The sequence below is a fragment of the Hemitrygon akajei genome, chromosome 19 (assembly GCF_048418815.1).
Source record: "Hemitrygon akajei chromosome 19, sHemAka1.3, whole genome shotgun sequence".
Lineage (NCBI taxonomy): Eukaryota > Metazoa > Chordata > Chondrichthyes > Myliobatiformes > Dasyatidae > Hemitrygon > Hemitrygon akajei.
The window spans coordinates 395811-539989 of NC_133142.1; the positions used below are offsets into that span (position 1 = coordinate 395811).

At 43.7% G+C, this 144179-nt stretch overlaps 2 protein-coding genes across 4 annotated transcripts; one reads left to right on the plus strand and one right to left on the minus strand.

Annotated features, from left to right (window-relative positions):
- The first annotated feature begins 395 nt into the window (after positions 1-395).
- LOC140741678 (musculoskeletal embryonic nuclear protein 1-like) lies at positions 396-13826 on the plus strand. Its single transcript, XM_073071942.1, has 3 exons — positions 396-542; positions 624-747; positions 13468-13826. The coding sequence occupies exons 1-3, from the start codon at positions 492-494 to the stop codon at positions 13575-13577; spliced, it is 285 nt and encodes a 94-aa protein (XP_072928043.1). The 5' UTR covers positions 396-491; the 3' UTR covers positions 13578-13826.
- A 13853-nt stretch (positions 13827-27679) lies between these two features.
- On the minus strand, positions 27680-114285 carry rft1 (RFT1 homolog). Of its 3 annotated transcripts, XM_073071944.1 has the most exons (13): positions 113958-114285; positions 106814-106899; positions 101447-101563; positions 97096-97285; positions 91406-91507; positions 88449-88583; positions 59346-59424; positions 49319-49369; positions 42730-42860; positions 39487-39631; positions 32065-32170; positions 29263-29512; positions 27680-27995 (listed from the first exon to the last, which is right to left on the minus strand). In XM_073071944.1, the coding sequence occupies exons 1-13, from the start codon at positions 114018-114020 to the stop codon at positions 27822-27824; spliced, it is 1629 nt and encodes a 542-aa protein (XP_072928045.1). In that variant the 5' UTR covers positions 114021-114285; the 3' UTR covers positions 27680-27821. The 3 variants fall into 3 exon arrangements, with proteins under 3 accessions (XP_072928045.1, XP_072928046.1, XP_072928047.1); XM_073071945.1 differs by lacking the exon at positions 49319-49369; XM_073071946.1 differs by lacking the exon at positions 106814-106899 and having other exon boundaries at positions 113958-114283.
- Between the last annotated feature and the right edge of the window lie 29894 nt (positions 114286-144179).

Genomic DNA, 144179 nt, shown 5'->3' on the forward strand with positions numbered 1-144179 from the left:
CGTTCGTGTGTCTTCTGACTCAGAGAATCTTGATGGTCACGGAACTAAAGAGGAAAGTATGACGATATTTTGCAGGCGGAATATTCTGGATGGGAAATGGGTTGAAACTTATGCTTTGTATAGGGGATTAGTCACGGCTGGAGGGCAACTTGCTCCACGGAAGGCCAATAAATGGGTTCCTTTCCTTACCCACTTTACTCCACAAATGACATTCCTTCCGTAAACTGGATACAACCAAATGTGTTCTACTTCCAGATTCCGGAGTTTAAAGTCTCTGATCCTGATAGACAAACTGAAAAGTCTTGGGCCGAATGGCGTTTTGCGTGCTGTAAACTCAGTTTAATTCGCTCCCCAAGTCTGCAGCTGTCCGTCAATGTCAGACAGGTTCAGTACATTCTACAGAGAATAATCATGGTTAATAATAGCGGGCTAGTGAGGGGCTCTGAGCTCATTCCCAAATTAGAACACTCCCAGAACAAAACTCGCTCGTAATGCTGCTCCGCCTTGGATTCGGAGCGAATTTGCTGAGAAGTATGTCGCAGGTAAGACAGCTACTGCCGCCAGCTTTGTATGGTGTTTCTAAAATACCCCTTGTCAAACTGTTTCTGAAATTGGCCATTTAGGAGCCGCAGATTGTGAAGAAGAAACGGCCGCCAATGAAAGAGGAAGATATCAAAGGAGCTCGGAACAAACTGGCCAGCAAACAGGCAGTCAAATCCAAAACCTACCAGGTTATGCGACAATGTGGTAAGTCTTTTAAAACCTTCTTTCCCGTTCTTCAATATGTTGCAATCCTCGGTATTTTGCCCAATAATTTTCTCTCATCGTTAGCTAACTTTTTGTTCCCCAAGTTATAGTGTAGTTGGTGTGAAAGTCGGCATGGCGGGTAGGACTCACTGTTTTTTTCTTCTCTCTCTCAACAGACACCTTGTAATTTTTTTAAAAATTAAATAAGTATCGCATCTGGAAATTCTCTAAGAGAGAATCTGCAGATGCTGGAAGTTCTCTTATCGTCTGACATCTTGTGAGGTTTCCAAACTTAGAGAAAAGTACCTCCATGTGAGAGAGACGGCTTTCTGTCCGGATTTAACGTCCTACTCTGATTAGTTATTTAATCAACTGTTCCCCACGGTTAACAAAAACCGTTAAATAAACAGGAATGTAGGAATTCAAATAGTGAAGAACAGCTGATGATGTTTTAAGTCAATGATCTTTTACTAGTACTTTGTAAATGAATGTTAATATCCTTACGACCCGGAGCACTAATTTAGTAGAACCCATAACAATAACAGGCCCTTCTGCTCGCCATGTTTTTGCCGAACCAATTAAACTATTGATGCCTAATCGCTTATGCCTGCACCGGGTCCATACCCTTATTTCTCTGCATAGTAAGAGCTGGTCCATAACCTTTCTTTCTCTGCAATGTCGGAATCAGGTTTATTGTCACTGACTTTTACAAGTATAATGCAAAGACATAAAATTACTATCAATCACAAAGTGAGTAGTGCAAAGAATAACGAAGTAGTATTTGTGGGTTCGTGGACCATTCAGAAATACCACAGCAGAGGTGAAGAAGCTGTTCTTGAATCGTTGAGTGTGGACCTTCAGGCTCTGATACTGATGGTAATCATATACTCCATACTGATGGTAATAATGAGAAACATAGAAAACCTACAGCACAATACAGGCCTTTCAGCCCACAAAGCTGTGCCAAACATGTCCTTACCTTAAAAATTACCTAGGGTTACCCATAGCCCTCTATTTTTCTAAGGTCCATGTACCTATCTAGGAGTCTCTTAAAAGATCCTATCATATCTGCCTCCACCACCATCACCGGAAGCCCATTCCACGCACTCACCACTCTGCGTAAAAAAACTTACCCCTGACATCTCCTCTGTACCTACTTCCAAGCACCTCAAAACTGTGCCCTCTCATGCTAGCTATTACAGCCCTGGGAAAAAGCCTCTGACTATCCACACAATCAATGCCTCTCATCATCTTGTAAACCTCTATCAGGTCACCTCTCATCCTCTGTTGCTCCAAGGAGAAAAGGCCAAGTTCACACAACCTATTCTCATAAGGAATGCTCCCCAATCCAGGCAACATCTTTGTAAATCTCCTCTGCACCCTTTCTATGGTTTCCACATCCTTCTTGTAATGAGGTGACCAGAACTGAGCGCAGTACTCCAAGTAGAGTCTGACCAGGGTCCTATATAGCTGCAACATTACCTCTCGGTTCTTAAACTCAATCCCATGATTGATGAAAGCCAATGCACTGTATCCCTTCTTAACCACAGAGTCAACTTGTGTAGCAGCTTTGAGTGTCCTGTGGACTCGGACCCCAAGATCCCTCTGATCCTCTGCACTGCCATGAGTCTTGCCACTAATGCTATATTCTGCCATAATTGACCTACAATCATAGAACACTACAGCACAGAACACAGGCCATTCAGCCCTTCTAGTCTGTGCCAAAACTTTATTCCGCTAGTCCCATTGATCTGCACCCAGTCCATAATCCTCCAGACCTCTCCCATCCATGTATCTATCCAATTTATTCTTAAAACTGAAGAGTGAGCCCGCATTTACCACATCAAATGACAGCTCATTCCATGCTCCCACCACTCTCTGAGTGAAGAAGTTCCCCCTATTGTTCCCCCTAAACCTTTCCACTTTCACCCTAAAGCCATGTCCTCTTGTATTTATCTCTTCTAATCTAAGTGGAAAGATCCTACTCACATTTACTCTGTCTATACCCCTCATAATTTTGTAAACCTCTATCAAATCCCCCCTCTTTCTTCTACGCTCCAAGGAATAAAGTCCTAACCTGTTCAATCTTTCCCTGTAACTCAACTCCTGAAGACCTGGCAACATCCTAGTAAATATTCTCTGCACTCTTAAAATCTTACTGATATCCTTCCTATAGTTCGGTGACCAGAACTGTACACAATACTCCAAATTTGGCCTCACCAATGTCTTATACAACCTCACCATAACATCCCAACTCCTATACTCAATACTTTGATTTATGAATGCCAGGGTGCCAAAAGCCTTCTTTACAACCCTGTCTACCTGTGATGCCACTTTCAGGGAATTATGTATCTGATCTCCCAGGTCCCTTTGTTTCTCCTCACTCCTCAGTGCCCTACCATTTACTGTATATGTCCTACCTTGATTTGTCCTTCCAAAATGCAACATCTCACACTTAGCTGCATTAAATTTCATCTGCCATTTTCTGGCCCATTTTTCCAGTTGGTCCAGATTCTTCTGCAAGCTTTGAAAGCCTTCCTCGCTGTCCACAACGCCTCCAATCTTAGTGTCATGAGCAAACTTGCTGATCCAATTTACCACATTATCATCTAGATCACTGATATAGACAACAAACAACAATGGTTGCAGCACAGATCTCTGAGGCACACAGCTAGTCACAGGCTTCCAGTCTGAAAAGCAATCATCCACTACCACTCTCTGTCTTCTTCCACACAGCCAATGTCAAATCCAGTTTACAGCCTCTCCATAGATACCTGGTGTCTGAAACCTTCTGAACTAACCTCCCATGTGGGACCTTGTCAAATGCCTTACTAAAGTCCATGTATACAACATCCACAGCCTTTCCTTCATCTACTTTCTTGGTTACCTCCTCAAAAAACTCCACAAGATTTGTTAAACATGATCTACCACGCACAAGGCCATGCTGACTATCCTTAATCAGCCCTTGGAGGTCCAAATACTTGTATATCCGATCTCTTAGAACACTTTTCAATAATTTACCTACTACTGATGTCAGACTCACTGGCCTGTAATTACCTGGTTTACTTTTGGAGCCTTTTATAAACGACAGAACAACATGAGCTACCCTCCGATCCTCCAGCACCGCACCCGTGGCTAAGGACATTTAAAATATTTCTGCCAGGGCCGCTGCAATTTCTACACTCGTCTCTCTCAAGGTCCGAGGAAATATCATGTCAAGCCCAGGGGATTTATGTACCTTTATTCGCTGTAAGGCAACAAGCACCTCCTCCCCTTTAATCTCTATATGTTCCATGACACCACTGCTTGTTTCCCATCCTTCCACATACACTATGCCAGTTTCCTGAGTAAATACTGATGCAAAAAAACTGCTTAAGGTCTACCCCATCTCGTGAGGCTCCACACATGAACTACCACTCTGATCTTCTAGAGGACCAATTTTATCCCTTACTGTCCTTTTACTCTTAATATACTTGTAGAAACTCTTCGGGCCTACCTTCACATTATCTGCCAAAGCAACCTCATGTCTTCTTTTTGCCAACCTGATTTCCTCCTTTAGTATTTTCTTACATTTTCTTTACTCTTCAAGTACCTCATTTGTTCCTTGTTGCCTATACCTGCTATACACCTCTTTTTCTTAACCAGTTCGCCAATATCCCTTGAAAACCAAGGTTCCTTATGCCTGTTAACTTTGCCTTTAATCCTGCCAGGAACATGCAAACTCTGCACTTTCAAAATTTTGCCTTTGAAGGCCTTCCACTTACTGAACACATCCTTGCCAGAAAACAACTTATCCCAATCCACTCTTCTAGATCCTTTCTCATTTCCACAAAATTGGCCCTTCTCCAATTTAGAACCTCAACTTGAGGACCAGACCTATCCTTATCCATAATTAACTTGAAACTAATGACATTATTTTCACTGGACCCAAAATGTTCGCCTACGCATACTTCTGTCACCTGACCTGACTGGTTCCCTAATAAGAGATCAAGTATTGCATCCCCTCTCGTAGGTACCTCTATATATTGATCTAGAAAATTTTTCTGAATACATTTGACAAACTCCAAGCCATCTAGCCCTTTCACAGTGTGGGAGACCCAGTCAATACGTGGAAAGTTAAAATCCTCTACTATTACAACTTTCTGTTTCTTACATCAGTCTGCTATCTCTTTACAGATTTGCTTCTCCAATTCTCTCTGACTATTGGGCAGTCTATACAACCCTATTAGTGTGGTCACACCATTCCCGTTCCTCAGCTCCACTCATATGGCCTCTGTAGACAAGCCCTCCGTAGACAAGCCCTCCGGGCTGTCCTGTCTGCGCACAGCTGTGATATTTTCCCTGACTAGTAATGCCACTCCTCCCCCCTTCATCCCTCCCCCTCTATCATGTCTGAAACATCGGAACCCCGGAACATTAAGCTGCCAGTCCTGCTCCTCCTGCAACCAAGTCTCACTAATAGCAATAATGTTGTAATCCCACGTGCCAATCCATGCCCGAAGCTTATCTGCCTTACCTACAATACTCCTTGCATTGAAATAGACGCACCTGAGAACATTTCTATCACGTACAAACCTTTGATTTCTGTCTATACATGCAGCCCTCGTGTGATCTTTATCCTCCTCCACCTCACCATCTGCGTTAACACTCTGGTTCCTCTTGCCCTGCAAATCTGGTTTAAACCCCCGGAGCAGCACAAGCAAATCTACTCGCGAGGATGTTAGTCCCCCTCCAGTTCGGGTGCAAACTGTCCCGTTGAAACAGGTCCCACCTTCCCTGGATCAAAGCCCAATTGTCCAGAAACATGAAGCCCTCCTTCCTGCACCATCTCCTTAGCCATGTATTTAGCTACATTATCTTCCTATTTCTAGCCTCACTAGCACGTGGCACGGATAGCAATCCTGAGATTGCAACCCTGGAGGTCCTGTCCTTCAACTTTGCACCTAACTCCCTAAACTCTCTTTACAGGATCTCCTCCTCCTTCCTATCCACATCATTGGTCCCTACATGGAGCATGACATCTGGCTGCTCACCCTCCCTTCTAAGAATACCAAGAACTCAATACGAGATTGCGGACCCTGGCACCAGGGAGGCAACAGACCATCTGGGATTCTCGATCTCTCCCACAAAACCTCTTATCTGTCCCCCTAACTATCAAATCCCCTATCACTACTGTTCTCCTCTTTTCCTCCTTCCTTTCTGAGCTGAGGGTCCAGTCTCGGTGCCAGAGACGCGACCACTACAACTTATCCCTGGTAGGTCGTCCCCACCAACAATATCCAAAATGGTTGGTGGGAACAGCCACAGGGCTGCTCTGCTCTTTCTGTCTATTCCCCTTCCCTCTCCTGACAGTCACCCAGCTACCTGCCTCCTGACTTTTAGGGGTGACTATCTCCCTGAAACTCCTGTCCATTTCTGCCTCTGCCTCCCGAATGATCCGAGGTTCATCCAGCTCCAGTTCCCTAACTCGGTTTGTCAGAAGCTGCAGTTGGATGCACCTTTTACAGGTGTAGTCATCAGGGACAATTGTGCTGTCCCTGACTCCCCACATACTGCATACGGAGCACTCGACTGCCCTAACTGCTGTCTTCATTTACCTACTCCTAAGTTAATTAAATTAATTAAAGGAACTTACCCAGCCTTACCTCACTGGGAGCAAACTCGCCTTCAGCCTTTACTCACCGAAGCCTCTTGAGCAAAAGCCTCAAAACTCCACTCCTACCCTGAGCCACTCACACACAGGCTGCTCCTCTTCAGTTACCCCTCCTTTTGTTTGTCTCTGCCAATTATCTCAAGTACTCTCTCCCTCTAATCAACTAATCAACAGTTTAACCCTTCAGTTGCCCTCCATGCTCCTTTAAAAGCACACTCACCTCAGCTCCTCAGCTGCTTCCCAGCACTCAGCGCTCTCCCAAGCCCCTCGCTCCTGCCCCTGCTGTGACAGTCCCGCGATCACACTGTCCCAAGTCCCCGCTCCTTTTAAAGCATTCACCTCAGCTCCTCAGCTGCTTCCCAGCACCCAGTGCTCAACCTGTGGAGCTTATCTTTGTTTTTGCACATTTACTTAGAAACTAACGGCACTGTGGTCACTGGATGCAATGTTTTCCCCTACACATACATCTGTTACACAACTGCATCATCTTATTCCCCAATAGCAGATCCAGTTTTGCATGCTCTCTCATTAGGACTTCTACATACTGATGAAAGAAATTTCCCTGAACACATTTGACAAACTTTATCCCACCTAGCTCTTTTACAGTACGGGAATATCAGTCAATATGTGAAAATTTAACATCTCCTACTATAACAACCTATGTTTCTTGCAACAGTCTTCAGACTGTTGGGCAGTCAGTAACATAGACCTATTAATGTGGTCAAACCTTTCCAATTACTCAGTTCCATCCATAACACCTCACTAAATGAGTTTTCCAGTCTGTCCTGATGGAGCACTGCTGTGACATTTTCCGACTAGTAATGCCATCCCCCTTCCTTTAATTCCTCCCACTCAGTCATGTCTAAAACTACAGAACCCCAGAATATTGAACTGTCAGTTTGCCCTTCCTGTGATCACCTCTCAATAAAGGCTACAATTTCATAATTCCACATGTAGATCCATGCCCTGAGCTCATCTGCCTTTCTTATATTTCTTGCATTGAAATATATGCAACTCAGGACATTAGTTGCACCATGCTCAACCTTTTGTTTCCTGACTTTGTTGGAGGTCTTAACAACATGTCTCCACGACCTCTCCACTATCTGATCTGGCACTTTGGTTTCCAACTCCCTGCAAATCTAGGATGGAGTGCCTGTCACATGGGCTGCAGTGTCCTGTATGGTGTTAAATGCTTGAAATGTCAAAGCTGTACTCACCCAGGCTAGTGGAGAGTGTTTCATCACACTCCTGACTTGAGCCTCACATTAGGGGTTTGGGGAGATGGGAGGTGAAATAATCAGCAGAAGATTCCCAGCCTTTGGTCTACTCTTGTAGCCCATGTGTACAGCATATTTTGTAGCTTGTGTTTAACTCCAGTTTGAGTTAAATGTAATTGTCCCCACCTCCACCTCTTTCGACAGCTTGTTCCTTCTGTAAAAAACTTATCCCTCAGGTCCCCTTTAAATTCTTCCCCACTCAGGGAGCAGTTACTCTACTGGGGGTATTCTATAGGCCCCCTGGTAGCAGCAGAGATACCGAGGAGCAGATTGGGAGGCAGATTTTGGAAAGGTGCAAAAATAGCAGAGTTGTTATCATGGGTGACTTTAACTTCCTTAATATTGATTGGCACTTGATTAGTTCCAAGGGTTTAGATGGGGCAGAGTTTGTTAAGTGTGTCCAGGATGGATTCCTGTCACAGTATGTTGATAGGCCGACTAGGGGGAATGCCATACTAGATCTAGCATTAGGTAATGAACTGGATCAGGTCACAGATCTGTCAGTGGGTGAGCATCTGGGGGACAGTGATCACCACTCCCTGACCTTTAGCATTATCATGGAAAAAAATAGAATCAGAGAGGACAGGAAAATTTTTAATTGGGGAAGGGCAAATTATGAGGCTATAAGGCTAGAACTTGTGGGTGTGATCTGGGATGATGTTTTATCAGGGAAATGTACTATGGACATGTGGTCGATGTTTAAGGATCTCTTGCAGGATGTTAGGGATAAATTTGTCCCGGTGAGGAAGATAAAGAATGATAGGGTGAAGGAACCATGAGTGACAAGTGAAGTGGAAAATCTAGTCAGATGGAAGAAGGCAGCATACATGAGGTGAAGGAAGCAAGGATCAGATGGGTCTATTGAGGAATATAGGGTAGCAAGAAAGAAGCTTAAGAAGGGGCTGAGAAGAGCAAGAAGGGGGCATGAGAAGGCCTTTGCGAATAGGGTAAAGGAAAACCCCAAGGCATTCTTCAATTATGTGAAGAACAAAAAGATGACAGGAGTGAAGGTAGGACCAATTAGAGATAAAAGTGGGAAGATGTGCCTGGAGGCTGTGGAAGTGAGCGAGGTCCTCAATGAATACTTCTCTTTGGTATTCACAACTGAGAGGGAACTTGATGACGGTGAGGACAATATGAGTGAGGTTGATGTTCTGGAGCATGTTGATATTATGGGAGAGGAGGTGTTGGAGTTGTTAAAATACATTAGGACGGATAAGTCCCCGGGGCCTGATGGAATATTCCCCAGGCTGCTCCACGAGGAAAGGAAAGAGATTGCTGAACCTCTGGCTAGGATCTTTATGTCCTTGTTGTCCACAGGAATGGTACCGGAGGATTGGATGGAGGTGAATGTTGTCCCCTTGTTCAAAAAAGGTAGTAGGGATAGTCCGGGTAATCATAGACCAGTGAGCCTTACGTCTGTGGTGGGAAAGCTGTTGGAAAAGATTCTTAGAGATAGGATCTATGGGCATTTAGAGAATCATGGTCTGATCAGGGACAGTCAGCATGGCTTTGTGAAGGGCAGATCGTGCCTAACAAGCCTGATTGAGTTCTTTGAGGAGGTGACCAGGCATATAGATGAGGGTAGTGCAGTGGATGTGATCTACATGGATTTTAGTAAGGCATTTGACAAGGTTCCACATGGTAGGCTTATTCAGAAAGTCAGAAGGCATGGGATCCACGGAAGTTTGGCCAGGTGGATTCAGAATTGGCTTGCCTGCAGAAGGCAGAGGGTCGTGGTGGAGTGAGTACATTCAGATTGGAGGGTTGTGACTAGTGGTGTCCCACAAGGATCTGTTCTGGGACCTCTAACTTTTTGTGATTTTTATTAACGACCTGAATGTGGGGGTAGAAGGGTGGGTTGGTAAGTTTGCAGACAACACAAAGGTTGGTGGTGTTGTAGATAGTGTAGAGGATTGTCGAAGATTGCAGAGAGACATTGATAGGATGCAGAAGTGGGCTGAGAAGTGGCAGATGGAGTTCAACCCGGAGAAGTGTGAGGTGGTACACTTTGGAAGGACAAACTCCAAGGCAGAGTACAAAGTAAATGGCAGGATACTTGGTAGTGTGGAGGAGCAGAGAGATCTGAGGGTACATGTCCACAGATCCCTGAAAGTTGCCTCACAGGTAGATAGGGTAGTTAAGAAAGCTTATGGGGTGTTAGCTTTCATAAGTCGAGGGATAGAGTTTAAGAGACGCAATGTAATGATGCAGCTCTATAAAACTCTAGTTAGGCCACACTTGGAGTACTGTGTCCAGTTCTGGTCGTCTCACTATAGGAAGGATGTGGAAGCATTGGAAAGGGTACAGAGGAGATTTACCAGGATGCTGCCTGGTTTAGAGAGTATGGATTATGATCAGAGATTAAGGGAGCTAGGGCTTTACCCTTTGGAGAGAAGGAGGATGAGAGGAGACATGATAGAGGTGTACAAGATATTAAGAGGAATAGACAGAGTGAACAGCCAGCGCCTCTTCCCCAGGGCACCACTGCTCAGTACAAGAGGACATGGCTTTAAGGTAAGGGGAGGGAAGTTCAAGGTGGATATTACAGGAAGGTTTTTCACTCAGAGAGTGGTTGGTGCGTGGAATGCACTGCCTGAGTCAGTGGTGGAGGCAGATACACCAGTGAAATTTAAGAGACTACTAGACAGATATATGGAGGAATTTAAGGTGGAGGGTTATATGGGAGGCAGGATTTGAGGGTCGGCACAACATTATGGGCCAAAGGGCCTGTAATGTGCTGTACTATTCTATGTTCTATGTTCTATGTTTACCTTAGACCTATGCCCTCCAGTTCTTCACGTTCAGGCCCTTTGGCCCATGACATCTCTACCAAATTTTAGACCATCTTGGGACTATTCATTTTATCTATCCCCCTCAGGATTTTATAAATTTCTAAAAAGGTCCCCCTCAGTCTCCTTGGCTACAGGGGAACAGTCCCAGATGTCTAATTTAACCCTATAACTCAAGTCCTCCAGCCACACAACATCCTGCAAATCTTTTCTGCATATCCCATCCTTCCTGTAGTGTAATGACCAGAACTGTACACATTGCTCCAAGTTCGGCCTAACCAATGATACTTACACCTGTAACATGATGTTCCAGCTCCTCTACATTTACCACCTTGTTTACCTGCCTTGTTGTTTTTAAGGAACTATGTATTTGTACCCCAAGGTCTCACTGTTTCACAATACTATCCAGGGCTTTGCCATTTATGATACAAGTCTTTGCCTGGTTTAACTTCCCAAAATACGTGCAATTGTCAGAGTTAAATTCTACTGACCATTCCTTTGTCCATCTAGATCCCATTGTAACTTTAGTCAACCTTTCTCACTATCCATGACACTATCAATTTTGGTGTCATCTCCAGATTTACTAATCGGGCCACCTGCATTCTCATCTAAATCATATGAACAACAAAGACCAGAGGCCTTTAACCTAATCCCTGCAGCACACCACTGTTCATAGGCCTCCGGTCTGAAAACAGCCCTCCATCACTACTATCTGACTCCTTCCAACAGGCTAACTTTATATTCAGTTAACTATCTCAACCTGGATCCCATGTGATCTAATGCTCTAGACCAGCCTATCATGTGAGACCTTGCTAAAGTCCATGAAGACAATGTTCAATGTCCTGTTTTTATCAATTCTTTTGATTATCTTTTCAAAAAACTCAATCAAGCAGGATTTATGAAATCATTGCCAGGACTTGAGGCCCTGAGTTTCAAACTAGGTCTTTATTTCTTGGAGCATAATAAATTGAGAGTTACCTTACAGAGTGGTATAAAACCAAGAGGGGTACAGACCGGGTGAATGTACACAGTCCAATTCCCAGAGAAAGATATACTGACGTTAGAGAGGGTTCAGAGAAGATTCACAAGAATGATTCCAGGAATGAAAGAGATACCGTATGAGGAAGGTCTGGCAGTTCTTGGGCTGTATTCCCTGGAGTTCAGGAGAATGAGGGGGGAATCTCTTAGAAACATTCCGAATGTTAAAAGGCCTGAACAGATTCGATATGGCAAAGTTATTTCCCATGATAGGGGAGTCTAGGACAAGAAGGCACAACTTCAGGATTGAAGGACATCCATTTAGAACAAGATGCGGAGAAATTACTTTAGTCAGAGGGTGGTAAATCTGTGAAATTTGTTGCCACGAGTGGTTGTGGAGGCCAAGTCATTGGGTGTATTTAAGGCAGAGATAGATGGATTCTTGATTAGCCAGGGCATCAAAGGGTATGGGGTGAAGGCAGGGGAGTGGGGATGACTGGAAGAATTGGATCAGCCCATGATTGAATGGCGGAGCAGACTCGATGGGCTGAATTCCTACTTCTGCTCCTATATCTTGTGGTCTTAAAATTTAGAGGCATAGGTTTAAGGTGTGAGGAACCTGTAGACCAAACAAGCAACTTTTTCACATAGAAGGCAGTGCATATACAGATAAAGTTGAGGCAAGTACAGTAACATAATTTAGAAGATACTTGGATAAGTACATAGTTGGGAATGGTTTGCACGGCTTTCTAACCTGGGGATCATGGTCCCCTCAGTTAATGGTAGAGGTCCATGGCAAAACAAACAGGTTGGGAGCCCCTGGTTTAGAGGGATATAGACCAAATGAGACTAGCTCAGGTCAGCACTCCAGACACCAGGGACATGTTAGGTCAAAGGTCTGGTTTCCATACTCTATAATTGATTCCATATTTGCATTCCTTCACAAATTAACATCATGTTGCTCTTCTTCCTATCATTACCTGTGCATTATATGCTGTAGGTTTTCTATGTTTCTATTACCACTACTGGTGAACAACTTAGTCCGAGGAGGAAGGCAGTAGAAGGTTCTGGAGATTGCATGCTCAAGGTCAAGCTAACTGGCTCTAAAAACAATCCTTGAATTTCAGAGAGAGACCTTTGGTAATTTCAGAAACCAATATTATTAAACAGATAAAACACTTTCTGAGTACTGTTTAGGTCGAAGACTGATGATTGCATCTGATTCTGGGTATAATTGAAGAATGACATCAAAGTTTCTTAGAGGGTTCTAAGGAGAGTTACTCAACAGGTAGTAGTGTTGAAGGAATGTAGTGAGCATGGAAGGTTGAGAGGTTAGGAGTTTTCAAAGTCATGGGGAGGTTTGAAAGAATAGGGGGAATTTGTTTTCAGTGGCTGGAAAGTTGAAAGCCAAAGGGCATATTGATGGAGATTGACCAAAGAACCAAAACAACAGATAACAATTTTTTTTAATGCAGCAAGGATAGACTTCCTGAAGAGAAATTTTCAATAGAGGATTAGAAAAACATTTGAAGGTGGAAAATTAATGGAGAAGGACAATTTGGAACCCCTGGCTGAAAAGTCAGTACAACCAAATAAACCATAACCCACAATACTCCCGAAGTAAATGAATAACTTTATTTCTAGTGCCAACCAAGGAATTATTCAGGCAACTGCAAAGCTCAACAAACACAGAGCGCCGCACACTGGCCTTAAGACCAGAAAATAAAACACTGGCTCATTTATGTTAGATCAAACTCATGGTCCATGCATTATCACATTTTATCAAACCATGAAAAGCTGGGAACAGAATGAAGAATATGGAGATGTAGAGGTACACTGGAACCAGGGATTGACTGTGACACCATTGGGTTCATTTTAGGAATGTGATCATTGGGTGTGAGTGGCCATTGGTGTGAATTATTGTGGGGGGGGGGGGAATGGAGGCATTACTGAGTGGAGAATTACTGCTGCCTGGTTAATTTGCTGAGTTTGGTGAGGTTTGTTATGTTTGTGCCAACAGAACAGGAAGGTATGGTCGCTCCCTCTGTCTTTAGCGCTGCAAGAACAGGACAAGAGACCGTGTTCACAAAGGGCACCGAGGATCAACCAAAAAGCATTTTCCAGAAATGATGAAAATTCAGCATTACAGCTGGAAGTTCTGGCCGAGTTGTAACAAGCAGCTTCATTTACAGAGGAACTGTTAAATGCCTAGTCCTAAAGTGTTGCTCGTTTATGAGGAAATGCAATTTATTTTTTATGATTAAAACAAAGCTGCAATAATACTGACCCCACCCAAATATATTCAGTTACAATTCTGGATCAGACTGCTGCATTATTACACAATTCAGAATTTTGAAATAAATAGCCCTGCGGACTTATGACTTCCTTGCACTTGTAATTTTTCACAGAATGTAGATGTACACAGTTTCTGTGTCATTAATGCACACACTCATTTGGATATACACTTACACTCACTGTCTCCCATAAACAGACAAACAACATAACACCAAACAACCAATCATTCACCATAACAAGTAGACGATTAAAGAATTATTTTCCGTCCTCCCTGACACAAAATCCCACAAATACGTATAAAATATTGTGTTGAGGTATGAAGGAGAGGTGTACAAAATCATGATGGACATAGGGTGAATGCACATAATCTTAGATCAGAAGAACATAAGACAGGGAAGCAGAATTAGCCCATTGAAAGCACCATCGAAAGCATTCTGTCTGGAAGCACAATGGCTTGTTATGGCAACTACTTTGCATATGACCGCAAGAAACCTCAGAGTTGTGGACACAGCTCAGCACATTGCAAATATCAGCCTCCCCTCCATAGACTCTGTCTACACACTTCTCACTGCCTCAGTGATGCAGGCAGAACAATCAAAGACCCCACCCACCCTGGACAATGTTGCTATTCCCCTCTCACATCAGGTGGTAGATACAAAAGTCTGAAAGCTGTTATGAGACTTTTGAATGGATTTCCAGTACGATAAGGTGGACTCTTGGTCTCAACTCTATTATTTCCCTGTACACTGCACTTTCCCTGATGTTTTTACACTTTATTCATGTTGTTACTGTTGTACCATTGTTCAATCTCAATGCAGTGTAATGATTTGGGTTAGGGTTAGCACGTCAACCTTCAGCACGTCGAAGAATCATCCGCCTCGGACTCCGACCCCAACTGGCACCACGCCCCCCTGTACATGGGCACCAGCCCCCGGCGTACCATGAACTTTCTCTCTCCGGACTCTGACCACAGATTTGACACCCTGCGGGCTATAAGCTCCGGAAGCCCCAGCTCCGGGTCCGGTTCAGACCGGGATCCTATGGCCGGGACCGTCGGTGCTGCCGCGGTGTCCTGCCGCCCGTCCTATTCCCCTGATACCTCCTATTCTCGTGACTCCCAGCCTTCCCTTCATCCCGCATCCCCTCTCCATCCCTCCGATCCCTCATCCTCCCCTCTGCCCGCTCTCCCTGAACATCCGAACAACCCTCCTCCTCCCGAGACTTCCCACTCCTTACCCTCCCTTAACCCCAGTCCCAAACCTCCCCTATCTGAGGCAGAACGCTCTGTCCTCAGTAAGGGCCTCACTTTTGTCCCCCTCCGCCCCCACCTCAGTGAGTTCCGTGCCTGCCATGATGCTGAACTCTTCTTCCGCCGCCTACGTCTCCGAGCCTACTACTTCAACAAGGATTCCCCCCCTCCCCCCAGTGATGACACATTCTCCCGTCTTCTACACTCCTCCTCCCCCTGGGCATCCCCATCGGGCCTTCTACCTGCTCTCGACCTTTTCATCTCTAACTGTCGCCGAGACATCAACCGTCTGAACTTCACCACCCCTCTCTCCTATTCTAACCTCACTCCCTCTGAACTCACTGCCCTCCATTCTCTCTGCACCAACCCCAACCTCACCATCAAACCTGCAGACAAAGGTAGTGCCGTAGTAGTCTGGCGGACTCTACCGCAATGAGGCCAAACGGCAGCTCTCCGACACCTCCTCGTACTTACCCCTCCCTGCCACAGGACCCCACCTAAAAACATCAATCCACTGTCTCCCACACCATCTCCACCCTCATCAACTCCAGACACCTTCCTCCCTCAGCCAAAAAACTCATAATTCCCACACCCCGCACAGCTTGGTTTTACCTCCTCCCCAAGATCCACAAGCCTGACTGTCCCGGCAGACCCATAGTTTCAGCCTGCTCCTGCCCCACAGAACTTGTGTCTGCCTACCTGGACTCCATTTTATCCCCCATAGTTCAGTCTCACCCCACCTACATCCAGGATACATCCCATGCCCTTCACCTCTTCAATAACTTCCAATTCCCCGGCCCCAACTGCTTCATTTTTACCATGGATGTTCAATCCTTATACACCTCCATGCCCAATCAAGAAGGCCTCAAAGCCCTCCACTACTTTTTGGATAACAGACCCCACCAGTTCCCCAGCACCACCACACTCCTCCGGTTAGCGGAGTTTGTTCTAACTCTCAATAACTTCTCCTTTGGTTCTTCCCACTTTCTCCAGATCAAGGGTGTAGCCATGGGCACTCGCATGGGCCCCAGCTATGCCTGCCTCTTTGTGGGTTATGTGGAACAGTCTATGCTCCAAATCTATACTGGCACCATTCCCCAACTTATCCTCCGCTACACTGACAACTACATTGGTGCTGCTTCCTGCACCCATGCTGAGTTCGTCAATTTCATCAACTTTACCTGTAACTTTCACCCAGTCCTTAAATTCACTTGGTCCATCTCAGATACTTCTCTCCCCTTTCTTGTTCTCTCTGTCTCCATCTCTGGAGACAGACTATCCACTGACATCTTCTACAAACCCACTGACTCCCATAACTATCTTGACTATACCGCTTCCCACCTTGCCCAATGCAAAAATGCCATTCCCTATTCCCAGTTCCTCCGTCTCCGCTGCATCTGCTCCCAGGATGAGGCTTTCCATTCCAGGAATTCTCAAATGTCTTTCTTTCAGGATCGTGGTTTCCCTTCTGGCGTCATCAAAGATGCCCTCACCCGCATCTCCTCCACTTCCCGCACTTCAGCCCTTAACCCATCCTCCCGTCACCACAACAGGGACAGGGTTCCCCTTGTCCTCACCTACCACCCCACCAGCCTCCGGATCCAACACATTATCCTCCGCAACTTCTGCCACCTTCAACAGGACCCCACCACTCAGCACATCTTTCCCTCCCTACCCCTCTCAGCTTTTCGCAGGGATCGTTCCCTCCGCGACTACCTAGTCCACACGTCCCTCCCCACAGAACTCCCACCTGGCACTTATCCCTGCAAGCGCAAATGCTACACCTGTCCTCACACCTCCCCCCTTACCACCATTCCGGGCCCCAGACTGTCCTTCCAGGTGAGGCAACACTTCACCTGCGAGTCTGCTGGAGTCGTCTATTGCATCTGGTGCTCCCGGTGCGGCCTCCTCTACATCGGCGAGACCTGACGCAGATTGGGGGACCGCTTCGTCGAGCACCTCCACTCCGTCCGTCACAATAGACAGGACCTCCCGGTTGCCACCCACTTCAACTCTGCCTCTCATTCCCATCTAGATATGTCCATACATGGCCTCCTCTACTGCCACGATGAGGCCAAACTCAGATTGGAGGAGCAACACCTCATCTACCGTCTGGGTAGCCTCCAACCTGGTGGTATGAACATTGAATTCTCCAATTTCCGGTAACTCCCTCCCCCTTCCCCTATCCCAGGTCCCTCTCTCCCCTTTCAACTTTCTGCTTCTTTATCTCTACAGTTCTTTCATGCTTATCCCCTCCCCTTCCCCCCTTTACCTTTCCTCTGGTTTTTCACCTGGCGCCTCTAGGTCCTACCCCCTCTCCTATCTCTATTACTGGGCTTCAGCCCTCTCTTCCACCCCATTCCTGATGAAGGGTCTCGGCCCGAAACGTTGGCTACTCTTTTCTCACGGATGCTGCCTGACCTGCTGAGTTCTTCCAGCATTGTGTACGTATTCTTTGATCCACAGCATCTGCAGTTGTATTTTTTAGTGTAATGATTTGACCTGCATGAACGGTATGCAGGTACACGTGACAATAATAAACCAATACCAATACCATTCAACCCTTCCAGTCTGCTCTGTCATTTGATCATGGCTGCTTTATTTTCCATCTCAACCTCATTCCCCTGACTTTTCCCCATAACCTTTGACACCCATAAAAAGAAGACACAGGAGGAGAATTAGGGCCATTCAGCCTATTAAGTTTGCTCCACCATTCAATTATGGCTGATTTATTATCCCTCATATTCACCTCCTTCTCCCTTTGATGCCCTTACTGATAAAGACACTATCAGCCTCTGCTTTAAATCTACCCAATGATTTGGACTCTAGAGCCATTGGTGGCAATGAATGCCGTAGATCCACCACCACTGGCTAAAGCAAATCCTCATCTCTGTTCTAAAGTGACTCCCCTCCAATCTGAGGTTGTACCCTCTGATCCTATACTCCCCCACTATACGTGAGCCTCCTCTGGACCCATTCCAATGCATTATATCCTATATATCAAAGATATATAATATTTTATATTATAGTCCTCTTGGAATGAATGCTAACATCGCATTTGCCCTCCTTACAACCGACTCAACTTGCAAGTTAACCTTTAGGGAATCCTGCACGAGGACTCCCAACTCCCTTTGTACTTCTGAATTTTCTCCTCATTTAGAACATAGTCTATGCCTTTATTGTTCTACCGAAGTACATAACTACACACAGTAATGCTGCTTTATTTGGTTTTATTCATGTATGGTTGAATGACAATTAAATTTGAACTTCAGTTTAGAACCATAGAACATTACAGCACAGTAACAGGCCTTTTGGCCCTTCTTGGCTGTGCTGAACCATTTTTCTGCCTAGTCCCACTGACCTGCACCTGGGCCATATCCCTCCAAACCCCTCTCATCCATATACCTGTCCCAAGTTTTTCTTAAATGTCAAAAGTGAGCCCGCATTCACCACTTCATCTGGCAGCTCATTCCACACTCCCACCACTCTCTGTGTGAAGAAGTCCCCCCAATGTTCCTTTTATACTTTTCCCCCTTCACCCTTAACCCATGACCTCTGGTTTTTTTCTCCCCTGGCCTCAGTTGAAAAAGCCTGCTTGCATTCACTCTATCTATACTCATCATAATTTTATACACCTCTATCAAATCTCCCCACATTCTCCTACGCTCCTGGGAATTAAGTCCTAACCTATTCAACCATTCTCTGTAACTCAGTTTCTCAAGTCCCGGCAACATCCTTGTAAACCTTCTCTACACTCTTTCAACCTTATTAATATCCTTCCTGTAATTAGGTGACCAAAACTACACACAATACTCCAAATTCGGTCTCACCAATGTCTTATACAACCTCACCATTACATTCCAACTTTTATACTCAATACTTTGATTTATAAAGGCCAATGTACCAAAAGCTCTCTTTACAACCCTATCTACTAGTGACGCCACTTTTAGAGAACTATGTATCTGTACTCCCAGATCCCTCTGTTCTACTGCACTCCTCAGTGTCCTACCATTTACCTTGCATGTTCTACCTTGGTTTGACCTTCTGAAGTGCAATACCTCACACTTACCCGCATTATACTCTATCTGCCATTTTTCTGCCCATTCCTCCAACTGGTCCAAATCCCTCTGCAAGCTTTGAAAACCTTCCTCACTGTCCACTATACCTCCAATCTTTGTATCATCAGCAAATTTGCTGATCCAATTTGCCACATTATCATCGATATAGATGACAAATAACAGTGGACCCAGCACTGCTCCCTGTGGCACACCACTAGTCACAGGCCTCCACTCAGAGTAGCAATCCTCCACTACCACTCTCTGGCTTCTTCCAGTGAGCCAATGTCTAATCCAATTTACTACCTCTCCATGTATACCTAGCGACTGAATCTTCCTAACTAACCTCCCATGCGGGACCTTGTCAAAGGCCTTACTGAAGTCCATGTATACAACATCCACTGCCTTCCCTTCATCCACTTTCCTGGTAACTTCCTCAAAAAACTCTAATAGATTGGTTAAACATGACTTACCATGCACAAATCCATGCTGACTGTTTCTAATAAGTCCCTGTCTATCCAAATACTTGTAGATCCTATCTCTTAGTATTCTTTCTAATAATTTACCTACTACCGATGTCAAACTTACCAGCCTATAATTTCCCGGCTTACTTTTTGAGCCTTTTTTAAACAACTGAACTACATGAGCTATTCTCCAATCCTCCGGCACCTGACCTGTGGATATCGACATTTTTAATATTTCTGCCAGGGCCCCTGCAATTTCAACACTAGTCTCCCTCAAGGTCCAAGGGAATACCCTGTCAGGTCCTGGGGATTTATCTACTCTGATTTGCCTCAAGACAGCAAGCACCTCCTCCTCTTTAATCTGTATAAGTTCCATGACCTCCCTACTTGTTTGCCTTGTTTCCACAGACTCCATTCCAGTTTCCTTAGTAAATACAGATGCAAAAAACCCATTTAATATCTCTCCCATTTCTTTTGGTTCCATACATAGCTGACCACTCTGATCTTCAAGAGGATCAATTTTATCCCTTACTATCCTTTTGCTCTTAACATACCTGTAGAAGCTCTTAGGATTATCCTTCACTCTGACTGCCAAAGAAACCTCATGTCTTCTTTTAGCCCTCCTGATTTCTTTAAGTATTTTCTTACTCTTTTTATACTCCTGAAGCATCTTATTTCCTCCCTGTTGCCTATACATGTTATACATCTCTCTCTTCTTCTTTATCAGAGTTCCAATATCCCTCGATAACCAAGGTTCCTTCTGCTTTTTCATTTTGTCTTTAACCCTGAGCGGAACATACAAACTCTGCACTCTCAAAATTTCTCCTTTGAAGACCTCCCATTTACCAATCACATCCCCACCAGAGAACCTGTCCCAATCTATGCTTTTTTTAGATCCTTTCTCATTTCTTCAAATTCGACCTTTTTCCAGTTCAGAACTTCAACCTGAGGACCAGATTATCTTTATCCAGTTCAGTTTCCCAACACTATATTTCACCTAACACACACAAAATGCTGGTGGAATGCAGCAGGCTAGGCAGCATCTATAGGAAGAAGTACAGTCGACGTTTCGGGCTGAGACCATTCGTCAGGACTAACTGAAAGAAGAGATAGTAAGAGATTTGAAAGTGGGGGAGGGGGAGATCTGAAATGATAGAAGACAGGAGGGGGCAGGATGAAGCTAAGAGCTCAAAGTGGATTGGCAAAAGGGATACACAGCTGGAGAAGGGAAAGGATGATGGGACGGGAGGCCTAGGGAGAAAGAAAGGGGGAGGGGAGCACCAGAGGGAGATGGAAAGCAGGCAAGGAGTGACTGTGACAGGGACAAAGAGAGAAAAAGAGAGAAAATAAAAAGAGGAAAAAATAACAAATAAATGAATAAGGAATGGGGTAAGAAGGGGAGGGGGGCATTGGCAGAAGTTAGAGAAATCAATGTTTATGCCATCAGGTTGGAGGCTACCCAGGCGGAATACTAGGTGTTGTTCCACCAACCTGAGTATTGCCTCATCTTGACAGTAGAGAAGGCCATGGATAGACATATCATAATTTTCTCTGGTGGACAGAGCGTAGGTGTTCAGCGAAATGGTCTTCCAGTCTGCGCTGGGTCTCACCAATATATAGAAGTCCAAACTGGGAGTACCGGACGAGTCAGCTGGTGTGATATACTGTGTCCAGTGCTCCCTTCTATATATTGGTGAGACCCGACGCAGACTGGGAGATCATTTCACTGAACACCTACGCTCTGTCTACCAGAGAAAGCAGGATCTCCCAGTGGCCACACATTTTAATTCCACGTCCCATTCCCATTCTGATATGTCTATCCATGGCCTCCTCTAGATAGATAGATAGATACTTTATTCATCCCCATGGGGAAATTCAACTTTTTTTCCAATGTCCCATACACTTGTTGTAGCAAAACTAATTACATACAATACTTAACTCAGTAAAAAATATGATATGCATCTAAATCACTATCTCAAAAAGCATTAATAATAGCTTTTAAAAAGTTCTTAAGTCCTGGCGGTTGAATTGTAAAGCCTAATGGCATTGGGGAGTATTGACCTCTTCATCCTGTCTGAGGAGCATTGCATCGATAGTAACCTGTCGCTGAAACTGCTTCTCTGTCTCTGGATGGTGCTATGTAGAGGATGTTCAGAGTTTTCCATAATTGACCGTAGCCTACTCAGCGCCCTTCGCTGTCAAGATGAAGCCAAACTCAGGTTGCAGGAACAACACCTTGTATTCTGCCTGGGTAGCCTCCAACCTGATGGCATGAACATTGATTTCTCTAACTTCCGTTAATGCCCCCCTCCCCTTCTTACCCCATCCCTTATTCATTTATTTGTTATTTTTTCTTTTCTCTCTCTGTCCCTCTCACAATCACTCCTTGCCTGCTCTCCATCTTCCTCTGGTGCTCCCCTCCCCCTTTCTTTCTCCCTAGGCCTCCAGTCCCATGATCCTTTCCCTTCTCCAGCTGTGTATCCCTTTTGCCAATCAACTTTCGAGCTCTTAGCTTCATCCCTCTCCCTCCTGTCTTCTTCTAGCATTTCGGATCTCCCACACCCCCTCCTACTTTCAAATTTCTTACTATCTCTTCTTTCAGTTAGTCCTGACGAAGGGTCTTGGCCCAAAACGTAGACTGTAGTTCTTCCTATAGATACTGCCTGGTCTGCCACATTCCACCAGCTTTCTGTGTTTGCTGATTGTATTTCCAACATCTGCAGATTTCCTCGTGTTTGTGCACTATATTTCATCTGCCACTTCTTCACCCATTTTCCTAACCTGTCCTTCTGCAGACCCCTGCTTCCTCAACACTACCTCCCCTCCACCGATCTTTGTATTGTCTGCAAACTCAGCCACAAAACCATCAATTCTGTCAACCAAATCATTGACCTATAATGTGTAGAACACTACTGGTCACCGGTGACCATCAAGATAAGAACCCTTTATTCCCACTCTTGGCCTCCTGCCAGTCAGCCAATTTTCTATCCATGCTAATATGTTTCCTGCAATGCCAAGGGCTCTCATCTTGTTAAGCAGCCTCACGTGCAGTACCTTGTCAAAAGCCTTCTGAAAATCCAAGTAAACATCAACTACTGCCTCTCTTTTGTCTATCCTGCCTGCTATTTCCTCAAAGAATTCCAATATATTAGTCAAACAAGATTTCCCTTTTAGGAAACTATGTTTACTTCAGCCCATATGCCTGCAAGTAACCTGAAATCTCATCCTTAATAATGGACTCCAACATCTTCCCACTGTCAGGCTAACTCGTCTATAATTTTCTTCCTTCTGCCTCCCTCCCTTTTTAAACACTATTTTCCAAACCTTTGGAACCATCCAGAATCTAGTGATCTAAAGATCATTATTAATGCCTCCACAATTTCTTCAGCCACCTCTGTCAAAATTCTGGGGTATAGTCCATCTGGTCCGGGTGACTTACCTACCTTCAGATCTTTCAGCTTCCCAAGCACCGCCTTCTTAGTAATAGCAACTATGCTCACTTCTACCCCTACACTATTGAATTTCGGGCATACTGTTGATGTCTTCAACAGTGAAGACTGACACAAAACACTTAATAAGTTTGTCTGCCATTTCTTTGTCCCCCATTATTACCTCTCTAGAGTCATTTTCCAGCAGTCTGTTACCCACACCTCACCTTTTTACTCTTTATATACTGGGGGGGGGGGGGGAACCTTTGGTATCCTCTTTTATATTATAAGCTAGCTTAATTTTCATATTTCATCGTTTCTCTCATTGCATTTTTAGTTCCCTTCTGTTGGTTTTCAAGTTTCCCAATCTTCTAACTTCCCACTAATTTTTGCTCTATTATATATCCTCTCTTTTGCTTTGATGCTGGCTTTGACTTACTTTATCAGCCACAATTGCCCCATCCTCCCTTTACAATCTTTCTTCATAAGCTGTAGAAGCAGAATTAGGCTATTTGGTCCATCGAGTCTACTCAGCCATTTCATCAAGGCTGATCCAATTATCCCCTTGGCCCCAATCTCCTGCCTTCTCCTTTCATGCCCTAACCATCAAAAATCTATCGACCTCTGTCTTAAGTATACATAAACACAGAAAACCTACAGCACAATACAGGCTCTTCGGCCCACAAAGCTGTACTGAACATGTCCTTACCATAGAAATCACCTAGGGTTACCCATAGCCCTCTATTTTTCCGATCTCCATGTACCTGTCCAGGATTCTCTTAAAAGACCCTATCATATCCACCTCCACCACTGTTGCCGGCAGCACATTCCATGCACTCATCACTCTCTGCGTAAAAAACTTACCCCTGACATCTCCTCTGAACCTACTTCCAAGCACCTTAAAACTGTGTCCTCTTGTGCTAGCCATTCCAGCCCTGGGAAAAAGCCTCTAACTATCTACACAATCAATGCCTCTCATCATCTTATACACCTCTATCAAGTCACCTCTCATCATCTTATACACCTCTATCAAGTCACCTCTCATCCTCTGTCGCTCCAAAGAAAAAAGGCAGAGTTCACTCGACCTACTCTCATAAGGCATGCACCCCAATCCAGGCAACATCCTTGTAAATCTCCTCTGCACCCTTTCTATGGTTTCCACATCCTTTCTGTGGAGAGGCGACCAGAACTGAGCACAATACTCCACATGGAATCTGACCAAGGTTCTCTCAGCTCTAAACTCAATCCCACGATTGATGAAGGCCAATGCACTGTATGCTTTCTTAACCACAGTGACAACCTGTGGTTAAGACACGTCCTCCACAGCTGCACGTGGCAACAAATTCCACAGATTCACCACTCTCTACCTGAAGAAATTCCTCTTCTCCATTCTAAAAAGGACGTTCCTCTATTTTAAGACTGTGTCTTCTGGTCATAGATTCTCCCATCATAGGCAACATCCTCTCCAAGGCCTTTCATCATTCAAAAGGTTTCAATGAGGTTACCCCTCATTCTTCGGAATTCCAGCAAATACAGGCCCAGAGCCAACAAACGGTCTTCATATGACAAGCTGTTCAATACTGGAATCACTTTCTTGAACCTCCCTTGAACCCTCAGTTTCAGCACTAAGAAAAGTGGCCCAAAACTTCACACAATGCTCCAGGTGAGGCCTTCTCAAGCTAACCCTAACCCTAAAGTCTCAACATTACATCCTAGCTTTTATATTCTAGTCTTCTTGAAATGAATGCTAACATCACATCATAGAGCTTTGGCCCATCTAATCCATCCCAAACTGTTAATTCTGCCTAGTTCCATTAACCTGCACCTGGAACATAGCCCTCCATACTCCCCCCCCCCACCCCATGGTATAATCATCGTGTTAAAATCAGTTCTTTAGAATGCAAAATTCTTTGAAATTAGTTAAGCAAAATACAGCATTTTCCAAGTAAGCCAGTGTTTGTAAGATATTATAGAACATAGAAATTTTCAACACATTACAGGTCCTTTGGCCTAAAATGTTGTGCCGACCATGTAACCTACTCTAGACACTGTCTAGAATTTCCCTAGCACATAGCTGTCTACTTTCCTAAGCTCCATGTACCCATCTAAGAGGCTCTTAAAAGACCCTATTGTATCCGCTTCCACCACCGCTGCTGGCAGTGCATTCCATGCACCAACCACTCTGTGTGGAAAACTTACCCCCAACATCTCCTCTGAACCTACTTCCAAGCACTTTATAATTATGCCCCTTCATGTTAGCCATTTCAGCCCTGAGATAAAGCTTCTGGCTATCCACATGATCAATGCCCCTCATCATCTTATACATCTCTGTCAGGTCACCTCTCCTCCTCTGTCCATCCAAGGAGAAAAGGCCAAGATTGGTGAAATCTTAGTGATAAAGTTTATGGCACAGAAACTGGCTCCACACTGAGAAAAGACATCCATTTATAATCCTGTTTTATTCTCCTTATTCTAGTCCTCTTGAAACGGATGCTAATGTCACAATTGCCTTCCTCACCACAGACTCAACCTGTAAGTTAAACTTTAAGGAATCCTGCACAAGCACTCAAATCCCTTTGTGTCTCATTTTTTTTGTATTTTCTCGCCATTTATTATCTTCTTAATGACTTCCTTAGTTGCTTTCTGTTGGTTTTTAAAAGCTTCCCAATCCTCTAACTTCCCACTAGTTTTTGCTCTATTATATGCCCTCTCTTTGGCTTTGACTTCTCTTTTGGCCACGGTTGTGTCATCTTGCCTGAAGATAACTTCTTCCTATTTGGGATGTATATATCCTGTGCTTTCCAAATTGCTTCCAGAAATACTAGCCATCGCTGCTCATCCCTGCCAGTGTTCTTTTCCAAACTATTCTGGCCAACTCCTCTCTCATGTCTCTGTAATTCCCTTTACTCCACTCTAATACAGAGACATCTGACTTTATCTTCTCCCTTTCAAACTGCAGGGTGAATTCTATCATTTTATGATCACTGTCTCCTAAGGATTCCTCTACCTTATGTTCTCTAATCAAATCTTGTACATTGCACAACATCGCTCAATCACAAGCTACTCTAAAAAGCCATTCCATATGCATTCTACAACTTCTCTCTCTTGGGATCCAGATCTGATTTTCCAAATCTACCTTTACAGAATACTATTGAAGTCCTCCATGACTATCCTAACATACCCCTTTTTACGTGCCTTTTCTATCTCCTGTTGTTATTTGTACCCCACATACTGGCTATTGTTCAAAGTCCTGTATATTATTGCTATTAGGGTCTTTTTTTCCCTTGCAGTTTCTTAACTTTACCCACAAAGATTCTGAATCTTCTGCTCCTATCTGCTCTTAGTAAGGATTTAATTTCATTTTTAACCAACAGAAACAGGCCACCCTCTCTGCCTACCTGCCCATCATTTCAAAACAATGTGCATTCTTGGATTTAAGCTCCCAACTATGATCCTCTTTCAGGCAAGACTCAGTGATGCCCACGTCATACCTGCCAATCTCTAACCTTCGTTAATAAAGAGCCTATCAACGTTAGCTTTAAATATATCCAATGACCTAGCATCCATACCCATTTATGACAATGAATTCCACAGATTCACCATCCTCTGGCTAAAGAAATTCCTCATCTCTGTTCTAAAAGGACATTCTTTTAGTCTGACCCTCTGGGCTCAGGTCCTAGGCTCTGTCACTACTGCAAACAACCTCTCCACTTCAACACTCTCCAGGTCTTTCAATATTTAGTGGGTGGTCCTCTCCAAAGTTGGGGAATCAAGAACTAAAGGGCATAGGTTTAAGGTGAGATGGCAGAGACTTAATAGGACCCAAAATGACAATTTTTTAAATACAAAGGGTCGTTGTATACAGAACAAGCTGCCAGAGGAAATGGCTGAGGTAGGTACATTAATAATATTTAAAAGACAGTTTAGAGATTCAGAGAAATGTGTGCAAAACAGAGACAAATTGGATTATCTAGATGGCAGACACAGAAGACTGAAGATGTGAAGCTGCAACAACACAAACCTATCCAAATGGAAGGTCTTAAGCTAAAATGTGGACTCTCCATGCTGCCTGATCTGCTGTTCATCCTGTGCTCAATGTGTCATTTAGAAGGGAGATGGTTGGCATGGATCACTTTGGCCAAGAGGCTTGTTTCCATGCAGTATGACTCTATGACTAGTATTGGTGCAGTGTCTCTGTAGACCAAATCTATTCTTTTATCAGATGCCTCCCCAAAGTTTGGTGTGGGAAATGCAGAGCCTAGCAGATTAATTCATTGGCACTATTTATAGGACAACCTTTTAAAAAAAAGAAATTTTCATGAGCACCCCCCTGTATCAGGAACAATTGAATCACCATCGTACAGACTTGCAAGCTAACAGTTTTTCAACAGTGAAAATGGAACTGCCAACATCTTTCCACTAACTGTACAAGCAAGAGAATAAACAAGTTGTAGCAAGCTGGATGTCAACAGTCATCAGGCTCTGTCCAATAAAACCCACTCCAGCATGCTACATTATAAATTCTGCTAAATAAATGGCCATGGCTCAGAGTTCAGAGATTGCCTCAAACAATACGTCTGTCTTCAACTTCAACAAAATACACATACACACAAAACAGACAAATACCTATACATGCAGCATGAGTGTGCATGCATGTACACACACATGCACACAAATAGTCACATGCATAAATACATGCACAAAGACACACACAGACATACACACACACGTAGGATGAAAATTTCCAAGTGGTCAGTCTTTTATTCACGTGGATTTTATACAGTTGACACACGGGGAATGGGGCATAAGAATCCAGTGCTTGGTCCCAGAGTGCGGTTGTCCAGAGAGTTGGACTGTCAGCATCAGTCTTTACACCACTGCTTTCAGTCCCATTTAACCATTTTGGTTTTGTTCTGAGAGAGGAAGTGACCTTTGATGAACTGAACAAGCTTGGGCTCTGAGAAGATGATTGTGACAAGGACCATGATTAAACAGAGTGCCCCAAACAGAATGTGAAGCGAGCGGAACATCAACCCTTGCCCACAGCATAACGTCACCTAAGAGAGGGAAAAAAAGAGGACAACTCACAAGAAAGCAGGAGACACAGTGTCAGCATAACCAGTATGTCACAGTGCAACACAGAACCATAGAACTTTACAGCTGGAGAAGGCCTGAAAATTAATCAATATTACTCCAACCTATCCTACATGACACCACTTGAAGGAATGTAACATCCCTGCTGATCCCTGGAATTTCTGACTTAATGCTGTTCAAAGTGAATTTGGAATACTCATAGCAACCCTAATGAAGGGTCTTGCTTAAAACGTCAGCTGTTGATTTCTCTCCATAGATGCTGCCTGGCCTGCTGAGTTCCTGAAGCACTTTGTGTGTCATATTTAGGACTTACAGAGTATTTGGTTCTCATGTCGGGGGCACATAGGAAGCCCAGTCCACCAGCTCACCAAATGCTGCTGCCTGCCTCATCTCTGGTCACTTCTACCAAAGCCAATGTAAAAAGATACAAGTACCATAGCAGAATGGTGAGGGGTGAACTAGCAGGTTTATCCCTGCTGTTGGTTCACAAACCATGTGCCAGACTAAGTGTGCCACTGTGTCCTTCACTTTCTCTGCTCCTATCAAAGCTGGCCAGAATTGCTTGGTTTTCCTCTCTAATGACACCATCTGATCCAGCAGAACAAACCTGTGTTTCAGCTTTTATATAGTTTTGTGTGTGTTCTCTCTCTGATTACTTTCATTAATATCTGACAGTAGGTCTCCAACTTACATCACCAGCTCTGTTTCTCTTTCCAAAGGTGCACCTGACCTGCTGAGTGTGTCCAGTGTTTTCTGTCTTTATTCCAGGTTTCCTCTGCCTTGCCTATGCAAATGCCAGACCTACAAAGGAAAACTTGCCACTGTCCACCTGTATGCCACTTTCAGAGAACAATGGGCTTAAATCCCAAGGTCCCTCTGGACACCTCTATTTCCTAGTCCCATTCTTTTGTCTCTCTTCATTCTGAAACAACAGCAGGGCTCTCATGCTATTTACAAGCTAATTTAACCTCTCCCTGCTCCACCCCCACCTCCCTATGTCACTCTAGACCTCAATGTAACAACATTAGTCAGTCATGGTGAAGTACAATCTGACTGTTCATAGTGGCCCCATCTCTCTAAACCAGTACCAAAGAACCAAACACCTTCCTTACTTCATTTTAAACACATCAATCACCCATTGGTTTGTGTCACTACAACTCACACCATGTGACAACAGAATTGGTACGTTAAACAGTCCTGATATGTTTGAGCCCATCCACAAGTACCTACCTGTGAGAGAACTGTCACTATTCCACTAGCGAGGTAAGCCAAGAATAAAGGTGCTGAGAGTTGGAGGCCTCTGAGGGGCCGATGTTCAGTGGGTCGGAAATAACCGCTGATGTACCGCAGACTGTGCATAATTCGCAATGCCATGTTCAAACAGTTTGCTAAAATAAACCCAACAGCTCCTTGCCACAAAGTTAAGCAATATGAAAGTCCAAGGAATGAAAGTGACAAGGCCAGCATCACAAAGTTATACCTTCAATCAAACAAATAAATATTAGTAAATTTCAGATACAATTGCGTTTATAGAAACATTCTTGCCTTCATCGTTTAATACAAGGGGTGATTGATATGTTTGTGGCCTAAGGTAGAAGGAGTCAATTTTAGAAAACCTAGCACATTTATTTTTCAACATAGTCTCCTCCTACATTTACACACTTAGTCCAGCGGTCGTGGAGCATATGGATCTTGGACCTCCAGGAAGCAGGGGTGATTGATAAGTTTGTGGCCTAAGGTAGAAGGAGATGTGTTATACAGCTCTCATTACATGCACATGCAGTTCAACTCTGAGTGATTAAGCAGAAAGTTTGAATTTAATAACTCATCAGGGGTGATTTATAAGTTTGTGGTGTTATGCCCGCAGCCCCCTCCTTTGTGAGAATCGCAAGAGCACTAGTAGGTTGGGTCAGTGGACCCAGGAAATGGGAGAGAGACGTGCCGAATGCCTCGTTCCCCAGCGATGCAAAATAACGCGACATTGGCCATTGTCTCTTGGAGACACATTTGTGGATTGGGGACTATGCTACGTGCAAGCCCTCGGGCAAAGTGGGCTGGTTGAGAGAGAGATTGCATCACCCCCAACCTGATTGACATCTACTACCCTGCGAGTCAAGATAAAAGAGGGGCTGTAGAGACGCACCAGAAGAAACGCTAGCGATCCCGTAATCGCGGGAAGCCACATGCGTTTGGTTCCCTTGCCTGGGGACCGGTGGCTAGTACCACGGAAAACAATTTTTGAACTAACAACGGGGAACCAACTCCCCCCGACTCAACGGATTGGCCTCATAAAAGACACGGGCAAGTTTAAGACTGTCTCTCTCTACAACCCAAAAAGCTGCATCTTTAATGACAATTGACTTTTATTTCTTCATCGGACAATACAGTAACCCCTAGACAAACAATAGAGTTATTTCTTATTGATGATTATGATTATACCCGCGCTTTTAGATTGAGTATTGACGACGTATATTATCTGAATGTTTGTATTAATCTTATTTTTGTGCCCCTTTATAAATAAAGACTTTTAAAAATAGTACCATCAGACTTCAACGGACCTCTCTATCTTTGCTGGTAAGTGACCCAGTTACGGGGTACATAACAGTGGCCTAAGGTAGGAGATGAATTATTAACTTCAAACTTTCTGCATAATCACTCAAAGAGTTGACCTGCATGTGCATGTAACGAGTCCTGTATAACTCATCTGTGGACACTTCCTGGAGGTCCAAGATCCATATGCTCCACGACTGCTGGACTAAGTGTGTAAATGTAGGAGGGGACAATGTTGAAAAATAAATGTGCTAGGTTTTCTAAAATTGATTCCTTCTACCTTAGGCCATGAACATATCAATCACCCCTCATAATTGGGACTTCATGATACAGATGTACAAATGATGGTTAGGCCATATTTGGAATACTGTACAAAAGCCTGAAAGCACACATCACCAGGTTCAAAGTCAGCTTCTATCCTAAAGTTAAAAGACTATTGAACATTTCCCTAGTACGATAAGATAGACTCTTGACCTTACAATCTACTTATTATGATTTTGTCTACCTGCACTACACTTTCTATGTAATAGTAAAACTTGATTCTGTTATTATTTTATTTTGTACTACCTCATTGCAATGTTGTAATGAACTGGTCTGTATGAATGGTTTGCAAGACAAGTTTTCACTGCACCTTAGTGCATGTGACAATAAAAAACCATTATTGTCCACCTGATCAATGTCTCTCATAATTTTAAACATTGCAGAGGAGATTTACCAGGATGATGTGGATACAATAGGGTATTTTAAGAGACTCTCATAGGTACAAGGAGCTTAGAAAAAGAGGGCTATGCAGTAGGGTAATTCTATTCAGTTTTTTTCTAGAATAGGTTAAATGTTTGGCAAACATTGTGGGCCAAAGGGCCTGTAATGTGCTTAGATTTCTATGTTCTATGATGTCCAGATTGCAGAACATGCCTTATGAGGATAGATTGAGTGAGCTATGGCTTTTCTCTTTGGAGTGAAGGGGAATGAGAGATGATTGATAAAGGTGTACAAGATAAGAGGCATATATTTATTGGCAGCTAGAGAGATTTTCCTATGGTGGAAATGACTAATACATATGCACATAATTTTAGGATGACTGGAGGAAAGTACTGGGGGGGGGGCAATGTCAGAGTTTTTTTTAATAACACAGAGCAGTGGGTATGTGCCAGGGGTGGTGGTAGAGGCAAATACATCAGGGAAATTTAAGAGACTCTTAGGTAGGCACATGGATGAAGAATTAGGAAAAAAGGCAGGCTTATCTTCTCCTGGACTGAAAATAAACAAAGCAAGATAAGGAAAATATAGATTGTTGGATGGATACAAGGAGGAGCTGGATTGGGATTGGGATTCAGCCACCCAGAATAAAAGGACTTTTGTGTCACTAACCATCAGAAATGCCTGAAAGGCCTAGCATTCTTGCTTATTTTGCATCAGTGTACCTAGAAGTTTATTTAAGTTGAGAATGAATGTAGCATTGGTAAAACTTGTATCACTTACCTGCCAACCTCCTCATTACTCATTACAGCAAATGTGAAACATTCTGTCACTCCATTAACAGCTATCAGCAACACATAGACACAATAACAACGCAAGAGACCTGGGCCTGATGAGAAACACAAAACAGTTACAACCCATGGCTGTCCTAAAATATGGCCTTTTACTACAAACACAAGGGGTGAACAATGCCTTCTGATGCAACAAGTCGATGCAAGGATCGACAACACAGCTGTAAGTGATCCAGCCTTCAGCCCAGGCTTTGAGTAGCTCCAGCTCTCATCCCACTAATGTTGGACAATATTATCCTTGTTAAGGAAATCAAAAGGTAATTAAATTATCATTAACCAATGCCTTCCATTTAAAATGCTCCTTTCACAATAAACAACTTGGATTAAAAGATTACCAATATTTGACAAGTTGCAAAAGGAAGCTTTAAGGACAGGACTGATCACAGGTGATTTAAGGAGAAAAAGAAAGGCAGCCAATGTAGAAGCAGAGAAGTTTAGAAAGAAAAACCTTATAGTTTTTTTGAGGAAGTTACCAGAAAAGTGGATGTTCTCTACGTGGACTTTAGTAAGGCATTTGACAAAGTCCCACACAGGAGGCTGGTCCAGAAGGTTTAGTTGCTTGACATTCTGGATGAGGTAGTAAATTAGATTACACATTGGTTTTGTGGGAGAAGCTTGACTGGTAGTAGATGGTTGCCTGTCTGACTGGAGGCCTGTATCTAGTGGGGTGCCACAGGGATCAGTGCTGGGTCTTTTGTTATTTGTCATCTGTATCAATAATCTGGATGATAATGTGGTCAACTGAATCAGCAAATTTGAGGATGACACCAAGATTGGGAGTGTAGTGGACAGTGAGAAAGGCTATCAGGACTTGCATAAGGATCTGCAACAGAAAAATGGCAGATGGAATTTAATGCAGACAAGTGCAAGGATTTGTACTTCGGTAGGACCAACCAGGATAGGTATAACAGTAAATGTTATGAGTATGGTAGAACAAAGGGATCTCAGAGTACAGCTACATAATTTGTTGAAAATAGCGTCAGAGGGTGATGGGGTCGTAAAGAAAGCTTTTGGGACATTGGCCTTCATAAATCAATGTATTGAGTACAGACCAACATCTGCAGATTTTCTCTTGTTTGCTATTGAGTACAGAAGATAAGATATTGTATTAAAGTTGTACAGTACAAGTTGCTGGTGAGGCCTAATTTGGAGTATTGTGTGCAGTTTTGGTCACCTACCTATAGGAAAGGTGTAAAAAAAGATTGAAAGAGTGCAGAGTGCAGAGTTGCTAACATGAGAGGGCACACCTTTAAGGTGCTTGGAAGTAGGTAGAGAGGATATTTCAGGGGTAAGTTGTTTTATGCAGAGAGTGGTGAGTGTGTGGAATGGGCTGCCGGCAATGGTGGTGGAGGCAGATACAATAGGGCCTTTTAAGAGACTCCTGGATAGGTACATGGAGCTGAGAAAAAGAGGGTTATGGGTAACCCTAGGTAATTTCTAAAGTAAGTACATGTTCAGCACAGCATTGTGGGCCGAAGGGCCTGTATTGTGCTGTAGGCTTTCTATGTTTCTAGAAAGATGTTGCTGGGACTGGAGAACTTGAGTTATAAGGGAAAATTGAATAGGTTAGGCCTGTATTCTTTAGAACATTGAAGACTGAGAGGAGATTTGATAGCAGTATACAAAATTATGAGGGGTATAGACAGGGTAAATCCAAGTAGGCTTTTTCCACTGAGGTTGGGTGGGATTACAGAGGTTATGGCTTAAGAGTGAAAGGTGGGAAGTTTAAGGGAAACATGAGGGGAAACATCTTCACTCTGAGGATTGTGAGAATGTGGAATGAGCTGCCAGGTCAAGTGGTCCATGCAACCTCGATTACAAAGTTTAAGAGAATTTTGTTTAGGTACCTGAATATTAGGGATATGGAGGGCTATGGTCCTCGTGCAGGTTGATGAAAACAAACAGTTTTAATAGCTTTGGCATGAACTAGATGGGCCAAAGGGCCTGTTTCTATGTTTCTTCTGTTTCTTCTCTATGACTCTATGTGAACTTGAGCTTTGTGAGAGGGCATTGAAGTCATGGTAATCTAGGTGCAACAATTCAACTCAAGCTAGAGCTGTTAAAGAAAGGGTTTAAACTAATTTTACAGGGGCATGGGACCAGAGTGACAAGGCTGAGGATGGTGAAGTTGGTATACAAATAGATGCAGTGTGTAGTGAAACTGTGAGCAAGGATAGGCAGAAAATAGGGTAAAGTTACAGTCAGTAGGATGAGTTGAAGTGTAACATGGGCGCAAAATCAAAAATGGTGATGAATACAAGACTGAAAGTGCTATATATGAATGTACACACTACATATTATAAGGTAGGTGATCTTGTAGCACAATTAGAGATGGGCAGGTATGATGTTGTAGGCATCACTGGGTCATGGCTGAAAGAAGATCATAGTTGGAAGCTTAACATTCAAGGATGCACATTGTATCGAAAGGTCAAGAGGTAGGCAGAGGGTAGGGTGCCTCTGTTGATAAAAAATGAAATCAAATCCTTAGAATGAGGTGACACAGAACTGGAAGATGTAGAAACCTTGTGGGAGGAGTTAAGAAACGGCAAGGGTAAAAAGACCCTGGTGGGAGTTATATACAGGCCTCCAAACAGCAGCCAGGATGTAGGTAGTAAATTACAACAGGAGATAGAAAAGGCATGTAAAAAGGGCAATGTTACGATAGTCAAGGGGGATTCCAATACGCATGTAGATTCCGAAAATCTGGTTGGTGCTGGATTGGAAGAGGAAATTTGTAGAATGCCTACGAGATAGCTTTTTAGAACAGCTTGTAATTGAGCCCATTAGGGGAAAAGCACTTCTGGATTGGGTGCTATGTAATGATCCATATTTCATTAGGGAGCTTATGGTAAAGGAAACGTTAAGAGGCAGTGATCATAATGCATCCTGCTGCTTAACTGGGATATCTAAAGTCAGATGTATCAACATTACAGTAGAGCAAAGGAATTGCAGGAGCATGAGAGAAGAGCCAGCCAAAGTTGATTGGAAGGGCACACTATCAGGGATGATGGCAGAAAAGCAATTGCCAGAGTTTCTGGCGTCGCAAGCGAGGCAAGCGGGCAGGGGTAGGTCTGTAGCCTAGTGTAGTTGTTGTGTGTTTTTTTTTCTGTGTTGTTTTTTTTTTATGTAGTCCAGTCTAGTTTTTGTATTGTGTCATGTAACACCATGGTCCTGAAAAATGTTTTCTCATTTTTACTATGTACTGTACCAGCAGTTATGGTTGAAATGACAACAAAAAGTGACTTGACTTCTGGGAGAAATTCAGAAGGCACAAAATAGATATATCCCAAAGATGAAATATTCTAAAGGGAGGGTAACTCAACCGTGGCTGACAAGGGAAGTTAAAAACAGCATAAAATCAAAAGAGGGCATATAACAAAAAATAGTGGGAAGTGAGAGGATTTGGAAACTTTTAAAAACCAAAAGGGAAGTTAAGGACTGCATAAGAGCCAAGGAAAGGGCATATAAGGTAGCAAAAGTGAGGGGCGAAGTTGGATGATTGGGAAGTGTTTAAAATCCAACAAAAGGCAACTAAAAAGCTATAAGAAGGGAAAAGATGAAATATGACAGCAAACTTATCCAATAATACAAAGCAGGAGACTGGAAGTTTTTCAGATATATAAAGAGTAAAAAGGAGCTGAGAGTTGATATTGGACCACTGTAAAATGATGCTGGTGAAGTAGTAATGGGGGACAAAGAAATAGCTGATGAACTTTATGGGTACTTACATCAGTCTTCACTGTGGAAGACACTAGCAGTGTGCTAGAGGCCTGTGACTGTCAGAGAGCAGAAGTGAGTGCCATTGTTATTACAAAGGAAAAAGTGCAAGGCAAACTCAAACGTCCCAATGTGGATAAGTCACCTGGACCACTACATCCCAGAGTCCTAAGAGGTTGCTGAAGAGATAACGGATCCATTGGTCATGATCTTACAGAATCACTTGATTTTGGCACGGTCCTAGAGGGCTGGCAAATTGCAGATGTCACTTTACTCTTTAATAAGGAACAAAGGCAAAATAAAGGAAATTATAGACCAGTTAGCCAAACATCAGTGGCTGGGAAAGTGTTGGAGTCTATTATTAAGGATGAGGTTTTGGGATACTTGGAGACTAATGATAAACTAAGTCAAAGTCAGCATGGTTTCAGTAAAGGGAAATCTTCCCTGACAGATCTATTAGAGTTCTTTGAGGAAGTAACAAGCAGGGGAGATAAAGGATAGGCAGTGAATGTCATTTTCTTGGATGTTCAGAGGCATTTTATAAGGTCCCTCACATAAGGCTGCTTATCAAGATAAAATGGCTGACAGGCAGGAAGCAGTGAGTGGGAATGAAGGGAGCCTTTTCTGGTTAGCTGCCAAGTGATTAGTGTTGTTCCTTAGGGGTCAGTATTGGAAGTGCTACTTTTCACATTGTTTGTCAATGATTTAGATCATGGAATTGATAGCTTTGTGACAAAGTTTTATACAAAGATAGGTGGAGGCATAGGTATTGCTGAGGAAGCAATACAATTGCAGCAGGATTTAGACAAATCGAAAGAACGGGCAAGAAAGTGGCAGATGGAATACAGTGATGCATTTTGTTAAAAGGAACAACAGAGCAGACTATTATCTAAATGGGGGAAAAAGTTCAAACATTAGAAGTGTAGAGGGACTTAGGAGACCTTGTGCAAGACTCCCAGAAGTTTAGTTTACAGGTTGAGTCTGTGGTAAAGGCGGCAAATGTAATGTTGGCAGTTATATCAAGGGGAATTGAATATAAAAGCAAGCAGATAATGCTGCGGCTTTATAAGAGTCTAGGCCGACCGCACTTCGAATATTGTAAACAGTTTTGGGCCCCATATCTCAGAAAGGTCATGTCATTGGAGATAGTCCAGAGGAGGTTCACGAGGATGAATCTGGGAATGAAGGGGTTAACATATGAGGAATGTCTGGCAGTTTTGGGTCTGTACTCACTGGAACATAGAAGAATAAAGGGGGATTTCATTGAAACTTACTGAATGTTGAAAGGATGTGGATATTTTCTATGGTGGGGGTATCCAGAACTACAGGGCACAGCCTCAAAATTCAGGGCCGACCTTTTAGAACACAGGCAAAGAGGAATTTTTTTAGCCAGAGAGTAGTGGATCTGTGGAATGCTCTGCCACAGACTGCGGTGGAGTCCATGTCCGTAAGTATATTTAAAGTGGAAGTTGACAGTATCCTGATTGGTCAGGGCATCAAAGGATTTGGCAAGAAGGCAGGTGTTTTGGGCTGAGTAGGATCTGGGATCAGCCATGATGGAATGGCAGAGCAAACTCAAGGGGCTGAATGGCCTAAATCTGCTCCCATGTCTTAGTCTAACAGAAGGTAACTGAAAAAAAAGCCATAAGGAGAGAAAACATGAAATACGATGTTAAGCTAGCCAATCATATAAAAGATCATCCAAAAAGTTTTATCAGATATAGAATGAGGAAAAGACATGTGAGAGTGGAGATAGGACCACTGGAAAATGACACTGGAGAGGTAGTAATGGGGGGACAAAGAAATGATGGATGAGTTTATTAAGTATTTTGCATCGTTTTTCACTGTGAAAAACACAAGGAGTGTGCCAGAAATTCGAGAGTGTCAGGGGCAGAAGTGAGTGTTGTTGCTATTAATAGGTAGAAAATGCTTGGGAAGATGAAAGATCTGAAGGTAGATAAGTTAACTGGACTAGATGGACTACATCCCAGCATTCTGAAAGAGGTAACTGAAGAGACTGTGGAGGCATTAATAATGATCTTTCAAGAATCACTAGATTGTGGAATGGTTCCTAGAAAATTGAAATTGTCATTCCACTCTTTAAGAAGGGAGGTAGGCAAAAGAAAGGAAACCAAAGGCAGTTAGCCTGACTTCAACGTTGGGAAGATGTTGGAGTACATTACTAAGGATGAGGTTTCAGGGTATTTGGGTGCACATGATTTTAAAAAAAGACCAAAGTCAGTATGGTTTCCTTAAGGAAATATCTTGCCTGTTGGAATTCTTTGAGGAAATAATAGGCAGGACAGACAAAGAAGGGTCCTGCTGAAGGGTCTCAGCCTGAAACAGCAAAACAGTATTCTTTTCCATAGATGCTGCCTGGCCTGCTGAGTTCCTCCAGCAATTTGTGTGTATTGCTTGCATTTCCAACATCTGCAGATTTTCTCTTGTTTGTCAATAGATGTGGTTTACTTGGATTTTCAGAAGGCTTTTGACAGGGTGCCAGACATAAGGCTGCTGAACGAGGTAAGAGACCATTGTATTACAGGAAAAATAATAGGAAGGATAGAAGATTGGCTGACTGGCAGGAGGCAAAGAATTGGAATAAAGGGGGCCATTTCTGGTTGGCTGCCAATGACTAGTGACGTTCTGCAGGGGTCAGTGTTGGGACTGCTTCTTTTTACGTTATATGTCAATGATTTAGATGATTGAATTGATGACTTTGTTATCAAATTTGTGGGCAATACAAAGATAGGTGGAGGGAAGCAGGGAAACTGCAGAAGGACTTAAGACAGATTAGGAGAACGGGCAAAGAAGTGGCAGATGGAATATAGTGCAGGGAAATGCATGTTGGTAGAAGGAATAAAGGTAGAGACTATTTTCTAAATGGGGAGAAAATTAAAAATCAGAGCTGCAAAGGGACTTGGGAGTCCTTGTGAAGCATTCCCTTAAGGTTAATTTGCAGGTTGAGTCGGTGGTAAGGAAAGGAAATGCAATGTTTAGTAAGAATTTCGACAGGACTAGAATATAAAAGCAAGGATGTAATCCTGAGGCTTTATAAGGCATTAGTTAAACCACACTGGAGTACTGCGAGCATTTTGGCACCTTATCCAAGAAAGGATGTGCTATCAAAAGATTCAAAGGAGTTTCATGAAATGCTTATATAACATATAACAACTACAGCACGGAAACAGGCCATCTCGGCCCTTCTAGTCCGTGCTGAACACTTACTCTCACCTAGTCCCACTGACCTGCACTCAGCCCAAAACCCTCCATTCCTTTCCTGTCCATATACCAATCCAATTTTTTTTAAATGACAATATGAGTGTTCAATTGCTCAGGGCCTGTACTTGCTGGTGTTTAGAAGAATGGTGGGGGGGGGAATTTCATCCAAACATCAAATATTGAATATATAGATAAAATGGATGTGGAGTGGATGTTTCCTGTGGTAGGAGAGTTTAGAATGGGACGTCTCAGAATAGAGGGCCATCTACTTCAAACAGAGATGAGGATGAGTTTCTGAGCAAGAGGGTGTTATAAAATGTCAGTTTATAGCAAATTAAAGATCATAGAAACACTTCTGGTGAAGCTGCACAAATTGAACCTCAAAGGTTAATACGTCCTGCTTAGAGAATGATACCTGGTCCAGAGCTGAGCATTGATCCACCGTAGATATCCAGTGCCAATTCAGAATAGGAATAGCCAAAGACAGAGATGGTCACTCCAATTAGAAGCACGAGCTTTAGAAGCATCTTCAGAACAACTGCTGCGAGACGAACTTCTTCCTATCAACCATAATAAATTCAGAGCAAATTTGTTCTGAGATTAACCCAAATTTCTCTTTTCTCTCCCTCTCAAGGAATATGTCAAGGAATCTCTCTTGCACCATCTCTGCCTTATTGGAAAGGCAGAGACTGATAAGAAACATCATAGAACATACAATAGTATAGCACAGAAATAGGCCTTTGGCCCATGGTGTTTGTGTTGACCATGATGCTAAACCAAATTAATCCCATCTGCCACTCCCTGTCTGTTCATGCACCTGTTTAAATGGTTCTTAATTTTTGCTGACATATCTGCTTCCACCAATCTCCCTGGCATCCTACCACTCTGTGTAAAAGAAACTCACCTTGCAAATCTCTTTTAAAATTTAGAATTTAAAATTTATTTAAATATTATATCCATCCCACAACGTGAGGGAGTGAAAATCTTTGCATTATGACTCCTAGCTATGATCTTTGAATCCTCTTTGGCTGCAGGGGAAGTGCTGGAGGACTGGAGAATGGCAAATGTAGTTCCCTTGTTTAAAAAAGGTAATAGGGAGAAACCTGGGAACTATAGACCGGCAAGTCTTACGTCGATGGTATGCAAACTACTGGAAAGGATTCTTCAGGATAGGATCTATGAGCATTTGGAGAAGTACAGTCTACTCATGGATAGTCAACATGGCTTTGTGAAGGGAAGATCGTGCCTCACGAGCCTGATTGAGTATTTTGAAGAGGTAACAAAAGAAATTGATGAGGGTAGGGCAGTGGATGTGGTCTACATGGACTTTAGCAAAGCATTTGACAAGGTCCCTCATGACAGACTCATCCAGAAAGTCATGAGGCATGGGATCAGTGGAAACTTGGCTGTTTGGATAAAAAATTGGCTTAAAGGAAGAAAGCAGAGGGTAGTTGTGGAAGGAAAGTATTCTGCCTGGAGGTCGGTGACTAGTGGAGTGCTGCAGGGATCTGTCCTGGGACCCCCTCCTATTTGTGATTTTTATAAATGACCTGGATGTAGCGGCAGAAGGATGGGTGAGTAAGTTTGCGGATGACACGAAGATTGAAGGAGTTGTGGATGGAGCTGTAGGTTGTCGAAGGTTACAAGAGGATATAGACAGGCCGCAGAGTTGGGCAGAAAAATGGCAGATGGAGTTCAATCCGGACAAGTGTGAAGTGATGCATTTTGGAAGGACAAACCGGAAGACTGAGTACAGGATTAATGGTCAATTACTTAAGAGTGTGGACGAACAAAGGGACCTTGGGGTTCAAATCCATACATCCCTCAAGGTCGCTGCACAGGTTGATAGGGTAGTTAGAAAGGCCTATGGGATGCTAGGCTTCATTAACAGGGGGATTGAGTTCAAGAGTAGAGGTGTCATGTTGCAACTCTACAAATCTCTGGTGAGACCACACTTAGAGTATTGTGTTCAATTCTGGTCACCTCATTATAGGAAGGATGTGGAAGCTATGGAGAGGGTGCAGAGGAGATTTACCAGGATGTTGCCTGGTTTGGAGAACAAGTCATATGAAGCAAGGTTAGCAGAGCTGGGACTTTTCTCTTTGGAGCGTAGAAGAATGAAAGGGGACTTGATAAAGGTCTACAAGATTCTGAGAGGCATAGATAGGGTGGATAGTTAGTACCTGTTTCCCAGGGCACCAATAGCAAACACCAGAGGGCATATGTACAAAATTAAGGAAGTTTAGGGGAGATATCAGGGATAAGTTTTTTTTACACAGAGGGTTGTGAGTGCCTGGAATGACTTGCCAGGGATGGTGGTGGAAGCTAAAACATTAGGGGTATTTAAGAACCTCTTGGACAGGCACATGGATGAAAGAAAAATGGAGGGTTATGGGGTAGTGTGGGTTTAGTACTGTTTTTTAAGGATTATATGGGTCGGCAAAACATGGAGGGCTGAAGGGTCTGTACTGTGCTGTAGTGTTCTATGGTTCTATGACTCCATTGCAATATACAGGCATGGTAATTTAAAAGTCTAATGGCTTGTAGAAAGAAGCTGTCTCATAGCCTGTTGGTCCTGGCTTTAATGCTGCAGCAGTGTTTGCCAGATGGAAGCAGCTGAAACAACTTATGGTTGGGTGACTAGTGTCCCCAGTGATCTTCCAGGCCTTCTTTCTGCACTTGCTGCTATAAATGTCCTCAGAGAAGTTCACATCCACAGATGCGCTGGGCTGTCCATACCACTCTGCAGTGGCCAGCGATCAAGGTTGGTGCACTTCCCGAACCAGGCGGTGATATAGCCAGTTAATATGCTCTCAATGATGCCCCTGTAGAAGGTCTTGAGGATTTGGGGGCCAATGCCGAACTTCTTCAGTCGCCTGAGACAGAAGAGGTGCTGCTGTGCCTTTTGCCAGAAAGCCAATGTGTACAGTCCAGGTGAAGTAATTGGTATTGTGTATACCGAGAAACTTGAAGCTACTCACCCTCTCAAATGCAGACCCATTGCTGTTCATCAGGCTGAGCCTGTCTCCATTCCTCATGTAGTCTACAATCAGCTCTTTTGATTTTTGGACATTGAGGGAGAGGTTGTTACCTCGGCACCACTGTGCTGGTGTATTTATAGTAAAGTATGGTGTCTTTTATGAGTCTGTATTTTAGAGTAAGATCTTGATAAATGATGTTTACCACTTGATTGTGCCCTTGTATGTAATCAGATTCAGTTAAACTGCTCAGGGTTAGAATCTCGGGACTTGGACCCCAAGATTCCTCTGTTCCTTCAGAGTGCTTTAAAGGATATCTGAAAGGTAAGTTTTTCACATAGAGGAAAGTGTATATTTGGAATGGGCTGCCAAAGGTGGTGGTAGAGGCAGATACAACTACATTTAAAAAGCATTGGGATGTGCGCTTGGCTAGGAAAGGAGTAGAAGTATATGGATCTAATTCAGGCAAATGGGATCCCTGTAGTTAGGAACAATTGTATGTATAGATAAGTTGGGCTGAAAGGCCTATTTCTGTGGCGTATCAGCTCTAAGACTCTATGAAATGCCCATCTTGTGACAATTGATATATTTTTTTAAAAAGTCATCTCCAACACTCCTGTCTTATCCTCAGGAGTGGTACAGCAAAATTTATTTTATAATTACAATACCTCTTACAATACCTCTCTCTGGTGCCTTGTTTCCTTCCCTCGCTCAAGAACGCTAGCGAAGAAAATGTAGAAACTTTCCTCAATGGGAAGAAAGAGGAACCTCGCCACCAGCGAGCCCAGATTATTCACAATATCATAGACACCTGCAAAAGAAGCGCTCAATCAGTCACTAGCCAAACTGGATTTGCATCTGTCTATAACTTTCCCGAGGATAGCTTCAACTATAAGAGCAATCTGCAGGAAGGGGCATCTTGAAGATGAGGGGGTCTAGATGTAGAGAAAGAGGGTGCTGATGAGTTGAGATGGCTATGGATAAGGAAGTTCACTGGGAGTCTTGGGGTAGGTGGGAGGGTCACAATGCATCCAATGAAATGTGGGCAGAAAGAGGCATGGGGAAAGCAGCAAATTATTCCAGAAAGCTTCGGAATAATGTGAGGATTCTGCAAGAAATTGGTTCTTTGAAGTTGCATAGCTGGGGGTGGGGGGAGGGGGCTGGGGGTGGTAGTGGGGATAAGCTTAAACTACCTGTTAAATGTTCCCAATGGTGTGTATCTCAAATAGCCTCTGATAACCAGGTCCAGCTCCTGGCCTTCATGTGTGGCTTAGCTACTAAGCCCAGCAGAACCGTTTCTACTGACAGGAGAAGGGACAAAGGCAGGTTACTGGTGCCTTAAAACCAATCGCTTCGGGCAGATGGGGCTTATCAGCTGTGGTAGGCAGATCATCTAGGAGAATGAAAATTCTGATCTCAAACCTCCACTGCCTTGTGGCTAGACCCACTCATGGGGAAGGCTTTGGGAGAAAACCCAGAGGGAAAAATGGAGCTGGAGTCCCTAAAGCAGTCCTACATTGAGTTCAATGCTGACTGGAAACTCCTGAGATGCCGCTGGTGTCAAAATATATCATTCTCTGCTGTTCCTTTGGATTCATCAACTGCGTGGAGAGGGGAAGCCTCCTGCATGGGCAACAGCTTGCTGTCCACATCATACTGCCCTGGCTTGTATATCAACTATGACATAGACAGCTAGGACACAGCATTCATGGTCAATTTTGACCAACAGAGGGCCACCACCACCAAGAAATTGGTTCTTATCCTGATTGGCCAGAGTGGTTTTTGTCTCCTGACTATAGTCCAATTTTTTGATGTAAATTACTGTCCATCACTACTACTCTAAAAAGCTGGACCCATCTCAAATCTGCACTGTGAGTAAAGAGGCAACGGCCTTCACATACCAGCTCCAAAATTATAGTTCAGCCAATCAGTGAGTTCCACCAGGGCATGTATTAATTATCTGTAGGATATTTATTTTATTCACATGCTTTTTAGGATTGTGTTCCCTCCATCATAACGACCCTGCATCCCCTCACTGGATACGCTGTACCCAGCCTCCTTCACCATGACCAACCAACCCCAAAAATGACACTCAATTCCTCATTTTCTAACCACAATGACTCCCTCCTGCTCATCCCTATCATAGTAACCCCCGTCCCACTTCCACATACAGACCTGCTCTGCCCAAACCAACCATCCTTCCCCTACGCAAACACGAGGAAATCTGTAGATGCTGGAAATTCAAGCAACATACACAAAATGCTGATGTAACGCTGCAGGCCAGGCAGCATTTATAGGAAGAAGTACAGTTGACGTTTCGGGCCGAGACCCTTCGTCAGGATTAACTGAAAGAAAAGATAGTAAGAGATTTGAAAGTAGGAGGGGGAGGGGGAAATCCAAAATGATAGGAGAAGACAGGAGAGGGAGGGGTGAAGCTAAGAGCTGGAAAGGTGATTGGCAAAAAGGGATACAGAGCTGGTGAAGGGAAAGGATCATGCGACGGGAGGCCTGGGGGAAAGAAAGGGGGAGGGGAGCACCAGAGGGAGATGAACAGGCAAAGGGTGATTGTGCGAGGGGCAGAGAGAGAGAAGAAAGGGAGGAATAAATAAATAAGAGATGGGGTAAGAAGGGGAGGAGGGGCATTAACGGAGGTTAGAGAAATCAATGTTCATGCCATCAGGTTGGAGGCTACTCAGACAGAATATAAGGTGTTGTTCCTCCAACCTGAACGTGGCTTCATCTTGACAGTAGAGGAGGCCATGGATAGACATATCAGAATGGGAATGGGATGTGGAATTAAAATGTGTGGCCACTGGGAAATCCTGCTTTCTCTGCCGGACAGAGTGTAGGTGTTCAGCAAAATGGTCTCCCAGTCTGCGTCGGGTCTCACCAATATATAAAAGGCCACACCGGGAGCACCAGACTCAGTATACCACACCCGCCAACTCACAGGTGAAGTGTCGCCTCACCTGGAAGGACTGTCTGAGGCCCTGAATGGTGGTGAGGGAGGAAGTGTAAGGGCAGGTGTAGCATTTGTTCCGCTTACTAGGGTAAGTGCTAGGAGGGAGATCGGTGGGAAGGGATGGTGGGGGGGAATGAATGGACAAGGGAGTCATGTAGGGAGCAATCCCTGCAGAAAGCAGAAAGAAGGGGGAGGGAAAGATGTGCTTGGTAGTGGGCTCCCGTTGGAGGTGGCGGAAGTTATGGAGAATTATATGTTGGACCTGGAGGCTGGTGGGGTGGTAGGTGAGGACAAGGGGAACCCTATCCCGAGTGGGGTGGCAGGCGGATGGGGTGAGAGCAGATGTGCATGAAATGGGAGAGATGCATTTCAGAGCAGAGTTGATGGTGGAGGAAAGGAAGCCCCTTTGTTTAAAAAAGGAAGACATCTCCTTTGTCCTGGAATGAAAAGCCTCATCCTGAGAGCAGATGCGGCAGTGACGGAGGAATTGTGAGAAGGGGATGGCATTTTTGCAAGAGACAGGGTGAGAAGAAGAATAGTCCAGATAGCTGTGAAAGTCAGTAGGCTTATAGTAGATATCAGTAGATAAGCCGTCTCCCGAGATGGAGACAGAAATATTAAGAAAGGGGAGGGAGGTGTCGGAAATGGACCAAGTAAATTTGAGGGCAGGGTGAACGTTGGAGGCAAAGTTAATGAAGTCAACAAACTCAGCATGCGTGCAGGAGGCAGCGCCAATGCACTCTGCTCTCAAACGCACCTTTCCCAGTTCACGCACATCTGCTCTCACCCCATCCGCCCGCCACCCCACTCAGGATAGTGTTCCCCTTGTCCTCACCTACCACCCCTCCAGCCTCCGGGTCTAACATATAATTCTCCGTAACTTCCACCACCTCCAACGGGATCCCACTACCAAGCACGTCTTTCCCTTCCCCCTCTCTTTCTGCTTTCCGCAGGGATCGCTCCCTATGCGACTCCCTTGTCCATTCATCCCCCCCATCCCTTCCCACTGATCTCCCCCCGGCACTTATCCTTGTAAGCAGAACAAGTGCTACACTTGTCCTTACACTTCCTCCCTCGCCACCATTCAGGGCCCCAGACAGTCCTTCCAGGTGAGGCGACACTTCACCTGTGAGTCGGCTGGTGTGGTATACTGCGTCCGGTGCTCCCGGTGTGGCCTTTTATATATTGGTGAGACCCGATGCAGACTGGGAGACCGTTTTGCTGAACACCTACGCTCTGTCCGCTAGAGAAAGCAGGATCTCCCAGTGGCCACACATTTTAGTTCCACGTCCCATTCCCATTCTGATATGTCTATCCATGGCCTCCTCTACGTCAAGATGAAGCCACACTCAGGTTGGAGGAACAGCACCTTATATTCCATCTGGGTAGCCTCCAACCTGATGGCATGAACATTGATTTCTCTAACTTCCGTTAATGCCCCTCCTCCCCTTCTTACCCCATCCCTTATTTATTTATCCCCCCTTTCTTCTCTCTCTGCCCCCTCACAATCACTCTTTGCCTGTTCTCCATCACCCTCTGGTGCTCCCCTCCCCCTTTCTTTCTCCCTAGGCCTCCTGTCCCACGATCCTTTCCCTTTTCCAGCTCTGTATCCCTTTTTGCCAATCACCTTTCCAGCTCTTAGCTTCACCCCTCCCCTTCCTACTTTCAAATCTCTTACTATCTTTTCTTTCAGTTAGTCCTGACGAAGGGCCTTGGCCTGAAACGTCGACTGTGCTTCTTCCTATAGATGCTGCCTGGCCTGCTGTGTTCCACCAGCATTTTGAGTGTGTTGCATTCTTCCCCTACCTTAGCTTTGGCAATAAGAGGGTAATGGTAGAGGATTAATCTGCTGTTTGGATGACTGCAATTGGGGGACTTGATGTTCCATGGGGACCAGCAAATGATTAGATTTGGATGTGGATGTAGGAAACACATCAGCAAGCTTACAGATGACACTAGGACTGGCAGAGTTGTTGACGGCGTGATTGTAGTCTTAGGCTACAGGGTGCTATTAATGTGTTGGTGAAATGTTCTGAGAAATGGCATATGGAGTTTAACCTAGATAAATGTGAGGTGATGCATTTTGGGAGTGTTACTGAGGCAAGGACATACACCATGAATGGTAAGATACATGGGTAGTATAGAGGAACTGAGGGACTTTGAAGTACACATCCAAATATCCTTGAAGGTTGCAGTGCAGGTAGATAATATGTTAAAAAGGCATATGGAGCACTGGGCTTCACTAACTGGAGCACTGAAATTGGAGGGAATGCACTAACTTAAGAGTATACATCTCATATGGAGTATTATGTGCAGTCCTGGTCACCATATTAATGGAAATATGTGATAGCTCTAGAGAGGGTGCAGAGGAGATTCACCAAGATGTTGCCTGGGATACAGCATGGAGCATGAAGAGGCAAAGCCAATTTTCCTTGGAGAAAAGACCTTAGTTTAAAGAGAATTTGAAATCCTTTTTTAAATATATTAGAAGGAAGAGTATAGCTAGGGAAAGAGCAGGTAAGTTCAGGAAGAAACGTGTGGAGTCAAGGGTTAGAAACGAGTGCTATATTAACACATCTCATCAGTATTACACAGGGAGGAGAATGTGAAAGAGGGGGAGTTAGGGAGGGGTATACTGATATCCTGAAACATGTTTCTATCAGGTGGGAGAGGGTTAAAGATATTGGCACATGTTCAGGTGAACAAATCCCCAGGCCTGATGGGAAGCAAGGAAGGAGCTAATGCTGTTCCTTTATTCAAAAAGTCCAGTAAGGATAAAACGGGAAAATACAGGGCGGAGAGCCTCATAACAATAATGTGGAAATTATTGGAAAACATCTTAAGGGACAGAACTTCTGTTAATTTGGAAAGCCAGGGATTGATGAGAAGTCAAGATAGTATAAACACGAGAATTCTGCAGATGCTGGAAATACAGGGTAACACATACAAAATGCCGGAGGAACTCAGCAAGTCAGGCAGCATCCATAGAAAGGAATAAACAGTTGATGTATCGGCCAAAACTGATGAAGGTCCTGATAAAGGGTCTTGGCATAAAACGTTGATTTACCTGGATTTCCAACAGCTGAAGAAACTCGTGTGTTTGTGGACTGATTAATAAGTTTGCTGATGATACAAAAATTGTTGTAGTAGTAAACAGCAAAAATTATGATAGGATACAGAGGGATGTTCTGCAGATCAGTTGGAAAGTAGGGTGAAGTAGTAATAGATGAAATTTAAGCCAAACAAATGTGAGGAACAGCAATTTGAGACATCAAATAATAATAGGACATGCACAGTGAATGGTCTCAACCTTGGGAGTGTACAGAGGGACCGGGGAGTACAAGCTGATACCGCTCTGAAAATGAAAACATTGATATTTTGGCAGAGAAGAAGGCATTCTTGCCTTCTTAGGCTCACTGTGCAGAGTGTTGGCATGCCGTACTGCAGCTGTACAAAACATTGGTTAAGACCACACTTCGAATATTGTGTACTTATCTAGTCGCCACACTACAGGAAGTATGTAGTACCATTAAAAAGAGTACAGAAGAGATTCACCAGGATTCCACTTGGAATGGAGGGCTAGGTTTATTTTCATGCATATAGGAGGTTTAGGAATGGCCTTATAGAGGCTCATGAAATTATAAGGGGCATACATAGAGAAGATAATTAGTCATTTTCTTAGTATGGGGTGTCGGCGTTGTAATGCTAGAGGGCATGAGTGAGGAGACATTTGAAAGCAATTTGAGTTGAAAGTTTTTCCACACCAAAGATGGTGTATATATGGAAAGAGTTACAAAAGGAAGTGGCAGAGATAGATACAATTTCAACATTTAATAGACACTTGGATAGGAATGGAGTAGAAGTATTCAGGCGCAAGGCAGGCACATGGTATTAGCATAGAAATAGTCACCTTGATTGGTAGAAACAAATTGGGCCAAATGACCTCTTTTCAGGTTGGGATGACCCTATGACCAATAAGCCTTCCTCCAGATGTTGGGGCACACTCTATATCTCACCATAGGTCTCTCTGTAACCCCTCTGCCTCTATCTCCCCCAACTTACAAACAAAGCCAGGGGCTCCTCCCCCCCCATACTGCCTACACAGGGTGGTGGCTCAGATTAGATGGCAAATTCCTGAAATCTAGGGCTGAGTAACTGCATCATTAACACACTGCCAGACTAGTGCTGATCACTGCCTCGGTAAAACAGAGATGTACTGTCATTAACAATACTCCAGGTACTTTCATGACAAAATATGTCAAATTAAACCGAACAAATAAAACATGCCAGGAAAACAACAGACACACCTTGTTCGCCAAAATTTAGTATGTTGAGAAATGTCATGAGGTATCGTTCACCTGCAATAAAACCACAGCATTAGTTAGAGTACGAGCAGCTTAACCCAATTGTTGCTAGTCTTCCTGTAAATTTTCCCCAGTTCAGCTCACATTGTCAACCATCACAGAACATAAAACAGTACAGCACAGTAAGGACCTTTCATCCCATGACATTGTGCCGACCTACATAAACCTACTTCACATTCAATCTAAACCCTCCATTCTACACAGCCCATAACCCTCCATTTTTCTTACACCCATGTGCCTATCGCAGAGTCTTTTAAATGTTCTCAAAGTATCTGCCTCTATCACCACCCCTGGCAGTGATTTCCATGCCACCTCCACTCTCTGAGTAAACAGGCCTACCTCTGACATCCCACTAAACTTTCCTACACTCACATTAAAAGCATTAAATATTGGTATTGGCCATTGCTAACCTGAGAAAAGTGTGTTGGCTGTCAATTCTATCTATGCCTTTCACACACACCTTTATCAAGTCACCTCTCAACTTCAGTCACTCTAGAGAGAAAAGTTCTAGGTCACTCAACCTATCCTCATATGACATATATTTTATTATTGTTACATGTACGGTGATGGAGTGAAAAGTTTGTCTTGCATACTGTTCATACAGATCAAATCATTACACAGTGCTTTAAGGTGGAATAAGGTTAAAAAAAAACCATGTAGAATAAAGCATAAAAGCTATAAAGTGCAATGCAGGTAAATAATAAAGTGAAAGATCATAATGAGGTAAATTGTGAGGTCAAGAGTTCATACAAGAAGTCTGCTCAGGAGTATGATAACCACAGGGACAGAACCTGGTGGTACAATTTTCCATGCTTTTGTATCTTCTGCCCAATGGTGAGGGGAAACGAGAGAATGTCTAGGATGGCTGAGATCTTTGATTATGCTTTCTGCTTTTCTACTGAAGTAGTGGGAAGTATAGACAAGAGTCCATGCAGGGGAGGCTGGCTTCCATGATGTGTTGAGCTGTGTCCACAAGTCTTCACAGTTTCTCATAGCCACGGGCAGAGCAGTTGCTTGGCAAAGTTATTAATCGTCCAGATAGAATGCTCTCTATGATGCATCAATAACAATTGCTACAGGTCGATAGGATCCTGCTATATTCCTTTAGCTTCCTGAAGAAACAGAAGCATAGGTCAGCTTTCTTGGCCATGACATCAACATACTCTCTAATCTAACTAACAGCCTGGTAAATCTCCTCTGCATGCTCTCTAAAGCTTCCACATCCTTCCTATAATGAGGGAACCAGAATAGAACACAATACTCCCAGTGTGGTCTGACCAGAGTTTCAATGAGCTGCAACATTACCTTGCAACTCTTGGAAGTCAGTCCCCTGACTAATGAAGGCCAGTACGCCTTACACCTTCTTAACAACTCTATAAACTAGCGTAGCAACCTTGAGAGATCTATGAATCTGGAACCCACAATCCCTCATTTCTTCCACACTGCTAAGAATTCTGGCATTAACTTTGTACTCTCCCTTCAAGTTCCGTCTTTTATTTCACACATTTCTGGACTGAACTCTATTTGTCACTTCTCTGCCCAATTCTTTATTTTGCCAATATCCTGTTGTAACCTTCGATGTTAAACACTATCCACAATATCACCAACTTTCATGTCATCTACAAACTTACTAACTCACCCCCTCTGCTTCTTCATCCAAGTCATTTATAGAGAAAGGGTCTCACAACAGATCTTTGCACAACACCTCTAGTCATTGACCTCCAGGAAGTATGTCCTATGTCTACAACCTCTGCTTTCTGTGGACAAGCTAGTTCTGAATTCATGCATCAATGAGGTGCTCTAGGCATTTATAAATATTATGCACTACAGACAAGTTAGCAGGGAATCTACAGGATCCCTCTCTAATTCAAGGCATTAACCCTGCATTATTAGGGGTGAAATACAGAGAGTTGCACATGATTTTTTTTTTACATATTCACTTTCAGGACCTGGAAAGCTTTGACTAGATTAACAGTGTGATTGAGAAACCGTTACAGCAGGAAGAGGAGGAGCGAAGGGCTCGTGAGATAATTGGCAGGGACAAATAAAAAGGACGGGTAACTGAAGAGGAGCAGCCAGTGGTGTGAGTGGCTCAGGGTAAGAATGGAGCTTTGAGGCTTTGGCTTGAGAAGCTTCGGCAAGCAGAGGCAGAGGACAAGCTTGCTCCAAGTGGGTAAGTTCCTTTAATTAATTTAATTAACTTAGGAGTAGGTAATGGAGGCAGCAGTTAGGGAAGTCGAGTGCTCCGTATGCAGGATGTGGGAAGTCAGGGACAGCACAATTGTCCCTGATGACTACAACTGTAAAAGGTGCATCCAGCTGCAGCTCCTAACAAACCGAGTTAGGGAACTGGAGCTGGATGAACTTCAGATCATTCGTGAGGCAGAAGCAAAAACAGACAGGAGTTTCAGGGAGATAGTCACCCCTAAAAGTCAGGAGGCAGGTAGTTGGGTGACTGTCAGGAGAGGGAAGGGGAACAGACAGGAAGAGCAGAGCACCCGTGTGGCCGATCCCATCAACAATAAGTACATTGTTTTGGATACTGTTGGTGGGGACGACCTAACAGGGACAAGTTGTGTTGTCGCGTCTCTGGCACCAAGACTGGACCCTCAGCTCAGAAAGGAAGGAGGGGAAAGAAGAGAGCAGTGGTGATAGGGGATTCGATAGTTAGGGGATCAGACAAGAGGTTCTGTGGGAGAGATCGAGAATCCCAGATGATCTGTTGCCTCCCTAGTGCCAGGGTCCGCGATATCTCGTATCAAATTCTTGGTATTCTCAGGACGGAGGGTGAGCAGTCAGACGTCATGGTCCACTAGGGACCAACGACATGAATAGGAAGGAGGAGGAGGTCTTGCAAAGAGAGTTTAGGGAGTTAGGTGCAAAGTTGCAATCTCAGGATTGCTTCCTGTGTCACGTGCTAGTGAGGCCAGAAATAGGAAGATAATGCAGCTAAATACGTGACTAAGGAGATGGTGCAGGAGGGAAGGCTTCATGTTTCTGGACAATTGGGCTTTGTTCCAGGGAAGGTGGAACCTGTTCCGATGAGACAGTTTGCACCTGAACTGGAAGGGGACTAACATCCTTGTGGATAGGTTAGCTAGAGCTTCTCTGGGGGGCTTTAAACTAGATTTGCAGGAGGAGGGGAACCAGAGTGTTAGAGCAAATGGTGAGGTGGAGGAGGATAAAGGTCATACGAAGACTGCTTATATGGACAGAAATCAAAGGTTTGTATGTGATAGAAATGTTCTCAGCTGCCAAACTGAAGAGACTGGGGAAGAGCTGTCTGGCTCTCAAATAGAGAAAGATAGGAGACAGCGTGAGGGAGGATAGGCAGGTGATAGAGAAGGTTCGCGCTCAGACCGAAGGTTTGAGATGTATCCATTTTAACGCAAGGAGTGTTGTGAACAAAGTGGATGAGCTTAGAGCGTGGATCAGTACTTGGAGATATGATGTGAATAGCCATAACAGAGACTTGGATGGCTCAGGGACAGGAATGGTTAATTCAAGTGCCAAGTTTTAGATGTTTCAGAAAGGACAGGGGAGAGGTAAAAGAGGTGGGGGCGTGGCACTGTTGATCAGAGATAGTGTCACGCTGCAGAAAAAATGAATGTCATGGAGGGATTGTCTACTGAGTCTCTGTGGGTGGAGATTAGGAACAGGAAGGGTTCAATAACTTTACTGGGTGTTTTTTATAGGCCGCCCAATAGTAACAGGGATACCGAGAAGCAGATAGGGAAACAGATCCTTGAAAAGTGTAATAATAACAGAGTTGTCATGATGGGAGATTCTAATTTTCCAAATATAGATTGGCATCTCCCTAGAGCAAGGGGTTTAGATGGTGTGGAGTTTGTTAGGTGTGTTCAGGAAGGTTTCTTGACACGATATGTAGATAAGCCTACAAGAGGAGAGGCTGCACTTGATTTGGTATTGGCAAATGAACCTGGTCAGGTGTCAGATCTCTCAGTGGGAGAGCATTTTGATCATAATTCTATCTCCTTTACCATAGCATTGGAGAGAGATAGGAACAGACAAGTTAGAAAAGCATTTAATTGGTGTAAGGGGAATTATGAGGCTATCAGGCAGGAAATTGGAAGCTTAAATTGGAAACAGATGTTCTCAAGGAAAAGTACAGAAGAAATGTGGCAAATATTCAGGGAATATTTGTGTGAAGTTCTGCATAGGTACATTCCAATGAGGCAGGGAAGTTATGGTAGGGTGCAGGAGCCGTGGTGTACAAAGGCTGTAATAAATCTGGTCAAGAAAAAAAGCTTTCAAAAGGTTCAGAGAGCTAGGTAATACCAGAGATCTAGAAGATTATAAGGCTAACAGGAAGGAGTTCAAGAAGGAAATTAGGAGAGCCAGAAGGGGCCATGAGAAGGCCTTGGCAGGCAGGATTAAGGAAAACCCCAAGGCATTCTACAAGTATGTGAAGAGCAGGAGGATAAGATGTGAAAGAATAGGACCTATCAAATGTGATGGGGAAAGCGTGTATGGAACCAGAGGAAATAGCAGAGGTACTTAATGAATACTTTACTTCAGTATTCATTATGGAAAAGGCTCTTGGTGATTAATAGTGACGACTTGCAGCAGATTGAAAAGCTTGAGCATGTAGATATTAAGAAAGAGGATGTGCTGGAGCTTTTGGAAAGCATCAAGTTGGATAAGTCAAACGTGAGGAAATCTGCAGATGCTGGAAATTCAAGCAACACACACAAAATGCTGGTGGAACGCAGCAGGCCAGGCAGCATCTATAGGGAGAAGCGCTGTCGACGTTTCAGGCCGAGACCCTTCGTCAGGACCTTTTGTCCTAACAAAGGGTCTCGGCCCGAAACGTCGACAGCGCTTCTCCCTATAGATGCTGCCTAGCCTGCAGCGTTCCACCAGCATTTTGTGTGAAGTTGGATAAGTCACCAGGCCCAGATGAGATATACCCCAGACTACTGTGGGAGGCGAGGGAGGAGATTGCTGAGCCTCTGGCGGTGATCTCTGCATCATCAATAGGGATGGGAGAGGTTCCAGAGGATTGGAGGGTTGTTCCTTTATTCAAGAAAGGGAGATAGACCTGGAAATTATAGACCAGTGAGTCTTACCTCAGTGGTTGGTAAGTTGATGAAGAAGATCCTGAGAGGTAGGATCTATGAACATTTGGAGAGGTAAAATATGATTAGGAATAGTCAGCACGGCTTTGTCAAGGGCAGGTTGTGCCTTATGAGCCTGACTGAATTTTTTGAGGATGTGACTAAACATATTGATGAAGTAAGAGCAGTAGATGAAGTAAGAGCAGTAGATGTAGTGTATATGGATTTCATCAAGGCATTTGATAAGGTACCCCATGCAAGGCTTATTGAGAAAGTAAGGAGGCATGGGATCAATGGGGACATTGCTTTGTGGATTGAGAACTGGCTTGCCCACAGAAGGCAAAGAGAGGTTGTAGACAGGTCATGTTCTGCATGGATCGGTCACCAGTGGAGTTACCCATTATTTTAGGAGTATAATTTATTAGGTTTTTAAATTAGGTATTGCACTGTACTGCTGCCACATAGCAACATATTTCATGGGACATGCCATTAATACTTAACCAGAAGAACACACACAAAATGCTGGAGGAACTCGGCAGGTTAGGCAGCATCTATTAACCCTAGTAAACCTGACTCTATTTGTATCGGGTTAGCTTGTGACAGCAACTGCAGTGCTCTCTGTAGATAGCAGACACTGCAGCCAGTGGCAGAGGAAAGAATGCTTGGGATTGTTGATGAAATGCAATCATTGCAATTATTGAGGGAAGAATGAATTCAAAATTGTATCAAGACATTTTACAGGAGAATGTCAGTGTAGCAGTCTATCACCTGAAGCTTACCGTATATTCCAGAGTATACGCCGACCCCCCATTTTCAAGGTTAAAAAAGTGACTTTTTCATGTTACCTTTGTATAAGCCGACCTTTTGTCGAGGTTTTTGATTTAACCAGAAAAGATCACAAGATCTCACATGCCGGTACTCAGCTTTGCTGGATCTAGACCCTGGAAATTTTGTGAACCAGTACCTGCTAAGAAAATAGGCCTACTCATTGTAGAGCGTTATAGGTGAATTTTTAATAAATAAATCAGAGAGAGAAATTTTGGATTAGGTTTCCAATGGAAAAGAATCATCTGAAATGTAACCCCCGTGAAACTATTTAGTGCCCATCACAATCTCATTAAAACATAACACGGGGTGGCGGGATCAGTACGTGTACTCAGTATTGAGTTTGCGACCACCATGTACAAAAGATTAAAACAAATGCGATATGATGTTGGCTTCAAGCTGAAGGTTGTTGATTTTGCTAAAGGAATGAATAATTCTGCAGCTGCTAAGAAGTTTAGTGTAAATGAGAGAGAGCGAGCGAGTGGAGAAAGGCAGAGGACACGCTGAGGGAAATGCCAAAGGCGAAATGTACAAACTGCAGGATACATGCCAGTGGCCAGAACTGGAAGAAAAAGTTTTAGAGTGGGTGAATCACCAGCGATCAGGATACATTGTTACCAGAGAAATGATTCTAGTTCAAGCGTTGAAATGGGACAAAAAACACCATGAGGTCAGCGAAAATTTCAAAGCTACGCGAAGTTGGTGCACCCTATTTATGAATAGACGTGATCTTGCGTTGAGACAAAAAACAAAGATTGCTCAGAAAATTCCCGTGGGGTGTTGTTTACGTTCAAGAATGCTGCTGGATAGACGAAACGGGTTGCTTGAAGTGGGTTAAGGAAGTGTGGCGTCGACGTCCCAAAAGTGTCAGGAAGGAAAAGTCGCTACTTGTCTGGGACATGTTCAAAGCACAATTGTCAGTTGAGACAAAAGCAGCACTGAAAGCTGAAAATACGGACACTGCAGTCATCCCCAGTGGTTTGATGTCCGTGCTCCAGCCACTAGATGTGAGTTTAAACAAACCAAAGAATTCATGCGTCGACAATGGAACCAATTTGACTAAAAAACAGCCAATAAATACGACCTGTCTTCTGTGTATTCATTTTTCCAAAGTTGGCACCCTCTGTATAAGCCAATCCCCTAATTTTAGGACCAAAATTTAGGGCCAAATTCTCGGCTTTACACCGGAATTTACGGTAATACAAATTGGATAATGCAACAAGGCAATAATCCAAAAGACAGGAGTAAATCAACACAAAATGGTTTAAAAAGAAAATTTGTGTTTTGGAGTGGTTGAATCAAAGTCCTGACCTTAATCCTATAGAAATATTGTGGAAGGGCCTGAAGCAAACAGTTCACGCAAGGAAGCCCACCAACATCCCAGAGTTGAAGTAATTTTATAAGGAGGAATGGCCTAAAATTCCTTCAAGCCGATGTGTAGGACTGATCTCCTGGAAACAGTTGGATGATGTTATTGCTGTACAAGGGGATCACACCAGTTACTGATAGCAAAGATTCACATACTTTTTCCAGCAAATGCATGTAATATTAGATAATTTTTCTCAAAAAATAAATGAACAAGTATAGTGTTTTTGTGTTATTTATTTAATTAGGTTCTCTTTACCTAGTTTTAGGACACGTGAAGATCCGATCACATTTTAGGTCATATTTATGCAGAAATTGAGAAAATTCTACAGGGTTCACAAACTTTCTAGCACTACTGTATGCCACCTGGCTTTAGATATTGTCAGTACAAGGAAAATTTGCCCACATTCCACCCTACCACAACTTTGTACACTTTAATCAGCACCTCTCTCAGCTTACATCATTTCAAGGAAAACAAACGAGAAAATCTGCAGATGCTGGAAATCTAAGCACACACACAAAATGCTGGAGGAACTCAACAGGCCAAGTAGCATCTATGGAAAAGAGTTAATAATCAATGTTTAGGGCAGAGACCCTTCATTAGGACTGGTGATGAATCTTAACGAAGGGTCTCAGCCCAAAACGCTGACTGTTTATTCTTTTCCATATGATGCTGCCTGGCCTGCCGAGTTCCTCCAGCGTTTCAAAGGTACATTTAATGTCAGAGAAACGTATACAATATACATCCTGAAATGCTTTTTCTTCGCAATCATTCACGAAAACAGAGGAGTGCTCTCAAAGAATGAACAACAGTTAAATGTTAGAACCCCACAGCCCCTCAGCTCACTCCTCCCATGCGTAAGCAGCAACAAAGCAACAATGCCCCCTCCCCCACCAGCAAAAACAAAAGCATCAGCACCCACCGCTGAGCACAAGTGTGCAGCAAAACATCAGCAAAGACACAGACTTGCAATACCCCAAAGACTACTCATTCACCTGGTATTTGACATACCACTGGCTCTCTCACTCCCTAATAAGGGAGAAAAAGGCATCTCTGTTTCACAGCAAGAGGGGAGACATAACAATCAACTCCATAAAACAAAATTTTATGATGTTTGTGATTTTGTGCATGTTTCAAGGAAAACAAACCCTTCTTATTCAGTTTCTCCCCATAATAGAAATATTCTATCCAATGCAACATCCTAGTGATTCTCTGCACTGTCTCCAGATACTCACAATCTTCCTGAGTGTGAATGCAAGGACATTTCAACTATTGACTAAAATTTTATAAAGTTGTATCAATGACCTCCATGCTTTTACATTTTATCTCTTGGCTAATGAGGCCAATAATTCTATACGTAACTTTCACCACCTTATCTACCTGTGCTGTCACCTATAGTGTCAATATATCAATGACATGTTGAAGTTGTAGTAAACCATGCAAGTAGTTAGTTTGCACTGTACTGCTGCCACGAAACAACTAACTCCATTACCACAAACACAGCCATTTTGTAGATGCTGGAAATCTTGAGCAATGGGCACAAAATGCTGGAGGAACTCAGCAAGTCAGGGATCATTAATGGAGGTGAATAATCACACAGCATTTCAGGCTGAGACCCTTCATCAGAACTGGAAATGAGGGAGGCAAAAGCCGGAATAAGAGGTGGGGAGAGGGGAAGGAGTATCAGCTGGCAGCTGATAGGTGAGATCAGGTGAGGGGTAAGGTGAGATGAAGTAAGAAGCCAGGAATGAATAGGTGGAAGAAATGAAAGGGCTGAGGAAGGAATCTGATGAGAGGAAAGTGGAAGAAAAGGAAGGAGGAGTTCATATCATATGGAGTCAATCAAAATGGATGGATACTTTTCTGTGATTGTGCAGATCTCTGTGGAAGTGGAGAATGACCACGGCTGCAAATGCTTCAATCTCATCTCTGACATGCTGGGTTTCACAAAGGGATTCTTTTTGTGAGCCTGTGCCTCATCCCATTGGGTACTTAATTATACACCGCAATTCACAAGGTGACAAGTTGTGACTGGTCTACACAGCCTGATTTTAATCTGTTACTTGTGAAATTGCCTGCCTTTACATGCGGTTCAAGAGGTCCTGCATTACAGTTTACCAGGCTTCCTGCTGAAGGGTTTCAGCCTGAAACATCAACTGTACCTTTTTCCATAGATGATGCCTGGCCTGGCCAGCATTTTGTGTGTTGCTTGCATTTCTAGCAGCTGCAGATTTACTCTTATTCATTAATCAACAGAAGTCTTTTGGGGAAAACAAACAATAACATGATAAAAATCTTCACCTGCTAAAAGTAGATAAAATTTGTGAGAGGAAAAAAGATGATGAGGGTCTTTTATCCCCAGGAGGAATTCATTTTATTACAGTGCATTCACTCTCAGAGGCTACTTCTTTTTACTTCTAAGATGCAAATTTTAAGATTCTGGGGACTTACGAGCTCCATTAGCTTGCCTAGTACTAATTCTCCACTGAATGGTGGAAGTATTCAATTCCCCACAGGTATTTTTAAACATTAAAGAGGGATGTTCATAGTATTTTAATGTAAAGACTGATGCAAAATATGTTAAATTATTCTGTGCTTTCCATAACTAATGGAACATTCCTTCTTCCCATAAGTACTTAACTAGCTACAGTTTCAGAGGGGATTTTAAAGCCACTTCAGACACTGCCCAAACTATTTGTACCTTCCGTCAGGATCTGCTTGAGACAACACTGTTTGTAAAAGGTCCAAGTCAGTTTGGCCAGTCGTAGATCAACAACATGCTGAAAATAAAAGGAAAGCTGTCAATGGCTGGAATTGATTTATATAAAAACATCAAAATTGCACACAAGATTAGATTTACAATACACAAAACATTTCTCTCAAATCATTGAAGCATACAGTTAAACACTACAGAAACAGAGCCTTGGTTCAACCCATCCATGCCAATCAAGTACCTACCTGGGCAATTCAATTTGCCTGTTTTTAGCCCATATCCCTCTAAACATTTCCTATCCATGTGGACAGACATAGAAACATAGAAAACCTACAGTACAATACAGGCCCTTTGGCCCACAATGCTGTGCCAAATATGAACTTACTTCAGAAATTACCTAGGGTTACCCATAGCCCTCTATTTTTCTAAGCTCCATGTACCTATCCAGGAGTCTCTTGAAAGACCCTATCGTATTTGCCTCCACTACAGTTACAGGCAGCCACTCCATGCACTCAGCACTCTCTGCATAAAAAACACACCCCTGACATCTCCTCTGCACCTACTTCCAAGCACCTTAAAACTGTGCCCTCTCGTATTAGCCACTTCAGCCCTGGGAAAAAGCCTCTGACTATCCACATGATCAGTGCCTCTCATCATCTTATACACCTCTATCAGTTCACCTCTCATCCTCCACTGCTCCAAGGAGAAAGGCCAAGTTCACTCAACCTATTCTCGAAAGGCATGCTCCCGAATCTGGGCAACATCCTTGTAAATCTCCTCTGCACCCTTTCTATAGTTTCCACATACCTCCTGTAGTGAGGTGACCAGAACTGAGTGCTGTGATGATTTCACGTGTCATGTGTAAGAACGTGATTGGATGGAGTTATGAACATGCACAGAAATGAGAGAATGATCGAGAAGCTTGTATAGTTAAAACGTGGTTGTTCTTTGCTGTTAAATAAAAACTCTAGTTATGTTCTTCCAGAATATATTTCTTTATGAGTAACCCACGGTATGTATAAAGAACACAACATGGTGTCAGAAGTCAACCTGGAAGAATAATTTATTTTGCTAACACGGGAGAAGCGAAGATAATTGAAAAAAAGAGCGTGAACATTTTCGTTGTTTGCTAACAGCTTTAAGAATGGAAGTTTTGCAACCCCCATTGATGCTTCAGCTGACTGGAAATGTTGCTGAAAACTGGAAAAGTTTAAACAGCATTTTGAAATTTATTTATCAGTGATCAGAGCAGATAATAGAACAGAGGAAACGAAAGCTGCAATTCTACTGCGCGTGATTGGGGTCAATGCAATTGAGGTATATAACCATTTTACTTTTGAGAATGGAGATAATTTGAATCTAAAAGCAATAATCAACAAGTTTGAAGCATTTGTAGTGATAAGCTACACACAGAGCTAGAAAGAACGACACGCAGTCTGTAAGTTGCACTCGAGACTAGTTTATTCAAACTTTGCGGCACTGGCTTTTACGCAGTTCCGTTCCCACCCTCACCAGGCGGAAATGACATCAGAGGTGCATTATAAAAGTCTCTTCCCACGCGTGGGCTTTCTCCCCTTGCTGGTGAAGAAGGCACAGCGCCATTTTGGGGCTGCCTCTCTGTTGATGCACGCGCCATTTTCTGAGCCGGTTCACCTACGTAGAACAAACATGAGGAAATCTGCAGATGCTGGAAATTCAAACAACACACACAAAATGCTGGTGGAACACAGCAGGCCAGGCAGCATCTACAGGGAGAAGCGCTGTCGATGTTTTGGGCCGAGACCCTTCGTCAGGACTAACTGAAAGGAAAGATAGTAAGATGCGTAGAGTGGGTTGCCACATAACCCCAGAACCGGTGATACACCCCCCAATGTCCAGAACGTACATGGACCTGTTGTTCCTGATCACCTTGAATGGCCCCTCGTACGGCCGCTGTAGCGGTGCCCGGTGTGCGCCCCTTCATACAAATACAAACTTATACTTCTGCAGGTCTTTGGGTATGCAGGTCAGGATCTGTCCATGCTGTGAAGTCGGTACGGGGGCCAGGTTGCCCAGCCTTTCGTGTAGTCTGTCCAGGACTGCTGCGGGTTCTTCCTCTTGCCCCCTTGGGGCTGGTATGAACTCTCCTGGGACGACCGGGGTGCACCGTACACCAGCTCGGCCGACGAGGTGTGCAGATCCTCTTTGGGTGCTGTGTGGATTCCAAGCAGGACCCAGGGAAGCCCGTCCACCCAGTTAGGCCCTTTCAGGCGGGCCATGAGAGCCGACTTCAAGTGACAATAGACAACAGGTGCAGGAGTAGGCCATTCGGCCCTTCTAGCCAGCACTGCCATTCATTGTGATCATGGCTGATCATACACAATCAGTACCCCGTTCCTGCCCTCTCCCTATATCCCTTGACCCTGCTATCTATAAGAGCGCTATCTAACTCTCTCTTGAATGCATCCAGAGACTTGGCCTCCACTGCCTTCTGAGGCAGAGCATTCCACATATCCACCACTCTCTGGGTGAAAAAGTTTTTCCACATCTCTGTTCTAAATGGCCTACCCCTTATTCTTAAACTATGGCCTCTAGTTCTGGACTCGTCCATCAGTGGGAACATGCTTCCTGCCTCCAGCGTATCCAATCCCTTAATAATCTTATATGTCTCAATGAGATCCCCTCTGATCCTTCTAAATTCCAGTGTATACAAGCCCAGTCGCTCCAATCTTTCAACATATGACGGTGGAAGCATTCCACTAGTCCATTCGACTGTGGGTGGTAGGCAGTTGTGCGGTGTAGCTGTGTTCCCAACAGGCTGGAGGTGAACTGGGCGTCTTTGTCAGAGGTAATGTGGGACGGTATCCCAAAGCGTGCTACTCAGGTTGCAATCAGCACTCGGGCGCAGGAATCGGCGATGGTGTCGGTGAGCAGGACCGCCTCTGGCCATCTGATGAACCGGTCTACTATAGTTAGGAGGTACCGCGCTCCTCGCGACACTGGCAGGGGCCCCACGATATCCACATGAATGTGGTCAAACCTCCGGCGGGTGGGTTCGAACTGCTGCGGTGGGGCTTTGGTGTGCCACTGCACCATGGCTGTTTGGCACTACGTGCATGTTTTGGCCCATTCGCTGACCTGTTTGCGAAGTCTGTGCCACACGAACTTGCTAGAGACCAGCCGGACAGTTGTCCTGATAGATGGGTGCGCCAAGCCGTGTATGGAATCAAAAACTCACCACCGCCAGGCTGCTGGGATAATGGGGCGAGGTTGGCCGGTAACCACATCGCACAGGAGGGTCCTCTCACCAGGGCCTACAAGGAAGTCTTGCAGCTGCAAATCCGAGACTGCGGTCCTGTAGCTGGGCATCTTGTTGTCTGCCTACTCCGCCTCTGCCAGTGCTGCATAGTTCACCCCCAGGGACAGGGCCTGGAGAGCTGGTCTGGAGAGTGCGTCTGCCACGACGTTGTCCTTTCCCGAGACATGCTGGATGTCCATCATGTACTCGGAGATGTAGGACAGATGTCGCTGCTGGCGGGACGACCAGGGATTTGACACCTTTGTGAACGTGAAGGTCAACAGTTTGTGGTCCGTGAACGCGGTGAACAGCCTGCCTTCTTAGAAGAACCTGAAATACTGGATTGCCAGATACAGTGACAACAGTTCCCGGTCGAAGTCACTGTACTTGAGCTCAGGTGGCTGTAGGTGGATGCTGAAGTACGCCAGGGGTTGCCAGCGCCTGTTGATGAGTTGCTCCAGCACCTCACCGACTGCTGTGTTGGATGCGTCCACTGTGAGGGCATTGGAATGTCCGTTCTGGGGTGCACCAGCATTGTGGCGTCTACCAAGGCTTCCTTGGCTTTAACGAAAGTGGCTGCGGGCTCTTCGTCCCAAGTATTGTCCTTGCCTTTACCCAACATCAGGGTGTACAAAGGTCGCATGATACGGGTTGCTGAGGGGAGGAAGCGGTGGTAGAAGTTCACCATACCAATGAACTCTTGCAGGCCTTTGACTGTGTTGGGCCAGGTGAAGTGGCGGATCACGTCTACCTTGGCGGGCAGAGATGTTGCCCTGTCTTTGGTAATCCCGTGGCCAAGGAAGTCGATGGTGTCGAGTCTGAACTAGCATTTGGCCGGGTTGATTGTGAGGCCGAAATCACTCAGGCGGGAGTAGAGCTGGCGGAGGTGGGACAGATGCTCCTGACAACTACTGCTGGCTATGAAGATGTATCCAAATAGATGAACGCAAACTCCAGGTCGTGTCCCACTGCATCCATTAGCCGCTGGAACCTCTGTGCGGCATTCTTCAGGCCAAACAGATTTAGGAGGAATTCGAACGGGATGATGAGTGTTGTTTTGGGGATGTCTTCAGAGTGCACTGGGATTTGATGGTATCCCCAGATGAGGTCTACTTTGGAAAAGATGCTTGCCCCGTGCAGGTTTGCAGCAAAGTCCTGTATGTGCGGCACGGGAGAGCGGTCTGGAGTTGTAGCCTCGTTCAGTCTGCGGTAGTCGCCGCATGGTCTTCAGCCCCCGGCTGCTTTGGGCACCATGTGCAGGGGGGAGGCTCATGGGCTGTCGGACCACCGTACGATCCCCAATTCTTCCATCCTCTTGAACTCCTCCTTCGCCAGGTGGAGCTTGGCCGGGGGGAGCCTTCATGCACGGGTGTGGAGGGGTCGGAATGTGGTGCTGTACTCCGTGTCTGGGCATGGCTGCCGTGAACTGTGGTGCAAGAATCGACGGAAAGTCCACCAGGATTCTGGTGAATTCGTTGTCAGACAGCATGATGGAGTCCAGGTGTGGGGCCAGCAACCTGGCTTCACCCAGGGAGAATGTCTGGAAAGTCTCGGAATGTACCAGTCTTTTCCCTTGCAGGACGACCAGCAGGCTGTGAGCTCGCAAGAAGTTCTCCCCCAGGAGTGGTTGGGCCACCGCGGCCAGTGTGAAGTCCCATGTGAACTGGCTGGCGCCGAACTGCAGCTGCACTGTGCGGGTGCCGTAGGTCTGTATCGTGCTGCTGTTTGCGGCCCTCAGGGTGGGTCCTGGCTCCCTGTTGCGGGTGTTGTACCCCGTCAGAGGTAAGACACTGATTTCTGCTCTGGTGTCGACCAAGAAGCGGCGTCCCGACTGTTTGTCCTAGACGTACAAGAGGCTGTCCTGGTGGCCAGCCGCCGTAGCAATTAGCATTGTCACCTTGCAGGGCGGGTGACAATGGCGGGCTTCTGTGCCCCACCGCTGGTGGTAGAAACACCACTGTTCATTGGCATCCTCACTCCTGCCTCTGTGTTGTGTGTGCTCCGTTGCAGGTCTGGTCTGGCCTGCTGTTGGGCGCGTGGCTTGGTAATCTGTCCGACGGATGTCTCGCTCTCCCTCTTGGCTTTCCACAGCACGTCTGCCCGGGCCGCCACTTTCCGGGGGTCACTGAAATCTGCATCGGCCAGCAGCAGATGTGTGACCTCAGGCAGTTGTTCTAGGAACGCCTGCTCAAACATGAGGCAGGGCTTATGTCCTTCAGCCAGGGCCAGCATCTCGTTCATTAATGCCGACAGCGGCCTGTCTCCCAAACCGTCCAGGTGCAGCAAGCGGGCACCTCGCTCACGTTGTGAGAGGCCAAAGGTCCCTATGAGTAGTGCTTTGAATGCTGCATATTTGCCTTTTTCCAGGGGTAACTGTATGAAATCCTCAACTTGGGCGGCTGTCTCCTGGTCAAGGGAGCTCCCACGTAATAGTAACGTGTGGAATCAGAAGATATCTGCTGAATCTGGAACTGGGCTTCTGCTTGGTTGAACCACACGCGTGGTCACAGCATCCAGAAAGTTGGCAGTTTTAGCTAAACTGCGTGAACAGATGAAGAGTCGATCATCTTTGGTCCAAATCCCGTTTGGACAGTCGGGGTCACCAATGCAGCAATGTGCTACACACAGAGCTCGAAATAATGCAGTCTGTAAGTTGCAATCGAGACTAGTTTATTCAAACTTCGCAGCACTGGCTTTTACGCAATTCCATTCCCACCCTCACTGGGTGGAAATGATGTCAGAGGTGCATTACAAAAGTCTCTTCCCGCACGCGGGCTTTCTCCCCTTGCTGGTGAAGAAGGTGGTCCAGCGCCATTTTGGGGCTGGCCTCTCTGCTGACGCGCGTGCCATTTTGTGAGCCGTTCACCTGCGTAGAAAGTGGGTCGCCACACATTTTGTATACTGAAGCGCAATGTGATGTATGAATGGTATAAATTCTTTACATGCAAGCAGAAAGCTGGTCAAACAACTGATCAATTTGTTACGGAATTAAGAAACCACAGTAAAACATGCATTTTTGCAGAGCTGACAGACTCTCTCATTAAAGATAGAATTGTTTGTGGCATTCTGGATGATGCTCTGAGAGAAAGACTCTTAAGAGAACCAGATGTAAATTTGGAATAAGCTTTGATTCTCTGCAAAGCTTCGGAAACCGTGATGTCGCAGGCTAGAGAGCTTTTTTTATCGACAACGGCAGCGTAGACGCTGTAAAGCACAAACATATTAGCAAAAGTAATGAAGTGACAATGAAACCGACGGAAAGCAAGATGTCATCTGAAAGAAAAAAGCTTTGTGATCGTGGTGGGTGGCAGCACCGACCTAAAGTGTGTCCAGCTTATTGGAAAGTGTGCAACAACTGTGGTAAGAGTAATCATTTTTCACGCTGTTGCAGAAATAGAAAGGAAATAAAACATGTAAATGCAGTGCTTGAAAATGAATGTGAAGAGTTCTATATATATTATATTATATATATATATAATATATATATATATATATATATGCTTTGTGAAAACAGAATGACAGGACTATGCCATTGCAAGTGAACCAAAACAATATTCTGTTTAAACTGGATACTGAAGCACAAGTAAATATTCTTGCAGAATCTGTGTTTAATGCATTAAAGCCAAGACCAAAGTTACGTCAGACAAATATAAAAATGACTGAGTATTCAGGTGCAGACATTCCAGTTAAATGAACACATGTGGCAAAAGTATCACACAAAAATATGGTGCACACGCTTTCATTTGTGGTCATGCCTAAGAATGTACAGTCAATACTTGGTTTATCTGCCTGAGAGAGACTGAATTTGGTGAAAAGAGTCTTAGTCCTGGATAGTGACACAGAGTCAGAATACGGTGGCTTGATAGAACAGAATTTGATTCCAACGCGGCAAAAGTAAAAGAAGTCATTAAAAAAGCTCCCAGACACATCCCTTTGTTACCAGCATCTGACAAAGCATTGCCACCAAAACCATCTCACCAGTACAGTGCAATATGGATCTGAAGCCAAAGAGTGACAAGAATCAGAATCCAACTGAAGAAGTGAAAGCGCAAGTGAAGGAATTGCAAAGTTTTATTGAAATGATGAAGTCTCAGCATAAAAAAGTTTAATGAATGAATTGTGATTTCTTCGGAAAGACCTCAAGAAAGAGCCAACTTCAGAGTTTCCATTAACTGATGGCTCTAGAGGTAGGCTGATTCAAGGCTGGCACCGCTGACTGATGCGTTGCAGGAGAACAAGGAAAATCCTAAGCAACGAGCTTGCTGCTGGCTGTGTGCCCAGAGGCACAGAGCTTGGAAAAAGCGACGCAACAGACTTTTAACACCATGAATCAGTGAGTTGATTTGTGATATCTCCCCTCTAGCTGTGAAACGGGGAGACCTCTTTTCCCTTATTATGTTGAATACCAGGTGAACAAGTAATCTTTGGGGTACTGTAAGTCCGTATCTTTACTGATGCTTTGTTGCACATTTCAGTGTTCGGTGGGGAGGTGCCAATGCTTTCTGCTGGGGTGGGGGGGGGGTCATTGCATTGCTGCTGCTTGTGCGTGGGGGGGGTGGTTTGGGTTTCTGACCTTTAACTGTCATTCATTCTTTGGGGCACTCGGTTTCGTTGATGTTTGCGAAGAAAAAGAATTTCAGTATGTATATTGTATACAGTTCTCTGACATTAAATGTACTTTTTGAAACATTCGTCCATTAAGATATTCTGTGGTGTTGGCAATTGGCACACTGGGACAAAGGCACTGGTTGTCCACTTTAGACCATAAAACATAGGAGCAGACTTGGGCCATTCAGCCCACTGAGTCTACTCTGCCATTCCATCATGGCTGATCCTGGATCCCACTCCACTCCATACACTTGCCTTCCTGCCATATCCTTTGATGCCCTGACCAATAATGGAAACTATCAACTTCTACTTTAAATATACCCGCAGACTTGGCCTCCACCACAGTCTGTGGCACAGCATACCACAGGTTCACCACAGTCTGGCTAAAAAAATTTCTCCTTACCACTATTCTAAAAGGTCACCCCTCAATTTTGAGGCTATGCTGTCTAGATCTGGACACCTCCACCATAGGAAACATCCTCTCCAGATCCACCTTATTTAGTCCTTTCAACATTTGGTAAGTTTCAATGAGATCCCCCGACATTCTTCTAAATTCAAGTGAGTACAGGCTCAAAAATGCCAAAGCCTTGGGAGTCTTGCACGAGAATCCCAAGTCCCTCTGCACCTCTGATGTTTGAATTTTCTCATTTAGATAATATGCTGTATTATTGCTCCTTTTACCAAAATGCATCATCATACATTTCCCAACATTGCATTCCATCAACAACACAAACAAAATGCTGGTGGAACACAGCAGGCCAGGCAGCGTCTATAAGGAGAAGCACTGTCGACGCTTCGGGCCGAGACCCTTCATCAGGACTAACTGAAAGGAAAGATAGTAAGAGGTTTGAAAAGTAGTGGGGGGGAGGGGGAAATGCGAAATGTAGCTCTGTATCACTTTCGCCAATCACCTTTCCAGCTCTTAGCTTCATCCCACCCCCTCCAGTCTACTCCTATCATTTCGCATTTCCCCCTGCTGTGTTCCATCAGCATTTTGTGTGTGTTGTTTGAATTTCCAGCATCTGCAGATTTCTTCGTGATTGCATTCCATCAGCCACCTTTTCTGCCCATTCTTGCAATTTGTCAAATTCCTGATACAATCACACTGCTTCCTCAGCACTATGTACTTGCCCACCTATCTGCGTATCATCCACAAACTTTGCAACAAGGCCATCAATTCCATTATCTAAATCATTGACAAACAATGTGAAAAGTAGCGGTCCCAATACTGACCCCTGAGGAACATCACTAATCACTGGCAGCCAACCAGAAAAGGTCCCCTTTATTCCCACTCAGTCCCATTCCTGCCTATCAGCCATTCCTCTATCCATGCCAGTTTCTTTCCTGTAACACCATAGAATTTTATCCTGTCAAACAGCCTCATGCAAGGCACCTTATCAAAATCCTTCAGAAAATCCAAGTAAATGACATCCACTGCCTCTCCTTTGTCCACCCTGCTTGTTAGTTCCTCAAAGAACTCTAAAAGATTTGTCAGGCAAGATTTCTCTTCACAGAAACCATGCTGACTTTGTCTTATTTTATCATTAGTCTCCAAGTATCCTGAAACCTCATCTTTAATAATAGACCCCAACACTTTCCCAACCATTGAGATTAGGCTAACTGACCTATAATTTCCTTTCTTTTGCCTTCCTCTCTTCTTAAAGAGTGGAGTGACATTTACAATCTTCCAGTTTTCCAGGACCATGCCAGAATCAGGTGATTCTTGAAAGATCATGACCAATGCATCTGTTATCTCTTCAACAACCTCTCTCAGGACTCTGGGATTAGTCCATCTGATCCAAGTGACTTATCCACCTTAAGACCTTTGAGTTTGCCTCGCATTTTTGCCTTTGTAATTGCAATGGCACTTACTCCTTCTCCCCGATACTTAAGGTCATCTGGCACACTGCTAGCATCATCCACAGTGAAGACAGATGCAAAGTACTCATTAAGTTCATCTACTACTTCTTTGTGCCCCATTGCTACCTCACCAGCATCATTTTCCAGTGGTCCAATATCAACTCTCAGTTCCCTTTTACTTTTTATATAAGTGAAAAAACATTTAATATCCTGCTTTATATTACTGGCTAGTCTGCCCTCATATTTAATCTTTTCCCTTCTTATAGCTTTTTAGTTGTCTTTTATTGGATTTCAAAAGCTTCCCAATCATCCAACTTCCCACTCACTTTTGCTATCTAATATGCCCTTTCCTTAGCTTTCATGCAGTCCTTAACATCTTCTGTCAGCCATGGTTGCCTACCCCTGCCATTTGAGAACTACTTCTTCTGTGGGATACATCTATCCTGCGCCTTGTGAACTACTCCCAGAAACTTCAGTCACCTCTGCTCTGCTGTAATGTCCACTAGTATCGTCCTTCAATCCACCTGGGCAAGCTCCTCTCTCATGCCTCGGTAATCCCTTTATTCCATTGTGAAACTAACACATCTAACTTGTGCTTCACCCTCTTAAATTGCAGTATGAATTGAATCATATTATGATCACTGCCTCCTAAGGGTTCCTTTAAATTAAGCTCCCTAATAAGGTCTGGGTATATTACGCAACGCCCAATCTAAGGTAGCCTATCCCCCAAGTAAGCTCCAACGCAAGCTGCTCTAAAAAGCCATCTCATAGGCATTAAACAAATTCCCTCTCTTGCGATCCAACACCAACCTGACTTCTCCAATTCCCTTGCATATTGAAGTTCCCTAATTACATTACCCTTATTTCATGCCTTTTCCAGTTCCCTTTGCAATCTCAACCCCACATCTTGGCTACTATTTGGAGGCCTATATATGATTCCCATGTTTTTTTAATTTATCCTTCCACCCACAAAGATTCAACATTCTCCGACCCTATGTCACCTCTTTCTAAAGATGTAATTCCATCTCTTACCAACAGAGCCAAACCAATGCCTGTACCTTTCTGCCTATCCTTTTGATATAAAGTTATCCTTTGATGTTAAGCTCCCAACTATGCTTTCTTTTAGCCACGACTCAGTGATGCCCGCATCATACTGACCAGTCTCTGACTGAGTCACAAGTTCATCCACCGAAAACTACACGCATTGAAATACTGTACCTTCAGTCCTGCATTCTTCGCCCTTTTGAATTTTGCTCCATCTGTAAATGTACCCAGTCACTGGCTTGCCCTTCCTTACATTCATGTTACACCCATCACCTACTTGGAAACCTGCTGGTTCATCCTCCGCTCTTAGTGGTTCCCATCCCCCTGCCATATTAGCTTAAAACAGTCCCAACAGCTCCAGCAAACCTGCCTGCAAGAATATTGGATCCCACTCAGATTCAAGTGTAACCCGTCCCTTTTGTACAAGTCACACTTGCCCCAGAAGAGGTCCCAAATATCCAGAAATCTGAATCCCTGCCCGCTGCTCCAATTCTTCAGCCACACATTTATCTGCCACCTCATTCTATTCTATCGTGTGATACAAGCAGCAATCCCAAGATTACTACCCTTAAGGTCCTGCTTCTCAGCTTCCTTCCTAACTCCCTGTATCATATATGTCAAACTCAAGGCCTGCGGTGGAATTATCTTTGGCCCGCGAGATAATATCTAATTACTATTAAAGCTGGCCCCAGTAATTGAAGCGCCTATGGCGTATGATATGGCTAATGCTGAGTTTATTCAGGTACCAGGTTTTCAGGGTTTTTAGTGTTTATTCAGCAGTCTTGCTCGGCAGTCTTCTTCATAAGAAACGGAATTTGTAAAGTGAAACACTTTGTAGTTATAGCAGAGACTGAGACACATGAGAGCAGGCTGAAAAAACGGAGGCAACGAAAGCTGCGTTCGCACGCGTCCGACTGATCCGGCCCGCATGAAGCTGCATTTTGCTCAATCCGGCCCGTGACCTAAAATGAGTTTGACACCCCTGCCCTGTATACTGTTTTCAGGACCTCATCCTTTTTTCTACCTATGTCGTTGGTATGAATATGTTTGACTTTTGGCTGCTCACCCTCCCTTTTCAGGATACTGTGGACATGTACAGAAACATCACGGACCCTGGCACCTTGATGGCAAACTACCATCCGTGTTTCTCTATGCCTCATAATCTTGTACACTATGTGAAGTCACCTCTCATCCTCCTTCACTTTAAACAGTAGAGCCCTAGATCACTCAACTTCTCCACATAAGACATCTTCTCTAATCCAGGCAGGACTCTGGTAAATCTCCTCTGCACCCTCCCTAAAGCTCACACATCTTTCCTAGAATGTGGTAATCAGGACTGAACACAATACTGCAAGTATGGTCTAACTAGATTTCTATCATGATTTGGCAACTAAATGCATGGCTGAGGAACTGGCGCAGGGGGCAGGTGTTCAGATTTATGGATCACTGGGATCTCTGCTGGGGAAGGTGTGACCAGTACAAAAGGGACTGGTTACACCTGAACCTGAGGGGAGTCCAGTATCCTTGTGGGCAGGATGGCTAGAGTTGTTTGGGTGGCTTTAAACTAATTTGACGGGTGGGGTGGGACTGGAGTGATAGTGCTGAAGATGAGGTAGCTGGTTTGCAAACAAAGGCAATGTGTAGTAACCTCCTAGCAAGAAGAGGCTGATGATAGGGCAAAATTGCAGTCAACAGGATGAGTTGCAATGGAAGAGGGAGACAAAAATCGAAAAAGCTAAATACAGGAATAAAGGTATTATATTTGAATGTGTGCAGTATTCAGAATAAGGCTGTTGAACTTGCAGCCCAATTACAGATTGGCAAGTATGATGTTTTAGGTATCACTGAATTCTGGAGGCCCAACTAGTGGCAGGAGCAGAGCACTTCCAGGAGTTACTCACAGATTGTCGAAGCTTGTATAAGAGCGTAGTGGGCATTTGGACATTCACGAGGCCCAATCAGCAGCAGGAGCAGAGCACTTCGAGGAGGTTACTCACAGATTGGCAAAGCTTGTATAAAAGAAGAGCTTCGTGGGCATTTAGACATTCACGAGGTCCAATCAGCAGCAGGAGCAGCGCACTGGAAAGTAGATAAAAGTACAGCAGGGACAAGCGGGGTGGCTATTGTTGGGAATAGGCCAGTGGTGAAAGTAGGAGCATCAGCTTTGACGAGAAGAGGCTGAGGCCAAAGAAACAAGTTAGAAGGTTTGGTCTTGGTTGCCCATTGTGCAGTGCAGGCAGGATGGAAGATATGGCTTTGGAATGCTCCTCCTGTAGGATGTGGGAATTCATGGAACCTGATAGTCTCCTGATGACTACACCTGCGGGAAGTCCTAAGTTGATCCAACTCCACCTCGTGAAAGACTGCATTAAGGAGATAGAGCTGGAGTTGGATGGGATCATCCAGGAGGCAGAGCAATTGATATACGACTTTTGAGCAGGTGGTTACAGCCAGAGTGCAGAATTCGGGGAGTAGATGGGTGAACACCGAGAGAAGTAAAGGGAGAAAGAAGTCAGTGTGGGGTCCCCCTGTTGCCATTCCCCTCAGCAACAGGTATATCCCTTTGGATACTGCTGAGGGGATGACCTATCTCGGCAAGACAGCAGCAACCAGATCAATAGCACTGTGGTTGGCTCTGAGCCTCAGAAGGTTAAGGTGAAGTCAGGTGGAGCAATGGTCATAGAGGACTTGATAGTTAGGGGGACAGATAGGAGATTCTACGGCAGCAAGAGATGCCAAGATAGTGTGTTTTCTCCTGGCTGCTAGGTTTAGGACGTCACTGAACAGTTGCAGGATATTCTTGAAGGGGAGAGTGAGCAGCCAGAGATCATTGTACATATTGGTACCAATGACATGGGCAGGAGAGGGGTAGAGGTCCTGTGCAGTAAGTTTAGAGAGTTAGGAAGGAGGATGAAGAGCAGGACCTCCAAGGTGGCAATTTCCAGATGATAATCAGAACAGGAAGACAGCGCAGATGAATGAGTGGCTGAGGGGATGGTGCGGGGGCAGTGTTTCAAGTTCTTGGATCATTGGAACCTTTTCTGGGGAAGGGGTGACCTGTACAAGTGGGATGGGTTGCAGCTGAAATGGAGGGGAACCAATATCCTGGGAAGTAGGTTCACTAATGCGACTGGGGAGGGTTTAAACTAGATTTGTAGGGGGTGTGGGAACCAAAGTGAAGAGGCAGTTGGCGCACTAGTAGAGGCAGCTTGTAGGGAGTTTGTGAGAAAGAATATAAGTAGGTGATAGAGCAAAGATGCACTCAGCCTGATGGTCTAAGATGTGTCTATTTTCATGCAAGGAGTATCAGAAACAAGGCAGCAAGGAACAAGCGTGGATCAAAACGTGGAACTATGACATTGTGGCCATTACAGAGACTTGGATGTCTCAGGGGCAGGAATGGCTGCTGAGTATGCCGGGCTTTAGGTGTTTCAAAAAGGACAGAGAGGGAGGCAAAAGAGGTGGGGCACGGCTACAGAAAAGGAAAAAGTCATGGAGAGATTGTCTACTGAGTCGTTGTGGGTGGAAGTCAGAAACAGGAAGATGGCAATAACTCTAATGGGTGTTTTTTAATAGGCCCCCCCCCCCCCAATAGTAACAGAGACATTGAGGAGCAGATAGAGAGGCAGATTCTGGAACGGTGCAATAAAAATAATAGAGTTGTTGTGATGGGTGATTTTAACTTTCCGAATATTGACTAGCAATATTAGAGCAAGGGGGTTAGATGTGGTTGAGTTTGTTAGGCGTCTTCAGAAAGATTTCCTGACACAATATGTAGATAAGCCAACTAGAGGTGAGGCTGTACTTGATCTAGTATTGGGAAATGAACCTGGTCAGGAGTCAGATCTCTCAGTGGGAGAACGTTTTGGAGGTAGTGATCAAAACTTTATCTCCTTAGTGTTGGAGAGGGATAGGAGCAGACAATTTGGGTGGACATTTAATTGGGGTAGGGGGAAATATGATAGGCAGGAACTTGGGAAAATAAATCAGGAGATGTTCTCTGGGAAATGCGTGGCAGAAATGTGGCAAATGTTCAGGGAACATTTGCATGGCGTTCTGCATAGGCATGTTCCATTGAGGCAGGGAAAAGATGGTAGGGTAAAGAACTATAGTGTACAAGGGATGTAGAAAATCTAGCTAATAAGAAAAGAAAGCTTATGAAAGGTTCAAGAAACTAGGTACAGTTAGAACTTTAGAAGAATTACAAGGGTGTCAGGAAGGAGCTCAAGAATGAAATTAGGAGAGCTAGAAGAGGCCATGAGAAGGCCTTGGCAAGCAGGGTTAAGGAAAACCCCAAGGCATTCTACAGGTATGTGAAGAGCAAGGGGATGAACCATGTGAGAATAGGACCAATTAAGTGTGATAGTGGAAACATGTGCATGGAACTGGAGGAGGTAGCAGAGGTACTTAATGAATACTTGCTTCACCAGTGAAAAGGCCCTTGGCAGTTGCGGAGATGACTTACAGCAGATTGAAACGGTTGAGTCTATAGATATTAGGAAAGAAGATGTGCAGGATGGAGCTCTTGAAATGTATTAAGTTAGGTGTCACCAGGACTGTACGAGATATACCCCAGGCTACTGTGGGAAGTGAAGGAGGAGATTGCTGAGCCTCTGGCAATGATCTTTGCATCATCAATAGGGACAGGAGAAGTATCAGATGATTGGGAGGTTGCAAATGGTGTTCCCTTGTTCAAGAAAGGGAGTAGAGATAACCCAGGAAATTATATCTTACTTTAATGCTGGGCAAGTTGTTGGAGAAGATCCTGAGAGGTAGGATTTATCAACATTTGGAGAGATGTAACCTGATTAGGGACAGTCAGCATGGCTTTGTCAAGGGCAGGTCCTGCCTTACAAGCCTGATTGAATTCTTTGAGGATGTAACATAACACACTGATGAAGGTAGAGCAGTGGATCTAGTGTATATGGATTTTAGTAAAGCATTTGATAAGGTACCCCATGCAAGGCTTATTGAGAAGTAAGGAGGTATGGGATCCAAGGATACCTTGCTTTGTGGATCCAGAATTGGCCTGCCCATAGAAGGCAAAGGGCAGTTGTAGATAGTTTGTATTCTGCACGGAGACGGTGACCAGTAGTGTTTTGCAGGGATCTGCTCTGGGACCCCTCCTCTGTGATTTTTATAAATGACCTAGATGAGGAAGTAGAAGGGTGGGTCAGTAAGTTTGTTGATGATACAGAAGTTGGGGTTGTTGTTGATAGTTGTCAGAGGTTACAGTGCAACATTGATAGGATGCAGAACTGGCTGAGAAGAGGCAGATGGAGATCAACCCAGATTAAGTGTTAAGTGGTTCAGTTTGGTAGGTCAAATTTGAAGACAGAATATAATATTAATGGTAAGACTCTTGACAACGTGGAGGATCAGTGAGGTCTTGTGGTCTGTGTCCACAGGACACTCAAAGCTGCTGTGCAGGTTGACAGTGTTGGTAAAAAGGCATATAGTGTGATGGCCTTCATCAACCGTGGGATTGAGTTCAAGAGCCATTAGGTAATGTTACAACTATGTAAGACCTTAGTTGGAGTACTGCATTCAGTTCTGGTCACCCACTACAAGAAGGATATGGATGCTATAGAGAGAGTGTAGAGAAGATTTACAAGGCTGTTGCCTGGATTGGAGAGCATGCCTTGACAGAATAGGTTGAGTGAACTTGGCCTTTTCTCCTTGGAGTGACGGAGAATGAGAGGTGACCTGATAGAGGTGTACAAGATGATGAGAGGCATTGATTGTTTGGATAACCAGAAGCTTTTACCCCAGGGCCGAAATGACTAACATGATAGGGCATAGTTTTAAGATGCATGGAAGTAGTACGAGGGGGGTGTCAGAGGTAAGTTTATCCACACAGAGAGTGGTGGGTACTGCCAGTAACAGTAGTTGAGGCAGATACAATAGAGCCTTTTAAGAGACTCTTACATAGGTACATGGAGCTTAGAAAAATAGAGGGTTACGCAGTAGGAAAATTCGAGACAGTTTCTACAGTAGGTTACATGGTCGGCACTACATTGTGGGCCGAGGGGCCTAAAATGTGCTGTAGACTTCTATGCTCTATGATCATGGCTCAAAGAAGATTATAGCTGGGAGCTTAATGTCCAAGGATACACATTGTATTGAAAGGATAGACAGGAAGGTAGATGCAGGGGGTGGAGGGTCAAGGCTCTGTTGGTAAAAAAAGAAATTAAATCATTAGAAAGAGGTGATAGAGTCTGAAGGTGTTGAACCATTGTGGATACAGCTAAGGACTGCAAGGGTAAAAAGACCCTGATGGGAGTTATATACAGACCCCCCCCCCCAAACAGTAGTAAGGATGTGGTCTACAAGTTACAACAGCAGCTAGAAATTGCATGCCAAAAGAGCAATGCTACAATAGTTATGGGGTGTTTCAACGTGCAGACAGATTGGGATCGGGTTGGTGCAAGATTCCAAGAAGTGAAATTTCTAGAATGACTTTCTAGATAGCTTTTTAGAACAGCTCATGGTTGAGTCCACTAGGGGATCAACTATTTTGGATTGGGCATTGTTCAATGAACTGGAATTGATTAGAGCTTAATCAATTAGAGCTACGAACCCTTGGGGGCAAGTGATCATAAATATGATCAAAATTTGAGAAGGAGAAGCTGAAGTCAGATGTACCAGTATTACATTAGAATAAAGATAATTACAGAGGCATGAGAGAGAAGTAATGGGGGACAAGGAAAAGGCAGATGAACTGAATAAGTATTGTGGAGGCATTAGCAATGACCTTTCAAGAGTCACTAGATTCTGGTATGGTTCCAGAAGACTGAAAAATTGCAAATGTCACTCCACTCTTCAAGGAGGGTGAGAGCCAAAAGAAAGGAAACTATAGGCCAGTTAGTCTAACCACGGTGGTTAGGAAGATGTTGGAGTTGATTATTAAGTATAAGGTCTCAGGGTTCATAGAAGCACATAATAAAATAGGTCATAGTCAGCATGGCTTCCTCAAGGGAAAATGTTTCCTGACAAATCTATTGTAACTCTTTCAAGAAATAACAAGCAGGATAGACAAAGGAGAATTGGTTGATGTTGCGCACTTTGAGTTTCAGAAGGCCTTTGACAAGGTGCCACACGAGGCTTTTTTAAAATTAATTTACAGGATGTGGACATTATCAGCTAAGCCAGCATTTATTGCCTGTCCCTAGTTGCCCTTGAGGTGATGAGCTGCCTTTTTGAACCGCTGCAGTCCCAGAGGTGTCCCCAGCAATGTTATTAGGGAGGGAATTCCATGATTTTGACCCAGTGACCATGAAAAAACAGCAAAATGTTTCCAAGTCAGGACAGTGAGTGACTTGGAGGGCGATTTCCAAACGGTGGTGTTTTCAGGTATCGGCTATTCTCATCCCTCTAGATGGTAGTGGTCTTGGGTCTGGAAAGTGCTGCCTTAGGAACCTTAGTGTGTTGTTGCAGGGTATTTTGTATATAAGTACATACTGCTGCAAATGTTCATCGACGGTGGATGATTGGACGCTTGTGGAAGGGGTACCAATCAAGTGAGCTGGATGGTGTCAAGCTTCCTGAGTGTTGATAGAGCTGCATTCATCCAAGCAAGTGGAGAGTATTTCATTACACTCCTGACCTGAGCCTTGTGGACAGGCTTTGGGGAATCAGGGGGCCAGTTACACGCTGCAGGATTCCTATCCTTTGACCTGCTCTGGTAGCCACGGTATTTATATGGCTAGACCAGTTCAGTTTCCTGTCAATGGTAACCCCCGCCCCCAGGCTGTTAATAGTAGGGGATTCAGTGATGATGATGCCACTGAATGCCAAGGGATGATGGTTAGAGCCTCTCTTGTTGGAGATGATCCAACAAGATCATCTCCAACAAGATTACCTGATACTTGCATGGCTTGAATGTTACTTGTCAGCTCAAGCCTGTATACTGTCCAGGTCCTGCTGCATTTGTGTATGACCTGCTTCACTCTCTGAGGAGTTACGAATGATGCAGAACATTGAGCAGTCATCTGCGAACATCCCCACTTCTGCCCTCATGACAGAAGGAAGGTAATTGATGAAGCAGCTGAAGATGGTTGGTCCTAGGACACTTCCCTGAGTAACTCCTGCAGTAATGTCCTGAGGATGAGATGATTGACTTCCAAACACTACAACCATCTTCCTTTGTGTCAGGCATGATTCCAGTTAGGGTTTTTTCCCTAATTCCCATTGACTCCATTTTAGCTAGGGCACCTCGATGCCATACTAGATCAAATGCTACCTTGATGTCAACGGCTATCACTCTCACCTGACCTCTGGTATTTAGCTCTTTGATCCATGTTTGGACTAAGGAGGTGATGAGGTCAGGAACTGAGTGGCCTTGACGGAACCTAAACTGGGCATCTGTAAGCAGGTTACTGCCTAGTAAATGAGGCTGGTTAACAAGTTACGAGCCCATGCTATTACAGGAAAATTTCTACAGGCTATTTTCTAAAATGAGAGAAAATTCAAAAACCTGAGGTGCAAAGGGACTTGGGAGTCCTTGTGCAAAATTCCCTAAAGGTTAATTTGTAGGTTGAGTCTGTGGTGAGGAAGGTAAATGTGATGTTAGCATTCATTTCAAGAGGACTACAATATAAAAGCATGTAATGTTGAGACTCTATAAAGCACTAGTGAGGCAGTTTTTGGCCCCTTATCTAAGAAAGGGTGCGCTGACATTGGAGAGGGTTCAAAGGAGGTTCACAAAAAAAAATTTCCACGATTAATGGCTTGTCATACAACGAGCATTTGATGGCTCTGGGCCTGTATTCACTGGAATTTAGAAGAATGAGAAGTGACCTAAATGAATCCTATCAAATGGTGAAAGGCTTTGAGAGTGGATGTTTCCTATGGTGGAAGTGTCTAAGACCAGATGACACAGCCTCAAAATAGAGGGGGGTCCTTTGAGAACAAAAAAAAAGAGGAATTTCTTTAGCCAGAGAGTGGTGAATCTGTGGAACTCATTGCAACAAGCAGCTGTGGAGGCCAATTCTTTACGTATATTTAAGGCAGAAAATGATAGATTCATGATTGGTCAGGGTATGAAGGAAATATGAGGGAGGGTGGAGGGGGGGGAAGCAGGAGATTGGGGCTAAGAAGAAAACTGGATCAGCCATGATGAAATGGTGGAGCAGACTAGATGGGCCAAATGGCCCAATTCTGCTCCTACATCTTATCGTCTCATAGAGCTGCAACATAACCTTGTGGCTCTTAATCTCAATCCCCCAACTAATGAATGTCAACACACCACATTCCTGAACCACCCTATCAACTTGAGTGGCAACTTTGAGGGATCTATGGTTTTAAACTCCAAGACCCCTCTGTTCCTCCATACTATTAAGAATCCTGCCATTAATTTTGTACCCTGCCTTCATTTGACCTTCAGAATTTCCCAGAGTGAATTCCATCTTGCTATTTTTCAGTCCAGCTCTGGATCCTGTCTATGTCCTCTTAGTGAGTTGAATTGAATTGACTTTATTTCTTACATCTTTCATACACGAGGAGTAAAAATCTTTACGTTACATCTCCATGTAAATGTGCAATGTATAATAATAGTATGTACAACAGGATAGTCAATATAACACAGAAATACAGTTGTGTCAGCATGAGTTTAGCAGTCTGATGGCCTGGTGGAAGAAGCTGTCCCAGAGCCTGCTGATCCTGGCTTTTATGCTGTGGTACCATTTCCTGGATGGTAGCAGCTAGAACAGTTTGTGGTTGGATGATCCTTCAGGCCCTTTTTACACACCTGTCTTTGTAAATGTCCTGAATAGTGGGAAGTTCACATCTACAGATGCGCTAGGCTGTCCGTACTACTCTCTGCAGAGTCCTGCGATTGAAAGAAGTAGAGTTCTCATACCAGGCAGTGATGCAGCCAGTCAGGATGCTTGTAATCTATGACAACCTTTACATGATCCACAACACCTCCAACCCTCATGTCATCTGGAAACTTACTAACCCACCCTTCTATTTCCTCATTCATCATTTATAAAGATCAGAAAGAGCAATTCTCCCTCACGTTCCCCTTAAATAGTTCACCTTTCACTCTTAACGTATGACCTCCAGTTTTAGTCTCTCAAAACCTCTACCTTTCCTAAATCCATTTTTTAGTTCTGTCCTACCTACCTTGTAACTCTCTAGAGCCCTATCCGATCCTCCCTTCCTAAATCTTAAGCAAGCTTTTTTTTCCTCTCTTGACCATATGTTCCACATATCTTGCCAACCACTTGTCCTTCACTCTACCATCCTTTCCTTGATTCAACGGGACCAACCTATCTAAAAGCCCCTGCAAGAGCTCCCCAAATAATCTCAACATTTCCATTTTGCATTTCCCTGAGTACATCCATTCCCAACTCACGCTTGCCATTTGCTGCCTAATAGTTTAAAGATCACCCCCTCTAGCATTTAAATATTTTCCCATTTCATCTGCTAGCCCTCTCCTACACTGTGGCAAAGGTCATTGAGTTGTGGTCGTTGTCTCCAAAATGATCACTTGTGAAACATCTAGACCCTGGAACATCTAGTAACCAATCTCACCCTTGTTTTAGTAACAGCCACAAAATCATAGTTCTCTCTACTAATTCATGTTCATCACCTTGCTCTTAATTCTTTTCGTACTAATGTAAACACACTTCAACCCATTCTAGTCACTGCATCTATGCCATTTCCACTCCATATCCTTCCTCAGTCTCTCTGCACAATTGAATTGACCATAAGACATAGCCAACTTCTGCTCCTTTTCGGCCCATCGAGTCTGCTCCGCCATTTCATCATGAGCTGATCCAATCTCCCCTTTCGTCCCATTCCCCCGCCTTCTCACCATAACCTTTGATGCCCTGACTACTCAGATACATATCAATCTCTGCCTTAAATACACCCAATGACTTGGCCTCCACTGCCACCCGTGGCAACAAATTCCATAGATTCACCACCCTCTGGCTAAAAATAATTTTTCGCATCTCTGTTCTCAATGGGTGCCCTGCAATCCTCAAGTCAAGTCCTCTCGTACTAGACTCCCCCACCATGGGAAACAACTTTGCCACATCCACTCTGTCCATGCCTTTCAACATTCGAAATGTTTCTATGAGGTCCCCCCTTATTCTTCTAAACTCCAAGGAGTACAGTCCAAGAGCAGTCAAACATTCCTCATGTTAACCCTCTCATTCCCGGAATCATTCTAGTGAATCTTCTCTGAACCCTGTCCAATGTCAGCACATCCTTTCTTAAATAAGGAGCCCAAAACTGCACACAGTATTCCAAGTGAGGTCTTACCAGTGCCTTATAGAGCCTCAACATCACACCCCTGCTCCTATACTCTATCCTCTAGAAATGAATGCCAACATTGCATTCGCCTTCTTCACCACCGACTCAACCTGGAGGTTAACCTTAAGGGTAACCTGCACAAGGACTCCCAAGTCCCGTTGCATCTCAGAACTTTGAATTCTCTCCCAATCTAAATAATAGTCTGCCCCTTTATTTCTTCCACCAAAGTGCATGACCGTATACTTTCGGACATTGTAATTCACTTGCCACTTCTTTGCCCATTCCCCCAATCTATCCAAGTCTCTCTGCAGACTCTGTTTCCTCAGCACTACCGGCCCCTCCACCTATCTTTCATCAGCAAACTTAGCCACAAAGACATCTATTCCATAATCCAAATCGTTGATATACAACGTAAAAAGAAGTGGCCCCAACACGGACCCCTGTGGAACACCACTGGTAACCGGCAGCCAACCAGAATGGGATCCCTTTATTCCCACTCTCTGTTTCCTGCCAATCAACCAATGCTCTATCCACGTATGTAACTTTCCCGTAATTCCATGGGCTCTTACCTTGTTTAGCAGCCTCATGTGCGGCACCTTGTCAAAGGCCTTCTAAAAATCCAAATGCACAACATCCACTGCATCTCCCTTGTCTAGCCTACTTGTAATATCCTCAAAAAATTGCACTAGATTTGTCAAGCAGGATTTTCCTTTAAGGAAACCATGCTGAGTTCTGCCTATCTTGTCATATGCCTCCAAGTACTCCGTAACCTTATCATTGACAATCGACTCCAACAACTTCCCAACCACCTATGTCAAGCTAACAGCTCTATAATTTTTTTTTGCTTCCTTGCCCCCTTCTTAAATAGCGGAGTGACATTTGCAATCTTCCAGTCCTCCAGAACCAGGCCAGAATCTATCGACTTTTGAAAGATCATTGCTATTGCTTCCGCAATCTCCACTGCTACTTCCTTCAGAACACAAGGGTGCATTCCATCTGGTCCAGGAGATTTATCTACCCTTAGACTATTCAGCTTCCTGAGTACTTTCTCTGTCGTAATTGTGACTGCGCATATTTCTCTTCCCTGACACCCTTGCATGTCCGGTTTATTGCTGATGTCTTCCTCAGTGAAGACTGATGCAAAATACTCGTTCAGTTCTTCCGCCATCTCCTTATCTCCCATTACAATTTCTCCAGCATCATTTTCTATCGGTCCTATATCTACTCTCACCTGCCTTTTACTCTTTATATATCCTCTTTGATATTATTTGAAAATATCCTCTTTGATATTATTTGTTAGCTTCCTTTCATAGTTCATCTTTTCCCTCTTAATGACCTTCTTAGTTTCCTTTTGTAAGCTTTTAAAAACTTCCCAATCCTTTGTCTTCCCACTAATTTTTGCTTCCTTGTATGCCCTCTGCTTTGCTTTTACTTTGGCTTTGACTTCTCTTGTCAGCCACGGTTGCATCCTTTTTCCATTTAAAAATTTCTTCTTTGGAATATATCTGTCTTGCACCTTCCTCACTTCTTGCATAAACTCCAGCCACTGCTGCTCTGCCGTCCTTCCCGCTAGTGTCCCTTTCCAGTCAACCTTGGCCAGTTCCTCTCTCATGCCACTGTAATTTCCCTTACTCCACTGAAATACCGACACATCGGATTTCGGCTTCTCTTTCTCAAATTTCACAGTGAACTCAATCATGTTGTGATCACTGCCTCCTAAGGGTTCCTTCACTTCCATCTCTCTAATCACCTCTGGTTCATTACACAATACCCAATCCAGTACAGCCGATCCCCTAGTGGGCTCAACAACAAGCTGTTCTAAAAAGCCATCTCGTAGACATTCTACAAATTCTCTCGAGATCCAGCGCCGACCTGATTTTCCCAATCCACTCACATGTTAAAATCCCCTACAATTATCATAACACTGCCCTTCTGGCAAGCCTTTTTTATTTCCTGTTGTAAATTGTAGTCCACATCATTGCAGCTGTTTGAAGGCCTGTAGATAACTGCCATCAGGGTCCTTTTACCCCAGCGATTTCTTAGCTCAACCCATTCTGTACCTTCTGATCCTACGTCAACTCTTTCTAATGATTTGATATCATTTCTTACCATTAAAGCCACCTCACCCCCTCTACCTACCTGCCTATCCTTCCGATACACCATGTATCCTTGAACGTTCAGCTCCCAGAGACATGCATCCTTTAGCCACGTCTCAGTGATAGCCACAATATCATACCTGCCAATCTGTAACTGTACAACAAGATCATCCACCTTATCCTAATGCTGCGTGCATTTAAATAGAACACCTTAAGTCCAGTATTTGGTACTTTTTGCATTGATTGCACTGCAACTCATCCCAATGGCTGCAAATTTGCTCCATCACCTGCCTGTCCTTCCTGACATCCTTACTGCTCATTACCTTAGATCTATTTCTGTTTTCCCTCTCCTCCGCTCCATCATTCTGGTTCCCATCCCCTTGCCAAATTAGTTTAAACCCTCCCTAACAGCTCTATTAAACCTTCCCACCAGGATATTGGTCCCCCTAGGATTCAAGTGCAACCCATCCTTTTTGTACAGGTCACACCTGCCCCAAAAGAGGTCTCAATGATCCAGAAACTTGAATCCCTGCCCCCTGCTCCAATCCCTCAGCCATGCATTTATCCTCCACCTCAATCCATTCCTACTCTCACTGTTGCGTGGCACAGGCAGTAATCCCGAGATTAACACCTTTGCAGTCCTTCTTCTCAATTGCAATTCCTAACGCCTTATATTCTCCTTTCAGGACCTCTTCCTTTTTCCTACCTATGTCATTGGTACCTATGTACCACGACCTCTGGCTCCTCACCCTCCCACTTCAGGATATCTTGGACACAATCAGAAACATCCCGGACCCTGGCACCAGGGAGGCAAACTACCATCCGGGTCTCCTGATTGCGTCCACAGAATCACCTATCTGACCCCCTAACTATCGAGTCCCCTATCACTACTGCCTTCCTCTTCCTTTCCCTACCCTTCTGAGCTACAGAGCCGGTCTCTGTGTCAGAAGCATGGCCACTGTTGCTTCCCCCAGGTAGGTAGTTCCCCCCCCCCCCCCCCCCCCCACCAAACAGTACTCAAACAGGAGTACTTATTGTCAAGGGGTACAACCACTGGGGTACTCTCTAGTACCTGACTCTTCCCCTTTCCCCTCCTAACCGTGACCCACCTATTTGCCTCTCGTGACCCCGGTGTGACCACCTGCCTGCAACTCCTCTCTATCAGCTCCTCACTTTCCCTGACCAGACGAAGGTCATTGAGCTGCAGCTCCAGTTCCCTCACACAGTCCCTTAGGAGCTGCAGTTCGGCGCACCTGGCGCAGATGTGGACGTCCGGGAGGCTAGGAGACTCCAGGACCTCCCACATCCGACACTGAAAACAACAAGCTACCCTCACACTCATACTTCCCCTTTCCTCAAATATCAGGAAAAACGGAAACCTAAGCCTACCTTGCTTCCCCCGCTTCCGCCTAAGCCCTGAAGCCTACACTCTGCTCCAGGCTCACTCCGCTGCCCACAAACGATGCTGTCCGCTGTTTAAGGCTATGTCCTTTTTAAATCTTCCCCACTTCACTGCCCGACTTCACATGCCTGCATAGTCCCGCCTCTCTTAACTCCAATAAGAATAAGAAAAAATCAAAATGGCTCCCGCCGCACTCCCATTCTGATCCTCTGACTTTCTTCTACAAATGAATTGAATCTACTTTCTTACACCAACTGCCCCATCCTCTGACCCATCACTCCAGTTTCCATTCCCTTGTAAAATTAGTTTACTTTAAACCCTTCCCAACAGATCTAGCAAACCTATCCAAAAGGACGTTGGTCCCACTTGAGTTTAGGTATAACCCATCCCTTTTGTACAGATCATACTTTCCCCAGAAGAAATGCCAATGATCCATAAATCTGAAACCCTACCCCCTGCACTAGTCTTCAGCCACACGTTCATCTGCCAAATTATCCTATTCTTGCCCTCACTGATGATGGCATAGGCAGCAATCCAGAGACTATTACCCTTGAGGTCTTGCTTTTAGTTTCTTTCCCAACTTTCTATATTTGCTCTTCAGGGCCTCTTCGCTTTTCCTACCCATGTTGTTTGTACCAATGTGTACTAGGACTTCTGACTGCTCATTGTTCTCTTCAAGAATGTTGTGGACTGGATCCAAGACATTCCTGACCCTGGCACCTGGTAGGCAACATACCATCCAAGGCATAAAAGACTCTGTAGATGCTGGAAATCCTGGATGGTATCACACACAAAAGGCTGGAGGAAATCAGCAGGTCAGGCAGTATCTATGGAGAGGAATAAAGAGCTGACATTTCAGAACAAGACTTCTCATCAGGCCGAGTTCCTCCAGCATTTTGTGTGTGATAACACCGGGAGTCTCACATCCACAGAATATCCTGTCTGTTCACGTAACCAATGAATCCCCTATTACTACTGCTCTCTTCTTTCCCTTTCAAGCCACATGGCCAGACTCAGTGTCTGAGATTAGCATTTTTAAAAAGACAGTTGGACAGGTACTTGGATTGGAAAGGTTTACAAGGTTATGGCCAAATGGAACTAGACTGGATGGATTATCTTGCCCAGCAGTTAGGATGAAGGGTCTGTTTCCATGCTGTATGACTCTATACACATCTATAATGTCAGCCCTCAACATCTTACAGTCTAGGGGAAAAAAAGGTCCAGCCTATACAGTTCCTCTTTATAACTCAAGTTATCCATTCCTGGTAATACCCTTGTGAATCTTTTCTACACTCTTTCCAGTTTAATGACAATCTTTCTATAGCTTGGTGCCCAGAACTGCACACCATACTCCAAAAGCAAACTCACCAACATCTTACATGGCATCTTATAAACTGCTATAAGATCTTAGAACTCGCATGCTGGGCTACAACATTACTGAGAATATGGATATTTGAATGTTCTCCTGCCACTTGCTGATTAATTGTTCACCACCAATGATGAGATGTGATAGGACTGCAGAGCTTTGATCTGATCCATTAGTTGTATGACCATTTAGCTCTGTTCATTTCATGTTGGTTTTGTTATTCAACATGAACAACATACATGTAGTCCTGTATTACAGCTTACTTGGCTGGTTCCTCACTATTTGTAAGTATACCTGGTGATGCTCCTGGCAAGCCCTCTCCTACTCCTCAATGAGCCACAGCAATTGCATTGAGTCAAGAAGCAAGTTTTAGAACTGAACACGGAACAACAAACTGGTTCAAGATTGGGAAAGGAGTACGACAAGGTTGCATACTGTCACCCTACTTATTTAATCTATATACTGAACATATCATGAGGAATGCTGGTCTAGATGACTCAAATGCTGGAATCAAAATGTTCTAAGATGAAATATTAACAACCTCAGGTATGCAGATGATAATTCTGTAATGGAGGATATGAGGAAGCTTCTAATCAAAGTGAAAGTAGTAAGTGCAATATCTGGCTTGTTGCTCAATATTAAGAAAACCAAGACTATGTCGACCAGCCCTATTAACTCTGTAATAATAAATGGAAAGAAAGTGGATGCAGCGATGGATTTTGTCTTCCTCAGTTCAAAGATTTCTATAGGTGCTAACTGCAGCCACAAAATTAAACATCGCTTAATTCTGGGGAGGGCAGCAATGACAAATTTAGGTAAAATACTGAAGAGCAGAGACATAACATTGTCTACAAAGACCTGTATAGTCAAGTCTATGGCATTTCCAGTTGTGATGTATGGCTTTGACAGCTGGACTATTAGTAAGGCTGAATACAAAAGAATCAAGGCCTTTGCACTTGGATGCTGGAGGAAAGTGTTAAGAATTCGTTGGACAGCAAGAAGATCCAACAAGTCAATACTTGAAAAGAATACAGCCAAACTGCTCACTAGGAGGCTTGATTATGAGACAAAAGCTCAAATATTTTGGCCATATCATGAGAAGACAGAATTCCTTGGAAAACTCTCATGTTAGATAAAACAGAGGGTAAAAGAAGGAGAGGATGACAGACGCTATGATGGATAAATAATATGTTCTTGATTAGCCAGGGCATCAAAGGTTATGGGGTGAAAGCAGGGCAAAGGGGATGACTGGATGCAGTGGATCAGCCCATGACTGAATGGCAGAGCAGAGTCGATGGGCCGAATGGCCTACTTCTGCTCCTGTATCTTATGGTCTTAATATTACTCAGACAATGCACATGACCTTGGGGGATCTTAGAGAGGCAGCTTCCAACAAGCTGACTTGGTGTGCAGGAGTCCATGAGGTCACGAAGGGTCAGACTCAACTTAACGACTGAACAGCAAAATTACATTGAGGTTGCTTCCTTCAGCTATTTACCTGTCTTGAAACACAAGGATTGGTCACTCAGGACAGAGATGAGAAGAAATTTTTGGGATTTTTAAATAAAAAGGCTGTGGAGGTCAGTTACAGAGTGCATTCAAGACGAAGAATCTTGATGAAGGGTCTCAGCCCGAAATTTCAACTGTTTATTCCTTTCTTTGGATGCTGTCTGACCTGCTGAGTTTTTCTAGCATTTTACATGCATTAATCTGGACTTCTAGCATCTGCAGAATCTCTTGTGTTTAAGAGAAAGATGAGATATTATAATTATTAAGGGAATCAAGGAATATAGGTACAGTGCAAGAAAGTAGTACTAAGATGAAAGATTGTTTACAGCCTTATTCAATGGTGGAACAGACAGCTGCCCAAAAGTCTACTCTATCATTTTCTTATATGTTGTGTGGTGCCCACTGGAATCAAATGAAGGATTCATCAGTCTGGACTCATGTACATCACAAGTGTCCTGGATAAGCTAAATTACTTATATTATATCTCAACCAATTCTGAAGAGGAAATTTTCTTAAGTGGTACAATGATATGAGAATGGCAAGGGTCAGAGTCATTAGGAGAGGGTGCAGGAGAGGGCAGCAGTGCTGGCAGGGTTTAAAATCACATTGAAAGATATTTGTAAGCAAACAATGACAGTGCACTGGTGGTGAGAACCACATTACTTACTTGGTAAGGCAAAGGTTTAGGCAGCAGGTCAGTCAATGTAGAGAGAGGGAAAGATCTCTTCTGTGCTTCCTCTGAGCCAATGAATTTCATGAAATACAGCAGGTAGCACATGAGGAGTGTGCTTGAGTACAGGAGCTGGAAAGAAAAAAGGAAAAGAATTATCTTGTGTCTGATGTTAACCATGACAATAAATTAAACTAATCTTACCTACCTGCACATACTCTATATTCTTCCATTACCTGCATGCTCATGTGCCCAAGTACCTCATAAATGGAACAATCGTTATCTACATCATCTTTTCCCACACCCCCGCCCCAAACACAGCAGTACACTCCAGGCACCCAACACCCTGTGTATGGAAAAATTTGGTCTGTACCTATCTATCCCTCGGCTCCTTAAGCCTGATCAACCTATCAACCTGATCTGATCTTGGCCTCAAGTACACTTTTCTGCAATCAATAATATTCATATAGAAACATAAAAAACCTACAGCACAATACAGGCCCTTCAGCCCACAAAGCTGTGCCAAACATGTCCTTACCTTAGAACTACCTAGGCTTACCCATAGCCCTCTATTTTTCTAAGCTCCATGTATCCATCCAGGAGTCTCTTAAAAGATCCTATCATTTCTGCTGCCACACCGCTGCTGGCAGCCCATTCCATGCACTCACCACTCTCTGCATAAAAAACTTACCTCTGACATCTCCTCTGTACCTACTTCCAAGCACCTTAAAACTATGCCCTCTTGTGCAAGCCATTTCAGCCCTGGGAAAAAGCCTCTGACAAGCCACACGATCAATGCCTCTCATTATCTTGTACACCTCTATCAGCTCATCCGTCATCCTCCGTTGCTCCAAGGAGAAAAGGCCAAGATCACTCAACCTATATATTCCATGAAAACCTCCAGAGCTCTCTGGGACACTGGGCTACAAAGATTCAAGTCCTTCCAAGGAAAGAGCAGCCTTTCCTGAACTCCCTGTTAAATGGGCGTTTCCTTATTTTAAAATATACTGCTAGTTATATAAGCCCTCATAAAAAGGAAAGATTAAAGGTTGAAGTATATTTATTATGAAAGTGCATAATGAAGCAGGAGAAATAATAACGGGGGACAAGGAGGTGGCTGCTGAACTTAATGAGTATTTTGCATTAGTCTTCAATGTAGAAGACACTACCAGTGTGCCAGATGTTGAAGGGTGTGACGGAAGAGAAGTAGGTGCAGTTACTATTACAAGAGAAAATTTGCTCAAAAAGCTGAAAGACCTAAAATAAACATAAGTCACCCGGACCAGATGAACTGCACCCTAGGGTTCTGAAAGAGGTAGCGTTAGAGATTGCGGTGGCAGTAGAAATGATCTTTCAAAAATCATTGAACCCTGGCATGGTACTAGAAAATTGCAAATGTCACTCCACTCTTTAAGAAAGGAGGAAGGCAGCAGAAAGGAAATTATAGAAGAGTTAGCCTGACCTCCGTGGTTAGGAAGACGTTAAGAGTCAATTGTTAAGGATGAGGTGATGGAGTACATGACACAGGAGAAGGCAGGACAAAGTCAGCATGGCTTCCTTCAGGGAAAATCCTGCCTGACGTACCTGTTGGAATTCTTTGAGGAGATTACAAGTAGGATAGATAAAGGGGATGCAGTGGATGTTGTATATTTGGACCTTCAGAAGGCCTTTGACAAAGTGCCACACATGAGGCTGCTCACCAAGTTCAAAGCCCATGGTATTACAGGAAAATTTAATAAGATGGTTAGAGCATTGGCTGATCGGAAGAAGGAAGTGAGTGGGAATAAAAGGATCCTTGTTTGGTTGGCTGCCAGTGACTAGTGGTGTTCCACAGGTTTTGGTGTTAGGACCACTTCTTTTTATGCTATATATCAATGATTTAGATGATGAAATAGATGGTTTTATTGGCAAATTTTCAGAAGACACGAAGATTGTGTTGGAGGGGCAGGTAGTGTTGAGGAAACAGATAGGATGTAGAAGGACTTAAGACAGATTAGGAGAATGGGCAAAAAAGTGGCAAATGAAATACAATGTTGGAAAATGCATGGTCATGCACTCTGGTAGTAGAAATAAATGTGCAGACTATTTTCTAAATGGGAAAAAAATCCAAAAATCTGAGATGCAAAGGGACTTAGGCGTCCTTGTGCAGAACCTTGCAGGTTGAGTCGGTGATGAGGAAGGCAAATGCAATGTTAGCATTCATTTCTAGAGGTCTAGAATACAAGAGCAGGGATGTGATGATGAGGCTTTATAAGGCACTGGTGACGTCTCACCTTGAGTATTGTGTACGGTTTTGGGCTCCTCACCTTAGAAGAGATATGTTAGCATTGGGAAGGGTGGGAGACTGCTTTGCCGAGCACCTACGCTCCATCTACAAGAAAAAACTGGATCTCCCAATGGCCACCCATTTTACTTCTACTTCCCATTCCAATATGTTCAACCATGGCCTCCCCACTGTCGCGGGAAAGCCACACTTAGGTTGGAGGAACAAGACCTTATATTCCGGGTATCCTCCAACCTGATGGCATAAACATTGATTTCTCAAACTTCTGGTAATGGCCCCCCACCCCCTCGCCACCATTTCCATCCCCCTTTTCCCTCTCACCTGATCTCCTTTGGCACCCGTCGCCTCCCTCTAGTGCTCCTTCCACCTTTTTCTTTCTTCCACGGCCTTCTGTCTCTTTCACCAATCAACTTTCCAGCTCTTTACTTCATCCCTCGCCCTCCAGGTTTCACCTATCACCTTGTGTTTCTCTCTGCCCTCCCCTACCTCTACTCCTCAGCTTTTTTTCACCAGCCCTGTCGATGCTGCCTAGCCTGCTGAATTGTGATCAACAAACCCATTTCACATAGTCAGCATCCCTTAAATAAATTAGGGGCTCAGAGTTCAAACAGGAACAGGCCCTGTGCTGCAATTCTAGCCTGTCAAAACAAATAAGAATGTTGTCAATCACCTGGGCCAGAGAAAATACATAGAGACCCCAGTATGGTACAAGGGTGATGCACACCACCGTCAGTATACACTTCACTGCCATGGCCAGACTTTCCGCAATCACCTGAAAAACAGAGCACAGTTGACACAACAAAGAGAACAGAGAAACAGGGACAGTCTGTGTGGAATTTGCACATTTGCCCTGAGGCCATGTAGGATCTCGCCACTACCCCTTCCCCCTCCACCAACATCTGAAAGGTATGCGTATTTGTAGGTTAGCTGCCCTCTAGTGCCTAGATGATGATGGAATCTAGTGGTGATTATGGAGAGCATAACGAAGTGAAAATACTCAACTGGTGCTTACTGGTCAGCATAGACTAGGTAGGTCAAAGACCCTGGTCCTGTTCCATGTAATGTGACTCCAGCTGATAAGAGTTGGGTACCAAATCTTCACCTTTTCCTGCACCCAAGGTCAGGATAACATTGAATTGCATTTGTAACCTTCCAGATAACATGTGCATGCTGCAACATTCAGGTTTCTGTTTCAGATTTGGTCTGTTGTGACATGCAACATTCCTGACATGCAAGTTATAACTATCCGTAGCAAAGAAAGCCTAAACAGCTACAGTTGCCATTCAACAGCATTTACCACTATTGAGTCCCCACTGTCAACATGCCAGGAACCAAATGTTAAATGGAACTGACCTGGGAAGTACAGGATCAGTTGCTTGCAAAGTGTAATTGGCATTCCAACATTCCAAACTCTTCCTACAATGCATGCCAGGACTAATGCACTTTGCTTGCTTGAGTGCAGCAACCCACTTGATTGGCACCCAATTTGGAAACTAAACATTTATGCCTTCCACTACTTGCTCTGCACACCATTCACAAATTCCAATGCAGTTTCATGCTCTGGCTATTCCAGCACACACTTCCAAAATTGGAAGAACAGTTTCTCAATCATTCACTCACATTGATTTAGCACTAAAGGCTCAAAGGGTGCAGAAATTTTGAGATGTGTCTAGGAGAGCCTTTTGACACAATATGCTGATAGATCAATGAGCAAAGGTGTATTACTTGACCTCATATTGGGAATGTAGCTGGTCAAGTGGAGAGAGTGTCAATGGGTGGTCATTTTTCAGACCAATGACCTTAACCCATTTGTTTTATGACAGTATTAGAATCTTTATTATTGTCACATGTATCAAGATACAATGAAAAACGTAATCTTGCAAGCCTCTATACAGATCATTTCAAAAACACAAGTACTTTGATGTAGTACAAGTGAAAAAGCAGTAAAAGACTGCAGAAAATAACATTACAGATAGAGAAAAATTGTATTTCCTGCACCAGATGCAGGAAAGTCTACAACTGCACAGTTGGAAGCATTCAAAGGAGAAACAGTAAGAGCTAAAGGGCAGTGTGTTCCTGAAAATGCGAAGAGTAGCAAATGTAGGGAAACCTAGTGTCAAGGAATATTGAAGGCTGGACAAAAAACGACACAGGACAACTATAGGGAACTAACGAGAGGGGAGGCATATGAAGACTTCTAAAAGTATAGGGAAGTGCTTTAAAAGGAAGTAAAGAAGGAAAAGATGATTCATGAGAAAACAGGGCTGTCATGAGACGAGACTGACACAATTCTAAAGTTATTCTATAAGCATATTAAGGGAAAAGGAATAACCAGGAAAAAAGTAGAGGCTTCTAGTAGTCTGTGTGCAGAGCCATAGGTAATGATGAGACCCTAAATGAATTATTTTCATCAGCATTTCCTTGTGGTTGGAGAATTCAATAAAGGGGAAACTGAAAATCCAATCTCCATAAACAAAGAGACATACTCAATGCTTTGGTAAGCTTAAAAGGGTAAACAAATCCAGAAAACAATGGGAGTCAAGAGAGGAGACTGCTGGGTATCACTGAGATTTTTAAATCTTCTCTGTACATAAGTGAGGTACCAGATTACCAGAGGACAGAAAACATGGTCCTTCTTTTTGAGAATGGCAGCAGGGAAAAGCTAGTAACTATAGATCTCTGAGCATCGGTTGCAAGGAACATAGAGAACAATGCAGCACAGGACAGGAATTCGACACACAATGCTTGTGTGATGCACCATCAATAACTCTCGGAGACTGGAAGTGAACGATAGGCTTTTATTAACAGTAAAAAGGGAGCATGACATCTCGGAGACTGAGGGAGGAGCAGTGCCCCAATCGCCTTTATACAGGGGTCTGTGGGAGGAGCCACAGGAGCAGTCAGCAGAGGGGTGTATCCAGACAGGTATACATAGTTTACCACACTGTGTCAACCTAAATACCAAATTAAACTAATCCTACCTGCCTGCAAATGGTCTACATTCCTCCATTTTCTGCCTGTTCATGTGCCCAAATGCCTCTAAAACCTTGTTATTAATCTGCTTCCACCGCCTCCTGTGGCAGCTGGTTCTAGGCATTCACCATTCTCTGCATTAAAAAAACTAGCTTCAACAATCTCCTTCACACTTTCTTCCTCTCACCTTAAAGCCAGCAGAAAGAGTGGGCTCCCTCACCTCTGCCCCTCAGGGCTGTGCCCCAAGCCCCTCCTTTACTCTCTGTATACCCATAACTGTGTCATCACCCATAGCTTCAATCTGCTAATTAAATTTGCTGACTACATTACACTGATTGGCCTAATCTCAAATAATAATGAGGCAGTCTACAGAGAAGTCATTACCCTGACATGGTCGTGTCAAGAAAATAACCTCTCCCTCAATGTCGCAAAAACAAAGGAGCTGGTTGTGGACTACAGGAGGAATGGGGACAGGCTAAGCCCCACTGACATCAATGGATCTGGGGTTGAGAGGGTGAACAGCCTTAAGTTCCTCTGCATAAACATCACCAAGGATCTCACGTGGTCTGTACATACTGGCTGTTTGGTGAAAAAGGCACAACAGCACCTCTTTCACCTCAGACTGCTGAAGAAGTTTGGTGTGGACCTCAAATGCTATGAACTTGCTACAGGAACACAACTGAGAGCATCCTGACTGGCTGCATCACTGCCTGGTATGGGAACTGTACTTCCATCAATCACAGGACTCTGCAGAGCGTGGTGCAGACAGCCCAGTGCATCTGTGGATGTGAACTTCTCATGAATCCAGACAAAGACAGGTGCGTAAAAAGGTCCGAAGGATCATTAGGGACTCGAGTCACCCCAATTACAAACTGTTCCAGCTGCTACCATCCAGGAAACGGTACCGCAGCATAAGAGCCAGGGCCAACAGGCTCCAGGACAGCTTCTTCCACCATGCCATCAGACTGATTAACTCACTGACACAACTGTAATTCTATGTTATATTGACTATCCTGTTATACATACTATTTATTATAAATTACTATAAATTGCACATTTATATGGAGGCATAACGTAAAGATTTTTACTCATGTATATGAAGGGTGTAAGTAATAAAATCAATTCAATTCTAGTATTTAACATTTCCACACTTGAAGAAAAAATTGATACTGGAAAAAATATCATAGAGGGAGGACTAAATATCATTAGAAGGCAGAGTCCAATCAGAGACAATCAAGCAACACACACAAAATGCTGGTGGAACACAGCAGGCCAGGCAGCATCTATAGGGAGAAGCACTGTAGATGTTTTGGGCCAAGACCCTTCGTCAGTACTAACTGAAAGGAAAGATAGCAAGAGATTTGAAAGTAGGAGGGGGAGGGGGAAATGCGAAACGATAGAAGACTGGAGGAGGTGGGTGAAGCTGAGAGCCGGAAAGGTGATTGGCAAAAGGGATAAAGAGCTGGAGAAGGGAAAGGATCATGGGACAGGAGGCCTAGGGAGAAAGGGGGAGGGGAGCACCAGAGGGAGATGGAGAACAGGCAGAGAGAGAAAAAAAAAGAGGGGAGAAAAAGCTAAATATATCAGGGATGGGGTAAGAAGGGGAGGAGGGGCATTAACGGAAGTTAGAGAAGTCAATGTTCATGCCGTCAGGTTGGATGCTACCCAGCCGGTATATAAGGTGTTCCTCCTCCAACCTGAGTGTGGCTTCATCTTGACAATAGAGGAGGCCATGGATAGACATATCAGAATGGGAATGGGACGTGGAATTAAAATCTGTGGCCACTGGGAGATCCTGTTTTCTCTGGCGGACAGAGTGTAGGTGTTCAGCGAAACAGTCTCCCAGTCTGCGTCGGGTTTCACCAATATATACAAGGCCACACTGGGAGCACCGTACGCAGAGACAATCAACGTGGCTTTGTCAGGGGCAGATTAGCTGACCAATATGATTGAATTCTTTGCAGAAGTAACAAAATGTATCAATGAGGGCAGGGCAGTACTTGTGATTTACAATGACTTTGACAAAATCTTATGTGAGAATAATTCAAAACCTCTGGGCCCATGGAATTCAGGGAAAATTAGCAAAGTGGATATAAAATTGCCTTGGCAATAGTAAACAGTGGGTGATGGTAGAGGGTTGCTTTTGTGGTTGGGTGACTGTGTCGAGCTATGTCCCAGAAGGATCAAAACTGGGACCCTTATTAATAATATGTAAATGACTTGAATGTGGATGTAGGAAGCAAGATCATGAAGTTTGGCAGAGTTGTTGATAGTGTGAAAAGGTAGTGTTAGGCTGCTGAGATATATAAATATTTTGGTGAAATAGGATAAAAATAGCACATTGAGTTTAATCCAGACAAATATTAGGTGATGCATCATGGCATGGTTGGGTCTTCGTGCTGAGGAACAGATGGACCTCAGTATGCAAATCCTTAGATCCTTGATTATGGTAACGTAAGTGCTTAATGACACAATGAAGGTATGTGGAACACTAGTGTTCATTATTCGGGCATTGAGTACAGAAGCAGATAGTTTATGCTACAGGTTTATAAAAATATAGTCAGATCTCAGCCAGAGAATTGCTTACAGTTCTAGTCATTGAGGTAGAGGAAGAATATGATAGACTGGAAAGGACACAAGGAAGTTCATCAGGATGGTGCATGGGATGGAGAAGTTCAGTTATGAGGAGAGAATGGGGAAGCTGAGTTTGTTCTCCATGGAGTAGAGGAGGTATTGAGTGGGGTAAACAAATTTATGAAGTCTATAGATAGGTTAGACAGCAGGAAACATTTCCCCCCATATCAGAAGCAAAGAAAACACAAATTTAGAGCAAGGAGATGTAAATTCAGAGTGGATCCAACACTCAGAGTGACAAATACCTGGAATGCACTATCTGAGACAGAGTGGTTGAAGCTAGATCACTGACAGCATTTAAGTGTCCAAATGAGCACTTGCTCAGGCATATAGGACTATGGACCAAGTGATAGGAGACGGGGTTAATACGGAATGGTGCCATTGGTTGGCATGGACAGTTTGGGACTAATGGCTTATTTCCATAAAACCATAGAGTTGTAGTCATACAGCATGGAAAAAGGCCCTTCAGCCCAACTATTTCATGCCAACTAAGATGTCCACCTGAGCTGGTATTATTTGCTTGCATTTGGCTCAGATCTCCTAAACCTTTTTTTTTTAAACCAATGTACCTATCTAAATGTCTTTTAAATGTTGAAAATAGTACCCACCACTTCACCATCTAACATCACTTAAAAATAGCAGGCACATGAGTAGAGCAGTGTGAATGACTACAACCTAGCATTTCAAACCTAGTGTTGGATAGAATGAAAGGTTTAAAATAAAAGGATCAATCTATATTTGCACACAACTCACCTTTAACCTCACCAACATATGTACCTGAGCCAGCACCCACATAGGCTCAGAGAGAAGTTCCACCACAGCAGAAATTCCAAATGCCATCACTCCAACCTCATAGTGAGGTATAACTGCTGGGTCTGGAATTTCCACCAAATTGAGCCATGCCCAGGCCAAGAGTAGGGCCCAAAATATCCCCAGGGGAACCCTGAAATAACAGAGTCCTGACAATTATTGATGCAAAACACATGCTTATGCAGATGCACACATACATATAATAAAACACAATAAATCAGTGACATTTAGGGTTCACACTCAACACAGTCATCTACATTAGCGTAGCCCATATTATTTCTGATATTCTACTACTCAAAATCCTCACTTTCATTACTCCCAAGATTAATACACTTCATCCTCGCTACATCCTCCCTCAATGCATCCTGTCTCTCAAGATCCCATTCATACGTTGGGGTGGTTAAAGGAAAATAAGTAAGCATAATTGGAAATCCAAAAAAAAAATTGCAGGTGCAGGAAATCTAAAATGAAAACAGAAAATGCTGCAAATATTTAGCAGATCAGGACACATTTGTGGGAAGAGAAACATAGTCACAGTTTCAGGTTGAAGACACCACCCAAACTGAGAAGGAGACAAGTTTCTTTGGTATGAATACTGAATTTTCCAATTTCAGGTAACACACGCCTTTAGTGTTCTTCTACACTGGTTGTGACCTCTTCTACACTGGCAAGACCCAATGTAGACTGAGGGACTGCTTTGCTCAGCTCCTTTGCTGCATCCACATAAAGCAGGATTTCCCAGTGGCCAACCATTTTCATTTCAATCTCCATTCCCATTCAAACACATCAGCCCATGGCCTCCTCTACTGCCACAATGAGGACATTCTCAGGTTGGAGGAGCAACACCTCAAATTCCATCTGCTTAGCCTCCAACCTGATAACATGAAAATCAATTTCTTCAACTTCTGGTAATTATCCCCTCTCCCTTTCTTCTTCTTCATTTCCCAAACTTGGCCTCCCACTTACCTCCCCTCCTCACCTAGTTATTACTTCCCCCAATGCCCTTCTTCCTTCCCTTTCTCCCATGGTCCACTCTCCTCTCCTATCAGATTCCACCTATCACCTCCCAACTTCTTACTTCACCCCCCCCCCCCCCCCCCACTACCATGTCTTCACCTACCATCTTTTAGCTTGTCCTCCTTCCCCACCCCACCTTGCCACTTTGTTACTCTGGCATCTTCCTGCTTCTTTTCCAATCCTGATGAAGGGTCTCAGCCTGAAATGTCAACTGTTCCTTAATTTCCATAGATGTTGCCTGATCTGCTGAGTTCCTCCAGCATTTTATGTGCTTTATTTACTTGTCCACCTAGTTTACTTCTCCATTTGTTCATCCTTCCCATTCTTTGGCTCCATACTGGTTCACCTATCACCTACCAGTGTCTATCCTACCCCTCAACATGTACCACTATATCATGGCAACCTTTCCCATTGCCTCCGTCATAATGTGGGATCTGCACCTAAAACATCATCTTTACACCTTCTGCCTCCATGGAAGCTGCTTAATCTGCTGAGCTCTTCCTACACTCTGTTTTTAAGCTTATTGGTTACACAGCCTGGAAACAGTCCCTGCACCCAACTGATCATGCCGACCAAGATTCACTTCTAAGCTCATCCCATTTCCCCATATTGGTGTCTTTGAGGATAGGTTTGAGCGAGCTTGGGCTGTTCTCCTTGGAGCGGAGGAGGAGGGGGGAAATGATGATAGAGGCAGATACATTAGGGGTAGGAGCACTCTTAGATAGGCACATGGATGATCGAAAAATGGAGGGCTATTTAGGAGGAAAAATCTTTGAATCTTAGAGTGAGTTAAAATGTTGGCACAACATCATAGGCCAAGGGGCCTCTAGTGCGCTGTAATGTTCTATGTTCTGCCCATATTCCTCTAAACCTTTCTTATCCATGTCCCTTTCCAAATACCTTTTAAATGTTGTTAACCTACCTGCCTCAATCACTACCCTTGGCAGCTGATTCCATACACTGACCATTCTCTGTTTGAAAAAATCCTCATTTAGGTTCTCATTAAATCTTTCCACCCTCACATTAAATCTGAGCCCTCTACTTCTTGACACCCTAATTCCGAGAAAGAGACTGAGTGTATTCACTCTATTTGTGCCCCTCATTGTAATATCACCCCTCATGCTACTACACTTCAACAAATGAAGTCCCACCTGCTCAAACTCTCTTCATAATTAGGTCCCTTGAGTTCCAGAAACATCTTTGTAAATCCCCTCTACACTGTTTCCCACTTAGTGGCATCTTTGCAGAATAGAATTACCAAAACTGAACGCTATATCCTAAACGCAGGGTTACATACTCATAATTTGAACACGGGACAGTGGGATGATGTAACGGTCTTGTGAGCGGGATGATGTAATGTCACGTGATGGCATGTTCCAAACAATATTTAAACCAAAGCCTGTAGTCTGTGATGCAGTTCTCATTTTTATTTTTGATGCAACGTTGTTGTTACTGGTCGGAGGTGTGGAAGCTCCACCAGTTTTGTTTGTTGCACGTTTAATTTTCCCTTACAGTCCAGTATCGGAGAGTGAAGGCATTACCGGAATTATCCGAGTTCAAAGGATTGGATAAAGTAAATGTCATTCAGCATTTTGGAGAATGATAGACCTTTGTGACTTCATTCAGGAATGATAGCATGCACTTTTGAATTAAACTCCTACAAAGTCAGGAAGGTTTGTGCAGTGACCACCCTCCAGTCAAAATGTCAGTTCCTTTTTATTTCCTTGTGATTTCTGCGAACAAGGCATCAACCAGCTGTGGCATTGGCAGATACATTGTTACTTCGAAGGAATTGTTTGTTTCGAGGAAATTTCTCCTTACTGCCTGTATAAATCACATGGATTTTTGAATTTATCACTTTAAGCTGTGCTGGATGAGAACTCGTTAAGAACAGTTTAAGTTTGAATGTTTGTGCTGCCTAACTGTTAACTTCAGGTTAAGTTAATCATTTGTTTACTTTTCTAAGTTTTGAGCAGACGTTAATAAATCTCAGCATTTGTTTTAAACCCTGTCTCAGTTTCATATTCATTGCTGCTTCACCAACATCTTGTACAACTGCAACTTTGCATCTGATCTTCTATACTTAACTACCTGACCGATGGAGGGCAGTGAGCCCAAAGCCTTCTTCACCACCCTGTCTACTGTGAGTATAGGGGAATGTCAGAGGTAAGATGCTTGGAATGCACTGCCAAAAGTGATGGCAGAGGCAAATGCATTAGGGACAGTTAAGACAGGCACATGGATGATAGAAAATAGAGGGCTATGTGAGAGGGAAAGATTAGATTGCTCTTAGACTAGTTTAAAGGGTCAGCACAATATCATGGGCCAAAGGACCTGTACTGTGCTCTACTGTTCTAGGTTCTAAACTCTATTTGCCATTCCTTGCCCACTTACTTAGGTGATCAAGATCCCTCTGTAAATTCATTGTCAAAGACACAACCTATTTTAGGTGTCAACGGCAAACTTATTAACCATGCCTTGTATACTCTATCCAAATTATTAATATGTACAATTATCACAATATGGCACAGCAGGCTTGAGAGGTCAAATGACCTACTCCTGTTCATGATTTGCATTTTTATATATTTTAATCATGCACATACCATAGTCCCTTGTTCCATACACATGGCTGCAACATGCTCTAGTCTGGATGCTTTTACTCATTTGTGTGCAGTTTGGATTGCTTAGTTATAGGAAAAGCATCATTATAACACAGATTCACGAGGATGCTCCCAGGATTGGATAGGCTGGAACTTTATTCCATGGCATGTAGAAGGTTGATGAATGACCTTACAGAGGAATCTAAAATTACGAGGGGTGTAGACAGGATTACTGTCTTTTTCCCATGATAGGAGAGTCTAAAACTAGAGTATGGGTATAAGGTGAGAGGAGAAGGATCTACAAGAGACCAAAGAGGCAACATTTTCACTCAGTGGATAGTTACTATCTGGTAGATATGGGTACAACTACAATAAAATTGAAACTGGTACATAGATGGGAAATAATTAGAGGGATATAGGCCAACAGGAAAAAATCTCAGCTCAGAAATCTATCTTGGTTGGCATGGTGGAGTTCGATGTAGGGCCTATTTCTGTGCTGTATAACTTGATAACTTCATACCCACTATGTACATGATTACCCGACAAAACCCAGGATGGATCCCTCACAAGTAACCATAAATATCTTGATATTATATTGTTCTTGAAGACAATCTACTCATTATAGTTGTTTGATCAGGCTACGTACTGGCATCACTGAAAAATTACTCATCACTCACGTTAGCCAGAGCAGGTTTATAATCTGGGACCACTTCCGCTCCACACCGACATTTAAGCAAGCTTTCCGAAAGGCTTCTCGTGCAAGGAACACAACTGTAGAATACAGGAGCATGAGTCTGGGAAGCAAAGTCAGCAGCAGGTTACCAGAACAGAAGTGTTAAAGCAGATGTACAAACAAAGCAAACTCTGAACACAGATTGGGAGGATTGTCCTTGATAGAAATCAGACAATACACATTTGCTGTCAGAAAGAATTCTTCATTCTTCTGCTTTTCCCTCACATTCTTGTCATTTCTACTTTATCTTCATTGTTTATTCAATTCCTTTTTGATTGTTCAAATTGAATCAGGTTTTTTTTAAGCAGCATACTCCAGATCAGAACTCATGTCTTTTCTGGAATCCAGATGAAGGGCTTCAACTAAAAATGTTAACTGTTCATCTCCTAGACCTACAGAGTTCCTCCAACTCTTTCTGTGATGCTCATGTATTTTCTACATTATTTCCAATACTTTTACCAATTATCTATGTCCTCTGGTTAGTGAGTGAGCCTTTGGTCACTGGAAAGTCTCTCCTCATTCACTTATGAAAAAAAAATTTGTCCTTAATCCTTTGACTATCCAAAGAAATTCCACTGCATACTTCTGAAGAGTGGCAACCCAAATTCAATGGTTCTTGAGCTGAAGTATAACTTCATGAACACTGACTTCTCTAATTTCCGTTAATGCCCTTCCTCCCCTTCTTATCCCATCCCTGATTTATTTATTTCCCCCCTTTTTTTTCTCACTCTGCCTGTTCTCCATCTCCCTCTGGTGCTCCCCTCCCCCTTTCTTTCTCCCTAGGCCTCCCGTCCCATGATCCTTTCCCTTCGCCAGCTCTGTATCCCTTTTTGCCAATCACCATTCCAGCTCTTAGCTTCACCCCCCCGTCTACTCCTATCATTTCAGATTTCCCCCTCCCCTTCCTACTTTCAAATCTCTTACTATCTTTTCTTTCAGTTAGTCCTGATGAAGGGTCTCGGCCTGAAACGTCGACAGTGCTTCTTCCTATAGTTGCTGCCTAGCCTGCTGCATTCCACCAGCATTTTGTGTGTGTTGCTTGAATTTTCAGCACCTGCAGATTTCCCCGTGTGTGAAGTATAACTTCCCTGTTTTTGTACTCCATTTATAAAATGAAGAAATCATTTTCAACCTGTCTAGCAACATTCAATGATTTATGTAGGGGCACCCTAATATCTCCAGAGCCTCTGTTCAAACTTTGAAAAATTGCAGCATTGTCTCTAGTTCTTCACATTCCTTATCCTTGTTTTTCAAATTCCACCAAGGTCTCATCCCTCTCCCCTTCCACCAGCTTATTACAACCAAGTATCTCTGCCCTCCAATTCCAGCATATAATAAAAAGACAGTGACAGATTCTGCAGCTGTATGGAGAGTATTCAGGTAGTCTTCATAGAAGATGACACAAACCCCATTTCCAGAAAAGTTGGGATATTTTCCAAAATGCAATAAAAACAAAAATCTGTGATGTGTTAATTCACGTGAACCTTTATTTAACTGACAAAAGTACAAAGAAAAGATTTTCAATAGTTTTACTGACCAACTTAATTGTATTTTGTAAATATACACAAATTTAGAATTTGATGGCTGCAACACACTCAACAAAAGTTGGGACAGAGGCATGTTTACCATTGTGTTACATCACCTTTCCTTTTAATAACACTTTTTAATCGTCTTGGAACTGACGATACTAATTGTAGTAGATTTGCAATTGGAAATTTTGTCCATTCTTGCTTGATTTAAGACTTCAGCTGCTCAACAGTCCGTGATCTCCATTGTCTAATTCTCCTCTTCATGATACGCCATACATTTTCAATAGGAGATAGATCTGGACTGGCAGCAGGCCAGTCAAGCACATGCACTCTGTGTCTACAAAGCCACACTGTTGTAGACCGTGCAGAATGTGGTCTGGCATTGTCCTGCTGAAATAAGCATGGATGTCCCGGGAAGAGACATCACCTTGATGGCAACATACATTTCTCTAAAATCCTAATATACGCCTCAGAGTCAATGGTACCTTCACATACATGCAACTCACCCATGCCGTGGGCACTGATGCACCCTCATACCATCACAGATGCTGGCTTTTGCACCTTTCGCTGATAACAATCAGGATGGTCATTTTCATCTTTGGCACGGAGAACTCGACACCTGTTTTTTCCGAAAACTAGCTGAAATGTGAATTCATCTGACCACAGCACACCGTTCCAGTCTTTCGGTCCATCTGAGATGAGCTCGGGCCCAGAGAACTCGCTGGCATTTCTGCATAGAGTTGATGTATGGCTTCCTCCCTGCGTAATACAGTTTCAAGATGCATTTCTGGATGCAGCAATGGACTGTGTTAAGTGACAATGGTTTTCCGAAGTACTCCCGAGCCCAGGTGGCTATAATTGTCACAGTAGCATGACGGTTTCTTAGGCAGTGCCGCCTGAGGGCTCAAAGATCACGCGCATTCAACAGTGGTTTCCAACCTTGCCCTTTACGCACTGAGATGTCTCTGAATTCTCTGAATCTTTTCACAGTATTATGTACTGTAGATGTTGAAAGACCTAAATTCTCTGCAATCCTGCGTTGGGAAAGGTTCCTTTTGAACTGACTAACAATTATCTCTCGAATTTTGGCACCAAGGGGTGAGCCACAACCCATCCTTGCTTGCAAAGACTGAGCCTTTGATGGACGCTACTTTTATACCCAGTCATGATACCTCACCTGCTACCAATTAGCCTGCTTAATATGGAGTCTTCCAAACCGGTGTTACTTGAATATTCTGTGCACTTTTCAATCTTATTTTAACTCTGTCCCAACTTTTGTTGAGTGTGTTGCAGCCATCAAATTCTAAATTTGTGTATATTTACAAAATACAATCAAGTTGGTCAGTAAAACTACTGAAAATCTTTTCTTTGTACTTTTGTCAGTTAAATAAGGGTTCACGTGAATTAACATATCACAGATTTTTGTTTTTATTGCATTTTGGAAAATATCCCAATTTTTCTGGAAATGGGGTTTGTATTTTAAAAATCCCAATATTAATAGATTATTAAGGAGCTTCTAAGCTCCTTAAATGGGTTAAAAACACTTCTTCATCTCTTATCAATGGAAAAGAAATGTATTAGACAAGCAAATTATGTTAAAGGCCAACAAATCGGCTGGACAATAACCTACATGTTAGGGTCTTAATATAAATGTCTGCACCACTTGTGGATACAAACAACTCCTGCAATGACCAAAAGTATAGCAGTACATTTGAAGTATGTCCGGTAGACAAAGAGAGGATGTAGTGGATCTAGCAGGTAGAGTTACAGAAAATTCATAGATATATTAAAAAGATGGTTTGGGGGAGAACAGGATGGCTTAAAGATCAGTATGGCTGTCTATGTGTGGAGCCACAGAAGATGAATAAGCAAGGTCTAATTAGGGATAGTCAGCTACACTTTGTGAGTGGCAACTATAATCTAAGGATATGGAGAGACAGTGAGAAGTAATGTTGAAGCCAAAATTGGATGAACTTCTTGAATGCCAGAGCAGGGTCAAGCACATCTCAGGCACATCTATATTGTATGTTGTCTACATGGATTTGTTTAAAGTTCAAAAAAGTTAAAATTGAAATGATCAAAGTACATACACAATTCCAAGAAAAAGTTTGTGTACCCTTTGCAATTATCTGCTTTTCTGCATTAATTGCTCTTAAAATATGGTCTGATCTTCATCCAAGTCACAATAATAGACAAACACAATATGCCTAATCTAATAACACATAAACAATTGCACTTCTCATCAATACCGAGTACACTATTTGAACAATCAGTCTAGGTTCAAAAAAATATGTGAACCCCTGGGGTGATGTCTCTACAAAAGCTATTTGGTGTCAAGTGTTCCAATCAATAAATGCAGGAGGTGAAAAAGAACCCAAGGGTAATAGCAGAAGTCCTCCAGAAATCTCTAGAACTTGCTAAAGTCTCTGTTCATGTGTCCACTAAAAGAAAAATATTGAACAAGAATGGTGCTCATGGAAGGACACCACAGGGGAAAACACTGCTCCCCAAAAACAAAATTGTTGGGGCATGTCACAAGTTTGCAAAAGACCACTTCTGGGACAATGTTCTGTGGAGGAAAAAGGCCACTGCACACTAACACCAAAACCTCAACCCAACTATGGAGCATAGTGGAAGGAACATCATGGTTTGGGGCTGGTTTGCACCTTAAGGCATGGACAGCTTGCAATTGTTGAGGGAACAATGAATTCAAAATTGTATCAAGACATTTTACAGGAGAATGTCAGGGTAGCAGTCCGTCACCTGAAGCTTAATAGACGTTGGATGATGCAACAAGACAATGATCTGAAACACAAGAGTAAATCACTAACAGAATAGTTTAAAAAGAAGAAAATTCCTGTTTTGGAATGGCAAAGTCAGAGCCCAGACATTAACCCAATTAAGATGCTATGGCGTGACTTGATGACGGCTGTTCATGGATGGTATCCTAGAAATATTGATGAACTGAATATGGAGGAATGGTCTTAAAGTCCTCCTCGCCGTTGTACAAGTCTGATCTAACAGCTAAAAGAAACGGTTGGTGGAGGTTATTGCTACTGAATGGTGTTCTACCAGTTATTAAATACAAGGGTTCACATACTTTTTCCAGCCTGGATTGTGAATGATTAAACAATGTGTTCAATAAAGATATGAAAAATACAATTGTTTGTGTGTTATTAGTTTAGGCAGATTGTGTTTGTCTGTTTTTGTGACAGATGAAGATCAGACCACACTTTATGAGAAACTAATGCAGAAAAGCAGGTAATTGCAAAGGGTTCACAAACTTTTCCTTGCAACTGTATGTCACCATATACAACCCCGAGATTCATTTTCTTGCGGGCTTACTCAGTAAATCCAAACTAGAATAACAACCATAATAGAATCACTTGGGCATTCAACCAGTGTGCAAAAGACAACAAACTGTGCAAATCAAAAAATAACAACAAATATTAAGAACATGAGATGAAGAGTCCTCACAAGTGAGTCCATAGGTTGTGGTAACATTTCAATGATGGGGCAAGAAAAGTTAAGCCAATCTATAGAAATTTGTCAAATCTATGAAAGTTCACATCTATAGAAGATTGTCAAAGTTTTAGATATCATGCCAAATCTTTGCAACTCCTAAAGAAGTAGCTTTATGCTTTGTGTCTATTGACAACCTTTCTCGTACTTGTATAAAACACGCATTTGGCGTTGTGAACTTGATGCAAATATACAGCGGGCCACAAAATGAGGCTAGGGAGATGTTCAGGTTGAAAGAGAAGAGGAAGCCAATTTCATACCTGACATTGACAATACCAACGGTCTCCTTGGATACATAGCGCAATGTATAGCCATTCAAAATGAAGGTGAGCACCCGAAACAGTATCTGATACCCAGGGGAAAAAAAATTCAGAATTACAGTCACAGTTAGATCATTTCAACACCAATTATGTCTGCCAGTTAAGAAAAAAAAATCCTTTCCTCCATTTCCTAAATCTGATCTCAAACAGCATTCCCTACTCATCACCAGCTTCTGCACCCTGCATATCATCCTTCACCATTTCTGCCAGCTGCAATGGGATCTCACCACCAATTCTATCTTCTCCTCTCCCCTCATTTTCTGCTTTCTGTGGTGACCACTCTCTCTGAGACTACCTGGCCCATTTATCCACCCCTCCTCAACCCTGCAACCATATGAAGGTATAAAATCTGCCCCTACACCTCCTCTCTCATCACCATCAAGGAACTTAAACAGCTCTTCCAGATAAGGGACAGGTTGATGTGTTCCTCTTCCAACCTGGCCCATTGCATTCAATGCTCATGATGTGGCGGCCTCTGTATCCACAAGATTAAGCATAGACTAGATGACCATTTTGCAGAGCACCTGCACTGTCCATGAGGGCAATCACGAGTTTCTGGTTACATTTCTGGCCGGCATGGTAGTGTGGTGGTGTAGTGGTTAGTGCAATGATTTACAGCACCAGAAGGTTCAATTCCTGCTGCCGTCTGTAAGGAATTTGTACATTCTCTCCACGTCCACGTTGCTTTCGTCCAGGTGTTCCTGTTTCTTCCCACATTCCAAAAAAGTATAGGTTAGGGCTGGAAATATGGCAATGCTTGTAGGCAGCTCGCAGCATGTCCTCAGACTGTGATGACTGTTGCAAACAACATATTTCAATGTACATGTGACAAATAAATCTCTCGTGTCATTTCAATTTCTTTTCATGTTTCCATCTCAACCTAGTGCTGTCCAGAAATACAAAATACTTTGAAGATGATGCACATCAGAAGCAACATACACAAAATGCTGGAGGAACTCAGTTGATCACATATCATCTATGGAGGGAAATAAACAACTTACATTTGGTCCTAATCGTTCAACTGGACTGGAAAGGAAGGGAGCAGAGGCCAGAATAACAAGTTGGAGAGTGGGGTAGTATTACAAGTTGGCAGGGGATGGGTGAGACCAGGTGAGGGGGAAGGTAGTTAGTTGCTTAGAGGAAAAGTCAAACTGAAATAGGTGGACATCCTGGCTGTTGAGACGAAGGTGCTCAATGAAATGATCCACCAACATAGAGGAATCAATACTGGGAAAACTGGATACAATAAATGACTCCAATTGCTCACAGGTAAAGTGCTGCCTCACTGGAATGACTATTTACTACCCTCAATGGTAGAGCAAGTGTAGCACCTGGCATGGTTACAGAGAGGTGCCAGGAGGGAAATCAATGGGGAGGATCAGTGGACAAGTGAGTCACAAAGGGGACAAGTTACCTTGGTCGAAAAAGACCAAGGTAACATGTCTGAATGACTGACATCCTGTCGCACTCACCTCAATAATAAGTAACTGCTTTGAGAGGCTAGTCAAGGACTACATTTGCAGCATGCTACCACCCACACTGGACTCCCTACAATTTGGCTACCGACACAACCGATTGACAGATGACACAATAGCCACAGCTCCACACACCATCCTTACACATCTGGACAAGAAGGATGCTTATGTGAGAATGCTGTTCTTGGACTACAGTTCAGCATTCGACACCATAATTCCCTACAGGCTCAACAAGAAGCTCAGAGACCTTGGCCTTCACCCTGCCCATGTAACTGGATCTCAGACTTCTTGTCAGATCGCCGGCAGGTGGTAAGAGCGAGCTCCCTCACCTCTGCTCCACTGCCCCTCAGGGCTGTGTCCTGAGCCCCCTCCTTTACTCTCTGTATACCCATGACTGTGTTGCCACCCACAGCTCCAATCTGCTAATTAAATTTGCTGACAACACTACACTGACTGACCTAATCTCAAATAATAATGAGGCAGCCTACAAAGAAGAAATCATCACCCTGACACAGCGATGTCAAGAAACCAAACTCTCCCTCAATGTCACAAAAACAAAGGAGCTGGTTGAAGGTTTGGTATGGGCCCCCAAATCCTAATAACTTTCTACAGGGGCAAAATTAAGAGCATCCCGACTGGTTGCATCACTGCCTGGTACGGGAACTGTTCTTCCTTCAATCGCAGGACTCCGCAGAGAGTGGTGCAGACAGCCCAGGACATCTGTAGATATGAACTTCCCACTATTCAGGACATTTTCCAAGACAGGTGCGTAAAAAGGCCCAAAAGATCATTGGGGATCCGAGTCACCCCAACCACAAACTGTTCCAGCTGCTACCATCTGGGAAACGGTACCACAGCATAAAAGCCAGGACCTACAGGCTCCGGGACAGCTTCTTCCACCAGGCCATTAGACTGATTTAATTCATGCTCATACAATTGTATTTCTATGTTATATTGATTGTCCAGTTGTACATACTATTATAAATTCCTATAATTCCTATACCATTATAATATTATATACATTATATACTAAATTCCTATACCATTGCACGTTTAGACGGAGATGTAAAGATTTTTACTCCATGTTTATGAAGGATGCAAGTAATAAAGTCAATTCAACGCATTTTGTACACCTCTATCAAATCTCCTCTCAATCTTCTACATTCCAAAGAATAAAGTCCTAATCCATTCAATCTTTCCTTATAACTCATATCCTCCAGACCCAGCAACATCCTTGCAAATTTTCTCTGTACTCTTTCGACCTTTCATTTTTACATCTTTCCTGTAGGTAGGTGACCAAAATTACACACAATACTTCAAATTAGGCCTCACCAACGTTTTATACAATTTCAGCAGAACATCCCATCGCCTGTACTTAAAACTGATTTCTGAAGGCCAATATGCCAAAGCTTTCTTTACAACCTTATCTACCTGATTCCCAGATCCTTTTTTCTACCACTCTCTTCAGTGCCCTACCGTTCACTGTGTAAGACATGGTTACACATGTTACCATGCTACCACAGTTACCAAAGTGCAAAACCTGCATTAAATTCAGTCCACCACATTTCAGCTCATTTTCCCCTCAGTTTATTTATTGTTTTCCTTCTTTATATTTGCACAGTTACTACAGTTGGGAAGCCAGGCAGAATACTTGAAAGCTCCTTTTGTGGGATGTGGGAGGGCAGGGAGAACTCCAGTGTCCCTGATGACTACACATGGGAGCTGTAACTGGATGAATTCTGGATCATTCAGAGGGTTAAGGGGTGATAGATAGGACATATAGAGAGGTGGTTACACTCAAGATGCTAGACACAGGAGAATGGGTGACAGGAAAGGGAAGGGGGTTAAATTGCCAGTGCAGAATACCCCTGTGCCATCTCCCTCAACAACAGGTATACTGTTGGGAGGGATGACCTAGCAGAGGAAAGTTATAGCGGTCAGGTCTCTGGCACTGGGTCTGGCTCCGTGACTCAGAAAGGAAGGGGGGGGGGGGGGGAGGGTAGAAGAGGCAAGCTGTGGTGATAGGGGATTCGTTAGACAGGGGAACAGAAAGGAGGTTCCGTGGGTGAGAACAAGATTCCCAGATGGTATATTGCCTCTCAGCTGCCAAGGTCTGGGACATCTCAGATAGAGTCCTCAGCGTTCTCAAGTGAGAGGGTGAACAGCCAAAGGTAGCAATGACATAGGTAGGACGAGTGACGAGGTTCTGCAAAGTGAGTTCAGGGAGTTAGGTGCTAAGTTAAAGGACAAGACCTCCAGGATTGTGATCTCAGGATTGCTACCCATACCACGTGCTAGTGAGGGCAGAAATAGAAACATTATAAAGATTATACAGTTTAACATGTGGCTAAGGAAGGCATCAGATTTTTGGATCACTGGGCTTTTTTTCCAGGAAAGTTGGGACCGGCACACAAGATGGTTTTGCACCTGAACTGGAGGAGACTAATATCCTAGCCGGGGGTGGGTTAAGCTAGAGTTGCAGAGGGATTGGAACCAGAGTGCCAGAACAGTTAGTGGAAAGGTTGGGGAGTCAGATGTTGTTAAGACCTCAAAGTCAGGAACCAAAAGGTTGAGTATGGTTCAACTAGTGTTCTGAACTGTGTATATTTCAATGCAAGTAGTATTGTAGGAAAGGCGGATAAGCTCAGGGCATGGATCAACACCTAGAATTATGATATTGTAGCCATTCATGAGACTTGGTTGCTGAAGAGGCAGCTCAATATTCTGGAGTTCTAATGTCTTAGATGTGATAGAGTGGAAGTGATTAAAGGGGGAGGTGTGACATTGCTAGTCAGGGAAAATGTCACAGTAGTGTTCAGTCAGGGAGGACTGGAGAATTCATCTAGTGAGGCTTTATGGGTGGAACTGAAGAACAAGAAATCTATGACCACATTAATGGGGCTATATTATGGACCACCCAGCAGTCCATGGGCTTTAGGGGAACCAATTTGTAGGGAGATAGCAGATTTTTGCAAGAAACACAAGGTTACTATTATAGGTGATTTTAACTTTCAACATATTGACTGGGAATTCCATATTGTAAAAGGACTAGTTGAGATCGAGTTTGACAAATTTCAGGGAAGTTTCCTCAATCAGTACATAGAAGTCTCAATGAGAGAGTGTGTAATATTTGATCTGCTATTAGGGAATGAGACAGGGCAGTTGATAGAAGTTTGTGATGCAGAACACTTTGCATCTAGTGATCACAATGCCATTAGTTTCAAAGTAAATGTGGAAAAAGATCAGCCTAGTCCACAGGTTGAGATTCTAAATTTGAAAAAGACCAATTTTGATGGCTTCAGAAAGGATCTGGCAATTGTGGATTTGGGATAGGCTGTTTTCTGGCAAAGGGGTACTTGGTAAGTGGGAGTTTTTCCAAAAGTGAAAATTTGAGAGTACTAAACTTTAAGGTGTCTGTTAGAATGAAAGATAAAGATAACAGGTTTAGGGAACCCTGGCTTTCAAAAGATGGTGAGGCCCTGGTTAAGAAAAAAAAAATGCAGGTGCATAGCAGGTAGGAACTAATAAGGTAGTTACAGAGTATATGAAGTGCTAGAGAACACTTAAGAAGGAAATCAACAAGGCTAAAAGAAGGCATGATGTTGTCATAACAGACAAGTTCAAAGAGAATCCCAAGGGATTCTACAGATATGTTAAGAGCAAAAAGATTGCAAGGGTAATCCATGCCTAGAGCTAAAAGAGTTTGGGGGGATCCTGAATGGATTTTTTGCATCTGTATGTACTCGGGAGACGGACATAGGGTCTATAGTAGCAGCAACATCATAGACCCTTTACAAATTACAGAGGAGGACGTGTTTGCTCTCAAGGAAAATTGGGGGGGACAAATCCCCAGTGCCTGACAAGATGTTCCCTTGCACCCTGTGGGAAGCAAGTGCAGAAATTGCAGGGGCTTTAACAGAAATATTTAAGATCATCCTTAGTGATAGGTGAGGGACTGGAGGATTGTAAGATAGCTAATGTTGATCCACTGTTCAAGAAAGTTAACCAGGAAATTATAGGCCAGTAAGCCTGACATTAGTAACGGAAAAGTTATTGGAACGTATTCAATGGGAATGGATATACAAGTATTTGGATGGACATAAACTGACTCGGGATAGTCAGCATGGTTTTATGTGTGGTAGGTCGTGTCTAACCAATCTTAAAAGTGTTTTGCGGATATTACCAGGAAATTTAATGAAGGCAAACCAGTGGATGTTGCTTCATGGACGTTAGCAAGGCATTTGACAAGGTCCTGAATGGAAGGTTTGTCAAGAATGTTCAGTTATTTGGCATTCAAGATGAGGTAGTAAATCGGATTAGACATTGGGAGAAGCCAGAGCGTGGTAATAGATGGTTGCCTCTCTAACTGGAGGCCTGTGACTTGTGGAGTGCTGCAGGGATTGGTACTGGGTACTTTGTTGTCTGTCATCTATATCAATACTCTGGATGATAATGTGGTAAACTGTACATGACAGCAAGATGGAGTGTACTGGACAGGGAGGAAACTACCATGGCTTGCAGAGGGATCTGGACCAGCTGGGAAAATAGGCTGAAAAATAGCAGGTGGAATTTAATGCAGACAAGTGTGAGGTATTGCACTTCAGTGGGACCAACTAGGGTAGATTTTACCTAGTGAACGGTAGTGAGGTAGAACAAAGGGTTCTGGGAACATAGATCCATAATTCATTGAAAGTGGCAGCACAAGCAATTGGATCATAAAGAAAGCTTTTGGCACATTGGCCTTCATAAATCAATGTATTGAGTACAGGAGATGGGATGTTATATTGAAATTAGATAGACATCAGTGAGGCCTAATTTGGAGTATTGTGTGCAGTTTTGGTCACCTATCTACAGGAAAGATGGATGTAAATAAGGCTGAAAGAGTACAAAAAAAATTTAAAGGATGTTGTTGCGACTGAAGTACTGGAGTTATAAGACTGAGTAGGTTAAGACTTTATTCCTTGGAATGTAGAAGACAGAGGAGATTTGACATACAAAATTATGAGGGGTATAGATAGGGTAAATTAAGCAGGCTTCTTCCACTGAGGTTGGGTGGGACCACAACTGTATGTCATGGGTTAAGGGTGAAAGGTGAAAAGTTTAAGTGAACATGAAGGATAACTTCATTTAGAGGGTCATGACAGTGTAGAACGAGCTGCCAGCACAAGTGGTGCAAACTTCAACGTTTAAGAGAAATTTGATTAGGTACATGAATGGGAGGGGTATGGAGGTCTATGATCCTGGTGTAGGTCGATGGGAGTAGGCAGTTTAAATTGTTTGACACACACTATATGGGCAAAAGAGCTGTTTCTGTGCTGGTGCAGCATAGTGCAGTTCTATGACACGACACGCTGGGGAAAGAGGAAATAGAGTCCAGTGGAGGTGGGTGAAAGGGAGGGGGAGGAAATAGTAGACGGTGGAAGTAGGGGATATGGGTTCTTAAGAACAGAGATGGTTTGGGAGAGGGAGGAAGGGGAGGGATTTTGGGGGGACGGAGGGGAGGGTAGGTTGGATAGGGGGATACTGTACGAAAGGGTTAGGGAGCCGATGGGGTTTGTCAGAATGTTTGCTGGAGTAGGATCTTGCTTTTCCCCGCGGTCTCCGCTCACCTGCAGCCCCGCACTGTGTGAGGCGAGTGTGGCTGCGCTCGTCAGTGCCTCCCGAGCCTTCATCTGCGCCGCCGTGCCGGTTTGGCGGCTACTGCACCACAGGCCCCAGCCCAAGTCTAGACCTCGGCTCCGATCCCGACAGCACCCGCTCCGGCTTTACAAAGATACCGCCGCTGCTTCGCGGATGAAGTTGTCGGGAAGGTGCCTTTAATACCGACGAGGTGGGAGAGAGTTGGGTTTGTGTGAGAGGGAGCGGGATCGCAGAGACGTAGGCGCGCGCGAGTGTGTGAGGGAGGGTGCGTGTGTGGGCGCGCGCGTCTGTGAGAGGGCACGAGGTGGGCGCGCGCCTGAGTGTGATGGAGAAGGGGGAGAGTAGGTAGGTGTGCGCGCGCATGTGAGAGAGCGAGGGCGTAGATGCGCGCGCGCGTGAGAGAGGGAGGGAGACTAGGTGTGTGTGCGAGCGCGCGCGCGCACGGGAGCAACGGCTCACGCTTATACAGCAATATTTGTCCCCAGCTCTATGATATTTCTACCCTATTCCTATGTCCGACCAGCAGACACCTTCTATATTATTCCCATTTCCCAACACTTGATCCACAGCCCCTGGGTCATGGCCATTCACAGGCCTATCTAGTATAGGAGGCAAGGTTTCAGAGTAAACTTATCACCATATACTACCCTGAGATTAATTGTGCTGCAGACATTCATTGTAGGTTCAAAGAAACACAACAGAATCAATGAAAAAATACAAACTATCAAAGATGGACAAACAACCATTATGCAAAAGACAGAAAGAAAGAAAGAAAAATTGAAAATGAGTGCAAAGCTACTGACCTTCACCTATGTCCCCAAATAAGGACTGGTTCATGGACCCCATTTTCTTCCTCCTGTAATCAATAATTAGCTCTTTGGTTTTGCTGACACTGAGTGAGAGGTTATTGTTGCAGTACCATTCAACCAGATTTTCACTCTCCCTCCTGTATATTGATTCATCACCACATTTTATTTGGCCAACATCAATGGCAACTTGAGCAAACTTGAATCTAGACAGATGGATTAGGAGATTGGGCAAAGAAGTGGTAGGTGGAATACAGTGTTGGGAAGTGTATGGTCATGCACTTTGATAGAAGATATGGGAGAGTTGACTATTTTCTAAATGTAGAGAAAGTACAATAAACTGAGATGCAAAGGGACTTGGAAATCCTTGTGCAGGTTACCCTAAAGGTTAATTTGTAGGTGGAGTGTGTAGAGAGGAAGTTAAATGCAATGTTAACATTCATTTCAGGAGGAATAGAATATAAAAGCAAGGATGTAATATTGAGACTTGTTGAAACCATAGTTTGGAAGTGAACATTTTGACCACTGGTAGTATTGTGAGCAGTTTGGGCCCCTTATCTATGAAAGGATGTGATGAAACTGGTGAGAGTTCAAAGGAGTTCACGAAAATGATTCCAGGATTGAATGGCTTGTCGTATGAAGAGCATTTGATGGCTTTAGGCCTGTATTCACTGGAATTCAGAAGCCTCCATTGAAACCTATCGGATAGTGAAAAGCCATGCTTTAAAGTGGATGTGAAGAGGATGTTTTCTAGGACCAGAGGACACAGCCTCAGAATGGAGAGGTATCCTTTTAGAACAGAGATGAGGAGGAATTTCTTTAGCCAGAGAATGGTGAATCTATGGAATTCATTGCCAAGGTAGCTGTGGAGGCCAAGTTTTTATGTACAGTATATTTAAGGCAGAGGTTGATAGATTCTTGATTGGTCAGGGCATGAAGGAATACATGGAGGAAGGTAGGATTGGGGCTGAGAGAAAAAATGGATCAGCCATGATGAAATGCCAGAGCAGATTTGATGGGCCAAATAGCCTAATTCTGCTCCAATGTCTTATGGTCTTATTAATGGATTTATTTGGATGTGACAAACTAGCAATAGATCATAATCTAAGTTTCAGAAAGACTTTGAAGTTGGGTTTAAGGGAAGAATTTTGATTAACTGCTGACAGAAGCAGGACAATTTCACCCAATGGTGTTGCTGGGGCAAGTCCAGTTACTGTTCCATTTCACCAGACATTGACAAGTTTTGATCACACTTGCACAGAGTTTGAAAATGGATCTTTAGGAAACGTCACAGTGAACCACATCTATGTCCTTTACAGGGACGGGATGCAGTGGTGCATAAGACTAGGGCGGTGTTCGACTGTCAAGTACTTGTGTTATTAATACTTGGCAGGTCAAAGAGAGCAATGTAAATGGAACACATTTTCCACATAGGCAGAGTCAGCATTGACAAACCTGTCCTAGTTAAATACAATAACATGCCCTAAATTTAAAGGACTTGTAGTGTGCAGTCTGAGGAAGGCTTCATGTTGCTAAAAAAATTATGCTGCAGTAGTCTTAGGTTTTAGTAAACCTGTAAATTGGGATTAATATAGGTCATGGGAAGAGAGAAGGACAATAACTTAGTCTCATATTCATACATTGCACATTCCATTCAAAATTCTTCAGTAAATGAATCAGTTCATGTCTTGCATTGAGATCCAAACAACATTGAAGCAAATACAGTACCAAGAGGTTGCAGTAACAGGCCCATTAGACAAAAGCGAAGGAATGCACACCTCTAAACAGAATCTAAACACTCACTAATGACATTGTGTGCATATAAGCTCCCACATCCATAGTTTGGAAGTGAACATTTTGATCAGAAGCACAACTGGGTCAGGAACAGAAATAATTATGATTAAAAAAGTAGTTGAGTGTTTCCGTTACCTGTAGTGAATGACTCTCTTTCTGACACTCCAAAACCTTTGCACCATTTACAAGACACAAATGAAGAGACTACTTGAATGTTTTGCCCTTGTCTGCACGAGGACAGTTCCAAATATTCTCAGAAAGATGACAACATCCAGGACAAAACAACCCACTTAGTTGTCACCTTATCCACCACCATCTTAACAGTCATCCTCCCACTACAGGCCGCAGTGGCTATAGAGTGGCCATCTACAAAAAGCACTTCATTTACTTTTATGACTAAAGAAAACCGCAAGGCATATTTTTCTTTTGCACATTACAAACGAAAGGGTTTCCAGAGGGTATTTCCCTTTTACATATGATCTCCCAAACTGCAGCACCTCACGCTTGTCCATATTAAACTCCATCATTCATTTCTCTGTCCATATCTAGAAAACTAGAGAAGACCTAGAAAACCTACAGCACAATACAGGGCCTTCGGCCCACAAGGATGTGCTGAACATGTTCTTACTTTAGAAATTACCTAGGGTTACCCATAACCCTCTATTTTTCTAAGCCCCATGTACGTATCCAGGAGTCTCTTAAAAGACCCTATCATTCCCAACTACACCACCGTCGCCGGCTGCCCATTCCATGCTCTTACCACTCTATACATAAAAAAATTTACCCCTGACAGCTCCTCTGTACCTACTTCCAAGGACCTTAAAACTGTGAACACGAGGAAATCTGCAGATGCTGGAAATTCAATCAACAACACACACAAAATGCTGGTAGAACACAGCAGGCTAGGCAGCATCTATAGGGAGAAGCGATGTCGACGTTTCGGGCTGAGACCCTTCGTCACGACTAACCGAAAGGAAAGATAGTAAGAGATTTGAAAGTAGAGGGGGGAGGGGGAAATGCAAAATGATAGGAGTAGACCGGAGGGGGTGGGATGAAGCTAAGAGCTGGAAAGGTGATTGGCGAAAGTGATACAGAGCTGGAGAAGGGAAAGGATCATGGGACGGGAGGCCTCAGGAGAAAGAAAGGAGAAGCACCTTTCGGTTAGTCGTGACGAAGGGTCTCGGCCCGAAACGTCGACATCGCTTCTCCCTATAGATGCTGCCTAGCCTGCTGTGTTCTACCAGCATTTTGTGTGTGTTGTTACCTTAAAACTGTGCCCTCTCGCGCTAGCCATTTCAGCCCTGGGAAAAAGCCTTTGACTATCCACACGATCAATACCTCTCATCAACTTGTGTACCACTATCAGGTCACCTCTCACCCTCCGTCACTCCAAGGAGAAAAGGCCGAGTTCACTCAACCTGATCTCATAAGGCATGCTCCCCAATCCAGGCAACATGCTTGTAAATCTCCTCTGCACCCTTTCTATAGTTTCCACATCCTTCCAGAACTAAGGTGACCAGAACTAAGCACGGTTCTCCAAGTAGGGTCTGACCAGGGTCCTATATAGCTACAACATTACCTCTCGGCTCCTAAACTAAATCCCACGATTGATGAAGGCCAATGCACCGTATGCCTTCTTAACCACAGAGTCAACCTGCACAGCAGCTTTGAGTATCCTATGGACTCAGACCCCAAGATCCCTCTGACCCTCCACACTGCCAAGAGTCTTACCATTAATACTATATTCTGCCATCATATTTGACCTACCAAAATGAACCACCTCACACTTAACTGGGTTGAATTCCATCTGCCACTTTTCAGCCCAGTTTTGCATCCTATCAATGTCCCACTGTAACCTCTGACAGCCCTCCACACTGTCCACAACACCCCCAACCTTTGTGTCATCAGCAAATTTAAAATTTACTAACCCATCCCTCCACTTCCTCATCCAGGTCAGTTAGAAAAATCACGAAGATGTAGGGGTCCCAGAACAGATCCCTGAGGCACACCACTGGTCACTGACCTCCATGCAGAATATGACCCGTCTACAACCACACTTTGCTTTCTGTGGGCAAGCCAGTTCTGGATTCACAATGCAATGCCCCCTTGGATCCCATGCCTCCTTACTTTCTCAATAAGCCTTGCCTGGGAGTCCTTATCAAATGCCTTGCTGAAATCCATATACACTACATCTACGGCTCTACCTTCATCAATGTGTTTAGTCACATCCTCAAAAAATTCCATGAGGCTCGTAAGGCACAATGTCTTTGACAAAGCCATGCTGACTATTCCTAATCATATTATGCCTCTCCAAATGTTCATAAATCCTGCCTCTCAGAATCTTCTCCATCAATTTACCAACCACTAAAGTAAGACTCACTGGTCTATAATTTCCTGGGCTATCTCTACTCCCTTCCTTGAAAAGGGGAACAACATCTGCAACCCTCCAATCCTTCAGAACCTCTCTCGTCCCCTTTGATGATGTGAAGATCATTGCCAGAGGCTCAGCAATCTCCTCCCTCACCTCCCACAGTAGCCTGGGGTACATCTCATCCGGTCTGGAGACTTATTCAACTTGATGCTTTCCAAAAGCTCCAGCACATCCTCTTCCTTAATATCTACATGCTCAAGCTTTTCAGTCCACTGTAAGTCATCCCTACAATCGCCAGGATCCTTTTCCATACTGAATACTGAAGCAAAGTGTTCATTAAGTACCTCTGCTATCTCCTCCAGTTCCATACACAGTTTTCCACTATCACACTTGATTGTTCCTATTCTCTCATGCCTTATCCTCTTGCTTTTCACATACTTGTAGTATGCCTTGGGATTTACATTAATCCTGTCTATCATGGCCTCTGCTGACTCTTCTAATTTCATTAATAAGCTCCTTCCTGCTAGCCTTATAATCTTCTAGATCTCTATCATTACCTAGTTCTTTGAACCTTTCAGAATCTCTTCTTCTTGACTGGATTTACAACAGCCTTTGTACACCATGGTTCCTGTACCCTACTATCCTTTCCCTGTCTCATTGGAATGTACCTATGCAGCACACCACGCAAATATCCCCTGAACATTTGCCATATTTCTTCCATACATTTCCCTGAGAACATCTGTTTCCAATTTATGCTTCCAAGTTCCTTCCTGATAGCTTCATATTTCCCCTTACTCCAATTAAACGCTTTCCTAACTTGTCTGTTCCTATCCCTCTCCAATGCTATGGTAAAGGAGATAGAATTGTGATCACTATCTCCAAAATGCTCTCCCACTGAGAAATGTGACTCTTGACCAGCTTCATTTCCCTATACCAGATCGAGTACAGCCTCTCCTCTTGTAGGCTTATCTACATATTGTGTCAGGAAACCTTCCTGAACACACCTAACAAACAACCACCCCATCTAAACCCCTCGCTCCAGGGACATGCTAATCGATATTTGGGAAATTAAAATTTACCACCACAACAACCCTGTTATTATTACAACCGATCTACTGTATATACTGCTGTATCCTTTGGTAATTTTCTACACTGACCACAACTCCACAAATCTTTGTGTTATCTACAGACTTGCTAACTTAGCCATGTTTTTGGCCTAGTCATTTGTGTATATCTCAAACAGCAGAGGTTCCAATATGGATCCCTGTGAAACACCACTTGTCATAGACTTCCAGTCAGAATAAAACTCATCGGCCTCTGTCTTCTATTGGCAAGCCAATTTTGAAACCAAACGGCCAATTCATCCTGGATCTTATGCACTTAGTCTTCTGGATGAGCCTATCATGAGGGACCTTGTCAAATACCTTATTAAATTCCATGTAGATAACATTCACAGCTTTACCTTCATGATCACCTTCATCAACTAATAAAGTTAGTAAGACATGACCAACTCTGCACAAAGCCATGCTGACTGAGCCTAATTAGGCCCTGGTTTCCCAAATACTCATAAATTCTATCCATAAAAATCCTCTCCATTGGTTTCCCTACCGGTGTTGTGAGACTCACCAGTTTATAGTGTCCAGGATTATCCTTATTTTCCTTCTTATAGACAGTAGGTGCAGGAGTAGGCCATTCGGTCCTTCGAGCCAGCAGCTCCATTCACTGTGATCATGGCTGATCATCCACAATCAGTACCCCATTCCTGCCTTCTCCCCATATTCCTTGACTCTGCTATCTTTAAGAGCTCTATCTAACTCTTTCTTGAAAGCATCCAGAGAATTGGCCTCCACTGCCTCCACAACTCACTGGGTGAAAATTTTTTCCTCAACTCTGTTCTAAAAGGCCTACCCCTTATTTTTAAACTGTGGCCTCTGGTTCTGAACTCCCTCAACATTGGGAACATGTTTCCTGCCTCTAGCGTGTGCAATCCCTTAATAATCTTATATGTTTCAATCAGATCCTCTCTCATCCTTCTAAATTCCAGTGTATACAAGCCCAGTCGCTCCAATCTTTAATTCCCACCATCCCGGGAATTAACCTTGTGAACCTACACTGTACTCCCTCAATAGCAAGAATGTCCTTCCTCAAATTTGGAGACCAAAACTGCACACAATACTCCAGGTGTGGACTCACCAGAGCCCTGTACAACTGCAGGAGGTCCTCTTTGCTCCTATACTCCTTGTTATGTCCCCTTGTTATGAAGGCCAACATGCCATTAGCTTTCTTCACTGCCTGCTGTACCTGCATGCTTACTTTCAGTGACTGATGAACAACTTGACACCATTCAGATAGTAATCTGTCTTCCTGTTCTTGCCACCAAAGTGGATAACCTCACATTTATCCACATTAAACTGCATCTGCCATGCATCTGCCCACTCACCCAACCTGTCCAAGTCACCCTGCATTCTCATAACATGCTCTTCACATTTCACACTGCCACCCAGCTTTGTGTCATCTTTAAACTTGCTACTGTTACTTTTAATCCCTTCATCTAAATCATTAATGTATATTGTAAATAGCTGTGATCCCAGCACCAAGCCTTGCGGTACCCCACTAGTCTTAAATGAAGAAACTTCATTAGTTACTTCCCAAGCCTCCAAGATCCTTGTTCCTGAAAGACACAAAGAACTTGGTCAAGGCCCCTGCAATCTTATCTCCTACCTCACTCAATAACCTGGGGTATACCCCATCAAGCACTGGGAACTTATCCACAGTAATGTTTTTCAAAGGGCGCGACGCCACCTCTTTATCTCAAAATACTCCAGCATATTAGCACGCTCAGTGCTGTTCTCACTACCTTCCACATCCTTCTTGGTAAATGCTGTTGCAAAGTATTTATTTAGGACCACATCTTTTGCCTCCAAGATCATGTTCCCTTCTTCTTCCTTGAGTAGTCTTGCCCTCTCCCAAGTTATCATCTTACTCTTGATATATGTAAAAAATGCCTGGGGATTCTCTTTAATCCTACTTGCCAAGGACTGCTGCCTCTTCTAAGTCTGATTATTTTTCGGTTTCTTTATAATCCTCAAGGGCCCTGTTTGAATTCAATGCAAAACTTATATACCATAAGATATAGGAACAGAAGTAGGCCATTTGGCCCATCGAGTCTGCTCCACCATTCAATCATAGGCTGATCCAATTCTTCTAGTCGTCCCCACTCTCCTGCTTTCACCCCCATACCCTTTGATGCCCTGACTAATCAAGAACCTATCTATCTCTGCCTTAAATACACCCAATGACTTGGCCTCCACAGCTGCTCGTGGCACAAATTCCACAGATTTACCACCCTCTGACTAAAGTAATTTCTCCGCATCTCAGTTCTAAAAGGATGTGTACAAGATATTAAGAGAAATAGACAGAGTGGACAGCCAGCGCCTCTTCCCCAGGGCACCACTGCTCAGTACAAGAGGACATGGCTTTAAGGTAAGGGGAGGGAAGTTCAAGGAGGATATTAGAGGGAAGTTTTTCACTCAGAGAGTGGTTGGTGCGTGGAATGCACTGCCTGAGACAGTGGTGGAGGCAGATACACTAGTGAAATTTAAGAGACTACTAGACAGGTATATGGAGGAATTTAAGGTGGGGGGTTATATGGGAGGCAGGGCACAACATTGTGGGCCGAAGAGCCTGTAATGTGCTGTACTATTCTATGTTCTATGTTCTATGTCGTTCAATCCTAAAGTTGTGCCCTCTTGTCCTAGAATCCCCTACCATGGGAAATAACTTTGCCATATCTAACCTGTTCAGGCCTATTAACATTCTGAATCATTCTATGAGACTCCCCCCTCATGCTCCTGATCTCCAGGGAATACAGCCGAAGAGCTGACAGATGTTCCTCATACGGTAATCCCTTCATTCCTGGAATAATTCTTGTGAATCTTCTCTGAACCCTCTCCAATGTCAATATATCCTTTCTAAAATAAGGAGCCCAAAACTGCACACAATACTCCAAGTGTGGTCTCACGAGTGCCTTATAGAGCCTTAACATCACATCCTTTTTCTCTTCTTCACTAAATTCACTACCTCTTCTGCAATCCTGCAATCCACATTTCCCTTGCTCTGCTTTCCTATTGGAATAAGCCTGCCTGTTCTGTACTATGTTCAGGGAACAAAATGGTGATGCAATTAGAGATTTTTTGGTATGACGTTGTGGGCATCCCTAAGTTGTGGCTGAAAGAAGACCATAGTTGGGAGCTTAACATCAAGGGATATACAGTACTTTGTATTGAAAGGACAGGCGGGAAGGGATAGGCAGTGGTGTGGTTCTGTTGGTAAGAGATGGAATTACATCTATAGAAAGAGGTGACATAGAGTGAGAGAATGTGGGCAGAGTTAAGAAAGTGGCATAAGAACCATTCTGGGAATCGTACATAGGCCTCCAAATAGTAGCCAAGATGTGAGGTTGAGATTGCAAAGAGATCTGGAAAAGGCATGTAATAAGTGTAATGTCACAATTGTAATGGGGGTCTTCAATATGCAAGGGGATTGGAAAAATCAGCTTGGTGTCAGATCGCAAGAGAAGAAATTTGTTGAATGCCTAGAGATGGCTTTCCAGAGCAGCTTGTGCTTGAGCCTACTCAGGGAAATGCTATCTTTGTTTGGGTGTTGTATAATAACCCAGAACTTATTAGGGAGCTTAATGTACAGGAACCCTTAGGAGGCAATGATCATAATATGATTGAATTCAAACTGCAATTTGAGAGGGAGAAGCACAAGTCACATGTATCAGTATCTCAATAGAATAAAGGGAATTACAGAGGCATGAGAGAGGAGCTTGCCCAGGTGGATTAGAGGAGGATACTGGCAGGCATGATGACAAAGCCAAGATGGCTGAAGTTTCTGGGAATAGTTCACAAGGCACAGGATAGATATATCCTATATAATAAATAGTTCTCAAATAAAAGGGGTTGGCAACCATGGTTGACAAAGGAAGTTAAGGACAGCATAACAGTCAAGGGAAAGGCATTTAAGGCAGCAAAAGTGACTGGGGTTGGATGATTGGGAAGTTTTTAATATCCATCAAAAAGCAACTAAAAAGGCTATAAGAAGGGAAAAGATGAAATATGAGGGCAACCTAATAATATAAAGCAAGATACAACAAGTTTTTTTTTCAGTTATATAAAAAGCAAAAGAGGTGAGAGTTGATAATGGACTTCTGGAAAAAGATGCTGGTGAGGTAGTAATGGGGCACAAAGAAATGGCAGATGAACTTTGCATCAGTCTTCACTGTGGAAGACACTGGCAGTGTGTCAGAAGTCTGTGAGTGTCAGGGGGCAGGAGTGCGTGCCTTTGCTGTTACAAAGGAAAAAGGCAAAGTCAAAGGTATGAAGGTGGATGTCACCTGGACCAGATGGACAACATCCCAGAGACCTGAGAGAGGTTGCTGAAGAGATAACAGATGCATTGGTCATAATCCTTCAAGAATCACTTAATTCTGACATGGTCCCGAAGGACTGAAAGATTGCACTCTTTAAGAAGGGAGGAAAGCAAAAGAAAGGAAATTTTAGATCAGTTAGCCTAACCATAGTGGTTGGGAAAGTGTTGGAGTCTATTATTAAGGATGAGGTTTCAATGAACTTGGGGACTAAATATAAAATAAGTCAAAGTCAGCATGGTTTCCGTGAAGGGAAATCTTGCCTGACATATCTGTTAGAGTTCTTCAAGGAAGTAACAAGCAGGGTGGACAAAGGAGAGGTAGTGCATGTCATTTACTTGGATTTTCAGAAGGCATTTGATAAGGTGCCACACATAGGGCTGCTTAACAAGATGAAATCCTATGGCATTACAGGAAAGATACTGGCATGGATAGAGGAATGGCTGACAGGCAGGAGGCAGTGAGTGGGAATAAAAGGGGCCTTTTCTGGTTGGCTGTCAGTAACTAGTGGTGTTCCTCAGGGGTCAGTGTTGGGACTGCTACTTTTCACATTATTTGTCAATGATTTGGATAACAGAATTGATGGCTTTGTAGCAAAGTTTGCAGATGATACAAAGAAAGGTGGATGCGTAGGTAGTTTTGAGGAAGCAAAGCGATTGTAGCAGAACTTAGACAAATTGATAGAATGGGCAAAAAAGTAACAGATGGAATATTGTGTTGGGAAACGTTTGATAATGGTAAAAGGAACAATAGTGTGGCCTATTAACTAAATGACAAGAAGGTTCAAACATCAGAGGTGCAGGGGTCTTGGGAGTCATTGTGCAAGACTCCCAGAAGGTTAATTTACAGGTTGAGTCTGTGGTAAAGAACGCAAATACAATGTTGGTACTTATTTCAAGAGGAATAAAATATAAAAACAAGGAGATAATTCTGAGCCTTTATAAGGCACTAGCCGGGCTGCACTTGGAGTATTGTCAACAAGCTTTGGGCCCCATATCTCAGAAAGGATGTGTTGTCATTGTTGAGAGTCCAGAGGAGGTTCACGATGATGATTCTGGGAATGAAAGGGTTAACATATGAGGAATGTTTGGCAGCTTTGGGCCTGTACTCAATGGAATTTTGAAGAATCCGTGGAGATCTCATTTAAACCTACCTAAAGTTGAAAGGACTAGATAGGGTGGTTGTGGAGAGGATGTTTCCAGTGGTGGAGATATCCAGAACTAGAAGGCACAACTTCAAAATTGAGGGGAGACCTTTTAGAACAAAGGTAAGGAGGAATTTTTTTAGCCAGAGAGTAGTGAATCTGTGGAATGTTCTGCCTGAGACTGTGGTGGAGGCCAAGTTCCTGGGTATATTTAAGGCAGAAAATACTTGTTTCCTGATTAGTCATGGCATCAAAGGATATGGGGAGAAAGGGTTGAGTGGAATATAGGATCAGCCATGATGGAATGACGACGCAGACTCAATGTGCTGAATGGCCTAATACTGCTCCAATGTCTTATGGTCTTATGATCTTTAAACACCCTCCTCTTGCCAAAAGCAGCTGTTTCCAATTAATTCTCTTGTTGCCTCAGATTCAGTTGGCTAGCTGCCAGAATAAGAGAGATGTCTTGCAAAGGGCAGGAAGTCACAGATTGTGTATAAAAAATAGTGTCTGAATAGTTACTTGGATCCACTGCAATTTGCCTACTGAAGCATCAGGTCTACAGCAGATGCTATCTCATTGTCTTTTCACACAACCCTGGTAATCTGGGCATCAAAGATGCATACATCAGGATGCTCTTCATCGATTACAGCTCAGTATTTAACACCACCATCAGTAAGCTCCAAGACCTGGGCCTCAATACTCCATTGTACAACCGGATCCTGGATTTCCTCACTTGTAGATCCCAGTCAGTTCAAAGTGACAAAAGCATCCTCTCCACAATCTCCATCAACGCAGGAGCACCGCAGGAATGTGTACTTAGTCCCCTGCTCTATTTGCTTTACAACTATGACTGTGTGGCTAAGTATAGCTCCAACACCATATACAATTTTGTTGATGACACCACTGTTATGGACTGTACCAAAGGGGGTGATGAATCAGCATACAGTAGGGAGATTGAAAACTTGACTGAGTGGTGTAAAAACAACAACCTCTCATTCAATGTCAGTAAGGACAAGAAAATATTGTAGATTTCAGGAGAGGGAAACCAGAGGTCCGTGAGCCTGTCACAATTACGACAGAGAAAGTACTCAGGAAGCTGAATAGTCTTAAGGGTAGATAAATCTCCTGGACCAGATGGAATGCACCCTCGTGTTCTGAAGGAAGTAGCAGTGAAGATTGCGGAGGCATTAGCAAAGATCTTTCAAAAGTCGATAGATTCTGGCCTGGTTCTGGAGGACTAGAAGATTGCAAATGTCACTCTGCTATTTAAGAAGGGGGCAAGGAAGCAAAAAGGAAATTATAGACCTGTTAGCTTGACATCAGTGGTTGGGAAGTTGTTGGAGTCGATTGTCAAAGATGAGGTTACGGAGTACCTGGAGGCATATGACAAGATAGGCAGAACTCAGCATGGTTTCCTTAAAGGAAAATCCTGCCTGACAAACCTAGTGCAATTTTTTGAGGAAATTACAATAGGCTAGACAAGGGAGATGCAGTGGATGTTGTGTATTTGGATTTTCAGAAGGCCTTTGACAAGGTGCTGCACATGAGGCTGCTAAACAAGATAAGAGCCCATGGAATTACGGGAAAGTTACATACGTGGCTAGAGCGTTGGCTGATTGGCAGGAAACAGAGAGTGGGAATAAAGGGATCCCATTCTGGTTGGCTGCCGGTTACCAGTGGTGTTCCACAGGAGTCCGTGTTGAGGCTGCTTCTTCTTATGTTGTATATCAACGATTTGGATTATGGAATAGATGGCTTTGTGGCTAAGTTTGCTGATGATACAAAGATAGGTGGAGGGGGCAGAAGTGCTGAGGAAACAGAGAGTCTGCAGAGAGACTTGGATAGATTGGGGGAATGGGCAAAGAAGTGGCAAATGAATTACAATGTCCGAAAGTGTACGGTCATGCACTTTAGTAGAAGAAGTAAATGGGCAGACTATTATTTAAATGGAGAGAGAATTCAAAAATCTGAGATGCAACAGGACTTGGGAGTCCTCGTGCAGGATACCTTTAAGGTTAACCTCCAGGTTGAGTCGATGGTGAAGAAGGCGAATGCAATGTTGGCATTCATTTCTAGAGGAATAGAGTATAGGAGCACGGATGTGATGTTGATGCTCTATAAGGCACTGGTAAGACCTCACTTGGAATACTGTGTGTAGTTTTGGGGTCCTTATTTAAGAAAGGATGTGATGACATTGGACAGGGTTCAGAGAAGATTCACTAGAATGATTCTGGGAATGAGAGGTTTAACATATGAGGAGCGTTTGACCGCTCTTGGACTGTACTCCTTGGAGTTTAGAAGAATGAGGGGGGACCTCATAGAAACATTTTGAATGTTGAAAGGCATGGACAGAGTGGATGTGGCAAAGTTGTTTCCCATGGTGGGGGAGACTAGTACGAGAGGACATGACTTGAGGATTGCAGAGTGCCCATTCAGAACAGAGATACGAAAGAATTGTTTTAGCCAGAGGTTGGTGAATCTATGGAATTTGTTGCCACAGGTGGCAGTGGAGGCTAAGTCACTGGGTGTATTTAAGGCAGAGATTGATAGGTATCTGAGTAGTCAGGGCATTAAAGGTTATGGTGAGAAGGTGGGGGAATGGGACTAAAGGGGAGATTGGATCAGCTCATGATGGAAATGGCAGAGCAGACTCGATGGGCCAAATGGCCGATTTCTGCTCCTTTATCTTATGGTCTAATCATCGGAGGATCAGAGGTGTAGAGGGTCAGTAACTTTAAATTCTTGGGTGTCCCTATCTTGGAGGACCTGTCCTGCACCCATCATATAAATGTTATCGTGAAGAAAGCACAACAGCATCTCTACTTATCCGGAGTCTACGGATTTTTGGAATGTCATCAAAAACCTTGTCAAACTTCTAAAGATATGTAGTGGAAAGTGTGCGTACTGGCTGCAATACAGCCTGGTATGGGAACACCAATGCCTTTGAGTGGAAAATCCTACAAAACATGGTAGATTCAGCCCAGTACATCACTGGTAAAACCCTTTCAACTATTGAGCTCATCTACTTGAAATATTGCTGCAGAAAAGCAGTGTCCATCATCAAAGATCCTCACGACCCAGGCCATGTTCTTTTCTCACTGTTACCATCAGGTAGAAAGTACAATTGCCTCAGGACAGGTTCAAGAACAGTTACTGCTCCTCAATCATCAGGGTCTTAAACAAAAGGGGAGAGCTACACTCATTTAAGGACTCTGTTATATTGTTATTTCATGCTTGTTATTATTGCTATGTATTTATATCTGCATTTGCAGTTAGTTCACAGTTAGCAGTTCCTGATATTTACAGTTTACAGTTACTGTTCTATAGTTTTGCTAAGTATGCCCACAGAAAAAGAACCTTACAGTTGTATGTGGTGAAGTGTATGTACTCTGATAATAAATTTTACTTAGAAGTTTGAAAAACAGTATATCATTGAGGGATTATAAGGTGTGGAAGATCAGTGAATTAATATAAGGAAAGAGATCGTAGAGTGTATATAAAGAATGAGATCTCATTGAAACATATCTGAAGGGAATATGAAAGAGAAGTTGTTGAGATGTTTCTACAAGTAAGAGAAGTTCAGACAAGGAGATATAATTACAAGGTCAGGGTTTGGTAATACTGAGGCACACAGAATCTTCTTACAGACGATGCAGAATCTCTGGTATCATCTGTGTTGTTTTTGAATGTGATACATTGGAAGTACTTAAAGAGAATCTAGATCAATTTTGGAAAGGTCAGGAAGTTGAGGACACTGGGGGATTTGCACATAAGGGGAGATGAGGCCTGGGGAAGAGCAGCTGTGATCATATTGTCTTTCAGGGCAGGCCTGAGAGGCCAAGTGATCTACTCCAATTCCAATCCCTCACAATCTCCACCATTCCAAGAAAACACCCAAAAAAAAAGCACAAGAAGTAGATTCTGAAGCCTGACTATTCAGTCAGATCATGGCTGACTGCTTAGGCCTCAACGTCTTGTCAGCTTCTTTATTCTCTCCACTTAACCAAAGTCCCTTATTCCTAGGATAATTTCAGTAAACCTTTCATGCATCCTTTCCAAAATCTTCACATCTTACCTTCAGTATGCTACCCAATACTCCAGTTGAGGGCAAACCAGAGTTTTTTAAAAAATCACCATGACTTCCATTCTCTTGTATTCTACACCTCTGTTTAAAAAGCTCTGGATCCCAGGTGCTTTTTAATCACTTTCTCATCCTGCCTTTCAATGAGCTATGTATGTGCACATAGATAACTCCATTCTGTTTAAAATATGTTCTTTATCTTGCCTTATTCTTCCCGTGAGAAAGTAGCACTTCATATCTCTCAGTTCTAAGTGTCATCTTCCACCTCACTACCCATTGCAAATCAACCCACTGCACCCAAGGGTTAAATGAATTGGCTGTTGAGAATGTGAACTATTGACTAAGACATCAAAATTCAGTCAATTCTGGAATGGCACCAAAAGATTGGAAAATGGCCAACATGACTCCTTTGTTGAAAAAGGGATGAAGGTGGAAGATGGGGAATATAGGCCAGTTAGTTTAACATCTATTGTTGGCAAGATTCCAGAGCTGATAATCAAAGAGGAACTAGTTTTTATAAAGGGTAGATTATATATCACAAATGTTCTCACATTCTTTGAGAATGTGACAGTGGTGGTGGTGGTGCAAGGCTGGAAGGGAGGATGGGGAAGAACTTGTAGATGTAGTTCATTGAGATTCCCTAGAGATATTGACAAGGTGCCACATCAAAGGTTGATCCATTATGTAAGAACCCAAGATATTGGAGGGAGTGTGTTAGCATGCATGGCTGCTGGCTGTCTTATTATTGGAATCAATGGTACCTTCAGTCTAGAGAGGAGGAACTAGTGGAGGAACCCAGGGATCAGCTCTTGGACATCTGTTGTTTACTAATTACACATATGATCTGGAAGAGGAAAGACTTAAAACTGGTAATCTGAAGATTTAAAATTGATAATCTGCTGTACTCTTAACTATTTCTAGCAACATTTTCTAATGATACAAAACTGAGTGGAGGGACATGATGTGGCAGGGACATTGTGATTTTGTAATGGGACATAGATTGATTGAATGGGTGAAAACTTGACAAGTGCAGTTAAATGTGAAGTGCAAGGTCATGCAAGTCAGTAAGGGGAATCAAAAGGTAGATTATTGTCTAAATGGAGAGATTCCAAACTAATGAAGTTCTAGTGCATCAGTCACAAAAAGATAGTAGGCAGGTCCAACAGATGGTTACGGTGGCAAACACATGCTTAGTTATTAAAAAAACCTGTGAGCAGCACAGAATGTACACAGCAATGCAAAAAATATTTCTACAAATTTCAGTAATTTGTTTCTCCCTTTTATGCAAAATTTCTGAACCTGTGTGGCACAAATTCAAAGACTTGATAGTAGTTGATCATAAGACATAGGAACAGAATAAGGCCATTTGGCTAGAATTAGGCCATTTCATCATGGCTGATCCATTTTTCCTCTCAGCCCCAATCTCCTGATCTTTCTCTGTATCCCTTCATGCCCTGACCAATCAAGAATCTATCGACCTCTGCCTTAAATATACATACAGACTTGGCCTCCACACCTGTCTGTGCAAAGAATTCCACAGATTCACCAATCTGGCTAAAAAAATTCCTCCTCATCTCAGTTCTAAAAGGACACCCCTCTGTTCTGAGGCTGTGTCCTCTGGTTTTAGACTCTCCCACCATTGGAAACATCCTCTCCACATCCACTCTATCAAGGCCTTTCACCATTCAATAGGTTTCAATGAGGTCACCCCTCATTCTTCAGAATTCCAGTGAATACAGGCCCAGAGCCATCAAACACTCTTCATATGACAAGCTGTTCAAACCTGGAATCATTTTCATGAACCTCCTTTGAACCTTCTCCAGTTGCATCACATCCTTTCTCAGATAACGGGCCCCAAAACTGCTCACAATAGTCCAATTGAGGCACCACCAGTACTTTTTAAAGTCTCAACATTACATCCTTGCTTTTATATGCTAGTCCTCTTGAATGCTAAAATCACAATTGCTTTCCTCACCAGACTGAACCTGCAAATTCACCTTTAGGGAATCCTGCACAAGCACTCCAAAGTCCCTTTGCAGCTCAGTTTTTTTGTATTTTCTCTCCACTTAGAAAATAGCCAACCGTTCTATTTCTTCTACCAAACTGTATGACCATACTCTTCCCAAAAACTGTATTCCATCTGCCACTTCTTCACCCATTCTCCTAATCTAAGTCCTTCTGTAGCCTCCCTGTTTCTTCAAAACTACCTGCCCTTTCCACCAATTATTGTATTGTCTGCAAACCTTGCAACAAAGCCATCAATTCCGTAATCTGAATCATTGGCATATAATGTAAAATTGTTCCAACACAGACCCCTGTGGAACACCACTAGTCACTAGCAGCCAACCACAAAAGGCTCCCTTTATTCCTACTCTTTTCCTCCTGCCAGTGAGCCTCTGCTTTATCCATGCTAAGAAGGCATTCTACAAATATGTGAAGAGCAAGAGATGAGCCATGTGAAAATAGGACCAATCAGGAGTGAGAGTGGAAACATGTGGGAGCCGGAGGAGGTATTGGAGGTACTTAATGAATACTTTCCTTTCAGTATTCTCGAGTGAAAAAGACCTTGGCCATTGTGGGAATGACTTACAGTGGACTGAGACACTTGAATGTGTAGATATTAAGAAAGAGGATGTGCTGAAGCTTTAGAAAAGTATTAAATTAGGTAAGTCACCGAGACTGGATGAGATGTACTCCAGGCTACTGTGGGAAGCGAGGGAGGAGATTGCTGAGTCTCTGGTCATGATCTTTGCATCATCAATGGGACGGGAGAAGTACTAGAGGATTGGAAGGTTGCAAACATTGTTCCCTTGTTCAAGAAAAGGAGTAGAGATAACCCAGGGGATTATAGACCGGTGAGTCTTACTTCAGTGGAGGGCAAGTTGTTGAAGAAGTTCTTGAGGGGCAGGATTTATGAGCATTTGAAGAAAAATAATCTGATTAGGGATAGTCAGCATGGCTTTGTCATGGGCAGGTCATGCTTTATGAACCTGATTGAATTCTTTGAGGATGTAACAAAACACATTGATGAAGGTAGAGCAGTGGCTGTAGTGGATATGGATTTCAGTAAGGCATTTGATAAGGTTCCCCATGCGAGGCTCATTCAGAAAACAATGAGGCATGGGATCCAAGGAGATCTTGTCTGTGTATCCAAACTTGGCTTACTCACAGAAGGCAAAGCATGATTATGGATGGTTTGTATTCTGCATGGAGGATGGTGACCAGTGGTGTTCCACAGGGATCTGTTCTGGAACCCTTCCTTCTTTGTTATTTTTATAAATGACCTGGATGAGGAAGTAGAAAGGTGGGTTAGTAAGTTTGCTGATGACACAAAAGTTGGGGATGTTGTGGATAGTGTGGAGGGCTGTCAGAGGTTACAACACAACATTGGTAGGATGCAGAACTGGGCTGAGAAGTGGCAGATGGAGTTCAATGCAGATAAGTGTGAAGTGCTTCAGTTTGGTAGGTCAAATTTGAAGGCAGAATATAATATTAAAGATAAGGCTCCTGGCAATGTGGAAGATCAGTGAGACCTTGGGGTCCATGTTCATAGGACACTCAAAGCTGCTGTGCAGGTTGACAGTGTTGTTAAGAAGGCATATGGTGTGATGGCCTTCATGTGGGATTGAGTTCAAGAGCTGTGAGGTAATGTTACAGCTATATAAGACCTTAGTTAGACCCCACTTGGAGTACTGCGTTCATTTCTGGTCACCTCACTACAGGAAGGATGTGGATACTAAAGAGAAAGTGCAGAGGATGTTTACAAGGATGTTGCCTGGATTGGAGAGCATGCCTTGAGAGAATAGGTTGAGTGAACTTGGCCTTTACTCCTTGGAGTGACAGAGGATGAGAGGTGACCTGAAAGAGGTGTAAAAGATGATGAGAGGCATTGATCTTGTGGATAGCCAGATGCTTTTTCCCATGGCTGAAATGGCAAACACAAGGGGGCATAGTTTTAAGGTGCTTAGAAGTAGGTACAAGGGGGATTCTGAGGTAAGCTCTTCACACAGAATGGTGGGTGCATGGAATGCACTGCCAGTGACGGTGGTAGAGGCAGATACAATAGGGTCTTTTAAGACACTCTTAGATACATTGAGCTTAGAAAAATAGAGGATTATGCAGTAGTCAAGTCGCTTTTTATTGTCACTTTGACCATAACTACTGGTACAGTACACAGTAAAAATGAGACAATGTTTTTCAGGACCATGGTGCTGCATGAAACAGTACAAAAACTACACTGAACTACGTGAAAACAGCACAGGAAAAAAACTACACTGGACTACAGACCTACCCAGGACTGCATAAAGTGCACAAAACAGTGCAGGCATCACAATAAATAATAAACAAGACAATAGGCACAGTAGAGGGCAGTCAGCTGGTGTCAGTCCAGGCTCTGGGTATTGAGGAGTCTGATAGCTTGGGGGAAGAAACTGTTACAATGTCTGGTTGTGAGAGCCCAAATGCTCCAGTGTCTTTTCCCAGATGGCAGGAGGGAGAGGAGTTTGTATGAGGGGTGCGTGGGGTCCTTCATTATGCTGTTTGCTTTATGGATGCAGCGTGTAGTGTAAATGTCCATAATGGCGGGAAGAGAGACCCCAATGATCTTCTCAGCTGACCTCACTATCTGCTGCAGGATCTTGCAATCCGAGATGGTGCAATTTCCAAACCAGGCAGTGATGCAGCTGCTCAGGATGCTCTCAATACAACCCCTGTAGAATGTGATGAGGATGGGGGGGGGGAGAGATGGACTTTCCTCAGCCTTCGCAGAAAGTAGAGATGCTGCTGGGCTTTCTTTGCTATGGAGCTGGTGTTGAGGGACCAGATGAGATTCTCCATCAGGTGAACACCAAGAAGTTTGATGATCTTAAGGATCTCTACCGAGGAGCCATTGATGTTCAGCAGGGAGTGGTCGCTCTGTGCCCTCCTGAAGTCAACAACCATCTCTTTTGTTTTGTTCACATTCAGAGACAGGTTGTAGAGAAATTTGAGGAAGTTTCACGGTAGGTTACACGGTCAGCTCAACATTGTGGGCCGAAGGGCCTGTAATGTGTTCTAAGTTTCTATACTAGTATCTTCCCTGTAATACCATGAGCTCATAGCTTGTTAAGCAGCCTCATGTGTGGCACCTTGTCAAAGGCCTTCTGAAAATCCAAATGCACAGCATCAACTGTTCTTATTTGTCTATCCTGCTTGTTATTTCTTCAAAGAATTCCAACAGATTTGGCAGGCAAGATTTTCTCTTGAGGAAACTAAGCTGACTACAGCTTATTTTATCATGTGCCTCCAAGTACCCTGAAGCAACATCCTTAACAATCAACTTCAACAGCTTCCCAACCACTGAGGTCAGACGAACTGGCCTATATGTCTCTGAAGGTTCTCAGTCATCCAGGTCATTGTATATCAAGCAGTAATAAATCAAGGCAACTGGACTCGCTGTGTTGTCTGGAAAGCATTTCAGCACTCATCCAAGAGACTTCTTCAGTTGTCATCCATGGTGACCAGTTTTCCAGTTTATATACTCTGAGTTGTTTAAAAATATAGCAATCCTATGAGCATTGTTAAGAGTCGTAGAGGTAATGAGAGGGTCATTAGTCTTATCTTTGCATGAATGGAGGTGCGAACTGTTGTGGAGACACTGGGGTAGAGATGATAGGACTGCATTGTAAGTAGCTGTTGGGTGGTGTTGTATCCCACCCCCTCTGCTCAGGGATTGATTTTCCAGTTTGACAAGGATGGCTTCCTCAGCCTCTCTTTCAAACAACTAGCCCTCCCTGTCCAAAATGTGCACCTCAGTCCTGACGTGGATTGTCCAACTCAGAGAAAACTGGCACAAAGCTTTGCTTTTAAATCTTGAACACGGACCTAACTAAAAGGTAGTTCTTTTTACGCGCTGCCTCTTGCTGATTGACCGCTCCTCAACTCAGAAAAACTGCGTTGGGTTGATATCTCACAGCATGTATAACAATCAATAAATGACATGTCCGCCTTAAGATATCCTTAAGACCATAAAATGTAGGCCATTTGGTCCATCAAGTCTGTTTCACCATTCAATTATGGCTGATCCTTGTTTTCCTCTCCTTAGCCCATCTCCCCGGCCTTCTCCACCTAACCTTTGAAACAGTGTCCAATCAAGAAGCTATCAAACTCTACTATAAATAGTCCCAGTGACATAGTCTCCACAGCTGCCTGTGGTAATAAATTCCACAAATTCACCACCCTCTGGCTAAAGAAATTTCTCTGCACCTGTTTTAAGGGGACACCCCACTATCCTGAGGCTGTGCCCTCTTGTGTTAGATTCTCCCACCATGGGAAACATCCTTTCATTGCTCTGTCTAGGGCTTTCAACATTCAAAAGGTTTCAATTAGAGCCTTCCTCATCCTTCTACATTCCACGAGTATAGACCAGGAGCTATCAAACGTTCTTCATATGATAACCCTTTCCTTTCTGGAATCATCCTTGTGAACCTCCTCTGAACCCTCTCCAATGCCAGCACAACTTTTCTAAGATGAGGAACCCAAAATCGTTCACAACTCAAGTTGTGGCCTCACCAGTGCCTTAGAAACATAGAAAACCTACAGCACAATACAGGCCCTTCGGCCCACAAAGTTGTGCCAAACATGTCCCTACTTTAGAAATTAATAGGCTTACCTATAGCCCTCAATTTTTCTAAGCTCTATGTACCTATCCAAAAGACTCTTAAAAGACCCTATCATATCCACCACCGTAACCAGCAGCCCATTCCACGCCACTCACCATTCTCTGAGTAAAAAACTTGCCCCTGACATCTCCTCTGTACCTACTCCCCAGCACCTTAAACATGAGTCCTCTTGTGGCAACCCTTTTCAGCCCTGGGAAAAGGCCTCTGACTATCCACACGATCAATGTGTCTCATCATCTTATACACCTCTATCAGGTCACCTCTCATCCTCCATCGCTCCAAAGAGAAAAGGCTGAGTTCGTTCAACCTATTCTCATAAGGCATGTTCCCCAATCCAGGCAACATCCTTGTAAATCTCCTCTGCATCCTTTCTATGGCTTCCACATCCTTCCTGTAGTGAGGTGACCAGAACTAAGCACAGTACTCCAAGTGGGGTCTGACCAGGATCCTATATAGCTGCAACATTACCTCTCGGCTCCTAAATTCAATTCCATGGTTGATGAAGACCACTACACCATACACCTCCTTAACCACAGAGTCAATCTGCACAGCTGCTTTGATTGTCCTATGGACTCGGACCCCAGGATCTCTCTGCTCCTCCACACTACCAAGTATCCTGCCATTTACTTTGTACTCTACCTTGGAGTTTGTCCTTCCAAAGTGTACCACTTCACACTTCTCCGGGTTGAACTCCATCTGCCACTTCTCAGCCCACTTCTGCATCCTATCAATGTCTCTCTGCAATCTTCGACAATCCTCTACACTATCTACAACACCACCAACCTTTCTGTCATCTGCAAACTTGCCAACCCACCCTTCTACCCCCACATTCAGGTTGTTAATAAAAATCACAAAAAGTAGAGGTCCCAGAACAGATCCTTGTGGGACATCACTAGTCACAACCCTCCAATCTGAATGTACTCCCTCCACCACGACCCTCTGCCTTCTGCAGGCAAGCCAATTCTGAATCCACCTGGCCAAACTTCCCTGGATCCCATGCCTTTTGACTTTCTGAATAAGCCTACCATGTGGAACCTTGTCAAATGCCTTACTAAAATCCATGTAGATCACATCCACTGCACTACCCTCATCTATATGCCTGGTCACCTCCTCAAAGAACTCAATCAGGCTTGTTAGGCACGATCTGCCCTTCATAAAGCCATGCTGACTGTCCCTGATCTGACCATGATTCTCTAAATGCCCATAGGTCCTATCTCTAAGAATCTTTTCCAACAGCTTTCCCACCACAGACGTAAGGCTCACTGGTCTGTAATTACCTGGACTATCCCTACTACCTTTTTTGAACAAGGGGACAACATTCGCCTCCCTCCAATCCTCCGGTACCATTCCTGTGGACAACGAGGACATAAAGATCCTAGCCAGAGATTCAGCAATCTCTTCCCTTGCCTCGTGGAGCAGCCTGGGGAATATTCCGTCAGGCCCCGGGGACTTATCCGTCCTAATGTATTTTAACAACTCCAACACCCCCTCTTCCTTAATATCAATATGCTCCAGAACATCAACCTCACTCATATTGTCCTCACCGTCATCAAGTTCCCTCTCAGTGGTGAATACCAAAGAGAAGTATTCATTGAGGACCTCGCTCACTTCCACAGCCTCCAGGCACATCTTCCCACTTATATCTCTAATCGGTCCTACCTTCACTCCTGTCATCCTTTTGTTCTTCACATAATTGAAGAATGCCTTGGGGTTTTCCTTTACCCTATTCGCAAAGGCCTTCTCATGCCCCCTTCTTGCTCTTCTCAGCCCCTTCTTAAGCTCCTTTCTTGCTACCCTATATTCCTCAATAGACCCATCTGATCCTTGCTTCCTAAACCTCATGTATGCTGCCTTCTTCCACCTGACTAGATTTTCCACTTCACTTGTCACCCATGTTCCTTCACCCTACCATTCTTTATCTTCCTCACTGGGACAAATTTATCCCTAACATCCTGCAAGAGATCCTTAAACATCGACCACATGTCCATAGTACATTTCCCTGAAAAAACATCATCCCAATTCACACCTGCAAGTTCCAGCCTTATAGCCTCATAATTTGCCCTTCCCCAATTAAAAATTTTCCTGTCCTCTCTGATTCTATCTTTTTCCATGATAATGTCAAAGGTCAGGGAGTGGTGATCACTGTCCCCCAGATGCTCACCCACTGACAGATCTGTGACCTCACCCGGTTCGTTACCTAATACTAGATCTAGTATGGCATTCCCCCTAGTCGGCCTGTCAACATACTGTGACAGGAATCCATCCTGGACACACTTAACAAACTCTGCCCCATCTGAACCCTTGGAACTAATCAAGTGCCAATCAATATTAGGGAAGTTAAAGTCACCCATGATAACAACCCTGTTATTATGATCACTATCTCCAAAATGCTCTCCCACTGAGAGATCTGAACCTGACGAGGTTCATTTCCCAATACCCACTCAAGTACAGCCTCTCCTCTTGTAGGCTTATCTATATACTGTGTCAAGAAACCTTCCTGAACACAACTAACAAACTCCACCCCATCTAAACCCCTTCCTCGAGGGAGATGCCAATCGATATTTGGGAAATTACTTTACTTTTATTGTCACCAAACAATTGATACTAGAGCGTACAATCATCACTGTGATATTTGATTCTGCGCTTCGCACTCCCTGAAGTACAAATCGAAGTAAATATAATAAAAATTTAAATTATAAATCATAATTAGAAAATAGAAAAGGGAAAGGAAGGTAGTGCAAGTCAGGTCTGGATATTTGGAAGGTATGGCCCAGATCCGGGTCAGGATCCATCCAGCAGTCTTATCACAGTTGGAAAGAAGCTGTTCCCAAATCTGGCCGTATGAATCTTCAAGCTCCTGAACCTTCTCCCGGAGGAGAAATTAAAATCTCCCATCATGATAACTCTGTTATTATTACACCCTTCCAGGATCTGTTTTTCTATCTGTTCCTCGATATCCTTGTTATTATTGGATGGCCTATGAAAAACACCCAGTAAAGTTATTGACCCCTTCCTGTTCTTAACCTCCACCCACAGAGACTCCGTAGACAATCCCTTCATGGCGTCCACCTTTTCTGCAGCTGTGACACTGTCTCTGATCAACAGCGCCATGGCCCCACCTCTTTTGCCTCCCTCCCTGTCCTTTCTGAAACATCTAAAACCCGGCACGAAGTAACCATTCCTGTCCCTGAGCCATCCAATTCTCTGTAATGGCCACCACATCATATTTCCAAGTACTGATGCACGATCTAAGCTAATCTGCTTTGTTCATAACACTCCTTGCGTTAAAATAGACACATCTCAAACATTCGGTCTGAACGTGTCCCTTCTCTATCACCTGCCTATCCTCCCTCTCGCATTGTCTACAAACTTTCTCTATCTGTGAGCCAACCTCCTCTTCCCCAGTCTCTTCAGTTCTGTTCCCAACCCCCAACAATTCTAGTTTAAACTGTCCCCAGTAGCCTTAGCAAACCTCCCTGCCAGGATATTGGTCCCCCTAGGATTCGTGCAACCCGTCCTTTTTGTACAGATCATACCTGCCCCAAAAGAGGTGCCAATGATCCAGAAATCTGAATCTCTGCCCCCTGCTCCAATCCCTCAGCTGCACATTTATCCTCCACCTCATTCTATTCCTATTCTCACTGTCGCATGGCACAGGCAGTAATCCCGAGATTACTACCTTTGTGGTCCTGCTTCTCAGCTTCCTTCCTAAATCCCTGTAGTCTTTTTTCAGGACCTCTTCCCTTTTCCTACCTATGTCATTGGTACCAATATGTACCACAACCTCTGGCTGTTCTCCCTCCCACTGCAGGGTATCTTGGACGTGATCTGAAACATCCCGGACCCTGGCATCTGGGAGGCAAACTACCATCTGGGTTTCTTTCCTGCGTCCACAGAATCGCCTGTCTGACTCCCTAACTATAGAGTCACCTATCAATACTGCCGTCCTCTTCCTTTCCCTACCCTTCTGAGCCACAGGGCCAGACTCTGCCTGAAGCACAGCCACTGTCACTTCCCCCAGGTAGGCTGTCCCCCCTCCCAACAGTACTCAAACAGGAGTACTTATTGTCAAGGGGTACAGCTACATGCGTACTCTCTAGTACCTGACTCTTCCCCTTCCCCCTCCTGACTGTGACCCACTTGTCTGTCTCCCATGGCTCCAGTGTGACCACCTGCCTATAACTCATTCCTCCTATCACCTTCTCACTCTCTCTGACCAGGCGAAGGTCATCGAGCTGCATCTCCAGTTCCCTAACTTGGTCCCTTAGGAGCTGCAGCTCGACACACCTGGTGCAGATATGGCCGTCCGGGAGGCTGGGAGATTCCAGGACCTCCCACATCTGACACTGAGCACCGAAAACTGGCCTCACACACATACATCCTCCTTTCCGCAAATAACACCAGTAAACCTACCTTGCCTTGTCCCGTTATCGCCTAAGCCCTATCACTCTGCTGCCTCTCACTCCACTGCCCGCTGGATATGGTGGTCTTCTTTTTAAACCTCTTGCGCTCTACTGGCTAATGTCACGTGCCTGCGCAGTCTTGCCTCTCTTTTACCCCGAGTGGTAAAAACTGCCTTGCCTCTGAAAATCAGCTGTTCACTTGCAGCCTTCTTAATCCGAATCAAAAACTATTGAAGATTCCTTGCCTTTTTAAACCTTCTATGCTCTACTGGCTGACGTCACATGCCTGTGCAGTCTTGCCTCTCTTTTACCCCAAGTGGTAAAAACTACCTTGGCTCCGAAAATCAGCTGTTCACTCACAGCCTTCTTGCTCCTTATAAAACCTCTGCAGCACATCCCTGCTCTCGTATTCAAGACCTCTTGAAATGAATGCTAACATTGCATTTACCTTCTTCACCGACTCAACATGCAAGTTAACCTTCAGGATATTCTTCACAAGGACTCCCAAATCCCTTTGCATCACAGATTCCTGGATTGTCTCCCTGTTTAGACAATAGTCTACACATTTATTTCTACTACCATAGTGCATAACCGTGCATTTTCCATTATTTGCCACTTTCTTGCACATTCTCCTAATCTGTCTAAGTCCTTCTTGCAGCCTACCTGATTCCTCAATACTATCTGCTCCTCCACCAATCTTTGTATCATCGGCAAACTTGGCAACAAAGTCATCTATTCCAACATCTAAATCATTGATATACAGCAGAAAAAGAAGCGGTCCCAACACTGACCTCTGCAGAACCACTACTCACTGGCAGCCAACTAGGAAAGGATCCTTTTATTCCCACTCACTGACTCCTACCGATCAACCAATGCTCTAATCATGCCAGTAACTTTCCTGTAATCCTCTTAACTTAGTGAGCAGCTTCATGTGTAGCATCTTGTCAAAGGGCTTCTGAAAATCCAAATATACAACATCCACTGCATCCCCTTTATCTATCCTACCTGTAATCTCCTCAAAGAATTCCAAAAAGTTTGTCAGGCAAGATTTTCCCTTAAGGAAACTATGCTGACTTTGTCCTATCTTGTCCTGTGTCATCAAGTACTCCATAACCTCATTCTTAACAATTGACTCCAACATCATCCCAATCACTGAAATCAGGCTAACTGGTCCATAATTTTCTTTCTGCTGTCTCCCTCCTTTCTTAAAGAGGGGATGAGAAAGGATCTAAAAAGCGTAGATTGGGACAGGTTGTTCTCTGGCAGGGATGTGATTGGTAAGTGGGAGGCCTTCAAAGGAGAAATTTTGAGAGTGCAGAGTTTGTATGTTCCACTTAGGGTTAAAGACAAAATGAAAAAGAATACGGAACCTTGGTTCTTGAGGGATATTGGAACTCTGATAAAGAAGAAGAGAGAGATGTATAACATGTATAGGCAACAGGGAGGAAATAAGATGCTTCAGGAGTATAAAAAGAGTAAGAAAATACTTAAGAAAGAAATCAGGAGGGCTAAAAGAAGACATGAGGTTGCTTTGGCAGTCAGGGTGAAGGATAATCCTAAGAGCTTCTACAGGTATGTTAAGAGCAAAAGGATAGTAAGGGATAAAATTGGTCCTCTTGAAGATCAGAGTGGTCGGCTATGTATGGAACCAAAAGAAATGGGAGAGATATTAAATGGATTTTTTGCATCTGTATTTACTATGGAAACTGGAATGGAGTCTATGGAAACAAGGCAAACAAGTAGGGAGGTCATGGAACTTATACAGATTAAAGAGGAGGAGGTGCTTACTGTCTTGAGGCAAATCAGAGTAGATAAATCCCCAGGACCTGACAGGGTATTCCCTCGGACCTTGAGGGAGACTAGTGTTGAAATTGCAGGGGCCCTGGCAGAAATATTTAAAATGTCGATATCCACGGGTCAGGTGCCGGAGGATTGGAGAATAGCTCGTGTAGTTCCGTTGTTTAAAAAAGGTTCAAAAAGTAAGCCCGGAAATTATACGCCAGTAAGTTTGACATCGGTAGTAGGTAAATTATTGGAAAGAATACAAAGAGATAGGATCTACAAGTATTTGGATAGACAGGGACTTATTAGAAAAAGTCAGCATGGCTTTGCGCGTGGTAGGTCATGTTCAACCAATCTATCAGAGTTTTTCGAGGAAGTTACCAGGAAAGTGGATGAAGGGAAGGCAGTGGATGTTGTATACATGGACTTCAGTAAGGCCTTTGACATGGTCCCGCATGGGAAGTTAGTTAGGAAGATTCAGTCGCTAGGTATACATGGAGAGGTAGTAAATTAGATGAGACATTGGCTCAATGTAAGAAGCCAGAGAGTGGTAGTGGAGGATTGCTACTCTGAGTGGAGGCCTGTGACTAGCGGTGTGCCACAGGGATCAGTGTTGGGTCCATTGTTATTTGTCATCTATATCAATGATCTGGATGATAATGTGGCAAATTGAATCAGCAAATTTGCTGATGATACAAAGATTGGAGGTGTAGTGAACAGTGAGGAAGGTTTTCAAAGCTTGCAAAGGGACTTGGACCAGTTGGAGGAATGGGCAGAAAAATGGCAGATGGAGTTTAATGCAGACAAGTGTGAAGTATTGCACTTTGGAAGGTCAAACCAAGGTAGAACATACAAGGTAAATGGTAGGACACTGAGGAGTGCAGTAGAACAGAGGGATCTGGGAGTACAGGTACATAATTCCCTAAAAGTGGCTTCACAAGTAGATAGGGTTGCAAAGAAAGCTTTTGGTACATTGGCCTTTATAAATCAAAGTATTGAGTATAAGAGTTGGAATGTAATGGTGAGGTTGTATAAGACATTGGTGAGACCGAATTTGGAGTATTGGGTGCAGTTTTGGTCACCTAATTACAGGAAGGATATTAATAAGGTTGAAAGAGTGCAGAGAAGGTTTACAAGGATGTTGACGGGACTTGAGAAACTTGAGTTACAGAGAAAGGTTGAAAAGGTTAGGATGTAGCGATGTGCTATGGTAATGGAGGTAATGTGGGCCGGTACCCTGAAGCGTGCTACCCAGGTTGCAATCAGTGCTCAGGCGCAGGAATCGGCAGATGTGTCGGTGAACGGGACCGCCTCTGGCCACCTCGTGAACCGGTCTACCATAGTTAGGAGGTACCGCGCTCCTCGGGACACTGGTAGGGGGCCCACGATATCCACATGAATGTGGTCAAACCTCCGGCGGGTGGGTTTGAACTGCTGTGGTGGGGCTTTAGTGTGCCGCTGCACCTTGGCTGTTTGGCACTGCGCGCACATTCTGGCCCATTCACTGACCTGCTTGCAAAGTCTGTGCCACGCAAACTTGCTGGAGACCAGCTGGACGGTTGTCCTGATAGATGGGTGCGCCAAACCATGTATGGAGTCGAAAACTCGCCGCCTCCAGGCTGCTGGGACGATGGGGCAAGGTTGGCCGGTAGCCACGTCGCACAGGAGGGTCCTCTCACCTGGGCCTCTGAGAAAGTCTTGCAGCTGCAAACCCGAG

What these genes read in the sequence shown, in the direction of transcription:
- LOC140741678 (XM_073071942.1), top strand. Translation starts at nt 492, where the DNA reads ATGCTGCTCCGCCTTGGATTCGGAGCGAATTTGCTGAGAAGTATGTCG. An exon ending in TGCTGAGAAGTATGTCGCAG is followed by an intron (nt 543 to 623) that starts GTAAGACAGCTA and finishes TTGGCCATTTAG; the next exon opens with GAGCCGCAGATTGTGAAGAA. An exon ending in CCAGGTTATGCGACAATGTG is followed by an intron (nt 748 to 13,467) that starts GTAAGTCTTTTA and finishes TTGTGCCAACAG; the next exon opens with AACAGGAAGGTATGGTCGCT.
- rft1 (XM_073071944.1), bottom strand. Translation starts at nt 114,020, where the DNA reads ATGAAGGCTCGGGAGGCACTGACGAGCGCAGCCACACTCGCCTCACAC. An exon ending in ATAAACCTGCTCTGGCTAAC is followed by an intron (nt 97,286 to 101,446) that starts GTGAGTGATGAG and finishes CTGTTATTTCAG; the next exon opens with GGTTCCCCTGGGGATATTTT. An exon ending in TAGTGACAGTTCTCTCACAG is followed by an intron (nt 27,996 to 29,262) that starts GTAGGTACTTGT and finishes TCCCTCTCTTAG; the next exon opens with GTGACGTTATGCTGTGGGCA.